Here is a 144,179-nt window from a genome sequence, read left to right on the forward strand (position 1 = left end):
AATGTTTTCCAGAAAATTTAAATCAATTTACCCTTTTACCAACAGTGATTCAAAGTATCTTTTCTTTTTTTAATCAAAATCTTACATATCCCAGAGTCACATATAAATGCTCTTTGGTAGCCTGCATCATTGCTTTGCTCTATTAACATCAGTAACCACAATTAGACAGTAAAAATGAGTTCTTGTGATAAATTGATGAAATATTCTGCCATTTTTTAAAGTGGGTGGATGTGGAGTGCAACACACACTGCCGCATCACACTTTCCCCCAGGGGCTGTCCAGTCCCAGCACAGTCACGGAAGGGGGCTCCAAGCAGGGCCAGCCTGTCTGTCATCATTCGTCTCAGGACAGTGGACTTTTGTGGGTCAAGGTGAGTTACAGTCAAAGGTACCTTTCTGTTTTCAGAGGTCCTGTGAGCCAAGTTTATAGCAAGGGCCAGCCCAGGTTCATGGGAGTACCATGGAGGTTAGTAGATTCCTTCAGAGGCTATTTCAGACTCTTAGGAGAACACACCTTCCCTCAGCCCCTCAGAGGTCCTCTGAGCCAGAGGAAATTAGCTCAGGTTGATGTCCCCAGAGCCCTAGAGGGCCAGAGCAGCCCATCCCCGTTTTGCTGTCAAGGCCTTTCCTCATCAGCAGACGTTACTGGCTTTACACTAGATGGAGCTGATTCCCCTGATGGTGTATAAAGAAGCGATAACAGTTAAGAAGAGTCCCCATGCAAGCATACCTTCCTTAATAATTAAACTTCAAACTCGATTTTTGGGTGACAAAAAACTCACCTAATATTTCCATAGTGAATTACAAATTATATAACTTATCCTTATTCATTCATTCATTCATAAAATAATTATTCCATGCAATAGAGGATGTTATTAAGAGTATGGCCCTGGAATCAAACTGCTCGGGTTCAAATCCCAGATTCAGCTCTTATTGTGTGATCTTACAGAAGTTATTTTTCCTTTTGTACCTCAGTTTTCTCATGTGTAAAATGGAGATAGTATGTTACAGGATTTCCATGATGATTAAGTGATATATTTGTTTAATTTACTTACTTAGAACTTACTTATATAAAACAATATCTGGGACCCAAAGCCTCAATGAATGCAGGCTATTATCGTTCCTTCTGTGTACTCAGGCACTGGTTGGAAACTGGAGAAACAAAGACACACATCCCTTGGCTTCCAAAGGCTCCTAATCTATAGGGGAGAATGTGTAAACAGATCATAAGGCAGTGTGCTGAGTGTGATACTGTAGAAGTGAAGAAGGTACAATGGCATCACGAAGATGGACATATTTAACTCGGCCTGAGGATGCTGGAGAAAGCTTAAATATTCAGTTTTCTGGGAGTCTGAATCTTTAGGGTAAGCTAGAATTTGTCAAGCAGAAAAGGAGAGGAAGAGCATTGGAGGCAGCAGATCGTACATGTGAACTCACGGAGAGGAGCAATGCAGGAGAGAATATCACAAAACTCATATGGGCTGTAGCGCAGGTTGGTAATGGGAGTGAGCGGAGCAGAGGCAGGGAAACAACATTAGAGATCAGTTCTTGAAGTCCACCATATTTCATTCTACGAGTTCTAACTTTATCCTGTAAAGCCCCCCCTTTCTCTCAACCTCAAGCCCTAGGAGGATATGCCAAACGGTACTTCCAGACTTAGAAGCATAGTTTACTCGACAACAGGTATGACGACTCACAGCATTATTTTCCTATTAAAATAAGATCAGATATTGCGGGGTCAACCGTAAAATGTGCATAACTCTTCAAGGGATTTCAATGAAGTTTAGAACTTATAGTGGAATGCTTAGGACAGGACCTCTAAGGCCCCCCAAAGCAGGCAATTATGCGCCTCTGCCAGTCAGGCCCACCAGAGGAAAAAGGGGAACAGACAGCGTGTCTGTGAAAAGGAGAAGAAATTTGTGCCACGTGTCGTTCAAACACAGCGTCGCACAAGTATTAGGGAACCATGGAAGGATCTGAAGGAGGGAAGAGTTACAAGTAGATTTATCTTGGGAAGCATCACTCTGGCTTCAGTGTACCTCTAGTAGTAATAGGAGCTGTAGTAGTAGCAGTAGTAGTAACAACAGAGGCAAAAAGGCCAGTAAGAAGGCTATTTTCGTAACCTGAATCTAAAATATTAAGCTCCCCTTTTTGTTATTTTCAAACACTCTGTAGTGCTCTTGTATATACTATTTGGTACTTTATTCAGCCTCCTCAATAAACTATAAACCCCTTGAAAGAATAAGCTATATATGTTATTCACTGCTACATCCAGATGCCTAGTACTATACCTGGCATATTCCAGCTACTCAATAAATGGTTGCTAAACCAATGAACAAACAAATGAAACTAAATGAAATTGCTACAGAATTATTTTAATAGGCCTAATATATTTTCTCTGGAATAGGCTAAAAAAAAATATGTCTAGCTACTCTGATGATTTGAAGTTCCTTTCTATTCCTAGAATTTAAATTCATAAAAATGATACTTGTTGAGTTCACCCCAAGTTTATTAATATTATTTGTTGGTTCTAAATGTATTATCCTTTTTAGAGATGAGGGGCTGAGAAGCTCAGAGAGAGGTTAAGTACCTTGCCAGGGTTATATATTCCATAAGGGAGAAAGAACTTGAACCTGGGCCTGGCTAGCCCAAGCCCATTCTCTTACCCACTGTGCTAGGATTTAGGCTGGATGGGCCAACGAGGGAAAGCTTTGCGGAAGTCAGGACATTTAACCTGGTTCCTAACAGGAAGGTACATTTCCACACACTCGAGATAAAGGGTAGGAAATTCCAATTCCAGAAGGAAAACATGAGCAGAATCCGTGGTCCAAAGAATTCTTAGCACCCGAGGAGAAGAGTGAATCAACCAGCACGGCTCAGATACACAGAACTTGGAGAGAAAAGCAAGAGTTAAAGTGGGAAATCCAACTAGAAAAGTGGCTTAGAGCCAGATGTTGTCAGGCTAGTGCGGTCCAGGAGAGAAGCGAGCCCCTGCAGGTTTCTAAGCAGAGAGACGGCACAGCCTGAGCTAAATGATCTGCTTGAGGCCTGGGCTTTAAAGGTAGCCGTAGGAAAGCCAACTCCTTTGCTCATCAGTTTCCATACCTTTAAAAAAGCAGCATATATAATTCAGGTTCACTCATCAGCTTGTTAGGAAAGTAGTCTGGTTAATTATCACAACTTTACTGAAAACTAAGAGTGATCCAAAACGATAGCACTCATACTTACGACAGATTTTCCTTTCTCAACTTCATCAGCGGATTTAAAAAACAAAACTGCTCTTCTCTGCTGGCTTTCTCTGCTTCTGGCTTTTATGACTCTCATATTTACTTGAGGCCACGTCTTCTGCTAGTTCATGAAATCATACCCTGGATGGATGCATCACTGGTCCCCTCAACAGAAGACTAGAAAAAGATGCATCTGGACTTTTGGTTTCTATCCGACATTAGATTCATCTTGGCTCAGGGCTCACAATTTGTTGTGGATCTTGGGGGGAAAGTTGGAAGCCTGCTTCTGGTTCTCTAGGTCTTATGGAGTCAAGTGACATTTGATGGGGAGGTGTGGGGAGATATTTGTTTCCTTCCACCTTACTCCTCTCCCCCTTCTCCTTATGTTAGACATTCATAAAGTTTGCCTGGAAGGAGACTGCAAGCCCAAAATAGCATGCATTTGAGTGAGGTCTGGAACACAGAACCGCAGTGCAGGCAAATGGCAACCACCCCCAGCCCAGCCCTGAGGATTTCAACATTCACATTCCCGTGTCTGCACATATATGATGCAGTGATGTCCTAAACATCAAATGTAAGCTGTGGAAACAATAAGGAAAACACTCCTTGTGTATTCTAAAACATGCTAATTGAAACCAGACTTTGAATCCTCATTTCTTCTAAATCCAGGTGAAAGTTCCTTTCCCTTAGAAAGAAATGCATGTGAGCAAAGTGTTTCTCTTAGACTTGGAAAATATCTCTCAGAATCAGCTACATCTTGTCTGTTTGAATCCCCACATCCACAGATTTTCTTTCCCTCTTTCACGGTTTCTACATCCCTCACTGCACTGACTGCCCTGCCCCATTCCTACTCCCAGTTGTATGACCTGCAGGGACACACGAGGGTTATTTCCTCTGTGAGCTGGGCTTTTGATAATAGTAAACTGTTTAGGTTGGAGCTGTGGCCTGACTTTGTCAAAAGCCATATGGTGCTGAGACAAAACTGGGGAGAAGAGACACAGCCAAGATCTGCAAGATCTGTGACTAACCAAAGCTGTGAGTTTAATGAGGAAAGAAGAGATTAAGGGAGTTCTGGCTTTTTGGCAAAAACCCCAGTTGAACACAGGAATGCCCAGAGGCAAAAGCAACTCAACCTACAATAAATTAATAAAACTGCCTATTGATTCCAGCTTTGTTGTCAACACAGTAGACTGAAGCCACTTCTCAACTTCCAGGACATAAGTGCTCTCAGGCCTCCCAATTTTACACTTAGGCATACACCCAGACTCCAGGGATCACATAGGATGAATTGCTCTCCGGGTGTCTCTTTCTCAGCGGTGTACTAAACTTGAAGCATTTATAGCAACGTTCCCTTTTGTGAAAGAATTTTATACATTCTTCCTAAGAGAGTGACCACTGTTTCAGTAGGTTAGTCAATATAAAATTATATTATGAATAAAAAGAGCTATATAGCTTTCACTGGAAATAAATAGGAAAGGAAGATATTCTCTATTTTCCCTTAAAATTTTCCCATAGATGAAAAAGTAAAATATTATCTTCCACAAGTTAACATCCACAAAAGTCATTCATCCTCCTTGATCCAACCATCACACAGAAGCAAAATATGCTTATTCAAATGGAATTGCTATTCAAAGATGCCTAACATGGAGCTAGTCATGTACTGTAACTTCAGAATATTCTATCTTTTAAAAAATACTTTAATGACTTTGAAAGACAGAGAAAGTGAGAAAAACTAGTTGTACTTAAAAATAAGTAAGTGGATTGCATTTATATCAAGGCAAAGCAAATAGAGCCCTAATAGTTTTGAATGCCCCTAAATAAATCACTGCACTGGAAAGAATTAGAAATGGATAACTGCATACTGGGTAAGTTTATTACATGGGTTGTTACATGTATAATACAGTCAGGAAGCATGAACTGGCCTCCTACTTTGGTAAGGGTAGGGAGTTAAAAATAATTTACAGCAAATATGCCAATCTAAGACTCAAAGCAGTGGTAATACCAGCTAACACAGAGAGAGAGGGAGAGGAAAAGAGTGATCGCATAAGTACTTCTGGACAAGAGATCTAAACACCTGAGTGGGAATGTAGGCACTCCAGAAACAGCAGGAGAAAGGGCGACTGTGAAAGTTTAGGTGGGCTAAGTGTTGCTTTTTCCCCCTGATTCCCTCAGCTGTCTGGAAGGTATGCACGGTCAGCAGCAGATGGGCACTCTGAAGGAGAGATACTGGATAAAGCTGACAACCGAAGCAGGATGACAAAGGGAAGGAACAGAGAAGGGTAGAGTGGCTCAGGAAGAAGCCAAGCAGAATACGCTAGTTGGTAGATTTTGTTTCCCATTGAGGCTTCAGCAGAAGATAAGAAAAGCCAAGCCATGTCAGTAGAGGGAAGACAGCAGGAAGGCCTTCTGGGGGAGATTTGTGGTGTAGATCTACTAAACATCGATGAAAGCAGCTCCCCAGAAAGAGATAGTGACGTAGGAACTCCAGTTATGAATGGAATCAGGATGAACTCAAGGGGTGTCATTTGTAATCATGTAAATTCCAGGAAATAGAAGAGCTTCAAATCATCAACATAACTAGATTATTTAAAGCCTATTTCAGAGAAAAAGACTGAGTTTACAAAAATAATTTTTGAGGCAATTCTGCTTAGCAGGCCAAGGCTAAAGATCTCGTTCTTCAAAACTGATAATGAAAATAAGCAATCGGTGCTCAGGTAAAAGGACATTGTGAAGTTTTAACAGTTGTGAGGAAAGAAACAACACATTTGAAATGTATATATGGAGAATACACATGAGAAAAAAGTATTGCAAGAGGAGTGGGATTAAATCCTCATGAGGTACTTTTCAATTAGAAATGGGAAAAGTACGATGAGACAGCTAAAGGCATGATAGAAGGATGAATGGAAGATGGCTGCATGGATGGATGGGTAAGTAGGTCAACTGATTAATGGATAAATCCAAAAGAGAAAGCAATGTGCAGAAAAATCTATTTAGGTATATTAAGAGAATAAGTCCTAGTTTTGCATCCTGTTAAAATTGAACTTTATACAATCTTTGTAAGGACAAAACTAAAACATATTTATGCAAACGGTCCAATTCACATCAAAATGAGATGAGGCCTACACAGCTGGGCCACTTAAAGTGAATGAACAACTGAGCCAGCAACATCTGCCAAGATGAATTTAGAGAAGGCTCCAGAGGCTGTAAAAGGAGAAGGCAGAGAAGAGGCTTCCAGAAGAAAATGAGAAAAATAGAGGAGGTGAATTTAGCGTTTAGGAATGAGAGTAGAGGTACCAGAGAGTGAAACAGGTGGAATAATAAGAAACAAGTAAATGCAAGGGAAAAAACTAGCAGGAATTACAGAGTTCAGGAAACAAAAACGAGATGCAAGAATACGTATTGTGGAAGTGAGGATTTTTTTTTTTAGTTTTTATTTTATATTGGAGTACAGTTGACTGAAGACATGTCAGCATGTGGACCAGAGAAGGCACCGGCTGCCAGCCTCACTGTGCAGCCTTTGCATGTACTGATGTGCTGATCCACCCAGCTGCAGGGTCTGGCCTTCAGCCTTGCAGGTTCAATAGCACAAGGACTGAGTCCAGAGCCCCAGCTCACAGAGATACGTGAACCAGAATGTCGATGTATAGACACACAGGTACACTCTTCCCCACAGGCTGACTCCGGGGGTTGAGGGGGAGCAGATAACAACTGGAGACCACTTGGTGAAGATGGCACTGGCACAGGAGAAGTTCTGGAGCATAGAGATTAAAAGCCTAGACAACACACAAGGGTTTGACACTTGCTGGCGATGTGGCCTTAGGCATGTGACTTAATCTCTCAGTGTCTCAATTTTCTCATCTACAAAATGGGACATTCCAGTTGTCTATTCATATGTAACAAATCACTCCAAAGTTTAGCAGCTTAACACAAGTCTTAACAGTGTCCTAAAAGTTCTACTAGGTACTGCCTTAGATGTCTCTGAAGTATCTTTTTTTGATGTGGATCATTTTTTTAAAGTCTTTATTGAATTTGTTACAATATTGCTTCTGTTTTATGTTTTGTTTTTTTGGCCGTGAGGCATGTGGGATCCTAGTTCCCCAACCAGGGATCGAACCCGCACCCCCTGCATTGGAAGTCAAAGTCTTAACCACTGGACTGCCAGGGAAGTCCCAGATGTCTCTGAAGTCTTAAAAAAGGATCTGATGATCCCATCCTGATTTGACCTTTGGCCTGAGGCTCTTTCTTAATTTGAGAATTGTATGCCACCTGGAAAAGCTAGGAGAGAAATAGCTTTGTCTTCAAATTCAGCAAGTCCTGCTTCTTTATATTTAATATTTCATTCTTTAGCTCCTCTATCTCCTCTCACTTTTTACCATAGACAGTGAGACAAAACCAGGCAGCACTTTTAATATTCTTCCTGAAAAATCTCCTTAGCTAGAAGCTTCCTTAGGTACATTTCCTATTTTCCACACTATTTCAGGCAACAATGCTACAAACTTTCCACCACTACATAACAAGGATACCCTCTCTTCCAGCTTCCAATAACATTTCCTTAATTTCCTTTCTGCTCTCACCAGAAGCTCCCTCCACGTCCTATGGGCTTCTGCTAACACTCGCCTAGAAGCCTAGGTACTACCTTCTACCCTCTGCCTGGTTTCAAACACGTTTTAGATTTTGATATACAGCACCCCACCTCCAGGTACCAAAATCATTTTGGTTTCTTATGAATCAACTTATAATTTACTCCATTAATAACTATGTCCTTATAAGGTTGTTGTAAAGATCAATTTACTTAATGTCTATAATGTGCTGATGGCACGTAATAAGAACCCTGCTACCTAAATGTTTGTAATGTGTGTTTGATGTAACGCTTGAGAATATCTGATAGCGCTGTAGAAGACAGAAAGACAATTGGGATGCATGATACATATATATATTAAGCATATACAGCTAACCCTTGAACAACACAGGGGTTATAGGGACTCCAACCCACCACAAAGTCAAGAATCTGCCTAAAACTCATTGTCAGCTCTCCATATACTTGGTTCCTCTATATCTGTGGTTCTGCATGCGAGGATTCGACCAATCATGGATCGTGTAGTACTGTTGCACTTATTGTTGAAAAAATCCGTGAATAAGTAGACCCACTCAGTTCAAACCTGTGTTGTTCAAGGGTCAACTGTATACATATATGTAAATTAGTAACCTGGATGATGTATTTAGACACAGAAAATGTAAGTTGAACATAATGAGTGTTCAGTATGCTTTACTTATATTTTCTTTTTTTTTTAACATCTTTATTGGAGTATAATTGCTTTACAATGGTGTGTTAGTTTCTGCTTTATAACAAAGTGAATCAGCTATACATACACATATATCCCCATATCTCCTTCCTCTTGCATCTTTTTCTTATATTTTCTAAATAAAAAGAAAAAATAGGATGGAAGGACCAAGTAACACTAATATTCATGACACATTAAAACATGAGATATATGAGACACTCAGTGTTCATGAGGGCTAATCTGACTAACCCACTGCTGACATCCATCCTGGCCCCTGGTGTCCTGTTTCCATAGCTGCTCAGTAGGCTAACTGACAAGCTACAGTTGTGTCTCTCCAATAAGACAGGTGCTTGTTGTTGAGCCCAGACACCTTCTGTCTGATTGGACATTCAAACCTCAACTCTGTTCCTTATAACCACACCATTAGTGAAGAAGGCTAATGTGGCAGAGAGGTAGACAGTCATGTGACCATTGTATAACTCGGGAATCTAGTAATGTGGTCTTCCCACCACCCTCACACACTATCTAAGTGTGTTAATCATCCCATTTCTTTCCCACTGCGTTGTGGGTTGAACTGTGTCCCGCCCCCACCCCCAAAATATCTAACCCCAGATACCTGTGAATGTGACCTTTCCTTGGAAATAGGGTCTTTGCATATGTAATCAAGTTAAAATTAAGATGGACCCTAAGTCTAATCAGTAATGTCCTTATAAAAAGGACACACAGATACACACACAGAGGGAGAACGTCATATGTTCTCCCGGGGGCGGAGATTAGAGTGACGCCTCTATAAGCCAAGGAAAACTAAGGATTGTCTGCAACCAACAGAAGCGAGGAAAAGGCAAGGAAGGATCCTCCTCTAGAGTCTTCAGAGGGAATAGGGCCCCGCCAACACCCTGATTTCAGACTTTTAGACTCCAGGAGTATGAAAGAATAAATGTCTGTTGTTTAAAGCCACCCAGTATATAGTGCTCTGTTATGGCAGCCCTAGGAAACTAAGATACCTTGCTTCTTGCTGTGAGTTTTAAATTGGTCTATAAAAACACATCAGGTTATTAGAGTGTCTTAATTTGGTCTGTGAGCCTCTCTGTTCTGTGATCCCTGGTAGAGCCATGTGGTAGTGAACGAGGGGCTGCCATTGCAGCAGGTTATTTCCCATATGCCAAGACAGATACAGCCATGCCTACCTTGGACAGTACTTGGTGGGGCACTGCCAGCTTCTGGCCCCTGGATTTTTCATGTTCAGTCCTCTAGGTGACTGGTTTTCAACTCTTAGCATCACCTGGAGAGCTTGTTTATTTATTTTTTATTATGACATAGTTGAGATATAACTTTGTGTACATTAAGGTGTACAATACATTGATTGGATACACTTGTTAGTTGACACCTCCTCACCTCACACAATTACCATTTCTTTTTTTGTGGTGAGAGCACATAAGATCTACTCGCTTAGCGGCTTTCAAGTATACAGTACAGTACTGTTAACTATAATCACTATGCTGTACATTAGATCCCCAGAACTTACTCATTTATAACTGGAAGTTCGTGCACTTTGACCAACATCACCTCATTTCCCCCCACTCCCAACCCCTGGTAACGAGTCTACTCTGCTTCTCTGAGTTTGGTTTTTTTAGATTTTGCATGTAACTGGGATCATACAGTATTTGTCTTTGTCTGTCTGACTTATTTTACTTAGCATATGCCTTCAAGTTTCATCCATGTTGTCACAAATGACAGGATTTCCTTTTTTCTCATGGCTGAATAATATTCCCTTGTCTATGTAGACCACATCTTCTTTATCCCTTCATCCACTGACAAATGCTTAGTCTGTTTCCATGTCTTGGCTATTGTGAATAATGCTACCGTGAACATGGGAGTGCAGCTATCTCTTCAAGATTGTGATATCATTTCAGTTGGTTACATGTCCAGAAGTGAGATTTCTGAATCACATGGTAGTTCTATTTATTTATTTTTTGAGGAACCTACACACTGCTTTCCATAGTGGCTGCACCACTTTATACTTCCACCAACAGTACACAAGTGTTTCCTTTTCTTGAGGAGCTTATTTAAGTGTATGTTTCCTCCCCCCAAACTCACACATACACATTAAGGTTCAGACTCAGTAGCGGTTACAGACATTCCTGGTGCTCGCCCATGTATCTGATTCCCCCCTCCTTCCTGGCAAAAGGGAGACCACACTTACTAACTCCTTTGGAATTGGGCAGGGCTACAGGCCTCGTTCTAGACCATGAATGTGGTCAAAAGTGACACGAGCCACTTATTTAGGCAAAGGCAGTGAGAAACCCGTGTATTTCTCCATTTGCTCCTCTTTCCCTGCTGCCACAAACGTAGAGTCTTTATTTGAGGTGGAGGGACCCAAGATTAAAGCAACCTAGAGAGGTGAGTCACTGAGTCGGGGAAGGCTGTTCTGAAGAGTTGCCAGACATTCCTCTGTGTTTGGGGGAGCAAGGACTGAACTTTTGTTATATTGAACCAGAAAAATTTGGTGGTTGTTTGTTATCACAGCAGAACCTATCCAGTCTGACTAGTAGATCTGAGGTGGGGTACAGAAATAAATACCTCAAGGTTTATTTTTTCTGTTTTGTAGGTCCACGGACCACATCTTGAGAAACATTCTCTTCCGCTAATCATTCACCATCTTCTACTCACAGTGTTTTTCCAGACCGAGAACAACACAGTCTAAGTGTTCTCTTAAAATCATGCTGCAAACCAGCTTTCCTTCACTTCCTTTCAGCTCATTTCCATACACATTTTGCTTGCTCTCCAAAGCAGGTATTCATGGTCTTTGTTTGTGCAAACTGTTTGAACATTTTGGTTAATTTCTTTTAATCTGATTATTATTTTATTAGGACTACAATACTGCTACTCCCAGATGGTAAAAAGAACATGCTCGCCAAGGAGGAAATGCAGAAGGAAATAAAGAAAGCACCCAGAAGAAGTAATAGAAGGTCCATGCAGGAAAAAATTATACCATCATAGAAAGAAAGAAGTAACTAGAAAAACTTGCTAAGAGTGTAGGTCTTACGTTAAGTGTTCTTATCACAGGATAATAATAATAATACATAGAGTGAGTGGAAGTGATGGATATGTTTGTAGCATAGACTGTCGGGATGGTTTTATGGGTGTATATTTGTCTCATCAAGTTGTATACACTAAACATGTGCAGCTTTTTGTATGCCAATCGTACCTCCATAAAGTGGGGGTTTTTTTTGAGTAAAATCAAACTTGGCAGGTGGAAGGTAAGACGCAAAGAATCAAAGAGGGGAAAAAAGGACAAAAAATAATGCAAAGAACAACCTAAAGTAACAAATTAAATCCAAGTTATGGAATGTAAATCCAGAAGGCCGTGAATAACACATAATCACGACAAGACTAATAACTGCAGCTCCCATTTATGGAGCACCTGCCAAAGCCAGGTACTGTGCTATGCATTTTTATTTCATTTCCTCTCATCCTTACAAAGACCACAGGGTAAATTTTCTTACCACTGAGATGAAAAAAACAGGCCGAAAGACATTCAGTGTTTTATTAAGGGTCACATAGCATAGTAAATGGCATAGCCCGGCATTATTCTAGTCAACATACAATGAGACTGGAGGGTAGGTTCCTTTCTTTTTTTCTCTTTTTTAAACATACAATCTGGAAGCTTAAAAGATGAGACTTGTGTGAGAATATGCATTGTCATGAGGATGAACTGGGAAGGGGAAGAGAGAAAAGTACTGACGTTTATTTCCTACATGTAACGCTAAGAGCGGCAGCAGCAAGAAGCAATTTCAAATGAGACTTTGGAAAAGGTGACGGTACTGGAAGTAAATCAAAGTGACTCAAAACTACAAATATTTAGAATCCCTCAATAAAAAGAAATAACTTCAAGTTTACTTATTTAGCACACATGCTAATGGTCTCCCCAAAAGGCACTGCGCCAGGAACGCTTAAGAGCTAGGAAAGGGATAGAGCTACTTTCTTAATGATAAGGAAATAACTGAAAATAATTTATCAAAATGAGGGATATTTTACAGAGGTAGATGGCAGGAGATCAAATTTTCTTCAAACAAGAAGAAATAAATATGTAAGAGGAATTGTCAAGCTGATGAAAGGCCTTCTAGCTTTGGAAAGGATAAGAGAATGGCGGGACATGTTTAAAAAATGATACAAAGAAAACTCAAAGGAAGGAAGAAAGCCAAAGTCTTTCTAAAAACAAATAAATGCTCCCAGCTGTGGTAATGGCTAATGAAAGGCACGAAGAAAGGGGGAAAAGAATGGAAACTGAAGCCAAAAACAAATAAATGAACAAATGAGAAACGTTTGAGACAAAGTCAAGGTAACTGAGAGAAGAAAAGGAGATGAAGAAAGATTGAAATTCCTTCTAAGGAACATTTCAGTGTTCGAAAAGCAGAGAAAGTGGTGATGGCTTAAAAGAGAGGCAATAAGGGGCCAAAGTTAGCAGGCTGGGTTTAGAAGTTAGACACGTGGGGTTTTAGTCCCAACCTCGTGGCTTAAGCCAAATTGCTTTTCTTACTTTCTTTTTTTATGGAACTTTCTTAACCCCTCTGTGCCTCTGTTTCTTTTTATGTATAAAACTGGAAGAAAGGGAGATTTTTATACTTGTGTTACCTTCTCTAGCCTGGGCTGTTATGAGGAATAAAATGAGATGATAAGTATGAAGCTTTTAACGTAAGCCCTGCTCATTGGGAAGAGTCAAGAGAGGTCCACGATGGTGATTAATTATTTATGATAACCTCGAAAGATAAACACAAGCAAATAGCACTGGAAGAGAAACTGCAGCTAGAACACAGGATGTCTTCGAGGAACGATTTCAAGGGCAAAGCAAAAATGCACATAAGGATGTGGACTAAGGGTTGCGAATCAATAAAAGTAAGGACAGCCTTCAATTTATTTAACAAATACAGCTCAAAAAGTGAGTTACCCTGTTGAATTGTTTTTGAAGGGAAAGGATGCCTGGGTCTAGCAGACTCACTGCTGGGTTCTCATAAGACAATTGAGAATGTCCAGGATCCTGCCTTCAGTGAAAAATGAGAGAAGACTGAAATGAGGGTCACAATGAAATAATGAAATAACAGCTACTGGAGGAAAGAGGAAACATAGGAACAATTTGAGGTCATATCCTAAATGCCATCAGTAAAGTGTAGTTAAATAAATTATGGTACATCGATACCCTGAGCAACTGCTAAAAAGAGTGTAATGCTTCTATATGGGCTGACTTGGAGAAGCCCTTTATATGGTGTCTAGCAATAAAGTGCAGGACATTGTGCATATTAAATTGCCCTATTTTATGAGAATACTTTATATGATTATATGCACATAAATGAACCAGGTACACAACAAAGAGTCTGGGAAATGAGGCCATGGTGTAGGAGGAATTTTTCCTTTTTTTATTATTTACTCAGAGGAAGGCAAAATGGCATACTGGTTTAAAACCCAGGGTCTGCAGGTCTAGCAATTAAGTAACCTTGGGCAAGTTACTTAACCCCTCTGTGCCTAGTTTATTCATCTGTAAATGAGGATGCTAGGGGGTTGGGTCAAGATGGTGGAGTAAGGACATGGAGCTCACCTCCTCCCACAAACACATAGAAAACACATCTACATGTGGAATAATTTTCACTTGAAACTAACTGGAAACTGGCAAATGGACTCCTGTACAACCAAGGCTGTAAGAAAGATACACAGATAATCAGGTAGGAAGGGAAGAAAAGTGACTGGGACAGGACCTGTGCCCCTGGGAGGATTCAGAGGAAAAGGAAGACTACCCGGGTGACACCTGCCCTGGGGAGTGACAATTCAAGCCACAGGTTGGACACTCCAGTCCTGGGGTCCTATGTAGGGGAGATGAGTCTCCTTGGCTGGTTGGAGGACCGCTGGGACTGATCAAAGGACTGTGGGAAGGCTGGACTCTGCTCATGAGGAGCACGCACATACAGGCTGGCCCATGAAACAGGGCAGAGAGAGGTCTGCTCTATGGCTGCCAGGTTTCCTGTGACCATCTCAATGTGTCCTGGCCTGAGCAGAGCAAGTACTCCAGCCTCACTCACTCCACTTCACAGAGCAGGACTGGATCTGGGGTGGCCAAGACACAGAAAAGGATTTGACCATGGGACACAAAGGTTAGCTGGTCTGAAGAGGGGAGCCTGGGGCTGTGGCAACCACTGTTGGTGCTTACTCAAGCAGCCGAGATCTCTGATGGCAGCTGCTACAAAACAGCTTACCCCCAATACACACCAAAAGACCACGCAGGACCCATCTGCCCTGAGGAGTGATTCCATAACAGGGAGGGCAGCAGAGGCTGAGGGACGAAGGGGACTTGCACCCAAGGCTGCATCAAAGTGGAGCCCTGGGCACCTGCACAGGCAGCACATCAGAACTCCGGCTGCAGGTGACACAAGCTGAGAGCCCACACGGGCCCCACTTGCTTCAGTACTCCCCGCCTCCAGAGCAAGGGTCCCAGTGATGCAGGAAGGTGGAAAAGCACACACTTAAAGGGAACAGAGTCAGCTCAGACCCAACCCTCAGAACTTCTGCTCCAGCAACATGGGATTAGATCTCACCCCCGATAGGGCAGGGATGGCCGCTGGACAGAAGGGAGGTCCTGCCTCACACCAGTGCCAGCTCTAGCCCCTCCATCTCCAGCTCCACCCTTTACCAAGGTGAAAGCTGCCAGCACACCCTGAGAAAAAAAGGTACTTGTGTCCACATCGCATACAGGTCTCTCACCAAAGATACCGGGCACTTGCAGTCTGTATAGGGACACTCCCACATAAGATCATCCCTTCAAGACTGCAATAGGTAACTGTTTCACCTAAATTCAGAGAGGCAGAAAAAGTTAAGAAAAATTAAAAGGCAGAGGAACTACTCTCAACTGAAAGAGTAAGAAACCCCTGAAAAAATAAATAATGAAACAGAAATTGAAAATTTACCAGATAAAGAACTCAAAGCATTGGTAATAAAAATGTTAATTGAACTAGGGAAAAGAATTGATGTATACAGTAAACACTTTAACAATGAACTTGAAAATATAAAAAAAGACGCAATCAGAAATGAAAAATTCAATAGCTGAAATAAGAAAACACACTAGAAGGAATGAATAGCAGACTAAGTGATACGGAGAATGCAGAAGTGATCTGGAAGCTAGAATAATGGAAATCACCCAATCAGAACAGCAAAATAAAAGATGAATTTTAAAAATGAAAACAATTTAAGAGGTCTGTGTGATAACATTAAGCATACCAACATTCACATTATGGGGTTTCCAGAAGGAGAAGAGAGAGATAAGAGGATTGAAAATGTATTTGAGGAAATCATGGTTGAAAACTTCCCAAACCTGAAAAAAGAAATGGATATCCAGGGACAGGAAGCACAGAGTGTCCCAAACAAGATGAACCCAAATAGACTCACACCAAGACATACCATAATTAAAATGGCAAAAGTTTAAGATAAAGAGAGATTCCTAAAGGTAGGAAGAGAAAAAAAAAGAGTTCAAATACAAGGGAATCCCCATAAGGCTATTAACTGATTTCTCTGCAGAAACTTTGCAGGCCATAAGGGAGTGGCATGATATATTCAAAGTGCTGAAAGGGAAAAACCTGCAACCTAGGGTACTCTACCCAGCAAGATTATCATTTAGAATATAAGGATAGACAAAGAACTTCTCAGATAAACAAAAACTAAAAGAGTTAATCAATAATAAATCTACCCTAAAAAAAATTAAAGGGTCTTTTCTAAGTGAAGAAAAGGGAAGAATCTATAGGAAAGAGAAAATCCCACTAGGATCAACCACTTAAATGAGCCAGTACAAAAATTAAAAGACAAAAAGTTGTAAAAACAACTATAACTATAATAAACAGTTAAGGGATAAGCATGAAGATATAAAATATGATATCAAAAACACAAAATGTTGAGGAGGGGAGTAAAAAAATGTAGATCTTTCAGAATGAGCTTGAATTTAAATGACTACCAGTTTACAACAAGTATATAGTTATAGGTTAACATATATGAACCCCATGGTAAGCACCAGTCAAAAACCTACAATAGATACACAAAAAATAAAAAGAAAGGAACACAAACATACTACTAAAGAAAATCATCAAACCACAAGGGAAGAAACAAAAAGAAGAAATGAACAGAGAAAAACTACAAAAACAATTGGAAACAAGTAATAAAATGACAATAAGTACATACCTATCAATAATTACTTTAAGTGTCCATGGACTAAGTGCTTCAATCAAAAGACATAAGATGACTGATTGGACAAAAACCAAGACCCCTCAATATGCTGCCTATAAGAGTCACTTCAGTGTTAAAGACACACACAGACTGAAAGTGAGGGAATGGAAAAAGATATTTCATGCAAATGGAAATGACAAGAGCGTGGGGGTAGCAATACTCATATCCGACAAAATAGACTTTAAAACAAAGTTTTAACAAGAGACAGAGGCATTATATAATGATAAAGGGATCAGTACAACAAGAAGATACTACCCTTATTAACATATATGCACCCAATACAGGAGCACCTAAATATAAAAACCTGAAAGCTCTATATATATATAAAGCTAAAATATATAAATACTAAAAGACATAAAGGGGAAATTGACAATAATACAATAATAGTAGGGGACTTTAACACCGCACTTACTTCTACAGACAGATCATCCAGATAAAAAAATAAGGCAACTGTGAATTAAATGATGCCATAGACCAGATGGACTTAATAGATATCTACAGAACATTACACCCATAAACAGAAGGAAGGAAACAATAAAGATTAGAGAGGAAATAAATAAAATAGAGATTAAAAAAAAACAACAGAAAAGATCAGTGAAACCAAGAGCTGTTTTTTTTAAAACATAAATAAGACTGATAAACTTTTAGCCAGGCTCACTAAGAAGAGAGGACCCAGATGAACAAAGTAAGAAATAAAAGAGGAGAAATAACAAGCAATACCAAAGAGACACAAAAATAACAAGAAAATACTATGAGCAGTTATATGCCAACAAGTTGGACAATCTAGAAGAAATGGACAAATTTCTAGAAACATACAGCCTGCCAAGACTGAATGAAGAAGAAACAGACAATATGAACAGATGAATCACTAGTGGTGAAATTGAACCTGTAAGAAAAAAAAAAAAAATTCCCAGCAAACAAAATCCAGGACCAGATGGCTTCACAGGGGAATTCTACCAAATGCATAAGGAAGAACTAATACCTATCCTTCTCAAACTATTCCAAAAAATTCAAAAGGACAGTACACTGCCAAATTCATTCTACAAAGCCACCATCACCCTGATACCAAAGCCAGAAAATGCACTACCAAAAAGGAAAATTACAGGCCAATATCTTTGATGAACATATATGCAAAAATCCTCAACAAAATATTAGTAAACTAAATCCAACAATATTTGAAAAGGATCATACACCATGATCAAGTTGGATTTCTTCCAGCGACACGAGGATGATTCAACATTCACAAATCAATCAATGTGATACACCACATTAACAAAAGGAAGGATAACAATCACATGATCATCTCAATCGATGCAGAAAAAACAGCTGACAAATTCAACCCCAATTCATGATAAAAACTCTCATCAAAATTGGTATAGAGGGAACATATCTCAACATACTAAAGACCATTTATGACAAACTCACAGTTAACATTATACTCAACAGTGAAAAGCTGAGAGCCTTTCCTCTAAATTCAGGAACAAGACAAGGATGCCGACTCTTGCCACTTCTATTTAACATAGTATTGGAAGTCCTAGCCACAGCAATCAAACAAGAAAAAGAAACAAAATGCATTCAGATTGGAAAGGAAGCAGTAAAACTGTCACTACTTGCACATGACATGATACTTTATACAGAAAATTCTAAAGTCTCTGCCCCAAAACCTTTAGAACTAATAAATGAATCTGGCAAAGTGGCAGGATACAAGATTAATATACAGAAATCTGCTGCATTTCTATACACTAATACAAACTATCAGAAGGAGAATGATTTCTTTTAATCCCTTTTAAAATCACATCAAAAAGAATAAAATACGTAGGAATAAACTTAACCAAGGAGGTGAAAAGACCTATCATCTGAAAACTAGAAAATACTGATGAAGGAAACTGAAGATGATATGAAGAATTAAGATATCCCATGTTCTTGGATTCAAAGAATTAATGTTGTTTAGATGGCCATACAAAGCAATCTACAGATTTAATGCAATTCCTATCAAAATACCCCTGATATTTTTCATAGAACTAAAACAAATAAATCTAAAATTCATATGGATCCACAAAAAAACCCAAATTGCCAAAGCAATCTTGAGAACAAAGAACAAAGCTGGAGGTATTACCCTCCCAGACTTCAGACTATACTACAGAGCTACAATAATCAAAACAGCATGATAGGGACTTCCCTGGTGGTGCAGTGGTTAAGAATCTGCCTGCCAATGCAGGGGACACAGGTTCAAGCCCTGGTCTGGGAAGATCCTACATGCTGTGGAGCAACTAAGCCTGTGAGCCACAACTACTGAGCCTGTGCTCTAGAGCCTGCAAGCCACAACTACTGAGCCCTCATGCTGCAACTATTGAAGACCGTGCACCTAGAGCCAGTGCTCCACAACAAGAGAAGCCACCACAATGAGAAGCCCGTGCACCGCAACAAAGAGTAGGCCCCACTTGCCTCAACTAGAGAAAAGCCCATGCACAGCAACGAGGATCCAATGCAGCCAAAAATAAAATAAATAAATAAATAAATTTATTTTTAAAAAACCATCATGATACTGGCACCAAAAAAAGACACACAGATCAATGGAACAGAATAGAGAGCCCAGAAATAAACTCATACACCTATGTTCAATTACCCTACAACAAAGGAGGAAAGACTATACAATGGAGAAAAGACAGTCTCTTTAACAAGTGGTGCTGAGAAAACTGGACAGCCACTTGTAATAAAACAATGAGATCAGAACATTCCATACAGCATATACAAAAATAAACTCAAAATGGATTAAAGACCTAAATGTAAGACCTAAAACCATAAAACTCATAGAAGAGAACATAGGCAGAACACTCTTTGACATAAATCATAGCAATATTTTTTTATCTGTCTCCTAAGGCAAAAGAAATAAAAACAAAAATAAATAAATGGGACCTAATTAAACTTAAAAGCTTTTGCATAGCAAAGGAAACCATAGACAAAATGAAAAAACAACCTATAGAATGGGAGAAAATATTTGGAAATGATATGACCAACAAGGGTCTAATATCCAAAATATATAAACAGCTCATACAACTCAATATCAAAAAAAGAAACAACCCAATCAAACAATGGGCAGAAGGGACTTCCCTGGTGGTCCAGTAGTTAAGAGTCCATGCTCTCAGCTTACCTTCCGCCTCCCTGAGAAACTAACACACCATTGTAAAGCAATTATACTCCAATAAAGATGTTAAAAAAATAAAAAGAGTCCGTGCTGCCACTTTAGGGGGCATGGGTTCAGTCCCTGGTTGGGAAACTAAGATCCCGCATGCTGCTCGGCATGGCCAAAATAATAATAATAATATTTCCTTTAGATTTCTTTTTTAGATTTTCCATTTATCTCCTGAATACTCCCATCTAATTATATTCTGTACATTGTATACTAAAGAACAATAAAGGCTGAAATAGCTACATCTAAAAAAAAAATGGGCAGAAGACCTGAAAAGACATTTTTCAGAGACACAAAGATGGATAACAGGTACATGAAAAGATGCTCAACATCAGTAATTATTAGAGAAATGCAAATCAAAACAACGAGATATCATCTCACACCTTTCAGAATGGCCATGATCAAAATGTCTACAAATAATAAATGCTGGAGAGGGTCTGGAGAAAAGGGAATCCTTCTACACCAATGTAAATTGGTGCAGCCACTATGGAAAACAGCATGGAGGTTTCTCAAAAAACTAAAAATAAGAGTCACCATATAACCTAGCAATTCCACTATTGGGTATCTATCCAGAAAAAAAAAAAAGGAAACATTAATTTGAAAAGATACATGCACTCCAATCACTATGTACAATAGCAACTCATTTTCCCATCAACAGATGAATGGATAAAGAAGACGTAGTGTGTGTATGTATTATGTATGTGTATATATATACAATATAGTGTGTGTATATGTATATATACAATGGAATATTACTCAGCCATAAAAAAGAATGAAATTCTGACATTTGCAGCAACGTGGATGGACATAGAGAATATTATGCTTAGTGAAACAAGTCAGAGAAAGACAAATACTGTATGATATTACAGCGGAATCTAAAAAATAATACAAACAAATGCATACAGCAAAACAGAAACACAACTCACAGATATAGAAAACAATTCAGTGGTTACCAGAGGGGAGAGGGAAGGGGGGAGGGGTACGTTAGGGTTATGGGATTAAGAGATACAAATTACCGTGTATAAAATAGATAAGCAACAAGTATATATTGTATAGCACAGGGAATGATAGCCATTATAATAACCTGAAGCATAAACTGTAAAAATACTGAATTACTATGCTGTACACTTGAAACTAATGTAATATTGTAAATCGACTACACTTCAAGAAAAAGAAAAACAGAAATAGAATGAGGATGTTAGCCTGATAAGACTGTCCTGGGGATGAAATGAGATCATGACCGTTTCATCCAAATAACACTCGGAACAGGGCCTAGCACCTAGAACTCTCCATCACAGTCAGAGGTTAGTGTCATTATTAGGCCCCTGTAATGTTTGCAGTCATTTTACCACAAGCATGAGTCACTTCTGTTAAGTCTTTAAAAGCCTAATGGGGATAACTTTTTTAAATTAATAAGATTATATAGACTGAATAAACATCAGTGGATGATAATGTATGGCCACAAAGATTTTGTCAAATGGAAAAACCTTTCTTAATTTCAATTAATGCATCTGTCTATCAAATCTATATAGACTATCTTAAAAAAATAAATGATCTCTTAATTCCCCCCCCCAAAAAATTAATAAGATTACAAAAATGAAGAGGAGTTTTCTGGCCATTCTTTTTTTTTTTTAATTTAAGTATAGTTGAGGTACAATATTGTGTTAGTTTCAGGTGTACAATAGTGATTTGACATTTACATACATTATGTGATGATCACCATGATAAATCTGTAACCACCTGCCCCCATATAAAGTTATTACAATATTGACTATATGCCCTATGCTGTATATTACACCCCCGTGACTTATTTATAACTGGAGGTTTGTGCCTCTTAACCCCCTTCATCTATTTTGTCCATCCCTACATCTCTCTCCCCTTTGGCAACCACCCATTTGTTCTCTGTATCTATGAAAATGTTTTCATTTTGTTTTGTTTGCTCATTTGTTTTGTTTTCAGATTCCACATAAGTGGGATCCTATGATATTTGCCTTTATCTGATTTATTTCACTTAGCATAAAATGTTTGCTCCTCTAGGAGAGCTTCAGCAGGATTTTGCTAAGTTTTACTCAAAATCTTGTGAATGTTTTAATTGGCATTGTACTGAATTTATGGATGTATCAAGGGAGAACAGACAGCGTCATGCTGAGCCTTCATATCCAAGATCAAGGCATAAGTTTCTTCTTATGTTCTCAGTATAATTTAAATTTTCTCATTTATATGAGTCTGTACATTTCTTGTTATTTGTTCCAAAATTCCTTTTTTATTAATATTGTAAATGGAATCTTTTCTTCCATTATATTCTCTTACTTGATCTTGTTTATACATAGCAAAGCTATGAGGGGGATGAGTCCTACCAGACAGTCAAATGTATTATGGAACTAAGATAATTAAAAACAGTTTGGTGCTGAAGAGGAAATGAGAAGATCAAAGGAATACAGAAATAGACTCTAACTCACATGAGAATTTAGCATATTAAAATCAAAATGAAAAAATGAATTAATCTGTAAATTACAGCGGGAAAACTAGCTAACCATTTAGGAAGAGATAAATGCCTTCCTCAGCCATCGCCCCAAGTAAATCCAGTTTAATCAGAGATGTATTAACTGAAACCATAAAATCAGAATAATCAGTGATTTAAAAATAATAAACCTATGATAGGAATAGAAGAAAACATAGATCAATATATTCATAATCTTAGAATAAGAAATGCTTTCTAAGCAATATATATAAAGCCTAGACACCATAAAGGAAATTAAAATGTTTGTGTGGTTAAATTTACCCAAACACCTGTTTGGATAAAAATATATCATAAATAACATCAAATGACAACAAACTAGGAATATAAAAAGGGCCAATTTTCCAAAGAGTTCATACAAATCCATTAGGAAAAACATCTGACAACCCAATTGAAAAACAAAAATGAATGAAGGCAATCAGATCATGAACACAGTTGTTAGGAATTACTTTTAGTTTGGTGCTTTCAAGTTTCGACTTTAAAAATAATTTTATCCTGGTGTAGTTGTTGTCTAAACCTGATTTTCTTCCTTCCCATACCCTTCTGCTGGCAAGAACTCCATCTCATGTGCAGAAATGTTATCCTAACAGCTTTGTAATGTAATGTGTTCTGAATAATGTCTCTGCTGCAGCTCAGTAATTCTTTCTGAAACCTCTTAAGGTTCTTTGAATGTCCCCATTCTCTCTTCCATCACTTTTTTCTTTTGATAAGTATAGGTTGTCTCTGATAATTCTATGTACAGGGTTTTCCATTTCTTTTCTAGATCCTTGGCCTTCATATAACACTATGGCATATTTGTCACGATAAACTTTTCACGTGTGACCCTGTTTTATATTGGAAATTTTTCTTCTTAGGAAACCAACACCTTCTTTCAGCATGAAAGCTTATGCTCCAATCATTGATTACACTGTGTCTTCTTAAAGATGAAACTCAAAAGCACAAAACTGTAAAACAATTTCTCAAATAAAATAATTCTCCCATTATTCTCTGTTCCCTGTGAAACATTCGCCTGATGTTCCGCCTCTTCTCTCAAAGGCTGAAGGTCTGGGTGCCTCTACACCAGCTACTCAGGAATCAATACATGGGAGCAGGTCAGCTGCTCTAGTGTTTAGTTATACGTAATTGTATTGAAAAGAAAACAACTAAATAAGAGAACTTTCCCTGCAGGGACCCTTTTATTTCCTGCAATTAAGGAAGTGATTTACCACACAAATACTAAGAAACTTGACACGGAAATAACTTAAGGACCGTTAATACTGACATCAGCCACCACTTTGGTAATGATACAAATGTAATTAAACATTGATACAGGGGCTTCCCTGGTGGCGCAGTGGTTGAGAGTCCGCCTGCTGATGCAGGGGACGCGGGTTCGTGCCCCGGTCCGGGAGGATCCCACATGCCGCGGAGCGGCTGGGCCCGTGAGCCATGGCCGCTGAGCCTGCGCGTCCGGAGCCTGTGCTCCGCAACGGGAGAGGCCACAACAGTGAGAGGTCCACGTACCGCAAAAAAAAAAAAGAAAACATAGATACATATAACATGTCTGTATTCTGTGTACATGTCAGACAGTACACAAATATATGTTTTATAAATTTTATAAATGTAATTAGAAATATATATATATTGTATGAGGTAATAGTACATAAGGACAGATGTTATAACATCGAACACTCCTGGAACATTTAGTCTGTCATGGACACTGTTGAGCATTTTATAGATATAGTCTTACTTAATCTTCATAATTACTTTATTAGACTGGCATTGTTATGTCACCATTTGTAGTTGTTTAAAAGGGGACAAAATTCCTCAGCACTCTTTCCATTGAGGAGGTTGCAGCCGCTCCCTTGAACCTGGGCAAGCTCTGTGATTGCTTTGGCAAGTAGTTTGTGAGGGAAGTGATGCACTGCCAGTTTCCAGGCCCAAATCATGTGAGCTGCTCTTTCCCATAGCTTGTACACTCACTGTCAGAGCCTGAGGCCACCACTGTAACAAGCCCAGCTGCCCTGCGGGAGACACCTCCTGGAGAGGCTCTGAGCCCGTTGGGAGAGGAAAAGGGGCACAGCTCAAACCAGCCTTCCAGTCATCCCCAGGGAGGTGCCAGACTCTCAGGGAATTCTTCTCGGACCCTCTAGACCAGAGCAGCTGTCAGCTGAATACCACCAAATAACCCTGTCCATGCCACATGGAGCAGAAGAAGTACCAGTAGTATCCTGCCTAAATTTCTGACTCACAAAATCATGAGATTTAATACAACGGTCCTTGCTTTGTTATACTGTAATAGATCACTAGAACTCTGTCTTCTAGGCGTGGAAGCAAAATCACATCAAAGTAACGTGTTCTGAATAACAGACCTAATTAATAGTGCAGCTGAGATTCCAACTCAAGCAGCCTGCCTCAAAAGCCTATAATCTTAGCCACGCTACTGAATTATTTTAAAATTATAATTAACTTTCAGAGATAGGGCATGTATACCATCTTGATTCTTCTCCGCATCTACTCTAATTCTTATCTAATGAAGAATTTCTGCCAAAGGCATATATCCTTTCTTCATTCACAGTTATCTATTTGTGCCTATTTTCATATCCTTTTGAATTTTAAAATGTGATGAATTCCTCCAACAGATTTGCCTGTGTTTATTTTAAGACAGTAGGCTAGATGGTCCCCATTTCTCTTCTGCCTTTAGTATAGATCGTTATCAGCTGTGCTGCTTTATAGCAAAAGAGCAGGCTCGTTCTGGGATTCAGGAAGTTGATTTCTATAGTATTAAATGTGGTTTAGTAATTTTCCAAGGAAACAGAGATTCTGGGGTCTTGGCAGTTCCCCTGATAAGCTATCATCCCAGCTATTTTATATTAGTATGTATTGTTTACCGAAAAGGGGGCAGGAGTGGGACAAAGAGGAGTCTCGATACCAGCTTCTCGACAGCAAATAGACCTGTACCTGCAGCCTTTCTGGAGCCAAAAAGGTCAGGGGTCAAGGACCCAGAGATACTGATGAAATCAAGGGACTTCAGCTAATTAAACACTTGAGCAATATGCTCTGTGGTGTAGACACTATTGTTTTCGAGACAGAATAGATAACACCATGGGTGACATCAAGGAAAGCAGGTTCTCTGTGCAAGTGCAATCCTCTGGTTGTTAGACATTTTCACCATAAATATAGATAATCAACAAAGTCTAGACTATTTTATTTGACGTCACTTCCAAAACATTTTGATTTCAGCCTCCCAGAGCCTGAGCTCATTGAGAAAAAGAGCCCAGCAGGGATAGGCACAGAGTTATCAACATTTCCTAGAACTTAGAGCACACTTAGCACACAAGCACAAAACTCTCCTGAGTGCGCTAATTTAATAATTCTTGTTAAATTGGGCTTTCTGAGTTACACTCTAGAAATATCTAGCATAAAAGCATAGAATTAGAATTCTGAGACTTTAGAGATCACTCAGCCAAATGGTCCTGAAACAGTGACTTGTATCTTTCCCTCAGCTCCCAACACAAGTAGAATCACAGCGCAAAACAAATGGTTTACGTACCAGGTGCTGTTCGAAGCTCTTTACATGTATCCTCACAACCACTCTAGGAGGTGAATATTACTACTCTCCTCATTTTATAGATGAGGAAACCAAGGCTTAGAAAGATTAAGAATCTGCCTAAGATTACACAGATAGGAAATGGGGGAGCCTGGAATTAAACCTCAGTGGACAGACTCTTGCACTATCCTCCCTCCTTAATTTAGAAACCAGAACATCTCCACTTATTCATGTGTATACATAAGATTAAGAAATATATGATTGTTTTTTAAAACACTGTTTGAAAATCACTGTTTTAATTTAACCATTGCTTGTGAAGCAACAGAAGTGCCTCCGCGGTTTCCAGATCTGCCCAAGAAGGATTGAGGCTGTGCTGGGTGGGGAACCAGACCTCCTCCCTGGTTCACAGTCTAAGGTTTTTCTCAGTATATTCAGTTGCCCATGAGTGACCATAAATTAGATTGAATATTTTTAATCTTCCCCCCCTCCTTTTTATCTCTCTCTATGAAAACATACCATTGGTGAGGAAAAATAGTTTTGTTTTAACCTACTCCCACTTCTAAAAAGGAAAAGACATGATGAGAATGTTACTGCCTTGAATTTAAGTCCATGACATTAGTACAACTAGTAAGGGGCCAGGAGGAATTGGGCCTCTGTAAATCTCTGTGCTTCCCACAGAACAACAGCAGAACTGCAGGTTTTCAGGGGATGAGGCTTGAAGCTGTCTTTCTTCCCCCTGCTACAGAGGGTCGGGGTCTTGGTGAGGACAGTTCAAAGGACAGACAATGTTTAATATGCATATAGCATAGTGGGTCAGAGTCTAGGCTCTGGATCCAGACAGAATTCAATCTTCCACAATTTGTGCGACCTTAGGCAAGTTACGTAGGCTTCCTAAGTGTTAGATTTCTCATTTGTAAAAGGTAGTTTAAAATAATAGCTTCAAACACATTGAATTCTTGTAAGGATTAAGTCAACAACTCCTCGTGCAACAGAAGGGTTTTAAAGAAATTTTTAAAACCGCAATATTTGCCATAAATAGAAACACATCATAAAGAAATAAAAGCAATCAAAACATGATAATGCTATTAAATTCTCACTGGAAACAGTTGCCTTCTTAAGACTCTGAGCCTGAGGTCTGCTCTCTCTTTTTATAAAGAAAATATTTTAAAAAGATGTTAAAGACATATTAGCACTAAACTAAGACTTCTCCCTTTCTTAGTAACTAAATAATAGTAGTAATAATTTTTTTTCTTGCAGAAAACAAAGCCAATCATACTTCTTTAATTGTTCCTTCCAAACTTACAGAGAAACTCCAGATTCTCCTAACTGGTTCAGCAGGCTTCCAGGGATAAATTTTTTTTTAAAATAAATTTATTTATTTACTTACTTACTCACTTTTTTGGCTGCGTTGAGTCTTCATTGCTGCGCACGGGTTTTCTCTAGTTTTGGCGAGAGGGGGCTACTCTTTGTTGTGGTGTACGTGCTTCACATTGCGGTGGCTTCTCTTGTTGCGGAGCAAGGGCTCTAGGCGTGCGGGCTTCAGTAGTTGTGGCACGTGGGCTCAGTAGTTGTGGCTCACAGGCTCTACAGTGCAGGCTCAGTAGTTGTAGCGCACGGGCTTAGTTGCTCCATGGCATGTGGGATCTTCCTGGACCAGGGCTCGAACCTGTGTCCCCTGCATTGGCAGGAGGATTCTTAACCACTGAGCCACCAGGGAAGCCCCCCGGGGATAAATTTTGATGGGGAAAATCACCTTAGTCGTCTTCAAAACAACAGAGCAAACCAGTGACTGCGAAGAGAAGAGAGAAATTAGAAATAAATTTTATGTGTAAGAATCAAAACTATACTAAATATCACATGATAACTGTAAACCCAACCCATAATAGACTGTTTAAGTCTAAAATTGTGAAATGAATGTTGCCTTGCAAGGCTCTCTGACTCTGCCAAAATCTTGGTTCAGCGTGCACAATGGGTACCTCCACAACCAGCCCTAATCTATCCCCAGAGCCCTGGGCAGCTGACAAGAGCTTACCTAGATCTCAAGTTTAAACAGTTCCTTTTCCTATGACAACTCACAGATAAAAGAATTAGGTCTGCAGAAGGTAGCTCCCAGGCTTGATCCAAACAGGCATCAATCCTCCAGGGTTACATCAAGACTTCATAGGACTAGGTGACTGAAGACCAGTGCTACACCACACAAACAGAGGAAGCCCTGGGCAAAGACAGTAAAATACACATGCATGTATACACACCAGGTAAAATAACAATGAGGAAACTTTCCACCAAGGATACATAAACTACTCAAGGTATGCTCTGAAGTTTATAAGCCAGGCTGTAAAAGAGAGAAATTCCACACTTTTATTTTTTAAACTTTGGTCTTGGTAGAACATATATTCAGACTATGGTACCAAGTGCGTACATCTGTGAAAAAGAAAAATAACACAGTTGACCAAAAAATGAGCATGGAATCCACTTTATCAGCAGTTTTAAACACAGCTCTTAAAATAATATCTAAATATAGGCTTTCTATGCCAAAGTGGAGACAGATGTGCTTTAATATAATATCCTGATGTTTGTCTATTTCCTGATGACCCTTAGACTTCTAAGGTGGGCTTCTATTTTCCCTTTCGAAACAGATGTTGGTAAATGTCTATATCAAAACGAACAATCCTGATCTACAGGGAATCCAACGAGTTTTTTTCTTCCTTCTTTTAAATTTGAATTAGCCAGATCCCATTCTTTGTAAGCAGCTATGACTAAAGACTATAATCGGAAAATAAAGTAAAAATACTACGATAATTCAGGATGAAAGCTTTAATGTCAAGCATCTAAAAGGCACAAACCTAAACAAAGTGCCAGAGGCAACTCAAGAAAAGTGTAATTTTTTCTTTTATTCCCCAAAACTGGATATTCAATAAATGCAATTTTATACAAAGACGTATAACTGTGCTAACCAAACATTGCCTAGCAAAAAGCCTATTAAAGCATTAATCAAGACGAATGCCTTGAAGCTAGCATATTACAGCTTGGCATAAGCATTGTTAGCCCCTACAGGTCACTAACATGGCAGTCTGTCTCTAAATTACTATTTCTTAAATGCTTGAAAACATTTTGGCTCTCTTCAATAGGCAATCATTTTCCTCTGGAACTTTGTTTATAGTCGTGTTAACAGGCTTTTATTTTCCCCCAAACAACTTTTGCAAAAAAGCCAACTTCATGACCCTTGTACAAATATCACAAATTCTAATTACTCAACTACAAATCAAGATAATGTTGCTATAATGCCTTTATGATGTCTTCTTAGAAAATTGTTAATAAATCAAATCCTTTTCTTAAATGCAATCAGGACTCATTAAAAGAAATCTTGATCATTCCAAGAATTTTTGACCACACAGATCATTATCTTTTAGGAAACTTGTAATTTCAGACCTTTAGCAATGGATTATTTTTAGCAATGGATTATTTTTAAAAGGGCACCCAGTAATTTTGATTCATGAAGACATCATACATCTACTTGTTTCCTTTCAACGTAAGCTCTATGAATAGCAAAAAGTATTCAGAAAACGTCAAATATTAGAACATTAAAAAAGATAATCATGTATAAAATTCACTTTTTAAAATTATACTTTTGAAAAACTAAAGACTTTAGACGGTTAAACTGCTATTTCAGAAGGAGAAGCTATAGCTTGTTATTCCTAAAGGTTAATTTTATGCCCTTCAAAAAAATTTACTAAACCAAGAGCCATTCCCACTTAAATAAAATCTAGCCCTTTATTTAACCAGGGTTTTTGCACTTGTTTAAAAGAAAAAAAACGAAAAACTAATTCAGAAGTCAAAAGAAAGTGAAATTTTGATAAACAAGGAATATGATAGGAGGAAATAATCATCTTACAGGTAAAAGCAAATTTGGGGGCTCCTCAAAAAAATCAAACACAGAATTACCTCATGATCCAGCAATTCTACTTCTAAGTATATATCCCCCCCAAAAAACAGAAAGCAGGGACTCAAGCAGATATTTGTACTATACCAATATTCTTAGCAGCATTCTTCAAAAGTCAAAAGGTAGAAACGACCCAGATGTCCACTGACGGCTAAACAAAACGTGGTATATACATACAACGGCATATTATTCAACTTTTAAAAGGAAAGAAATTCTGACACATGTTACAACATAGATGAACCTTAAGGCATTATGCTGAACAAAATAAGCAGTCTCAAAGTGACAAACGTGATATGATTCCACTTCCATGAGGTATGCAGAGTACCTAGAGCAGTCAAATTCATAGATAGAAAGTAGAATGGTGGCTGCCAGGGGCTGGGGGGAGGAGGGACTGGGGCCTAATGCTTAGCAAGCATGGAGTTTCACTGTTGCAAGACGGAAAGAGTTCTGGAGATGGACGATGGTGGTGGCTGCCTAACCATGTGAAGTACTTAAAGCCACTGAACTGTACATCTAAAAATGGTTAAAAGGGTAAATGTTATGTTATATATATTTTACCACAGCAAAGAAAAATTTGTGACATTTTCAGCTGTGATGCTAATCAGTGACTTTTAAATTGGAGCTGGATTTCACGGAAACACAGATTCCCAAAAAGTGGTCAGCACGGTGTCACAGCAAAGTGTCAGACCTCAACAGACCTCCCCTGATGTCCAAGACACAAGTAGTACTACCTTGTGAAGCTGGACCATGCAACACAGGGAAGGCGTTAATTTTATATTTCATCCTAGTTTTTTCTTAGCAGAAGACAGTTCTACATATGGTTACTTCTTGGTAGTGAGTATTTGAATAAACTTAATGCACTCCCTGATTTTTTTTACTACATCACTGCCTTAGAAAAGGAAAGAAGGAAGGAAGGAGGGAAGGAAGGAAGCCCCTTTGGGGGAGAAAAAAATGAGGAGTTTAGAAAATCAAGGACTGAACATTCCTGATGGAAGTGAAAGTTTACTCAGAGGACAGTTTGATTTTAATAAAATGCTAGACATAATTGCCAGGTTAGGAAAGGGAACTTGCGTATACATTTGAGTAAGAGTCAAGAGACAAGATCATCTTGCACATTTAATTCCAAAAACTCAATTATAATTATTTAGTACTATGTGAGAATGTAAGCTTAATCAAGAGTCTTAAATTCTGTGAAAAAGAAAACTGCCAGGTCATTCTCATATGTAAGAGATGTGAGAAACTTAAGCTAAATATGGAGATAAAGTTGAAAATGTGACCTAATCACCTCAGATTAAGTATTAAGAGTGTTCCTCATAATATAATGTCAATTGATCAATACTGAATTTAAACTAATGGATAGAAAATAAGTTGAAAAACAGCATAGCACATAGAGAAAGGATTTTTAATATCCATGCTGAATGATTAGATATATAAGGACTGTGATTTTGCAAATTGTCTAGAGCTAATTGGATAAATTAAAAAAAAAATCTCTAGTCCAATAAAGTAATATGTAGTCGAACACAGGGAAAAGAAACTGCAGTAGATTCTGATTTTAAATCTCCAAGGATAGAGAGCAATGAGACTGACAATATAGACGGTGTAAGTCTCAACATGCTATATGAATGAACACATTAAACTATTAACAGCCCATCACTTGGCATCAGAAAGTCCCAAATTACATGAAGAGAAATTTTGAGCCAGTGAGCACAAAAACAAACCCAAAGAAAATCTGTACTTGGCTATTACATTAAGCCTCACATTGAAGAGAGCCACCTAAGAAACCCTAGCTTTCAGTAAGTATATTAGAAAAGAGGAATTGCAAAGAATATATACAATATGAGTGAGTACATGTATGAAATAAGTGACAACATTTTTTAGAAGCTTATATACTAGGTTCAGTCATTTTAAAATCTGTCTTTAAAAATAAAATTGAAGGGTAATTTGAAGTTTATTACACAGCAAAAAGTGGACAGTAATAGAATATCTTCAGTTCCTAAAGTCCAAAAGAGAAAAAATCACTGAAAAGAAATTGCTGTCTCTATATAGGCATCAATTTTAAAAGAATTATCTAATTTTTAAATTTGGTATGGAAATATATTAATGTTTGTGACTTGCAAATTTTTGATTAAATGGAACTGTGTGGCTCACATATTTTTTAAAAGCATAAGAAAAATGGAAATTATAACCTTCAAAATGTCCCAAATGCAATTGTTAATTTAAAACAATTACTCTGGGCTCCCCAGGTGGTGCAGTGTTTTAAGAATCCGCCTGCCAATGCAGGGGACACAGCTTCGAGCCCTGGTCCTGGAAGATTCCACGTGCCACGGAGCAACTAAGCCTGTGAGCCACAACTACTGAGCCTGCGTGCCACAACTACTGAAGCCCGCATGCCTAGAGCCCATGCTCCATGACAAGAGAAGCCCCCCATCGCCGCAACTAGAGAAAAGCCCGTGCACAGCAACAAAGACCCAATGCAGCCAAAAATAAAAATAAATAAATTTACAGAAAAAAACCCTTAAACACAAAAGAGTAGGTATTAAATTAATTAATTAATTAATTAAAAAATAAAACAATTACTCCGAAGTAAAGTAATTTTAAAATCCCAAGCAATAGCAAAGCAATTCAAGCATTTATTAAAACAAATTGTTCCAGATAAAACAACATAGCTGCTCTTGGCAAAATTATAAAGTTTGTTTAGGAAATAATACAGAATTATATGGGGGAGGTCATTAGTAAAATTCTGATATAGAATTTAATAAATGAAACAATAAATAAATAAATCTGATGCAAATTTAAATTAGCTTGGAAATAAACATTGTCAAATAAATTAAGTATTCGCTAAAATATTTTAAACAAAGGAAATTGATAAATGGCTCAGTATCCAATTGAGACAATATATTTGGCTGAAAATCTATTCTTTCTGGTATCAATAAAAATTTTATTAATGACTTGGAATAGAGAATGAGCATTAGGTTATTGATATTAGTAGAAGTTTTGTTTTGAATAGGGAAAGATACACAAAGATACACAAATACACAAAGATACACAAATACACAAAGATACACAAAGATCTGAAGGGATTGGCTCTAAAGCCAGAAAATGATAAGCTAGGGTCAGCTTAGAAAAATGCAAGCTACCATAGCATGAGAAAAAGAATTTGAAACTAATTTAATTCCATGAGAAAGCATGGGAATTGGTAATGCCAAAGAGACTCTACAGGGAATTAGAGAATAGTAAGTAACCACTGGAAGAATGGTAGGAAATAAGAGCAGGCCAAAGTCCTCCAAGTGCCATGTCTATCTCCTACTCATGGCAGTCTGCCATAAGTGGATGGCAATGACTAGATCAGGTGAGCTTGACAGGCATTACCTAACTATACAGCCTCACCACTACCATCACAGATAGCAGGAAGAGAAACGGTGAAATATACAGCAGAACCTCGTGGTTGCTGAACCCTGCCTCACACCAACATCTGATTTTCTTGTTTTAATTGAGGACCCATAGAAATAGAAGTGAATTCTGTTTCTATTGATAATAATTCAGTGAGATGGGGTTGATGGAGCACCAGACTGGGGGTCAGCAAATCTTCCACTGACCAGCCTGCACTTCCGCCTTTGACAAAGAGGTTGAACTGTAACACTCCTAAGGTCCTTCCAGCACTAAGTCTACATGGTAGTTACTTCGGTCTTTAGAAAATAAGCTGCATTTAGAACAAAGAGTCTGTAGTAAGCTTGTAGAATATATTACTCTGATAGAAGAGGCTGAATATATAAGTGGATTCACGAGAAAAAAATTTAAGCCTTTGAGTTCTTATTAATAGTTAACACAAATTGAATGTTTCCTATTGCTAGGCACTGTGCTAAGTACTTTATGTGGATTAATTCATTTAATGCTTAGAAGAATTCTTCAGCATACGTATGATTATTATGTCCCCTTTACTGACAGTCCCACTGGGTCTCAGAGCGCTGTTAAATAACTTGCCCAGAGTTGCACAACTACTAAGTGGTAACATTCCTGGACAAAGTCTTCATCAGTCCTTGATAAACTAAGAAAAATAGGAAAATGGCATTCAATAAATACTCATTGAAGAAATAAAACGACAATGGGTACATACCTACAAGCACACTGTCTTTTGGGAGACAAAACAATGAGGAAAGTGATATAATATCTGCTGAGCACTGCTGAATGCCAGGCACTTTACAAATACCCCATCTAATCCCCACAATAACACTCTGAGTTAGATAGTTATCCTCATTTTATAGGTGAATGAACAGAAGCCAGCCTTTCATTGCTGTGTCCCCACCTGGACAGCTATGCCCAGAAATGTGGCATTTGGGACTGGGTCTGGAGCAGAAGGGAGAAGAGACCCCAACCAGAAGAAGCCTATAAGGATGTGCTGCAGTATCCCAGGCCCTCAGGCTAAGTAACTAGGTATGTGGTTGACCTGGATCACTTTTTAGCTTTCAACTGCCTAGCACCTTCCTGTTTGCACCCCAATCTCCCTTTTGGGAGAACCCTCATTTTGGTGTGGTCCTGGTGAGAAGGGAAACTGCCACCTACTGCACCATGGATGTTAAAGAGGCCGGCCCTCCTCTCCCTCAGCCCTGTGCAGCCTTCTTTGGGAGGGAGCGGGTGCTCCTTGAGTTAGGCTGAGCCCAAGTGAATGTTTGCACCCATCTGAATCCTGAGCATGTGAGGAAAGGCCAAGGCGGTCGGGGGTCACACTCCTCACAGCTGTGCAGGTGGTATGCAGAGCAGCCTGTCCTGCAGGGGACCTGAGATGCTGACGTTCTGTTGCCTGTCTTGAGGAGACTGGTTGCTTCCCATTCTTCAAGCTGATTCTTCAGCTTCCCAATGATTTTGTGAGCCCAGAGATCTTTCTAACAAATTCCCTTTTGGTTTACAATAAACAGAGCTGGTTTCTGTTGCTTGCAACCAAGAATCCTAAATGGCACAGGGTGTGGGTAAATAAGTAAAGGCATGCGTTCACAGAACATTTAAAATCCATTCTTGTCAGAGCACTTTCTCAAATGATAGCTTCTGTGCTCCAGCTTCCCAGATGCCGAAGTATCACTCCCTGATCTGTGACTGAACATGGGTACCAATTCACATCCTCATCCCCAAATTCCTCAAATCCCCCCTCTCAGCTCCACCAGCTTTAAAGCGAACGTTGTACAAAGCCACAGAATAATAATCAATTTATGCAGTTTGTGCTGTTTATGTCATTTTGACATTTGACCCCCTTCAAATGAAACCCTTTAGTGACAAGGTAGTTAAAAAAAAAATGCTTTAAATACTGTTGTGGATATTATATTTACTGATACAGAAGATAATGCTCTTTAAATCAGCTTCACAATTGTGTTGCATGAAAAATGACTGCTCATCACTGAGATGTCAGTAAGTTTCCCCTCTTTTTTCTATTATCTTCCTACACAGACACAGAAACACACACACTGACTCAAATACATTCATGTACAACTACACACCTTGCACTCTCTTTCACACAGATCTAAAGAGTATGGCAAATCCACCCCCTATGCTAACAGTAAATACTTTTCTCCCTAAACAGAAGAAAATCCATTCAAAGAGCTCCACATTCTGAGATTCCATTATCTGTGCATTGGAAGAAAAGCTTCCTTGGGCTATTCTGAATTTTCTTCATGTAGGTCTCCACCTAAGTGGAGAAGCTGGGTGAGAAGATCTCTGGGAGAAGATGAGGCCAGGACTCTGAGGCAGGTCATGAAGAGAGCGGACATCCCATCCACAGGTAAGGTGGTGCTATCCGAGTGCTTGCGACTGAGAGAGGAGAAAAGGGTGTGAAGAGCCCCAGGACGAAACCCAGGAAAGAAGCAATCTGCAGGAGAATGTTCCCTGAAAGCACATGGAATAAGAAATACAACACATTTCTTTCTGAAATTTATTGTTCCTAAGAATGCTCCTTAGAGCATGAGCCCAGGAAGAGTTATAACTGGATTTTCTCTGACTGATTTTCCATGGATTCTAACATATATGCTTATATGAACAGAACGAAATAGCGTATTATTCTACAATGAACCAGCCCATTAGAATAAAGAATAAATAAATAAAGCTTCTCTTAATTGCCTATTTGCACTAAGCACATTTTTTCCCCTCATTTTGTCTGGCTGCAAGCCAGGCTCTTTGCCAACTACCTCACTAGCCTTCATTTTCATAGCATTTACAGCAAAGTATTGTATTGTAGGCCCCTTGAAAATCTAGTATAACCAAAGCCAATAGAAGGTTCTCCCGTCCTTTGGAAACCCAGGAAAAATGGGCTCAAATCTCCAGATTCTGTGGCCTAGGGCAGTCCAGATTCCACCCCCAAGATTTCCAACCTTAAGGGCTCAACTCTTGTGATGGCCTCCTGGCCTCCTGGCCTCCTGCTGCTGCAGGCTGGCTTTGTGCTGTGCTGCCTGTACATGAACTCCAGGCCCTCTCATCAGCATCAACCTCTTTACTGAAGGTGTTGGGAGGGGGATGGAGGAGACACTTCCATCTCAGAAATTCCAATGGAAATGTTGGCATTACAGTTAAGTGTGCTGCAGCCCCTCCGTCTCTGGGGGCCCAAGGCCCTTCACCCCACACTCCCAGTCTGTTTTATGCGCTCTTCCCCACCTGTCAGGCATCATTTCTCTTGCCTTCCTTGATGAAGCATTGGCACTCACCCGCTCCCCAGCCTTGCATCTCATCTTCTGCCTGTAATTGTTACTACCAATATCATGGCACCTTTTAGAGACAAAGAAAGTTACTCTGTGAAGAGGAATTCAGGTGCCAGCCGTTAAGATTAAAAATTTTTGTTTCCCTTACTAGAGGGAAGAAATGAGGGTAAAAAAATATTACAAAGGGGAGGGAAGTTGACAGTAGGGAGTTGGGGAACTTCTGCTTGCCATTCCCTGAAATACACTCAAGGTGGCCTGGACTCAAAGGGTCTGATGGAGCAGGGCCTGAAAGGACTTTAAATGAGATGCAGACACTCAAGTTTCTCCCTGACTCAGAGTGACCAATCCACGGCCATAACCTTATGCCCAAACGCCTGTGCTATGGACACTTTTTACTTTTTTAGGTGAGAAACAAGAGTCCCAGACCTTTTCCTCTGCCTATTTTAATCTTTGATTTTCTATGCAGTTCGACACAAGGTGTTGCTTTCCTAATACTGCAGACCCACTGCTGCAAATGTCAACATGGAGAACAATTCTGAAAAGTACCAGGCATTATGGAAAGGGTTTATCAGGAACTGGAAAGGTCGTAACTATCTTTTGAAAGAGAGAGAGAGAAACAGAGAAACAGAGCGGCAGATAGAGAGACAGAGATGGAGAGACAAGGAAAGAAGGGGGAGAAAACACCTCAATAGAAGATAATGCCCTCAAAATAATAGCATCCAAGCTTCAAATAACAGTGCACTGCCTTCTAATTTCAATTTGACGTGTGCAGAATTCTTTCTCTTCCAATGCCAAATCCAGAATGAAACATGCAATAAAAATTACTGCCTGAAACATGGTGATAGCATTTAATCCTCTGGCAACACATTCGAAAGTCTTTCAGCTTTAAACCGAGGACTGCCACACTGCAGCTTTGCTCATGAAATTATTTATTCATGCCTCGGTTTATAAAGTCCTTTTTTATATGCTTTCTATCAGCTAACAATGGGCTGGAGCATTTATGTTCGCAGTCTGACAGAGTCCACATTATGAGGCTGGAAGTTCGATGCCTGGCACAGAATTGCTGCCTGGAGGGAGCCGTGTTGTCTGCTTGAGTGGTTTCAGCATCAGGAAGCTGGCAGGGACTGTGGCAGGTTGGGGTACCTCGATGACCAGAGGGACAGCGTGTGGGGGAAGGCAATGAGGGAGGAAGGCGATATTAGAGCACTTGGAAGCTTCTGGCAACTGAGTCCACATGTCTAGGGCGGCGTGTACAGAAGGGGAGAAGAGGACTCAAAGACTGCAGGATAAATCTCTCCATAAACCAATGTCAGTGATCATTAATTAGTAGCAATATGTGCAAACCAGGGCTGCCTTCCTTTTTGTGAAGGTGAAAAAGTTGAGGAGAGAATATTGATTTGCTGAGCAAATTAAAAGTAGAAGCAGATTACAAAGGAAAAGTTATATACTTAAGAGACCAAGCTGATTCAAAGCACTTTAATATGTATTTATGTACATGCAATTTATGTCTAAGGAAAGGTAAGCCTACAGTGGGGATAGAAGCTTGTTAAGATCATTCTAAACCACTCATTAAAGCAGGACTACTGGTATATAATACTCGAGTAGGTTAACCCTTCCCTGACTTCTCTGACTTGGTCAATTCCTGCTATTAAGAATTTTTGTATTACCATATAACCTCTTTTCCTCAACATTTAACACAGTTAACAATTTTATTTAATTTTGTGTGTCTGTGTGTGTGTGTGTGTGTGTACTCCATGAGCACTCCACAAGGGCTTGTATTTTTTCCCTTCAGCTAGTACCTCCAGAGAGCCTAGCACTTCCAACTGAAAAAGGCTATGAATGCAATAAAATTAAATATCTTTTTAAAATATTTTAATTCAGACGTTCCACTAAATATTGGTTGTAACGAAATTACACTAAAAGGTGTAGCAAATCACCAAAATGATAATAAAAACTTATTGAAAGGACAAAATTATTCTGGTAAAATATTGACAATCATGGACAATGTTAAGATCCTTTTGCTTTTCATAATGGTAAAATAATTCAAAAAATAGTAAAGCTCAAAAATCTTTAACAGTATGGTTATATAAATGTAAATACCTTGCAGCATAATCCAATGAGCTAAGTTTTCACCAGAATTAAGACAGTCTTACATTTTTGGATCTTTATTGGCAAAGAAAATATATTGCTTTTCTCTCTCTTGAACTTTCTGGGGAAACAGATCACCTTTCCGCCCTCCAATACCTCCATACTCCTTCAGCGTGCTTGGCTTCAGCCCACGGCTTTCTTTCTGCTCTCTGAGCGCTCCAAGCCTCCTCCCACCTCGGAGGGTTCACACCTGCTGGCCCCAAATCTTTGCAGAGCTTGTGCCTTCTTTTCCTTCGGGCCACCCGGAGGGGCCTTTCCTGACGGTGCTAAGGATGCCTGTCCCCACTTACCCTCTAGCACGTACCTTGTTTCACTTGCTTATTGGCACTTATCCCTATCTAACGTTATCCAGTTTGTGGGCTCATTGGTTTGTAGGCTTATTTGGGGTCTCCCCCCGCCAAGAATGCAAGGGCCTTGAGAGTAGGGGACTATATCTGTCTGAACATGTTAATAGCCCCAATGCCTAGCATGGTGCCTGGTAATGTACTAGGTGCTTCATAAGTATTTGCTGAATGAATGAATGAATGAAGAGAAAAACAGACAAGGAAATAAGTGAACCATTTTTACTACATAATACCAAAAGAGTTTGATAACATATTCTTGGATGGGGTGAGATAATAGTGTATAAACTTGCTATTAAAGTGTCAGCTGGGCTGTCCAGCTGTACAGGCATCTAATCACTTAGGTCCGCATCACGTATTGTGTATTTCAGTGTGCACACGCTTTTCTTTATTTGGTTCCCACAACTATCCCATAAGTAGAAAGGGCAAGGACAGAGGCAGGATCACTTGTGTTTTTAACAGAGGAGGAAACTGAGCTCAGAAAGGTTAAATTATTTTCCCAAGTCATGCATGTAATAGGCAACAGGGCTGGGTCTCCAGCCCAGCCTTTGGTAGCTTTCTTGCTATACCATCAAATGTCTGTCTCTCGTTTCCAAACAAATCATTTGTCTATTTAGTTAATCTTTCAAGAAACCTAAATCAGGTACCTACTATTGATTGTGAAGGATTCTCTTAGGCACTACGCAGCGATACAGCTATGCAGATAACGATTTCTCTCTGGAGAATCAAAATGCATAAATGACTCACCAACCTGAAGATATTTCAGTCAAGCGCCTTATTATCAGGAAAACCTCAATGTTATACAGGTAGGAAAACCTTCCAGTTTGGATAATACTGGGATGGGCCTCCAGGAAAAATAACTTTGTAGACCTCCCTGGAAAGGTGGATGCGATTTCAATAGGAAAGAAGAAAAGAGAGGACAGTCTAAGAAAAGGTTACAGAATGAAACAAGAACATATTATGTTTTCAGAAATTAGTAAAGAGTTAATCAAAGGAAATGTTTGAACAGAGGGGAGACTTTGGAGGTAAGACTGGAATTAATATTAAATGACAATTGCTGTTTGGTGCTTTTAACATGCAGGAATGGGTTCTTTTGAGTCTTGTAAAATGCTAAGCCAGTTGCCATAGAAATACAGTAGTCATTATGCCATAGAGGAAGTCAGGCATCCCAGCTGGTGAAGGAGGGGGAGGGGGAAAGAAAATGGTATTCTGAGGCCCCCAAATTCAAATTAACAGAGGTCTGTGGCCAAATTTATTCATTTTTAGAGTTTGAAATTGTATGAATTAAATGCTTGGTATGAAATATCTATTTATGGTAGAATATTTTTTTGTACCCAGAGAATCTTAAGTTTCATGAAGGTAAAACGTGAGAGAAATATTTATATTTGCTTGGGAAAAAAAGGAATTATTTCCATGATTATTATTTAGTTAGCAAGATTCTACAGCTGTATATCTAAATAGATCTATAGAGATACAGAGATAAAGGACAGAAACACACACACACACACACACACACACACACACACCACTGTGCTACCATTGTCACTGGTGTATGAAAAGACAATTTAGGCCCTGACAGCATTTTCCTCATATCTTGGGATACGTTCAAATTCACTCTTTACAATAGAATCTAACATTTTAATATCAAACGAGTTAATTTACGTTAGTGGAACATTTACAAGGTGATCTAAGAGATGGGTGGTGAGAGGTTTTTACATTAGAAATGTGGTTTTCATAGAGTGAGTAGGTGGGTCCCTGCATTTTCACAGACAATGCCATATTCGCATTACATTCCTTGGTGCTTTGCTAAATATCAACGACTGGGCTATTTTATTCTGGATGAAATTTTCTTATTATTGTGGTTGTCAGGAATGTAGACTATGGAATCAGAAGGAAATGAACTCAGATCCCAGCACAGCCACATATTGTGTGATCTGGGAAAATAATAATCACCTTTCTCACTGGTTGTCAGGATAAAATGAATTAAAATCCACGTACAGTGTTTTCGAACAATATCTCACACATATTAGCCACTTAGTAATCATACATGTTAATAATAACAATAATTACCTTAAAAACAACAATGATGACCAATTTGAGTAAATAGTATGTTCGATTACCTTAAATACATTATTTTAATCTTCACAAAGACTGTGAGTTAGACAGTATTACCCCATTTAACAAAGTTAAAAAAAAAAACAACTGAGGCTTATAGGGATTCATAGACTTAGCAAAATTACTCCAACGGTAAATGGAGTAGCTGAGCTTGGACCCACACTTGACCTACTTTGTTGATTTTGTTTTTTGGTTTTTTACTCTGTTGTCACTATAATACCATGAAGTGCCTCAGGTGCCTCAGTAAGGCTTTCTTTCCTTTTGTCTGGAATAATGGCTCATAAATATTATGACATAAAAAAAAGCTCAAATGATGCACCATTTACTGAACAGAACATAAGAGATCTAACAAAGGAATTAAAGAAAAGAATACTGTACAAGATAAAGCTTGTGCAAGTAAGCGAACAAAGAGACAAAAATAATTCTTAGTTGGTGGACCATCTGACAGTCATTTATACCTGGCACTGGTATAAATAAATAGAAAACCGATCTCTGGCTGTATTATGGTTAAATTATTTGTGTACTACTATTATCATCACTCTATAAGCAAGATAGTCCCAATTTGACCAAGCCAAGATGAGTAAGTTACTCAATATTCATCACACGTGAGGGAAAAGACGTCTAGACTGATTTTAAAACATTACCAAATGCCAAAATGACAAACCTGAAAAATGTAACTGTTTCTTCTTGATTCTTTACAATAGAGAATCAAGACTATGTAATCTTCACTTCATTGCAATAAACTTTAGGTCACCTTTAAAACCTAAGGTGAATATTTTATGGGTGGCATAATTTATTCCAATAAAACTTCCTTTATTTACTATGTTATTCGGAGACTGATTAGGCAGGACCTCCCTGAGAGGCAGTGTGTCCTGGTGGTTAAGAAGATAGAGGGGTGGGATAGGGAGGGTGGGAGGGAGACGCAAGAGGGAGGGGATATGGGGATATATGTATATGTATAGCTGATTTACTTTGTTATAAAGTAAATTTACTTTGTTATAAATGGGTTCCCACCACATTTTTTTTTTTTTTTTTTTTGCAGTACGCGGGCCTCTCACTGTTATGGCCTCTCCCGCTGCGGAGCACAGGCTCCGGACGCGCAGGCTCAGCGGCCATGGCCCACGGGCCCAGCCGCTCCGTGGCATGTGGGATCTTCCCGGACCGGGGCTCGAACCAGCGTCCCCTGCCTCGGCAGGCGGACTCTCAACCACTGTGCCACCAGGGAAGCCCCCCCACTGCATTTTTACCATTTACTAGCCATTAGATTGTACACATTAGCTAACTTTCTAAGCCTTCATTTTTTCATCTGTGTGGAAGTGATAATAAAACAATCTACCTCATGGAGTTATTATAAAGATTAGGAAAGATAATACGTGTGAAGCCCTTATTTCAGTGCCTGGCCAGAATAAGTCTTCAATAAATATTAGTGGTTGCTCTTTTTATTATGGAGAAGTAGAATGATACAGCAGGAGCATGTGAGATTTGGATTCAGACAGACTTTGGGTAGTACATACAAGGCGTCATTCAATTACTACTTAACGGAACTAAGCAAATACATAACTATCTTCCAGGAAGAGACTCTTGGAGAGGTTGGATTCTTTACTGGAGGGGTTGTTAGAAGGGTAGCCAGGGTGGATCTTGGGGAGGGGAAATAGATTTTTTTTTTCAGGAAAGGCATGATAATGTACAAGTTGTCATTAATAAATCTTAATCCTAGCAAAGATATTCAATTTTTAAACAGGAATACAAAGTTCTCCCAAAAGTGACATAGACCAGAAAGCTGGCAGGAAAAAGAGATTTTTGATTCATACAGCTAATGTGTGCATTGAGAATCACATTCAGTTGTATGAATTGTTGATATGCTACGACATTCTCTACAATCCCAACAAGCCTAGAAAGAATACATGTCAAAAATTATAAAGGATTGGAGATTTTACTCTACTTGCAAGCTAACAAGTTATCCATGAAGCTGTATGTTAGTGGAAGACACAAGACTCCTGGGTCAGAGATGAAGGACAGTCAATTACCCATAGCAGTAGCAGTAGCTAGAGCATTAGCCTTCATTTGTGCCAGTTCCTCAAGCCCCAATTCCCAATTCTGAGGCCACGTGAAGAGGGGCAGATAACGCCTGCATGTGTAATACGCTGCATCACAAGAGAGGAATCCTGAGCTGAGAGAATCTCTTTTAACGGGTAGAGAAAGTCTCTGCCCCTTTCTCTAGAGGCAGACGTAATCTTTATTATACTGGACAATAAGCATGGCTGTACTTTGCTCAAGAGGGAAGCACTATCTTTAGGCTTATCACCACCATTCTTGGAAAGATTGTCCAGAACAAAGGACAACCAGTGTCTCTGCTCACAAGACATACAGAAATGTGAGCCCCATGGAGAGTTGTTCCCCAATGATACAAGACAACGTATATAAAAGCTCCTCAAGTCGTCCCTGTTGGAAAAGAAAATGCCACTTAGAAAACTCTCTTTAAGATTGTGAAACCTATATATCCAGGCTTCATTTTCCCCACCCGAAGCTCCCGTTTTCTGAAGCTTGGCTGATCACGGTAGGAGCCAGCACCAACAATTTACTTAACGTCAGCTTTGCGGAGCCAGAACACACCCCTTCTGATCTGCCAGCTGGTGTGAGGCCGGATGCTCCGTGTCCTCACAGCTGCCTCGATTGTGTTCTTTGTAGTAGGTGAGTAATACCCTAGATAACGAAAAATGATAGGTAATTTCTTTCTCTTGAACCCTGTTCTCTACCGACACTCTGAAAAATCAGAAGACTTCTTATTTCGACCCACTCTACAGCTGCGCCATTGCTGTGGGAGGAAGTGTCCTGGTCCCGACGGGGCGTCTCCATGGGGAATCCTGGCTTCTATGGCTCCCAGGGGATGGCAGCAGGAACTCGGAAAAAGAGGCAGATCTCTAAACCCGCCCTGCAGCTCCTTCCTTGGAAGTGGAAGGTTGCCAGACAAAGATGGCCTATGGTTCTTTTTCAGGAATCCCCTTTTACCATTAGATCTCCCAGTCTTTCCCATCAGGAGTCATTCCTAGAAAAGCATCAGACATCAAACAAATTTTACCTTCGTGTGGCTCAATCTCTTGCTTGGGTGAGGTTGAGTGGGGGGAGACTTGAGTTTTAAGCCCATTCGTCTAATGAAGAAATAAGTCACTGTCTTCAATTAAGAATAGTCACAGCAAACTCTTGCATAGCATTTTCCAGGCACCAGACACTGTTCTAAGGGCTTGGCATATAGTTACCCATCCAATCAAGGTTATTAACTTCATATTATAAATGAGGAACTTGAGGTACAGAGATATTATTTTTTTTACAGAGATATTATTAACTCCAAGGTCACACAAATAAGTGGCAGAGCTAGGATTTGAACCCAGGCAGTCTAATAGCAGAGTCTGGGCTTTTGACCACTAACCAAGAGAGCCTGTGGGATAAGAGAGTGTTACCCCCATAGTCAGCTGGCACCAGCCTATAGGTTGAACTCAAGTAGTGCTTATTGGTAAATTAATGGCTTTTTGATGTGTATGGTAGAGAACAAACTTGAGCTTACAATGGAAGAAAGTTAATTCCAGCTAAAAAACAGAGATAACAACTGCTTTTCCAGTCCAGATATAAAGCAACAGAAGTCACCCATCAAAAGTGATTAGCACAAAGAGCCCTTAAAAATAAACCATTAATAAGGTAGAGCTGAGGTTCATTTTTTCAAGTATTTGGAACTACATTCCCTAAAACAATGACAAATTACATCTCCATCAAGCACATGGTAACTGAAGCCCTAAGCTCATAAATCATCATCAAGAGGCCAGAATGCCATATTGCACCTGGTTTGTTCCCTTCTGAAGGGACAGCTGCAGTGCACCCATCCTTCCTGCTTCCAAGACAGGACACCACTCATTCCTCAGAAATTATTTGAAAAGAGCTGTCCCAGATCAGGGGTCAGGGACAATCAGATGGTGCTGAAACTACATCATTTTGAAGCATCATAGCTACCAATTTCCTATTGTATGTCCTTATTTTCCTGTAATGACACTTTAAAAACCCTTCTTTGCCACATTTACACCTATGCTCATCAACACCCAGAGTTAAGAACTGACTCGAGGAAAGCTACTGAAGGCTGTATTTCTAATGCTTATGTAACCATGTCATATATGCAGTTGGCAACCCCCTCCAAGTGTTTACTGTCCAAAAAATTAGTTTCTGGTTCCATTTATCATTTGTGAACCATTCAGCATTTATTTGGCAGCAGATGGAATTTCATGATTGCCCAGATCCTGCTGCCACCTCCTACATTCACACACACACACACACACACACACACACACACACACACACACACACACACTTAGAATCACAGAAATCAAAGGGGTCTTATAGATAATTCAGTTTACACTGCTTATTTTACAGATGAGAAAACTGAGGTCCAGAGATATTATGTCTAGTTAGTCATTGTATTAGTCCCCTTAGCTGCAAGCAACAGAATTTCATCTCAGACAAGTTTAATCAAAAACAATAATTACTATAGGGATATGAGGGCAGTGCCTCCAGGATCCCAAGGGCAAACACACTGGCAGCACAGAACCAAGTAGAACCAGGGATTCAAGCCCTGTCTGCAGCCTCAATTTCTCTTTCCTCCACTCCTGCTACTCCATGAGCTTTTCTCTCTTTCTCAACCTGCTTCCTTGACTTATGCAGATGAAGTTCAAAGATTCCAGTGAATAATCTCACTGACCCAGGCCAGTTCAGATGCCCATCCCCCAACCAGTCACCCACAGCCCAAGAACATGGTCATATTGTAATGTGACTGCTTTCACTGCAATAATGTTGTTGGGAGAAAATTCCCAGAAAATGGGTATGGGACAAAGTGTTCTGGGTGAATCTAGAATTTAAAACTCCTTACTCTTGGTTGTCTTTTCTGCTTCGGCTCTCATCCCATTACATGTAGATTAATAATTTAAACATATGCAGAATCTGCAGAATCTAGAAAACTACTTCCTTGCCCTCTGAGGCCAACCCTCCGTTCCCAGTTTTCTATTGATCACCTCCTATTCTTAACGCCACAAACAGAAGCCAGCCCCTCCCTTCATACCCTACTTTTGCCCTCATATACTTTTTTTTTTAACATCTTTATTGGAGCATAATTGCTTTACAATGGTGTGTTAGTTTCTGCTTCATAACAAAGTAAATCAGCTATACATATACATATATCCCCATATCCCCTCCCTCTTGCGTCTCCCTCCCACCCTCCCTATCCCACCCCTCTAGGTGGTCACAGAGCACCTAGCTAATCTCCCTGTGCTATGCGGCTGCTTCCCACTAGCTAACTATTTTACATTTGGTAGTGTATATATGTCCATGCCACTCTCTCACTTCGTCCCATCTTACCCATCCCCCTCCCTGTGTCCTCAAGTCCATTCTCTACATCTGAATCTTTATTCTTGTCCTGTCCTGACCCTAGGTTCTTCAGAAACTTTTTTTTTTTTAGATTCCATATATATGTGTTAGCATGTGGTATTTGCTTTTCTCTTTCTGACTTACTTCACTCTGTATGACAGACTCTAGGTCCATCCACCTCACTACTCATAACTCAATTTTGTTCCATTTTACGGCTGAGTAATATTCCATTGTATATATGTGCCACATCTTCTTTATTCATTCATCTGTCGATGGACATTTAGGTTGCTTCCGTGTCCTGGCTATTGTAAATAGAGCTGCAGTGAACACTGTGGTACATGACTCTTTTTGAATTATGGTTTTCTCAGGGTATATGCCCAGTAGTGTGCCCTTATATACTTTATACATCCTTCACTTATTCTCCTTGCCCCTTTCTCACCCTTAGCCTGTTTCTGTGCCCCACATCTCACCCCACCTTCTCTGATGATGAAATGGAAGTGACCATGACAGAGTGAGTGGGAGCTCTTTCTGACTCACCATCGCCATCCCCTCTCCTTCAACACCCACTCCTTCCTTCCCTCCCTTATGCTTCCCAGTCCTCTCTCATCTCTTTGCTCCTTTTTATTTTCTTTAATTGAGTTCTTCTCAGCCTTTCTCCATTTTCTTGCCACAATGACCCCTTCCCCCCACTGTACTTACTTTAGGGCTCCTCCCACCCTCTACCGCCACCCACCTCCGAGCCATGGCCTCCAGCATAGGATGCGCTGTGCATCCCAGGTCTTCACTCTCCCCCCTGTACTAACCCCACCCTTGCCTCAGTCAGGCCAACCTGAAAGTGGGTGCCTTCAAATGCTCTCTGGGACGAACAACAGTAACAAAAGGAAAATGGAACAGGAAGGTGTAAAGATTTATATATACAAAGGTAATTCAGAAATGCAAATGTACGTGTATTCTTTAAAAATCAACAAATTTTTAAAGAAAATTCCAAATTTTCATGCCTTCCATAAAGATATTCAAAATATTAAAATTACATTGCCACTAGGAACCTATCTTTTTCCTTGAGAATTATGGGCATTTTTATGCTTTCCACCAAAAAAAAAAAAAACTAGTAATTCTAATTCTCCAAGAGTTTCCTTTTTGAACAGGCTATATATTCGTTATAGATCAAAGCTATAGTCATGCTTCTCTACTTTCTTTAATCAATGTCTGAGTAGAAAAGAATTACTGTATTCAGAAGAAGCAGCAGTATGGCAGACGGCAGGAAATCTGGTGCTCTGCATCACATTCCAGATAAAAGTTCTGGTTCAGAGCAGACTGCACTATAAAATATCTCCCCATTTTAAAGTGGAGCTGATACATGAAAAACTTGGGTTCCCCAAGTAAATGAGTTCTTTGGTTGTTCTTCACCATACAAAGGTTTCACCAAAAAAATAATAATAATTCTTTACTTGTTTGCTACCCTTAAAAACTTAAAGCAGTGCTTCCCTGGTGGCGCAGTGGTTGAGAGTCTGCCTGCCGATGCAGGGGACACGGGTTCGTGCCCCGGTCTGGGAAGATCCCACATGCCGTGGAGCGGCTGGGCCCGTGAGCCATGGCCGCTGAGCCTGCACGTCCGGAGCCTGTGCTCCGCAACGGGAGAGGCCACAACAGTGAGAGGCCCGCGTCCCGAAAAAAAAAAAAAAAAAAACTTAAAGCAGTAGTCAATTTATCATATATTTGTTTGTATACAACTTCTCTGGACTGGAACAGATCAAGTACACCTGGAAGCAAAGCATGAGTCAAGAAGCCCAAACCACTGATTCATATGAAAAACTAAGAGAAAATTGTTAGCTTCTTGGAAGAACATGCAAGCAAAGCCAGCCTTGTGAACAGTGGAATTTAAAGGTTGTTGTTTAAGAGCTGATCAATAGCAGATAAAGAGACCACGGTTTACCCAACCTCACAGGGTGGCTGAGAAAAAATGAAAAATGCTGGTTAAAGGGTTAGATTTTTATCAAGCCACCATCAGAAGATGGACAAGATGCTAGAGGTGACATAACTAGTTACGTCAGAAGGATGAAGCCCACGTACGACATACGAAAGAGCAGAAAGCTAGAAGGAGTCTGGGTCCATGAGGGCATCATGGACCTGAATTACCAGCTTAGAACTGCCAACCTCAAAAAAGGGGGTGTTGCTCAATATTTCCAGGCCCCCAAATATCAATCGCATTGCCTAGAGTTTCCAAGACATGTCAGTAAACACAATTCCTTAAATCCTTGGTTTTTAAGCTTTTTCACGTTATAAGACTCTTTAAGATTATGTTTTTAAATTTCTGAAATATGCTCACCTACCAGAGATACACCAAATTTCACCTAATTTTTTTGAGGGGTAGGTCAGTACCCCCCTGCCTTAAGCTAAGGCCTTAATTATCACTTGGAAATTTAGCAAGGAACTGCCAGCCAGCTGAGAACAAAAATAGAACAGAAGGCAGGCCCAACCTCATGGTGTCAGATAAGAGGAAAGGGTCCCATGGATCAACAATTTCTCTACAATATGACAGACCACCCCCCCAATTTGGAAAGACTCCCATTCTTAAAGCTCTGAAAATTGTGATTTGGGGGTTGAAGGTAGCAGGAGTTGTCTTAGAAAAGAGCTGACACTACAAGTGAGTGCAGATGAACTCCCTGAGAATCCTTTAGAACAAAATCCTACCGTCTCGTTACGATTTCTTAAATTATACATTCTCAGACAATGAATATCCAAGATGTGGCCAAAGCTGTTTAGAAACACTTAGAGCATGTGAGCATAATTTCATACTGCGTTATAAGGGATTCCTATGAAATTACACGATGCATCTTTCTGAAACTCAAGGCAGTCCATCCTAAAACAGAAGTGCTCTGAAATGTATCAGCAAACTTTGATTCTTTTGGCTTTCTTATAACAAAGCCTTCAGAAATTAAGAATATTCTTTAAGACTACTTTAATCGGCCAAAACAGACAGTTCCCAATTTAAACAAGAGGAGTTTTGTCATTAAATGGCTAAGTAGCCAAGCACAGCATTCTTTTCATCACTTTCTTTTTCACCCAGTGTTTTTCTGTCTTAAAGATATTACATCTCCTAAACTTTCTCCAGTCTTTCTTATGACCCGGATCTTGTATCTTTGTATCACAGATGTTATTTGTACAAAGGGCAGTTCGTAAACAGCACTTGTTCTTTTAATAAAAGAATGTTTTACCAAAAAAAAAAAAAAAAAAAGCTACTTCTTGAAAATAAACTTCTTTATTAGCCAACAGGCTATTGGAAATCTGGTCAAATTTTAGAATTCGGCTCTATTTTAAGACAGAAATTATTCCTTTTCTTGCCTTTAGCTAAGATCAAGATGCAGGGTTCACCTGGGAAATCCAGAAGGCTCTCTTAAGGAATTTAACTCAGCCTTTCTGGCAAAGGACTTGGAATACATGGCGTAAGGATCTGACCACCCAAGACGGACCACCTAACACAAGTGTAAGAGAAGGGCAAAGGTGTATTGTCCATTCATTCAGGAATAATCTAATGAACTCAGACTCCCGCACAGGGATCATCATCCTGTTGGACAAATATGGTCCAATCCATTAGCATACACCTTCCAGTTTTGAGGACTCTAGTCCGATGTGCTAATAAGAAACCTCCAGCTGCCTGAGGACTGTTCCCCATCCGTGTATTTCCAGGAGCCCCCCAGGGTAACTCACATGCGAGGCTGGCTGCTGCTACTGCAGGAGGCCGAGCAGGCCTCTGCGGGTGGCCACGTGGCAGACCAGGCAGACGGAGGATTGCTGCTGCCCGCCGCTGCCCCGGGCCCTGCAGCCCTCCCGTGGAGGACAAGAGGTCGCCTCCCTTTGTGTTACACTTTGTTAGATGGGTCCCTAAGCCATAGATCACTGAGCTCCAATGTGCCACAGACTGTCATGGCATGGTTTTTACTTACAGCTGTCTCTCTCCTCCGAGCCCAGAAGTGCCACAGGGGCTGGGCTATGATTCAAGACTCATACCAGCTCCAGGGCTAGACTCAGTCTTCCTCCTGCTCTCTGATGAGTAAACCTTTGATACAAAATCCTACCCACCCAAGGGCTGTTTCTCACAAGATCTCCTTAGCCCTCTGCGAACAGATGGTCATTGAGTTACACCACCTGCTGTGGGTGCAGCTAAGTCCCCCCTGAGTTTCTTGCTACTCAAAGCCCACCTAGTCAAAGCTCGGAACATTCCCTTGGAGGTGATCAGACACTACTGTCAAAAGAAAATCATCTTGATTGGGCCAACTAACACGTCCCACATCATAAAAAATAAGGAGAGTTTGATTCAGGAGACAGAAGATCACCCAGGGCAAGCAAATAAGGAAAGGCAAGGAAAACAGAAAAGGGAAAATGTAGGAAGGAAACAAAGCCGTGGGTTTGTGCTAGCACACGGCTTCCCAGTGATGTGGTTGACAAGGGTCAAAGCAGCTTTTCATTCCTGTGATGATAAGATGGTCATTCCCAGTTGGACCGGCCCCAGGCTCCACTCCAAAGCACTTTACACGAAGGTGCATAAATGTGATGTGACCTGCTTGTGACTGTAATCCAGGAAAGCCAGGAGAGGAATAATGACGGGACAAGGAAAATTCCTTACGCTACTTCCCCCTTTCAGACTCAAAGCCCCAGCTGTTTGATTTTGCTGATCCTAACAGGCCGCTGGGGGGCATTGAGGATGGCTGTAGCCTGCCAGCATTTGGACGTTTCTGCGGGTTTAATTATTCTCTGGTAATAACTTCTCCCTATTTCTATGAAGAACAGATGATCAACAATACAGCCCAGGGTCCTGTGTACTATGTAAGAGAAAGATACAGCTTTTTCCAAATATAGTTTATGAATGTCATATCCACATTCTGATGTACTCACTATAAAGCTGTAATATCAATAATAACAGTCTTTCCATTACAGATATTGGAATAAATGCTTTCCATGTGGAGCTAGAGTAATTATTATCAATTATTTGGGTGAACCAGAATACCAGTGACAGCTCCAACAGCTGCATTCAGCTCTGGCTCAGTAACAAAACTCAGAAAGCTCCCCAGTGAGAAACAAGGCAGGGTTTGATGAATTTCACTCAGCTCTTCAGTTACAGATTATTAAAAGATGAATTATAAAATTGGCTCAATAATGGCCATGCACATTCTTTCTGGCCAGCATCATCCCCAAGGCTCTGATTGTCACAGAAGAATCTTTAAATCAGAGGACAATTCAGGTCTAACTCAAACAGACAGTGTTTGTAAAGCTGCCATGCACCATTAGCGCGTGCACTTCCCTGAGCCATGGTCCAATTACTCACCACAGACAGACACACACGGCTGCAAATGGGACAAAGACAACACGGAATGACATAAGGGTCTGAGCATTGCCTTTTTCTAGTCTCTGGATAGGCATCTAGGAGATGGAGACAAGTAGACAGTGCTTTCAGGAGATACTTAACCAGAAGCCCTGGACCGAGGGCAGAGTTCTACATGCTTTCTTAAGCAGACAAAAGGTTTTGACAGCGTGTTCTTGTGAATTCTAGATGGAACTCAGCAAAATATGCTGAATCTATTAGGATGTTGAGTATTTCCAGTACAACACACTAAGATTTCATTCCCTTTCAGATTTCCTGTTTTAGGGTTCTCCAGAGAAACAGAATCAATAGAATAGATAGATAGATGGACAGACAGACAGACAACTAGATAGAGCTATAGTTACAGCTACTGATATAGATATAGATACAGGGATGGATATGTATATATATATATATATATATAGAGAGAGAGAGAGAGAGAGACAGAGAGACAGAGAGACAGAGAGAGAGAGAGAGAGAGATGATAAGAGTATACACATATACAGAGAGAGACTGAGAGAGAGAGAGAGATTTATTTTAAGGAATTGGCTCAGGAAATCATGGGGGCTGGAATGTCTCAAATCTGTAGAACAGGACAGCAGGCTGGAAATTCAGCGAAGAGTTGATGTTTCAGGCTTGAGTATGTAATCTGCAGGGCAGGCTGGCAGGCAGGAGATTTGTGCAGGGTTTCTACATTGCAGTCTTAACGCAAAGTCAACTGATTAGATGAGACCCACCCACACTATGGAGAGTAATCTGTTTTACTCAAAGTCAACTGATTGTAAATGTTCATCATATCTAAAAAATACCCTCATAGCAACATCTAGAATGATGTTTGACCAAACAACTGGGCACCAGAGCCTAGCCAAGTTGACACATAAAATTAACTATCACATTATTTTTTCCCAAAATATAATGGCTGAAGATAGAATATTTATATTTTAAGGGTTCTCAGCATTCCACATATCTGGCTGAGGAAGCCTCACACCTACTGCCTCACACTCACATACAACAATCTCCAGGGCATGAAGACAGCTGGTGTCCTTCAGAATGGACCCTGGAAAGGTGTGTGTGTGTAGAACTTGAGTGATCAGGCTGCTGTCTGTTTCCCGTCATCCCCACTACCCAGATGGACCTTCCTCTAGCACACCTGGAGAGAAGGGAGCTTTGACTCACATCTCTGTCTACCTATCACTTGATCCTTTCATTGATTTCCAGGCTACCTTGGGCCTCCACTTGTGTTGCTCCTGGGAACCCACTGAAGGCTAGGAATACAGTTCTCCCCTTGACATGAGGCTGCCTCCACCAGGCTGGCCTGGACAGAGGGGGTCAGGAGAAGAACACTTCAGGGCTCCTTTCCTTAGTTCCTCACCTGAAATACCAGGTGGTGTGGATGCAACAGACCGCTGGGACTATGGGGATAGGTAGAGGATACCGCAACACAGGAATAAAAGTAATACTGTACACTAAGCACCACTGTTCAGTGTTTAAGGAAATTTACTAAGGTTAACCCTTCTTAGGGACTCTCCTTAGGATATAGCCCAATTCCACGTCTCAATCCCCTGTATTAAGGACCATCTTTCCCTTACCCCCTTGAGGGAGAGCTACTTCTTCAATCCTTCGCAGGGTGAATCTCCGTTCCCTCTCTAGAACCAATCTGATACCCTACGTAGGAAATTTGGAAAGCAATACCTTTCCAATCCTGGGATTATTCATCAAGGATGTGCTTTGGTCAATAATCCAGGTTGGGATTTGGTATTTCAAATACAGTTCCCTGTGGAGATCTCTCCACAGTGTGACAATGAAGGTAATATGCCCCCAGATTCTTCCTTCGGTCTTTTAGAATTTATAGATAACTTCCAGACAAAACATGCATGCATGATGCAGACATACACATCCCAAGAACAAAAATAATTCTATGAAGAAGTACAGTCCAAATCTATATGAACAAAGAAAAGTATTTTCTTCAAACAAACAAAAAATCTGCCAAGATTTTCCCTGCCCACAACAGAAAGATTATCTTATGTTCTTGTGCACAGTGATTTAGTTCCCCTTTTCATCATCTCCCTATTCCTAACGATTCCTGGGAACCCGGCTAGGCCTAAACATTGGAACATGTCATAAAGACTTTCCTAATAGCAGAATTCCTTGCCCCTGAGTCACACCCTAAGACAGTCCTTCCCAACTTTGATCATGGTACATAATAAACTCATGACATGATAAACTCATATGGTACCATGGGATAAACGGACTGGGGCAGTTTAGAGGCTGCTCCAGGCCCCAGATCTGGCTTTCTAGAGGGGAGAGAAGGCAGGGTCTTGGTATATACCTAATCTATATATAGCACCCCAAGGAGCCCCCAAACACCTGCTGGGACACTCTGCCCATACTGTGCTCATCTCCCTTGAGCCAGATTAAATTTTTAGGCAGAACTTCCCATCCCAGTATTGTTGGCAAGTGGCAGAAGAACAACATAAAGAGATTCTTCCACCGCCAGCAATAAAGGCCCAAGGGCTGGGCTGAGAAGCTAGGCTGTGGTTTATTAGACACATCTGTAATAACTGGTCTTCAAAACTCCAAGGGAACTTATCTCTGACCTCACTTGTGACTATTCCCAAGTTAAGAAGCTGTGGTCTGAAAAAGCTAACTGGAGAGGTTGACGACACTTTTTATAGAGAAAAATCAAAGTTCTTACAACTTGGAAAATCTCCTTTTTTCACCTAAAAAGGTGAAGAACAACAAGGACAGAACTGTAGGGAAAACTTCTTGAAAAATCCTGTTACCTTAGAGTATTTGTACCCACATCCTGGTTTGCTGACTGTCATTGAAAAATAAACACAGTGTCTTTCTTATGTTTCCACTGTATCCCAGGTCCTAGCAGAATGTTTGGCACATAGTAAATACTCAATAAGTATTTATTAAACCAATGTACTCCACAAATTGCAGGAGGGGATAACGTTTAGTATATTCACCCAGAACTTAGGGAACTGAAATTGGTTCCACTTGTAAATTACAGTTTAAGATTATTAGCAGGAGGAGGCTTTCTTGAAATAAGATTTCAGACAGAAATCCATCTGTCAACTAATGATATAGATATTAAGAAATGAAAAGTCTCTAACAAAATTGCTAAGTCAGACCTCCTGTCTGTGTAAAGCAGCAGCTGACGTGCCATTATCTGTTTGCACTGTGGGCAAGAGCCCTTCAGTTCCTTCTGTTCTCCACCTCCAGAACCTGTTGAGAGCGCAGATACCGCCCAGCGCCCCCTCCATGAAGCAAACAGACCCTCATGCTGTTTAGAGTACATGACACCCTGCTGGTCAAATTCTTCTCTGAGCATTAAATACTTGTACACACACTCCCTATTTTCTTCGTGCAAGTCAATAGCAGAGGCACTGCAGATGGGTGAGTTAGAATAAACACAAGCACTGTTAAAAATTCATTCAAATAGCCTTCTTTTTGTTGTTGTTCTTAATAATCAGACAAGAATTGAGTTGAAGTTGATATCTTTAACATCTTTAACAAAAGAAGCTGTTTAAGCGAATACATAGTGTATATAAGTAAATATATTACTGAGATTATAGGAGACCACATTAATCCTACTTGTGAGAACTAAATTTTAAAATACTTTTATAGTGGTTGTTTGCACATAAAAGAATTTAGGCTCTTTAAAAACAAGTCATATACTTATTAAAGCATGCTAACTAGACTTCTCTATCAATGCTTTGTTGTATTCTATTTCCTTTAATGATGCACTAAAAAGTTCTAACTGAATTTGTTTTAATATTCCACAGTATTTCACTTTTATAGTAGTTTAACTTAGTAGTCTAAATTTGTGAAATTTTATTCTATGAAAATATTGAGGTAAATGAGCTTATGAACACAAATACTACTGCTTAACTGAATATATGGGATTTAAAAAAAACATAAAATGCTTCCCCCACCAAAACATACAACCCTTTTACAAGCACCTATTCTCATCCTTTTACCTTGAATACGACCAACACTTCATCATGGAAGTAGTTGACTGAGTAACACAATGGCGAGAAGGCAAAATAAAGAAGATGTTCTTTCTCATTAACTATAGTCCAATATTTGTCTAGTTTATCAGCTGTTCACTTTGTGGAATTCAGATCCTAAATCACAAAATCACAGAAAATAAAATGAGAGCCAGACCCTGCCTCTGTCAGCAGAGACAAATGGGTTTCTATCTTGGTCTTAGATTCCCTGGAAGATATTTTCTGTACTGTTACGTAACATTTATTTTACACATACTTAATAAACATCTTCCCTGTGCAAATTCATGCTTCTACTGTGCTTCTAAAAATGCTTCCCTTATTTGGTGACTTAAGTTGGAGGACACCTGATTAGCCTCCTTCGGAGTTACTCGTTTCTAAATTTACACTTTCAAGAAGCATTTATTGCGTCACTTGCTATATGCCAGGCACTTGGCCCAGAATGAAAATAAGGCAGTCCCTGGCTTCATGAACTCACAATCTAGTGAAGGAAACAGACATGTAAGAAATCAAGTTAATGCCACATTATCAGGGATACAACAGAGGTAGGTACAAAGGAGGACCAGCCAACTCTGTATGGGTGCTTAAGAAATGGAGCACCCTATGGAAAAAATAAAAAGTTCATCTGGTTCTCTGAAAGGTGAGGAGATAGTATCCAAAGGGAATGGGAGAGGAAGGCATTCCTGACAGCGGGAATGGCTGTGCATGACGAGGGGAAAACAGTGGGCAAATGATGCATAGGTCATTATCATCAGAAAACAATGGCATGGGGGTGGCGGGTAAATGTTGAAAAGCCAAATTAAAAACAAATTATGAATGATCCTGATCATTCTTGTAAAGGCTAGTAGCTTTTTGTCTGTTTTTAAGTCACAAAAAGCTTCAATAAATTGAAGTTCTCCCTAGAAAACACACATTTCATATACCATGTCTTCCCTGACCACATGCTCATGCCTTTGTTATTTCATGTCCAAACCTTCGAATTCAAAGATCAGAATCCCCGTTCAGAAAATTGAATATGAGCTGGAGAGTCCCAAAAGACTGGTTTCACAGCTGAGACTCTGCTTTTTCCTCTTTTCTCCAGTCCTAAATTTCCTACTACAGTCTGCCTTTCCCACATTTGTTAGCTCCTGCAGCTATGCTATGCAGAAGAGTTCAAATTTCGGAAGATCTCTTTCTTCTGAAAGATCTCTTTCTGCCCTTCCTTCTTTATTTTCAACTTTAGTTAGTAACAACCATGATGACCAGTATCTGTGATCGCTCTCCAGCACAGCCTAAGCTATCATATATTTACATAATTATATACATATTATATATTTTTAATTTATTTTTATATTTATGTTTATTTACATATTATATATTTACATAATTTAAGCTATCATTCTTAAATTATGTAAAGCCTTCCTCTTTCACGCCATCTACAATTAGCTTCTACAGGTAAAGATGGGCATGCTAAAATAGCTATAACTTTAACCTTTCTTTTTTTACCTCATTTTCCTATTTTTAATACTTTCCATTGTCCTATTCTGGATCTCAAGAATCTTAATACAGGGATATAAGATCAAGAGTTGATCAAGGCTGAAGGTAACGAGTAGATTAATTAGCAATTCCCACACTCAGTACACTATGCATGCATCCCACATCACACCATCCTTCCTAACCCCGGAGTTTGGTTGCTAATTTAAACATAACTTATGGCCCATGACGTTTCTTTCTAAACGTCCCAACCCATGATAAAAATATCAAACAGATAATTGTGTCTCCCTTGGGAGAACAACAAATCCTGAGGCCATATGTGCAAGTCAAGAAGTAGACATTCTCCATGGTTCCTACTCCTGCCTGGCCATATGCTGCTTCAAACATCTCAAAAAAATCTCCAGAAAATGCGCTAGCTGAAGCCCTGAAGACAGATAAGGCAAACTCAAGCCTGGAATAAATACGGATATTTGTCCAAATAAATCCTGCCCCTTCAGAGTGAAAAGGGTCCAGTGTAGTCAACTTGCCCCCAAGAGGCTTGCTGGTCTCAAATGATAGTCTCTGCTTCTGGCAGTTAGGCATGTGCTGAGGCAGTAGCTAGATCTACTGTGCTGAGTGGGAGTCCTTACTATTGAGCCCATGCATAGCCTCCAACCCTACCACCGTGACTGCTCTATTCACAGGCAAGCTGTTCCCATTGGGGCATATTCCTTCAACACTGCCTTGCAAGGCCACCCCTGTACGCACTATAGTGCAGATGAGATCCACTTTTCCCTTGCACTGTCTTTTTGAGTCAACCCATCTGTGAACCAAGCTTAGGACTGTTCCTTCTCTATCAGCTTGTCATTAGAGATTCCTCCTATAGACCTTAGGTGTAAACTGAGGGAGAGGTGCTTGATGGCCTGATAGGGAATTCAGAATCTGGGATGACGATTCAGAGTTACTCCAAGTTGAGGTGGGGACCAGATCTTTACATCCTTGCCCAGATCACTTTGGGACAGGAGCTGCTCTGGGAAGGACATGTGGCATTGGATGAGGTGACTCTTCTTCAGCCAAAGGTAATTCCAGAGTTGACAGCCAGGAACTAACTGTGTGCCAACAGCGCTCCCAGCAACAGATGTGAGGGGGGACTTCGGAGGCGCACGACGCAGGATCCGCTACACAACCTGAGCTCAAATCCATACTCTACAAGTTTTTAGGTCTGTAATTTTTGTGTTGGTCCAGGTTCTCCACGAAGCAGATTCCAAGACAGGGTTAGACATACAAGAGATTTGTCAGGAGGGTAAGGCTGGCGTATTGAGTTTAACAGTGCTCGCCCCAGATGCACGTCCTTCCTGGCCTCAGAACGTGAACTTATTTGGAAATAGGGTTGTTGTGGAGGTAATTAGTTAAGATGAAGTCATACTAGAGTAGGGTGGGCCCTTAATCCTATGTGACTGGTGTTCTTACAAGAAGAGGGGCAGAGACATGTGCAGAGAGAATGCCATGTGACGACACAGACCCACAGAGAGGAGACGGTCATGTGACAACGGAAGCAGGGATTGGAGTTATGCAGCTGCAAGTCAAGAAACACCACAGACTGCTGGAAACGTCAGAAGCTAAGAGAAAGGCATGGAATAGATTCGACCCTAGAGTCTTCAGAGAGAATGTGGGCCTGCTGACACCTCCTTGCAGACTACTGGCCTCCGAAACCGTGAGAAAATAAATTTCTATTGTTTTGAGCTACCCAGTTGTGATGCCACAACAGTACGTGGCACATACTATGGGCTTGATATAATTTAAGTTGTTTTTTAAAGCAATTATGACAGTGCCTGTCACATGGTATATGCTCATTAGAAGACAGTTGCTAGTATTATTAAACTTTGACGAGTCAACATTTCTTAGCCAAAAGTACTTCCTGAGTACCTGTGTCTCCTATGCCTGCCATTTGTTCTCAACTTCCCATGGGGACCCAGAGATGTTGCAAAGCTTCACAGGGATAATAAGCCCAATGTTAAAGAAAACAATTAGTAGTTCTAGGTGGTATCATGTTTTTTTTTCTGAACAACAAGAACAAAAAGTTTTTTAACGGTCTCAAACAGAAACAAACAAAGGAGGATAAAACTCACAAGGGGAAAAAAAGTACTTGGCAAAGGCAGCCTCATACCATCTCAGACCTAAATTCCAAAAGAATGATACCCCTCCAGGGAGCTCAATAGCCATCTAATGGAAGAGAGCGTTAACAAGAACAAAATCATTTTGCCCCTTTGCACAAGCTTCCACCAGAACTACAGATGTCAGACATCATTTTGTACCAGGCAGTAGTCAGCTGACCCCTGTTTACAAATTCTTGTTGCGAATTTGTTTTGCTTTCAGCCACAGCCATCCCTGGCTCAGGACTGAGAGAGCAGTAAACATTTCATTCTGTGAACTCTTTTCATTGATTTAAGGGTGAGGCTGACTAGAGAGGCTAATCGTGCAGCCCACAGAACAGAAGCTTTGACTCCTCACGGAGAAAGCTCTGACTTTTTCACCCGGGGAACTCCAGATGACTTTCTCCTAGATTGCTGGCTAGAGAATGAAATGAGTCGCTACTAAGAAGAGAATAGTCAAACAAAAACTGCCTGTATGTACTCCTTGTGTCCCTGTGTCCAAAGTTTGATGAGCGATTGATACACAAGAAGACCTCACTGGTGGAAGGAGACGGCAGGACTCACTTTTCCTCACTAGATCAGAACTAATTAAATCAGCAAAATTTGAGGTAATTCCAAAATCACAGAGTATCACCATTGAAATGATTTTATGTTACTTATATTTCTCATGGAATTGTTTCTAGAAATGAAAAATGGATCCTCTCCGATACCTGTCCAAGAGAAAAAAATGACTATTAAGAAGTCTTGCGTTTAACAAGGATTTGATTAGGATTAGTGCTCTTTCCAATGGTGGCCTCCAGTTAGGTCCAGAATGTGGAGCATTTGCATTCATTGACAGAGACGAAAATGAACAACGGGAACAATGAAAAATAAAGAGAGAAGTTCCGAGGATGTCAAGGTCTATTTCATCATGACTAATGAGTTATAATTTCTATCCTCTCTTCTAGGGCATTAAAAAAAATAGGGCTTCTGCCAGATTTCAAAAAGACTTTTGATACAGTCCCTGCCCCCATCCCCAGGGGACAGGTATGCTTTATTACCTACAGTCAGTTCCCCACACTTGATTGTCCCATTAGAGAATCTTAATTCTTTTGTTTTAAGTTCCAAGAATGAAATTGGGTTTCAGTGCAAAAAAAAAAACCTGTCCCTATTATCTTCTCTTAATTTTCATCATACTTGAAGTAAGATCATTCATCCTCCTTACCTTTGCAGTACAATTTTAATTTAGAAATATCAGAGATTTGTAACCCTGTTACCTGAAAAATTATATGCCGGAAATGAGTCTTTATTTTTCTTGAACAGCACAGTTTTTGCAATTAACTCCACCCTTCCTTAGAGGCATATAAATGAACACAGCTCAAGACCAGGCTCCCTGACCATGTCAAACTTCTGGTCTCCCAGTGTTTGTGAATGTCACAGTCACATTACACTGAAAGTCAGGCCCTGAAAAACAATGCATAGAACTTGTGATATTCTACCTTTGTTTCATGAGCAGTATCAGAAGAAAATAACATACTGCATCAAAAACTTAGTTACGAGTAACCTAGGTATTAGACTCCAGACTTGATAGTTTGGCAAGTTTCAACCTCTTTTCCTTTTGATACCATGTAGAACTCAGCTATTTTTTAAGGGAATCCAGAAAAAATTGTTGTAATATAAATGGTTAAGAAAATTTCATCATAGGGCTTCCCTGATGGTCCAGTGGTTAAGAATCCACCTTCCAATGCAGGGGACGCAGGTTTGATCCCTGATCAGGGAACTAAGATCCCACATGCTGCGGGGCAACTAAGCAGGCATGCCCTAGAGCCCTCACGCCACAACTAGAGAGAAGCCCGTGCACTGCAACAAAGATCCTGCGTGCCGCAACTAAGACCCAATGCAGCCAAATAAATAAATAAATATTTTAAAAAAGAAACTTTCATCATAGTTTTCTTACAGATGGTTTATTTTAGTTATGTTCTCCAGGGCCCAGTAAGTTATAAATGCTATGAATGGCACTAAAGTAGAGCAAAATGCAACGTGAAAAAAGAATATTATCTCAGATCCTCTGTTCTCTTGTCACTTTCCACGTACTTCTGTTATGCACACATAGTATGATTTTATCTACATTATAGTCCCACTAAACTCAGCTCTCGGGGAACAGAGAATAAGCCTTGCTCTTCTTTGTTTTCCTAGGACCCAGCTCTTAGCAGGTATTCAAATATTTATCAAATAAATACGAATCAGGTAATTCACTTCCTTTGTTAGTTGCCAAACAGGACTAAAATTGAAAAACAAAATGAGTTGAATACACTTTTTCTTGTCTAGTAACAAGCTGAATAAAAACTATCTCAGGAAAATATCTAGACCAGCCCTTCACAACCAGGATTCCTCAAGAGAATTAAGCCCTACAGGAAATGATTTGAGTAACTACTTTCTTCCAAGGATAGCACATTCTAGGTGCACAGAAGAAGAGTTAATTCATTACATACTATAGGTGCCTTAGGGAATTCGGGCTTCATTCTGTCAAACTATGGTTGCGAAGGGCTGGTATTGACTGTTACTGCACCAATTTAAACTATGAATATTAAAAAGACTTAAATCAGTTTTCAGTCTGACCTTAGGAAGAATAATGTCACATATTGATTAGGCCAATCTGTTAATGAACTGGTAAAATGTTAAATGATTCAAAGCCCAGACACCCTAGAAAGCAGAGCCTTCTAACTCATTTAAGGTGCTGACACTTTGTTTGGGAGATAGAAGCCCAGGACAGGAAGGGAAAGAAGAAAATAAATCAAAGAACAAGGCACAGCAATTATGATGCAGTTTGCTACCTCCCATCCCCCCACTCATGACCCAGGAGGAGACCCAGCAGGTCACTTGGCAGGCAAGTTCACATGGCACATGGGACTTCTCTAGAAGGGCTGTACCCCAGAGCAGTCCATGGAAGATGGAATGGAGGCAGAATTTATCTTTCCAGCCCCTTTCATCTCCCAGTTCCCACTGATCGAGGCTCACCCCAGGGGGAGCTTACACCCACTCCCTTCTTGGTTGCATAATCCAGCGTTTCAGGAGTTCCTCAAGACTCCAGATCTCATGCCTGCAGTGCTATCATTCAACTCTAAAAATGAGGGGGCAACCAGTTGAGGGTGGGTTACCAACCAAGAGAGAAAGAAAGCAGTCATGAGAATCTAAGAAGCCACCTAATGTTCATGCCCTAGAGCAGCTTGATTAAACTTTCCTCAGGGTGAAGAGCTTAGAAACCACGTTTTACCTGGAGACCAAGGATTGCTAAGGCATATGTGAAGGGAGATCCCATTATAATAAGAAAGATTCTTCCAAGACTCTGTCTTGGGTTTGCATCTTCTAGGGAAATGGCTCCAGTCCAAGACACACACTCTCCTTTTACCTTATCTTGGAGAGGCCTGGGCACTAGTGTAAGCTACTATTTTAACATGTCTCCCAAAAGCTAAATTGCTGTTTCTGGATATAGGTTGAGGAGAGCACTTCAGTGAATTGTTTAGCTAGGTTTGTTTTTTATGTTGTTTTTTTTGTTTGTTTGTTTGTTTGCTAGGTTTGTTTTAAATAAACCTTATCCAGCTTACAATTTGCACAACTATTCAGTCAATTTGTGTTAAGACCTGGTGTCATCATTCTTTCACCTACATTTAGCCCCTTGGCTAACTCACCTACTATTGTTAATTAAGTATTTCAACTTGCCCTAACTCCAGGTAAACTAAGCCAGGTTAGAGTTAGTATTATCTAACTCTTAAAATGGGTAGATGACCACAACTCTCAATTGAATCATCTCCTAGGATCTTTTCTCTTACAATAAAATTGAACACCTAAGAACTGGAGCCTGCACAGATGTCTAGGAGCATTCACTTTTTTAGCAGAAACTATATTCATTGAATCTTTCTAGGCTTGGGTCCACTTTGGCAATTATGTACATCATTCATTAGCTACCTTGTGGAACAAATGCACCTGCAAATCCTGCCATTCATTTGAAAGGTTAAATGTCAAATCCACCCAAGTCAAATCTTCTACCCAGATCCAATCATACATGATGAGATGTTGGTAGTGATCATGGAATTTTGCCAAGGGTTGCAAGTGTTTGGGATTTACCAGCCAGTCTCCTTAATCTCTGCTTATAATATTAACAATCCCCAGAGCAATTACCCACCTTGGAAAATTTAGATTAAGTAAATACTTGTGTATCAAATCCATTAGGCTAAAAACTTCTAAGAACATTAAGCGTTTTCTAATTAAAGCCAAACAGACTGGAACAGTGCATTGAACCACAGCCTTGAGGAAGAGAAAGTCTGCTGGATCCCTTGCGTAAAGGAGTAACTCCATCCCTGAGTTCTCTCTCAGTGAAGCCATTTTTTTTGGCATCAGGCTCACTTTTGATCCATTACCCTTCAACCATTTGAAGGGCTCATGACATCAACTGTGCACGTTTACAGTACTGAAGGTTTCTTTTTGTAGAACACTCAGCAATGTGGAGTCATTTATCAAAAGCAGCTGGCCTCCATCTACACCTTGATTTAGTCTGAACTGTGCCTAAGAGCTCTGCAATCACTATGGAGACTAACATTAAATTTCGACTGAAATCTCTGCTGGGATGAGTGATTGATAGCCAAAGCTTCCCCCCTTGACCCATTTTTTTCCCAGTAGCCTCTCCTTCTACAACAGTAAGTCTTTCTATTTGGCTCAACCGTTCTTAAAAGTTTGTGTCCATCTTAATAGAACAAAGAGTATTGTGATGAGATAAACAAGATACGGCCTTTAGTGCCAATCCTAGCTGGAAGGTCAACTACAACATGATAGATGCAGTTTCACAGACTATAGTAGAACTTGTAGGACTGAAGTCCAGCTGATATAAATGAGTACTGTCATACAGGTTGTCAAAATATTGAAATACTTGTATATTTCTTGGTAAGTAGTGCTGCCCCAAGCTTCCCACTGTACTCCCATGTCCCCAACACCCCAGCTCCCCCGGGCCCTCTCCCTGGATCTTTGATCCTCCCACAATCCAGTAACTGAAGGAGTAAACCTAGTCCAGTACTCCACGGCAGCATTAAAGCTGGCATCCACTCTGATGCATCTTGACCATCTGTGCCTGAGCTATACATACCAGTTGTTCAGTGATTTGAACAGCACCCCTGAGAACATGTGTACTTAGAAGCAATGGCCATAAAACTGTGGGACCCTGAAGAATACTGAGAACAATTGATATGGCCATCCTAGGATAGATTTACTCTCCTTCTAAACATCTGTTGTTAATTTCTCTTGTCACTTAGCTAAACACCAGGGACTCTTTCCCTGCTGTCATTTTGGCCCAGTCCTTATTTTCATGGTGCCTATTGTGATTTCAATTACTTTCTCAAAGCAATACCTGTACTTTGAATATAGTTAAATAAGAACAAAGCCTTCTCTGAACTGATGCATTAGCTCAAAAAACTGCCAATCAAAATTTCTAAGACTTCTGGTAGGAATATTGAATATGGGCGAAAGAGAGGAGAGAGAAACTTGAAAGAGTAAGAATTTGAGTCCGAGGGCTTCCCTGGTGGCGCAGTGGTTGAGAGTCCGCCTGCCGATGCAGGGGACATGGGTTCGTGCCCCGGTCCGGGAAGATCCCACATGCCGCGGAGCGGCTGGGCCCGTGAGCCATGGCCGCTGAGCCTGCGTGTCCGGAGCCTGTGCTCCGCAACGGGAGAGGCCACAACAGTGAGAGGCCCGCGTACCGCAAAAAAAAAAAAAAAGAATTTGAGTCTGAAAAAAGTTAAAAGTAATGTGAAAGAAAATCTGAAAATTCTCCCTCAAACTTAGGCTACAGAAAGAAGAAATAGAGAAAGCCAAGATGCGCCAGCCTTCTCGGTAATCCAAAAGGAGCAAACGCCTCCCAATTCCAGTAATGCGGATGGCAGAGCTCCCACGGCCCAACACATGGAGGTGGTTGTGCAGAGACACAGCTTCTCAACAGACATGAAAATCATAGTCATTGTCATCAAGGCCACTCAACGGCAAGATTTTAATAGAGTGCATTTTGAAATAAAATTAAAATAATCTGAGAATCTACAGACTGTTGTACTTCACAGACATAGCAGAGAGGGGCATGAAGAAGAATTGCTGAAATACACAGGCTCTTGGGAATTACAGCTCTACGGGAAAGAAATCAAAGGAATAACCACAAACTGTGTCATCATGAGCAGCCATCAGTTCGTTTAAACCACTGGGTACTCACCATGTGTACTCTGAGTACGCACTCTAACTGCGTCCTTAGAGAAAGATCGGAAGACACTTTCCTGACTGTGAAGATTTGGTCGGCAAACCAACTATACACCTACATAACAACAGAGTTGCTAAAAAGTATACACGATGGCCAATAGCCTACTACATAAAGCCTGCTTTTTGCTTTCGAGACATTCTAAAATCTAACTTGATGTGCTTTGCTGTGGTCCCTCAGGAAATGTGATGGACCTACATTCTATATCCTGCACTTCACAGTTTCCAAAGCAGTCATGTCATTTAAATATTGCCTTGAGGCTTGTTTTCCCTTTGCTTCTTCTCCCTATCCAGGTAAAGATTGGTTCTAGATGAGCACATTTAAAATCTGTCAAATGTTTCACTCCTAAATCATATTGCCAACAGTAGAATGACTCAGATATGATGCAAAGCATGATGTGATAATTATAACAATGGCAGCAACTAACAGTTATCACTCATTCAGCAAACATTTATGGAATGCCTCCTACATGCCAGGCTCTATTCTAGCCAATGAAGAAACAGCAGTGAAGTAGATCTGGCGTTTATACTCTAAGGTGGGGAAACAATAAAACGATTGAGTAGATAAATAAGAAGGCAGGTTAGATTGTAATACATCCTATGAAGTAATTACAGAGAAAGATGTGATAACGACAACATGTAGGGGAGGGAGATCCTCCAAGCTGGGGTAGTCTGGGAAGGCCTCTCTGTGGTGGTGACATTTGAGCTGAGACCTGGAGCCAGCAATGCAAAGAATTAGGCATGAAGCATTTCAGGCAAAGGCAGCAGCAAATCCAGAAGCCCTGAGATAGGAACAAGTTTTGCTCGTTCTAGAACAGCAAAGAGGCCAGTGCAGCTGGAGCACAGCAGAATGACGTGAGGTCAGGGATGTAGGCAGAAGCCAGATTACCTAGGGTCTTGATGGCCTTGGAAGGAACTTGAATTTTCTTCTTCATAGCATGGAAATAAGTCTTAAAGGATTTAAGCAGCAGTTCTGACTGTGGAGTGAAGGGATCCTCAGGAAGCAGGGCTGGAAGAGGAAGCCTAGTTAGGGATGATTGCTATAGGGAGATGGCAACGGAGATGGAGAGAAGTGGCTGAATTCAAAATTTTAGAGGCAGAATTGACAGAACCTACCGATGAACCAGTTACATGAACGGAATAGAACATACTTTATTGAGCCCTCATGCATGGTGGGAACTGTACTAAAAAACGTTTGCATCCACTATCACATTTAGTTTCCATAACTACAATCAGCCCATCTCAAAGATGAGAAAGCTTCAGGACAGAGAGGCAGAATAACTTACCCACGTTCAGTAGGCTAGGAAGTGGCAGAGCCAGTTTGTTTCCAGAGACCTCACTCCTAACCAAGATATTATACGATATAATTCTAGAAATATTAATATCCTAGAATATTCTGAAAGTAGAGTTAGTATTTTCCTGTTGGGCACATTGTCACTCTTTCTCGCCCTTTTCCAGAGTTTAATCCTACAAATTTCTAGCTAAAGAAAGGATTATTTTCAGTTATCCTATAATCTCATTCAGTTATGCTACCAAATATAAGTGATCTTTTAAACTGAGTTCTTAAAACAGCCATCTATTCTCTTAGCAGCTAAAGTCCACACTCACCTCCGTTTTCATTCTCCATACCTTCTCCAGATCAGTATTAACAGTTTTTACTTTCTTACATCATGCACCCTCCTCAGAAGGACAACACTCAGTGAATGACTTACGTGTCACAGTCAACTTCAATGCCAGCCAAGCAGAAGTGGCTGGAATTTTTTTGACATCTATCAAGCAGCTGAACAGCTCACAATGTGTCCAGAGCCAGTGCTGGCTGTATCCTGGGAAGGTCTGCTCTCACCATCTACAACCCAAGCCACAGACTAGGTTCCACAGCTCAATCACCAGGACTCTGAAGGAAGGCCTGGATGAGCCCAAACCTAGCAAGGAATTTGAACCCTGGAGGAAGATGAACAAGCATGAACCTGGGTTCTCTATCATAGAGCCCAGACTGAGATGATTAATCCACACCCCCAAACTAAAAGTAATCAGGCAAAACTGAGTTGATCTTGGAGAGCACGCATCTCAAGAAAACCACTGAATTCTTTATCCTCAGTTTTTTGCAATAGTTATTAAGTGTTCCAATTCCCAGGACTAGTCCCTTCCCATTAAGCAGGAATAATATCTCAGGCTTTGTTATATTACTTTTCTCCAGTGGAGATTTAAGCACAGTCAGCAAAGTATTGTGATATGTCAGGTTGTACCACGATATATGGGAGATTTCAATCTGATCAGTTGTCACAGGGTCATAAGAATTTTCAAATTTTTGCTAGTGTAGCCTTAGGACACAATACGTGAAGTAGAGTTTCACATTACTGCAAAATTTGCTTTTTTCCCCCTATTTAGTAATCTCAGGGGCCATTTTAACAAGAATTATACAGCCTGAGTCTTCTATAGTTTTGGAATATGTCATCTACTTTTCCCCAACAAAATAAATTACCAATTGGCCATCATATCCGTAAAACTAAACTTTTTGCAAATTCTATATCCCTGAAATACCTGTCTATCAAATAATTTCTACTCACAAGAGATATGAAATAATCAACTTCTTCTAAACTTTTTTCTTCCTTCCTTTTAAAATGAATTTCAATTTTTAGTCCCAAGGTTTAATTTCATTTAGTTGTGGTATTTGTATTTCACTAAATGAATCCGGAACCCCATAGATAAAAGGTATGTTTAAATATACATAACAACATAAGTATTTCCACAACCACTTGATTTTTCTCAGTCCCTTCTCTTCTCTCCCATATACTCCCACACAATTCCTTCACAAATCTCAATACTGGAAAGTTGATAATTTCTAACACGGAAGTATCCCTGAACATGAACAAACCAAATGCTATTTCAAAAGAAAACCCCACAAAGAAAGCAGCACACTGTGTAAGTAATTGAAGAATGACAATGAACATTCACATCCTCACATTCCCTAATCTACCTCAAAAAAGCAAATGATCTGAGTCTCTAAGATTATCTTTCTAATCGTGCAAACAGACATTCCATTGCATTCCACGCGGATGTCTTGGTCATCAATCGTTTCAGCATCTATTTATTCATTATTCCAGAATTATTCGTGTGCCTACTCTTTATGACCTTGTGAGACTTCATTCTCAAAATGGAGATAAGTGAACATCATTATCTTTCAAAAATTAGGTTTGTGAGGAATGTGCTGGGTCTGGCACGGAAGCACCAGATAAGAGCTAACAATAGATAACAATGTTGGCAACAATGGTGGGCAATGGCAATACAAAGACTAATATTATTTTATTAACACCAGTTGCTCAAAATCTAGCAGGGCAGACAGATGCATGGCTATAACAGGAGTACAAGTGGCACCATAAATACAGAAATGATATATCCTGAACTTTCCAGAATAACCCAAATTTTGAATATTTTGCCCTGTTGACAGACCTTGGGTTCCATACATGTCTCATTATCTTATTCATGAAATATGGTTTTTATAACTATAATAAAAACACAGTTGAAACAAGAGAATATTGAAGAGGGATCAGAAATCCTTGCTTTTAACTAATGTCTAGTTTTGTGGAAGAGCCTTATGCACATGAAACAATTAAAAAGCAAGATCAAACAGCATGTAACTAAGCTCAACTTCTTAAACCAGACAGTAAGTGCTGGAAGGAGTATAAGGATTGAGAAGAGCTTTAAGGAGAAATTGGACTTTAATGGAGAAACTTGAGCTTGAGTTCATACAAAGAGACAACATTACAAGGAAGAGGATGACCATCATTACACTGAAGAAGACAGTACAGGTATAGGTCCAACTTCAGATTCTAAAATTGTTCCCTCAAAGATGAAAAAGCAAATGCATGGAGTACAGTGGGGGAAACACCTCTGCTGTGGATACAGTGATCAGGAGCAATGTCTTCAGGCAATATATTTATTTCCTAAAAGAGCCTGAGAAAAGGAATTCACTGGTCCCTGGGCAGCTAAGTGGAAACTGAAGGTATAAAAACATTTTATTTAGCTGCAAACCCCCTTGCATTTATTTAGTATTTCTACATTTGTGAAGCCCTTACTGTATGGTCTCACTTGAGTCTCATTGTGACTACAGCTAGTGACTGGGTGTAAAGCAAGCTTCCCTTCTGGCCCTGGGCTGTGTCTGCAATTCAGTGTTCACAGTCCTAAAACACTGGCTAAGTAATCCACATCTCTACCTTGCTGAATAAGAAAGCACTGCTAATGGAATTGGGCTCCTATGAAATGTAAGCTCTGCCTTGATTTAGCAAAGACATTTGACTAATGTTATATAATCATTGATTAATTGATTGGTTTCCTTCTTAAGTTTCGGATCTGATTTGATTTTTTTTTTAAACATCTTTATTGGGGTATAATTGCTTTACAATGGTGTGTTAGCTTCTGCTTTATAACAAAGTGAATCAGTTATGCATATACATATGTTCCCATATCTCTTCCCTCTTGCGTCTCCCTCCCTCCCACCCTCCCTATCCCACCCCTCCAGGCGGTCACAAAGCACCGAGCTGATCTCCCTGTGCTATGTGGCTGCTTCCCACTAGCTATCTACCTTACATTTTGGTAGTGTATATATGTCCATGCCTCTCTCTTGCTTTGTCACAGCTCCCCCTTCCCCCTCCCCATATCCTCAAGTCCGTTCTCTAGTAGGTCTGTGTCTTTATTCCTGTCTTACATTTGAGACGATTTGAAAGCTAAATAAGATGCCTCACGTCACGAATCCCCTCATGTCATAAGTAGTAGGCATGTAACTGTGTTCCAGAAGTATCCAGAGGAAAAGAACTGCAAAGCATTAAAGGCTATTTATTGTCCAATAATATAAAATAGTAAAGGCTGTCTTTTGATTATGGAAATAGGAGTACTGTAATGGATGTAGCTCTACAAGAATATGTCCTCCCATTCCCACTTGTTCGAGAAGTAGAATGTTCCCCCTCTACAAGGTCTAGGAAATGTTTGGAAATGATGCATGTCAAGCAAATTTATAGTATCCCCAACCGCTCTTTAGCATTTTGGTCTATAGAGCTACTTCTGGCAAACCAAGAAGTCTGGCTTTAAATGAATTTAACAGAACCACGTAGACCCAACAGAGCCCTTCATGACCGTAATACTGTGCCTTTTCCAATCTGGCAGAGAATAATGTCTTGGATTTAAAGAACATCTTGACTCTGTAATCTCCGAGTACATTTACAGTTAAGGCTTTGACCCTTTTTGTAAATCCTTCTAACTATCTCATCATTGATTTTCAAAAAGGTAACTTAAATACTTATAGCCTAAGCAGTTTGCCCCAAATCAGCTGGGGATCCAAAATTTGACTAAAATAGTCATTGTAACCATAATAAGGAGCACCTGGAATTTATAAAGTTAGGAAAAGTCCTCCTTAGAGAATGAAGCCAGTAAGAAGTACATGGAGTTTAGACAGTTGTAAAAGCAGACAGCCCTATGAAACAGCTTATAAGTATATTGTTCCTAAAACTGGGAAACCAGCAAATACCCTCAGAAAGATAGCTGAAATGTTGTTGATAGAAAAGAAAACTCACTATACCTTATCTAGCATGGAGCAAGGATGGCTTTGGTGAAAGTTTTTAAAGGTGATGTAATGGTGCGAATATCTTCATATTTATCAAGCTCTCTTGAAGGAGAAACACCCCCAGTTCGAGGGAACCATGCCTTAGAAATGTCCACTCTTATTTCTATTATCTGTGACATTTAGGCCTTTGCATGAAGGTACTTACCAGGCGAAGACCTCTAAAACTATGCATAATTACAAAGAATTATTCTGACAGATGTTGTTCATACCACTGTTTAATACATACGGATTCTGGTTTACATGCCAATGCCTGGTGAGTTTCATGAACAAGATCTTGTCTCCTGTGTGCTGGTCATCTCTGTGTCACCGACAAGTGTCTGGACCTGTGAAGTTGAGGACCAGTGCATCATACATGATGCCCTCTCCAAGGTACTGATTCCCATGGGATCCTGCCTATGGCTGCCAGACAGCCTCTCTCAGGATCTGTTCTTACCTGTGACAGCTCAGATCCAGTGCTCTAGATCAGTGCTTCTCAAACTTTAATGTGCCTTCAAATCATCTGAGAATGCTTTTAAAGTGTAAACTACAATGGATGCTTAACAAGCCAAGCGCATACTTTTTTTTTTTTTTTTGCGGTATGCGGGCCTCTCACTGTTGTGGCCTCTCCCGTTGTGGAGCACAGGCTCCGGACGCGCAGGCTCAGTGGCCATGGCTCACGGGTCCAGCCACTCTGCGGCATGTGGAATCTTCCCAGACCAGAGCACGAACCCGTGTCCCCTACATCGGCAGGCGGACTCTCAACCACTGCACCACCAGGGAAGCCCCAGATACATTATTTTTTGCTGCAGAGAATCTAAAATGTTTCAGTTTCCGTACCTGTGAAATAAGGGGGTTCAATGAGCTCTTGATGGTAGGTAGTTTTGTTCTCTTGAACCATTTATGAGGGATTGCTGTGGTAGTACTATCCTGGGAAGGAGTCTGAAGCTGTCTCAGGAAAGAGTGATTGATTAGTTATGTCTGCTATGTGTTTAGGATGGGAAAAAAATGGTAGATATGTCATGTTAAAAATGCTATATAGATAATCTTTGAACCTCCTAACTTCCCATAATTCTTGGACTTCATAGCAGTATTTTAGGTATCTTGGGAAAGAGAAAATTTTCTTTGAATAATGAAAGCAAGCCATCTAGAATCCCAATATTCAACATTTGTGAGTGTGTTTGTATATGTTTGTAGCAGAAACAGCTGTTAAGCCCAGACTTTTGAAAGTTCAGATTTTCTCTAGGGAAACTCCAAAAATAACACATACCTCTGGCTCGCTGCCTCTGCCAGAGTGGTACTACAGCTTTGTCTGTGTGATCAGGAGTGAAAGGGATGTGTCTATCACACTGCCAGAGTTTCCAAGAGCTGCTATAAAACAAATTCGTTAAATTTTAATGAGACATGGAGAAGATCCAGGTAAAACAGAGGAAGTTGTGAAAAGTTGGAGAGAAGTTCCTCTTTCCTTCTTAAATTCTTCTTGTCCTTATTCAACTCAATTTAATATACATTAAGATCCAGTAGAAACAAATCACAAATGTCTGATGTTAATGTCACATCCATTTGATGGGATGTTATCTAGCCATTAAAACTGTTTATGAAAAATCTGTAGTAACAATGTGGAATACTCTTATTCTAAGGTGGGAGAAAATGAGATGAAAATGTTCTCAACTGTTAAAATATATACTTGGGGAGGGGGAAAAATGGAATGCAAACAGCCTTAAAAGATCAGTTGTTGTTTTTCTTTTGTTTTTTTTTTTTGGTTTTTTTCGCGGTACGCGGGCCTCTCACTGTTGTGGCCTCTCCCGTTGTGGAGCACAGGCTCCGGACACGCAGGCTCAGCGGCCATGGCTCACGGGCCCAGCTGCTCCACGGCATGTGGGATCTTCCCAGACCAGGGCACAAACTCGTGTCCCCTGCACCGGCAGGCGGACTCTCAACCACTGCACCACCAAGGAAGCCCCAGTTGTTGTTTTTGAAGACTAAATCTACCCACACAACGTTTCTCAATTTTTCAAGTTTGCTACAATAAGTGTGAATCACTATGGTTTTTACAAAAGCCAATAAATTGTTTTAAAAAAAAAACTTACTATGTTTGATCTAAAGGAATGTTTGCCTTGTTAATTATAGAAGCAATGCAACAATATTAAGGCTAACTGAATGATAAGCATATATTCACCTATAATATCATCACTTGGAGACATGTCCATTTTACTTTTAGTGTAGTATCATAAATATATTTTGAAGTTTGAAATTTTAAAAATTACACCTTCTAAGGGGAAAAATGTCTGTGCTTGAAGTGTTAGACTGTAAATCTCAAAGGAAGCTAGAAGTGATTGTAATTAAGAAAAGAGTTATGTTAATTCAAAACTCATTCATTTAAGTTTAGGACTTGGAAAAATAGAGCAAGGACTCTAATAATGGCCAGAAGACTATGCCCCCTTCTGACTGGAAAAGAACTGATACAAAAGGTTCACTGTGGGGTAATTCCATAAATGATTAAAATATCTTTTTTTTTTCAGTTTTAGGGCAGCTACATGGAACAAAAAGCCAGCTTTTCCTGTGTGTAAAAAGACATCATGATAATAATGATAATATAAATAACAATTACCTAACATTTTTCCCATTCACAAAGCACTTCAGCTGATTTTAGCTTATTGTTCTCAACAACCCTGGGAGGTAGGTATGGTTATGCCCACTTTACAGATTCAGGTACTGAATCTCAGAGATACTAATTGAGTAGCCCAAGATCACATAGTTAGAATCAGATTCAAATCTAAGTCCCTGGAATTCAAATTCTCAAGCATTTCTACTACTGCCACTGGTAGAAAACCAAATGTTTTGGGGATAAAACCCACCCTGCCTATCAGAATGAAAAAGCTCACGTCATCAAGAGACTCCTGGTTAAAGCACAGTGATCCTCAGAGGAGTATATAGAGGCTTATCAGAATCATTTGGAGGGGCTGTTTCACATGGTACGCCAACACCCCAGATTTCTCTTATACCTTTCCTTGGGGCATCATGCTCCCTTCTCGCAGTGAGAATCACCCCTTCCTTGCACACCAGCATAACTGATGTGTGCTTTTGTGTCCTGGTACTGTGTTCTGTCTTTCATGTGTGTCGAGACAGGAAGGAATGAAAACTACTGTTTTTGCAGAAAAAAACTCTAGGGAATGTAAAGTTTAGTGTGGGCGAGAGTTATAAAGGCCTTAGAGCCATAGAGCCCGGACATGCTAAGAAAGGTTCAAAAATTGGTGGCTTTTCTTAAAGAAGAGTCAAAATGCACTAGAGGGATATACAGGGGACTGGTTCTTCTCCATTCGTGTACCACCCCAGGCCCATTCTCTGTTCTCTGGAAACGTAGATCCCCAGAGAACTGACACAGATATTATCTAGATTCCTTGGACTCTGGTGCTCTACAGCGTTTAGCTAATGGAAGGCAAAGGCTAAAGGAAGGAAGGTGGGAAAGGAGAGAGATGCTTGCTCCTTCCTGCTCAGCGCCGCCCCCACGCCCCCCCCCCCCCCCGCCCCGGTTCTGGCAGTGGCTCAGTCCCTCCCTGACTATGGCTCTTGTTAGGCAGCTCCTCTTCCACGGCCTGAGCTCTCAATGGATCCCAGAAATACTGTTGCTTCCCTCCACTCTTCAGTCCCTGGAAACAGTTTCTCATTGTTGCTTGTCCCTGGTTGCTTCAGCATTCCTTCTTGGTCTCCTTAATCCTGCCCAGAGCTCTGTAAATTGTCCACTTACTAAACTTTCTTCAAAATTTCAATTGAGTATGCCAAAGGCAGAGATATAGGCAGAGATTGATGTAAAAGTTCCTGGTGGGCTTCCCTGGTGGTGCAGTGGTTGGGAGTCCGCTTGCCGATGCAGGGGACGAGGGTTCGTGCCCCGGTCCGGGAAGATCCCACGTGCAGCGGAGCGGCTGCACCCGTGAGCCATGGCCGCTGGGCCTGCGCATCGGAGCCTGTGCTCTGCAGCGGGAGAGGCCACAGCAGTGAGAGGCCCGTGTACCGCAGAAAAAAAAAAAGTTCCTGGTTATGCCTAGTTATGCGTATATCTTTTAACCTTGCTCAAAACTATCTTTAAATGCTATGCTACTGTGATTAGTTGACATTAATGTATTGATATTTTACTAAAGAATATGTTTATATTTTGTAATATGTAATTTAACCCAAATGATCCCCAAGGTCCCATGTGGCTCAGTCTCAGCTGGGAGTTACATTCAAAGGACACACAAATCAGACTTCCTAACATTTGGACAATATTGTAGATATTGGCTGTAGGGTTTTTTTAATGTGTTATCCAGGAGTTTTATACAGGGTACCAACCAGAAAGTTTTCCAAAGTTGTATTTAGACCTTTGTCCGTATCCCCCAAATTCCAAGCCCAGTACAGCTACTAAACTTTTCCCTGTTCTCTCTCATTTCGAGATGGCCTCACAGTTCTGCTCTCTCTGTTAGCTTCCTCCACTTGCCTGTGAACACTTTCCTTGGCTTCCTGGCCAGGTGTGACCACCAGAACTGACCCGTTCCTGGCCTCCTGGCTGAAGAACCACGCATCACCCGATCCTTCCTCAATCCCCTGAGAAGGAAGCATGCAGTCTTCTGGGAATTTTTCTGGGTTTTTTTATTAATAAATTTCATGGACAATTTCTGATGAATAAAATTCTTCCTTTCACTTTGATGAGAAACATGTTATAAACTAAGGTACCCTCACCTTAGGGGAAAGCCTTGCCCTTTGGATCTTGATTCTGTAGCCTAAACCACACGAAGCCACCTGAATACAAACGTACTACACCCAGGAGGAAATGAATTACCTCCCTTAGAGAGAACATGAACACTAAAGACAGAGTGCACTTCTCACTAATGTGGGAAAAACACGTTGATGGATGGCATCATACTCAATGTTTATTTATATTTTAAAGAATAGTTTGTCTGCTAAGGAAAAACTCAAGATGTTTTCTTTTCCTTTCTAGAAAGAAAGAAGCAGACATAAACATTTTCTGAAGGCACAGAAAGTATCTCACTAAATCAAGAAAATATGGGAAGTCTGTGGCCAAATCTATAATGAAAGTGCAAAAAAAGGATATAAAAATCATTCAGGTCTCTTTCTGTAAGAAATCCAGACTGCAAGTTATTAAGTCCTATACACTTACCTCAAAAATTCAGTTCTGTTGCACAGAATATGGAATAATTACATGAAGTTATAGGATTGACTCTAGCCAAGAATAATCTCATCAATTTTCAATATCACTGCCAGAGCACAAAGCAAAAACAAAGAAAAACTAAAGCAAAACCTGTGAATTGTACATACTTTTTCTCAAGTTTTCAGACCCTCTTCTAAGATACCCTAACACTGCTTGCCAAGTGTGAGCTCAACAACCAAGAGAGTGGAGACACAGATTAGAAGAGCAAGCTACAGGTGCCAAACACTTAGTAAGCCAGCCTCCTCCGGAATCACTCACACAGGGCCAACTGATAAGGAAAAATGCCTCCTTTTTAAGAATGAGTCAACATAAAATTCTGGCACATCTTCCTTTGTCTACTCAATGGCAGCAAGAGAATGTGTCTGAGAAAAGATGGACCATCAAGTTAGATATCTCTACTGCTGTCTTAGTTCCATCTGGGCTACTATAACAAAATACCACACACTGAGCAGCTTATAAACAGTAAAAATTTATTGCTCACATTTCTGGGGACTGGAAGTCCAAGATCAGGATGCCAGCATGGTCAGGTGAAGACCCTCTTCTAGGTCACAGACCTCTTATGGTATCCTCACATGGCAAAAAGGGCTAGAGATCCCTACCCTCTGTGGGATCTCTTTTATAAGGTCACTAATCCTATTTATGAGGGCTCCACCCTCATGACCTAATCACCTCCCAAAGGTCCTGCCTTCTAACACCATCACGTTGGGCATTAGGATTCCAACATGTGCATTTGGGTGGGACACAAACATTCAGACCATAGCAACTACTGTAATCCTGAATAATTCACAGAGAATTCACTTTATAAGTAAGTAGCTACACCAAGAGATTACCCACAATGACTCACTGTGCTAAGAATCTCCAGCAAAATGAACAGTGCACAGAGGAGACCTCTATGTCCAACATCTTCAGCATCTGTAAATACTTCTCATGTAGGAGAACCGTATAAATGGGAAAACCTTGCCCTTTTCAATTCCCCAAGGCTTTGAGGGAGGCATACAGGGAAAGGGGACTACTAAAAGTGATGGGGAGGCTTCCCTCGTGTCACAGTGGTTAAGAATCCGCCTGTCAATGCAGGGTACATGGGTTCAAGCCCTGGTCCAGGAAGATCCCACATGCCGCGGAGCAACGAAGCCTGTGAGCCACAACTACTAAGCCTGTGCTCTAGAGCCCGCCAGCCACAACTACTGAAGCCCGTGTGCCTACAGCCCGTGATCTGCAACAAGAGAAGCCACGATGACAATGAGAAGCCCGTGCACCGCAACAAAGAGTAGCCCCCACTTGCCGCAACTAGAGAAAGCCCACGCGCAGCAACGAAGACCCAGTGCAGCCAAAAATAAATAAATTTATATAAAAAAAATGTGATGGGGGTAGGGGAAAATATGGGTTGACAATAAGAGATCTTATCAGACTAAAGCAGGGGTCGCCATCACAGGTGGCACTCACCTTCCCATGGAGATGGAGCAGGGCTGAAGTGTCCTTCTTAATGGACCTTTGAATGACTTTCCAGCTAGAACCTTACATATGCATGAAAGCCCAGTGGGAGGAAGAGTAGGATGAGTGCTTAAAAGCTTGGTCTCTGGCCTCAGAAAATCCTAGGTTTGAATCCCAGCTCCCTCAATTGCATTTCATCCTGACCCTCCCTACTGCAGTAGAGTCTCAACCACAAAATGGAGTTGTTGTGAGGATTAAATGAAAAAACGTATAAAGTACTCAGCAAAGTGCCTGTAACAAGCACTCAACAGAATGGTAGCTCTAGCATCATAACTTACATATTCACTTAAAATTTTCTCTCTCCTTTTTTGTATTTGAAAGTTGCTCACCAGAACTTTTCTTAGGCTCTGAAAGAGTTGCTCCGGGAGAATCCTCTCCTCTCCTCTCTGGGGCTAGTTTACCATTGTTGGCTACAAAAGCAATGATTTGACACCCTCCCCCACTCTCTCCCTGAAACCACCTCCCCTTATGCTTCATATGAGAAGCCAAAGTCAGACCCAGCTGGAAAACTAGGTAAAATGTAAAAATCCATGAAGTCAGCTGTTTTCAATTATAAACATAATACAATGATTATACCCACAAACTCCTTTGTAGGGAGCAATAAACTGAAGGAGAAAATTGCATGTAAAAATATTACAACACGCAACATTAAGAATGAAATGTTATGCTCCACTTTTCCAAAAAAAAAGCGGGGGGAGGGAATAAATACATACCCCAACCACGGGAATTGTGGCACAACTGAACTAGCATTAGCTGGAAAGGAATTCTGAGATGCCAGTGCACGGCTTGTTTGGAAAACTGAGCACCATCCTGCAAATCAGAACCAGCTGGAAGGCTCGATCTAAAACAGATCTGGCCATGGAAAGGGAAAATCTTAAACTACCCTAAACTGGCTTTGTCAGCCTGGCCTTGGATAAGCAGACGGAGGGTGCGCTCTTCAGTTTCAGCCTTTTTTTATTTTTCATTTTTCTAACTGGGTTAATTGTTCAGGGGTCTAGGTACTAGAGCTCTGCACAAAGTATCAGGCCTGTGGTCCTAGTTCCCCCACCTGTCCAGTTAGTTTGGCAGTAACGAAAAGTGGCATTGCTCAGGTGGGAGCTCAGCTTTTGCATCAGGCTAAACGTGGGATTTAATCCTGGCTGTGTCATGTGGCTTTGGCATTGGTCAGCTTATTTCACTTTTCTGTTTCTAGGCTTCCTCATCTCTAAACATAGTGACGTTGTGAGGATTAAATGACTTAATACACATAAACTTAGTTCCTGGCACCTAGTAAGCACCCAATAAATGTTAATGATTATTATTATTCCAATTCTCTGCTCTTACTGATCTTATTATTGCAAAGTTTGTTTGTTTTTTTTAATTAATAAAGAACAATAGAAAAACGACAATGTTTGAGAGCTGGCCTCATCCAAAACTTCAGGACCTTTAATCTGAACATGGTCTCCCCACACATAAGCAGCTTCAGCTTCTAATGAATGAAGCTCCAAATGCCTCCGCAGATCCAGTATTTGTTCTACAAAGGCCAAAAGAGGGCTGAGTGTATATATGTATACGTATAGCTGATTCACTTTGTTATACAGCAGAAACTAACACACCATTGTAAACCAATTATACTCCAATAAAGATGTTAAAAAAAAGAGGGCTGAGGTCAATGGTTCTTAGGGAATGAAAAGTTTCCTCCTTGTGTTCTCAAGAGTGCTGGCCAAACTTGTTTCAGAGAATTCTCCTTGCCCTTTGAACTTGGGGATGTTTTTAGACATTGCTGTATTCTAAAGTATCAGGGTGTGTGTTTCTTCATACCACAGTGCAAATGTAAAAATTTATTCACAGCCAAATTACAATCAGAAGCAACCAGTAGAAATTCAAGAATGTTCTCACAGACAAACTGCTCCATTTTCACTTCTTCTTTTTTTATGTAAAATTACCAGCACTCTTGGAATTTATGGAAGCAGTCAGCAAAATGTGTTATAAACACCTTCTTCAAAAAGGCCCCAGAGAGCCTGACTGCAAAATTTCTCACTCTGATAATCCTCTCCATGCCAGTTCTGCATAATTTTGGAGACACTCTGACATAGAAATTATTTTCCTTCCACCCATAAGCTCAGATGGTGGGCTAGCATGGAGATGTGCCTAGAATGTTTCTCATGGAATCTGTGTCAATTATTTTGAGGCTCTGGATAAATGCGACAACTATTTGATAAGCTTACAAAAAGCACTGGGGTGACGAGGGGGATATAAAATGACCCTTGTCTTCAAGAAACCTGTACTCTAATAGGAAAGAAATAATCCTCTCTTCCTACACAACCATTTAAACAAATTGCTAAACATACAAGGTTCGCTTCATGCTTATTCTCCTGAAAGCATCTCTGAATCTTATTCTCTTATTGGCTTATGAACTCTTTTTCCTTTGGCCACCATCTTTTGGCTTTGGTCTTTGTACCCTGTATGGAAGACACTGATTCTTATTCCTGTATTGTTCAGGCTTTACCAAGGTTCTAGAAGTGTCTGGTTCCAGGGTGTCACTGGGCGGGGCGGGGGGAGGTGGGGATGGAGTGTTTGCATATGTGGAGAATGGAGTGTTTGTTGAAGGATGAGCTCTTTTCCAGAAAGTGCTTCACTCTCCCTGAGGCCAGAGCTATCTTCAGTCTCAGGTTTGAGACATGCCAAGAAATAAGGAGAATCAACAGGTCAGTTCAGAGTCCTCGACCAATCCACAAGCTATCCCAAGCCTCTGAGTTCCCAAGGTGCCCTGAGGAGACTTTCTCACAATGGATCTGGCTTCGTAATATTTGGGTATGTGAGAAAAGTTAATGAGGAGATTCCCAGGTGCCTCATAACTCTCTTAAGAGCTCTCCTTGAGACATGGAGTCCTGGTTTTTTCTATATATGTGCCTCAGTGAAGATTCAAGTGGGCTGAGCTAAAGACAGGAAGAAAGGGGAAGGAGATAGGAAAGACAATGCTGTTAGCATCAGGACCTCAGCGTCTCTGAAGAGACTCCTGCTGAAAGGAGAGGCACAGAGATGGTGGGAAGGGGCACCCAGGGCATACCAGGGCTTGGCTGCCACTCCAATCACCAAGTCCCGCCTATGACTTTCTCCAGACTCCACTAGTTGGAACCAACTATGGAAATCATGGGAAGGTTCTGTTTCTGGAAAGAACATTCAGAAGGGCCTGACCGGGAAGGGGCAGGGCAGGAAGGCTAGAAGGTACATTAAGCACAACAGAAAGCCTTTGAGCAGATCTGTGCGGGAGCTGGGGCTGTCCCTCATGTGCCCTTCCTGCCCCGTACCTCACCTGCACCTGTACTTACGTGCTCAGTCTACCCCTCCCATGTCCTTTCTTTCAGACAATTCCTTTCCAATCTGTGAAAACTCTGCACTTGAAGGAGTGACGACAAATGTGAAAGAGGTTAAAACAGGAGCTGAAAGCATTCGCTTTGTTAAATGGACTACTGTCTTTTCACCATTCCCCCTCTCAACACTGACTGTTCACGAGGCAGATTTAATAATGATGCCAGTGTAAGCGTGGCTCAGAGAATTCAAGAGCCTCCTTTGCTCTGGAGAGGCCTTTTTCTATGACTCCATAGACATTGTTTTCCTCGTTCCATAGCTTGAAAGGGGAGCAGAGCTGCCCACAATACAACAGCAGAGAGGCCCAGGCTCTTGACACTAAGCCAACACCTCTGAGGAGTCTCTTTCATCACTGCCTCCAAGACTCAGTGCTACAAGATCATCCATCACCCCCTCTCCTCCCTTCCCTTCTGCTCCTCTGAATTCTCCAGCAGTGGCTCAGACAGGCGGTCTCTATCTCGAGCGCTCAACAAAATCAAGTCAGAAGTTAAGGTCACCCCAAGAGGGCTCACTGTGGAGGATTAGCAGTGGGAGATGGAAGACCCAGGTCTGACTTAAGTGAGTCAAGCTACAGTGATCTACAGAGCAGTGCTCCCAGATTAGGCCCATGTCCTTTTCTTATTTTCCCCTGGTTTTCCTGAGATATAATTGACAAATAAAATTGTAAGGTATTCAAAGTGTACACCATAATGATTTGATTTGATATACATAAACACTGAGAAAGGATTTCCACCATTAATTAACACATTCATCACCTCACGTATTTACCCTTTTTGTGTGTATGAGACCATTAAATTCCACTTTCTTAGCACAGTTCAATTACACAGTACAGTGTTATCAACTATCATGGTGACTACCATGCTGTACAGTAGATCCTCAGACCTTATGCATTTTATAACTGAGAGTTTGTACTTTTACCAACTTCTCCTTATTCCCCTTACCCCCCAGCCCCAGGCACTACTTTCTGAGTTCAACTCTTTCTGTTCTTCCTTTATATATGTGTGCCTCAATACTACCACTTGGAAAGCGCACAATTTGGAAGAGGGCTGGGTTTTGGGAATGAAAACTTGAACAGCACAAACACAAGAAACATCAGATACGGTTTTAAAAAAAAATGTATGCCTCCAAGCCATACAAGAAAACATGCACACAGGAGTTTAGTTGCCTTGGGCACATAGTAAGAAAAAACATTTAAGAACAATTGGAAAAATCAGAGCCATACTTTTACGATTCTGGGTTTTTAACCCCAGGACAATAATAGAAGGCTGTTTTCTGTGATTCCAATTTTGCATTACTTCCTGTTGGGCACTGTGTTCAAGACATTGTAAGTGAGAAAGAAAATTTTTGCAATGTCACATTGTTTAATGGAAAATCCCAATTAATTTGGTTGAAAATAGCTTCAGAATGACAGAAAGGTTATTTTCAAGTGACGTACCACTGTGTCTCAGTTCATAGAACAGGGATACCATTGCTGCTTTAAACACAAAATCTTATTTGGGACCAACATTTTTAAAAGGCTTTCAAAAGAAAGGAAGACTTTCTTGTCATTTCTACGTCTATCCCTAAATAAATGCAAGTGGATCTCTTACAATATAAATAAATATCCACTTTATTCTTGAAGTTTCCTGGGAACTATAGGATCCACACACTAGGAAAACTAATGTTGTTAATTTGATGGCAGAGGTCTTAGTATATTCGGACTCCTGTGTATACGGAGCTGAGGAATGTTCTAGATACAACTGCTACTTAAGGAACCAAAGTCTTGGCTGGGCTGGAAAAAGAAAATGACTGGATGCTGTGGGGAGGGTGGGGAGAGTGGTAAGATAGACTAAGCATCTTCAACCACTGGGGAATAAGGACTATTATAATCACACTGTCTTTGGGCTTATATCACCTATGCCCGGTTGGGAGAGAAGGTTATGACACAGGACTGTAGCAGAAGTGGTATGATACCCACTGTCACACACGAGGGCCTTTGCATGAAATGACACTCGTACTTCTGTACTCATATTTCACTTTGGACAAATTTCAGAAGCTTCAAGGGGGTGTGCACTGTGGCTTAATGTGACCACTACTAGTAGTGAGATGTATCTTTCCCATTCATTTTCCACTTAGAGTCCATGAATGATCAGTCACTCTCCCTTTGCCATCATCTGACAAATCTCCCAATGTTTTTTCCCATTCCAGATAAGTAACTGAACATGGTTGGAAAAAGTGCATAGCCACATTGACATTGAAAGGCATACACCATCTTTCTTCAAGTTCTCAAGTGAGACCTTGGCTCGGCGGCAAATTTACCTTTTTTTTTTGGTCGATTTATTCTGCAACTCTTTTAGACAACTATTTCATTCCTTCTCCCCTCTCTTCAAATCTCCAGCACGCCTCATCCTCATTCTTAGCCCCTGACCTTGCTTCTCAGTTCACCAAGAAAATACAAGCAATCAAAAGAGGACTTGCACATACATGCTCCCACCATTTAGTCAACCATCCTACTTGAATCTGGGCCACATACTGCCTTCTTTCTTGTAATGAATAAGTCATCCATGCCCTAGCGATGGCCAAGCCCTCCACTTATGCACAGAATCCCACCCCCTCTCACCTGCTCAAGGACATGCCTCCTATAGTTATACCATCTCCCTCCTACTGCGTCAATTATTTTCTGCTCGACTGGGTCACCCCACTATCATACTAACACTCTTTTGTATCCACACTTTTAAAATACATGTTCCATAGACCCCACATCCCTGCTCTAGCTATATCTCTCTGTCCCTTTTTTATAGCAAAACTACAACAAAGACTTGTACGTACTAGTTATGTCCACTTCTCCTGCAATTCCTTCTTGAATTCACACCAGTATGTCATAAATTCACCCCAATCCACCAAGATTGCTTATGACAAGGTCTCCAATGACCTTCTAATGCCAAAAATAACACTCATTGCTAAGTCTTCATCTAACCTAATGCATCAGGAGTATCTGACTTAATTGATCTTTTCTTCTCCAAATACTATCCTCATCTCTGTTTCTAGGAAGGCTTCAGTAGTCACTCTTAGTCTCTTCTGATCTCTGAACATTGGAGGGCTTCAGACCTCATCATTAGGTCTCATATCTTCTCTATCTATACTCACTCTCTGGATGATTTCATTTGACACCCTGGCTTGAAAGATTCTCTATATGCTGTAGCTCCCAAATTTATATCTCCAACCCCAATATCTTACCTTAACACCAAGTTCATATTTCCAACCACGTACCCAACACTTTATATGTCAAAATAAATATAAGGTGTTTTTCCACTCAAAGCTGACTCTCTCTCAGTTGTTCCCATCTCGGTACGTGACTTTTCCATTTTAACCAACTGCTAAAGCCAAAATCCCTGGAGTCATCCACTCTTCCTCTCACAGTCACATTCAATCCATCACCACATTCTGTGAACCCTTCCTCCTAAATATATTCAGAATTTGACCACTTCTCAGCACATCCACCATTACCATCCTATCACAAGCCACTATCATCCTTCCCCTTGACAACTGCCATGGCCTCCTAACTGGTCTCTCTTCTTCTACCCTTGTTCCTCACCCCTTGCAGTCTATTCTCCACATAGCAATCAAAGCACTTTTGTTAAACTAGAAGTCTGACCCTCTCACTCATCTGCTGGAACCCTTCAGTGCTTCCTGTCTCAAGCAGAGTAAGACTCAAGGTTGTTCCATGGCCTATAAGGTGCCTTGTGACCTGCCCCCACTACCTCCTGCTCTCCTCTCCCTCAGTCATTCTATTCCATCTCTATTGGTCTTCTTGCTGTTCCTTAAATATATCAAGCCTGACTGTACTCCTTTAAACTTGCTCTCTTTGCCTGGAATGCCCTTCCTTCAATATCCACATGGTTCACCCTCTCACTTCCTCCAAATCTCTGCTCCAATATCACCTTATCTATATTAAATAGCACTCACCTCCACCATTGCTCTACGTTCCCTTTTCTGGCTTTGCTCTCCTTTGCAGCACATATCACGACCTGACTTGTACTGACTTGTTCATGGAGCATCTCTTTACCCTCACCAGATTATAAGCACTACGAGAGGAGGGACTGGATCTGTTTTGTTTATAGGTATATCTTACCACCTAGTGCAATGCTTAGTACCTAACAGACATTCAATTTTTTTTTTTTTTTTTTGGTACGTGGCCCTCTCACTGTTGTGGCCTCTCCCGTTGCAGAGCACAGGCTCCGGACGCGCAGGCTCAGCGGCCATGGCTCATGGGCCCAGCCGCTCCGCGGCATGTGGGATCCTCCCGGACTGGGGCACGAACCCATGTCCCCTGCATCGGCAGGCGGACTCCCAACCACTGAGCCACCAGGGAAGCCCCAGACATTCAATTTAAGTGTTTGTCGAATGAATGAATGAATGAAATATTGAGACCTCCCCACCACTGAGATGAAAAAGACAAATAAAACCATTATGCTGTTATGAGTGGATGCACCACTGTTGTCACTTTCCATGAAAAGTCAGGTGACTATGTAGAATGTAGAAAAGGACAGCAATTTTCAAGATGCCGGGCCCTCTCCCCATCCTCCCCTGCCTTGAACCCAAAGGAAGAATTTAAAGGAGACTGAGGTTTCTGCAGTTCTCTGTGAGGAAAGCTGAGGCTGAAAACACTGCTCTGCTACTATTTGGGAGACCCTAAAGTACCTCCAGCTGGAAGCCTGGGAAGCACCTCTTACATTTATAGTGATAAATAGTGTACGTGTTTACACAGGTCAATAAACAATTCCATAATAATGCTCTAAATGACCACAATTTGGGATACTCGACAAAAGGACGCAGTTCATTAACAGGCTCAGTCATTCTGAGTCTCTCCAGAGGTGGCTCAGATTCCACAGGGCAGCTTGAGGTCAAAGGATCTGTGGCTTCCGGGGCCAGAGTCTTAACCCAAAGGGCCACTTCTGCCTCCTTCTGGGAGAGAGGAACCACAATAATAATTCTGGTCGATGATAATATCTTAAAGGGGCTATAAACCAAACAAACCGTATCCTAGGATTAAATCAACAAAACTACAGGAATGGGACGAGGGGAAATACTGACTCATAAACTCTGTGGAATAAAGATACATCTAACACTCAAAGCACGCTGGGACCTCAAGGCACTGGTTCTAGTTGAGAAAGGAAGTCACCAGAAAGAGCTAGAAGAGGCCCATTTAATCCTAAGTGACTATAGTCAGAAAAGGTTAAGGATATACCAAAGTCACATTCATGGTCTCAGAATCTGTAATGATTAACAAGTATGCCTCCCATACATTTCATATCACTTAGCATGTTTAGCAGATTACAAAGCAAAATAAAAGCCTTTTTTATTTTAGAGACACACACCTTGCCCCCTCCAGGAATGTCAAATGTATTGGCTAAGCAATGTTCAGCCTATGAGGAACTCTTCTATCCTGGTAAAATCAAATACCTATTTTCTTAATACAGATTTAATCAATTAATGCTCTACTAATCTAACTTTTCTAAAAATTTTCCTGTTTTTTAAAGACTGTCATATGCATCAGAGGCTACACGATATATTTAATCTAGTTGCTTAAACAGACTCCCTTCACATGTTCATTCTTTTCACACATTCACTAAGTGTAGTGTATGTGGTGGTGTGCCAGCCAGTTCCCCTTCAGAACCAAGGGGCTCATTCCCCGAACTGCCCAAAGTATTTTGGGTGCTGCACGCTCATAGCAAAATTCCTCTCCCAAAATTGCTCTAGGCACCACCTTAGGTCATGCCCCTTCCCAGGGCAGCCCACGTCTAATGACTGGTAGACACAGGGGAAAAAGGCCTGACTCCGTGTCAGTGAGAAACAAATCCACAGGACAAGCCCATGTCCAGAGCTCCTCACGGACAAGCTAAGGCTCCTGAAGTAACTATACTAAGCTCACTTCTCCTCTGTTCAATCTGCTCCCCTTCCTCCCTCCCTCCCAGGTGCTGTTCTCAGTGTCTGTTTCCCAGGGAACCTCACCTAAGAGATCCCAGGCTAACCTTTGCAGAACAAGATTAGTAAAGCAAGGTCCTGTCCCGTCTCAAGTAACTCATTGGCTAAAACACCAAAACAACCCTAAAACACAAGTGCTACAGAAAAATGGAAGTTGGAGCAAGTGACAGCACTTGTTTGCTGGCTCCACAGGGGCAGTGATGTTTGGACCCATTACGGATAGATGAGTTCAACTGATGGAAAATGTGGTGAGCAGAGCAACTGTCGTAGGCAGATGTAGTAGCATTTGCCAAGTCAAAAAGGAATGAAGGTAAGCCACGGGGCGGTAGGAAGGCCCCACAGGCTGGGCAAGGAGTCCAGTGGCCATTCCGGCCCATTCATCCACAAAAAGGTGAAAAGGCATTAAAAAGGACTGGAGGAGAAGGCGGAAGATGGCGGAAGAGTAAGACGCGGAGATCACCTTCCTCCCCACAGATACACCAGAAATACATCTACACGTGGAACAACTCCTACAGAACACCTACTGAAGGCTGGCAGAAGACCTCAGACCTCCCAAAAGGCAAGAAACTCCCCACGTACCTGGGTAGGGCAAAAGAAAAAACAGAGACAAAAGAATAGGGACGGCACCTGCACCAGTGGGAGGGAGCTGTGAAGGAGGAAAAGTTTCCACACTCTAGGAAGCCCCTTCGCGGGCGGAGGCGGAGGGGGGAGCTTCGAGGCTGCGGAGGAGAGCACAGCAACGGGTGCGGAGGGCAAAGCGGGGAGATTCCCGCACAGAGGATCGGTGCCGACCGGCACTCACCAGCCCGAGAGGCTTGTCTGCTCACCCGCCGGGGCGGCCGGGGCTGCGAGCTGAGGCCGGAGCGCAGGGAGAGGACTGGGGTTGGCGGCTTGAACATAGCCTGAAGGGGTTAGTGCACCACAGCTAGCCGGGAGGGAGTCCGGGGAAAAGCCTGCACCTGCAGAAGAGGCAGGAGACTTTTCCTTCCCTCTCTGTTTCCTGGGGCGTGAGGAAAAGGGTTTAAGAACGCTGCTTAAAGGAACTCCAGAGACGGGCGCGAGCCGCGGCTAAAAGCGCGGACCCCAGAGACGGGCGCGAGCCGCGGCTGAAAGCACGGACCCCGGAGACGGGCGCGAGCCGCGGCTGAAAGCGCGGAATCCAGAGACGGGCGCGAGCCGCGGCTGAAAGCGCGGAATCCAGAGACGGGCGCGAGCCGCGGCTGAAAGCGCGGAATCCAGAGACGGGCGCGAGCCGCGGCTGAAAGCGCGGACCCCAGAGGCGGGCGGGAGGCGTTAAGGCTGCTGCTGCCGCCACGGAGGGGCCTGTGTGCGAGCACAGGTCACTCTCCACACCCCTCTTCCGCGGAGCCTGTGCAGCCCGCCACTGCCGGGTTCCCGGGATCCAGGGACAACTTCCCCGGGAGAGCGCACAGCGCGCCTCAGGCTGGTGCAAAGTCACGCCGGCCTTTGCCACCGCAGGCCCGCCCCGCACTCTGTGCCCCTCCGTCCCCGCCGGCCTGAGTGCGCCAGAGCCCCCAATCAGCGGCTCTTTTAACCCCATCCTGTCTGAGCAAAAAACAGACGCCCTCCAGCGACCTACACGCAGTGGCAGGGCCAAATCCAAAGCTTAGCCCTGGGAGCTGTGAGAACAAAGAAGAGAAAGGGAAATCTCTCCCAGCAGCCTCAGAAGCAGCGAATTAAAGCTCCACAATCAACTTGATGTACCCTGCCTCTGTGGAATACATGAATAGACAACGAATCATCCCAAATTGAGGAGGTGGACTTTGAGAGCAAGATTTATGATTTTTTCCCCTTTCCTCTTTTTGTGAATGTGTATGTGTATGCTTCTGTGTGAGATCTTGTCTGTATAGTCTTGCTTCCACCATTTGTCCTAGGGTTCTATCCGTCCATGTTTTTTTTTTAATTTTTTTTTCTTAATAATTAATTTTAATAACCTTATTATACTTTACCTTCGTTCTTTCTTTCTTTCCGTCCTTCCTTCCCTCCTTTAGACAACGAATCATCCCAAATTGAGGAGGTGGTCTCTGACAGCAAGATTTAGGATTTTTCCCCATTTACCTCTTTTAGTGAGGGTGTATGTGTATGCTTCTGTGTAAGATTTTGTCGGTATAGCTTTGCTTCCAACATTTGTCCTAAGGTTCTTTCCGTCCCTTTTTTTTTTTTTTCTAAATAAGAAGTTTTTAATTCAATAACTTTATTATACTTTATTTTATTTTTACTGTATCTTCTTTCTTTCTGTCTTTTTTCCTTCTTTCCCTCCTTCCTTCCTTCCTCCCTCCCTCCCTCCCTCCTTTCTTTCCTTCTTGCCTTCTTTCCTTCTTTGCTTCTTTCTTTCTTTCTTCCTTCCTTCCTACCCTCCTTTCCTTCTTTCTTTCCTCATACTTCTACTAATTCCCTCTACTTTTTCTCCCTTTTATCCTGAGCCTGTGGATGAAAAGCTTTTGGTGCTCCAGCCAGGAGGCAGGGCTCTGCCTCTGAGGTAGGACAGCCAACTTCAGGACACTGATCAACAAGAGACCTCCCAGCTCCACATAATATCAAACGGCGAAAATCTCCCAGAGACCTCCATCTTAACACCAGCACCCAGCTTCACTCAACGACCAGCAAGCCACAGTGCTGGAAAACCTATGCCAAACAACTAGCAAAACAGGAACACAACCCCACCCATTAGCAGAGAGGCTGCCTAAAATCATAATAAGGCCACAGACACCCCCAAACACACCACCAGACGTGAACCTGCCCACTAGAGAGACAAGATCCAGCCTCATCCACCACAACACAGGCACTAGCCCCCTCCACCAGGAAGCCTACACAACCCACTGAACCAACCTTAGCCACTGGAGACAGACATCAAAAACAGGAGGAACTACAAACCTGCAGCCTGCAAAAAGGAGACCCCAAACACAGTAAGATAAGCAAAATGAGAAGACAGAAAAACACACAGCAGATAAAGGAGCAAGATAAAAATGCACCAGACCTAACAAATGAAGAGGAAATAGGCAGTCTACCTGAAAGAGAATTCAGAATACTGATAGTAAGGTTGATCCGAAATCTTGGAGATAGAATGGACAATAGATTGGACAAAATGCAAGAATCAGTTAACAAGGACCTAGAAGAACTAAAGATGAAACAAGCAACGATGAACAACACAATAAATGAAATTAAAAGTACTCTAGATGGGATCAATAGCAGAATAACTGAGGCAGAAGAACGGATAAGTGACCTGGAAGATAAAATAGTGGAAATAACTACTGCAGAGCAGAATAAAGAAAAAAGAATGAAAAGAACTGAGGACAGTCTCAGAGACCTCTGGGACAACATTAAACGCACCAACATTCGAATTATAGGGGTTCCAGAAGAAGAAGAGAAAAAGAAAGGGACTGAGAAAATATTTGAAGAGATTATAGTTGAAAACTTCCCTAATATGGGAAAGGAAATAGTTAATCAAGTCCAGGAAGCACAGAGAGTCCCATACAAGATAAATACAAGGAGAAATACGCCAAGACACATATTAATCAAACTGTCAAAAATTAAATACAAAGAAAGCATATTAAAAGCAGCAAGGGAAAAACAATAAATAACACATAAGGGAATCCCCATAAGGTTAACAGCTGATCTCTCAGCAGAAACCCTACAAGCCAGAAGGGAGTGGCAGGACATACTGAAAGTGATGAAGGAGAAAAACATGCAGCCAAGACTACTCTACCCAGCAAGGATCTCATTCAGATTTGATGGAGAAATTAAAACCTTTACAGACAAGCAAAAGCTGAGAGAGTTCAGCACCACCAAACCAGCTCTACAACAAATGCTAAAGGAACTTCTCTAGGCAAGAAACACAAGAGAAGGAAAAGACCTACAATAACGAACCCAAAACAATTTAGAAAATGGGAATAGGAACATACATATCGATAATTACCTTAAATGTAAATGGACTAAATGCTCCCACCAAAAGACACAGATTAGCTGAATGGATACAAAAACAAGACCCTTATATATGCTGTCTACAAGAGACCCACTTCAGACCTAGAGACACATACAGACTGAAAGTAAGGGGATGGAAAAAGATATTCCATGCAAATGGAAGCCAAAAGAAAGCTGGAGTAGCAATTCTCATATCAGACAAAATAGACTTTAAAATAAGGACTATTAAAAGAGACAAAGAAGGACACTACATAATGATCAAGGGATCGATCCAAGAAGAAGATATAACAATTGTAAATATTTATGCACCCAACATAGGAGCACCTCAATACATAAGGCAAATACTAACAGCCATAAAAGGGGAAATCGACAGTAACACATTCATAGTAGGGGACTTAAACACCCCACTTTCACCCATGGACAGATCATCCAAAATGAAAATAAATAAGGAAACACAAGCTTTAAATGATACATTAAACAAGATGGACTTAATTGATATTTATAGGACACTCCATCCAAAAACAACAGAATACACATTTTTCTCAAGTGCTCATGGAACATTCTCCAGGATAGATCATATCTTGGGTCACAAATCAAGCCTTAGTAAATTTAAGAAAATTGAAATTGTATCAAGTATCTTTTCTGACCACAACGCCATGAGACTAGATATCAATTACAGGAAAAGATCTGTAAAAAATACAAACACATGGAGGCTAAACAATACACTACTTAATAATGAAGAGATCACTGAAGAAATCAAAGAGGAAATCAAAAAATACCTAGAAACAAATGACAATGGAGACACAACGACCCAAAACCTGTGGGATGCAGCAAAAGCAGTTCTAAGGGGGAAGTTTATAGCAATACAAGCCCACCTTAAGAAGCAGGAAACATCTCGAATAAACAACCTAACCTTGCACCTCAAGCAATTAGAGAAAGAAGAACAAAAAAACCCCAAAGCTAGCAGAAGGAAAGAAATCATAAAAATCAGATCAGAAATAAATGAAAAAGAAATGAAGGAAACAATAGCAAAGATCAATAAAACTAAAAGCTGGTTCTTTGAGAAGATAAACAAAATAGATAAACCACTAGCCAGACTCATCAAGAAAAAAAGGGAGAAGACTCAAATCAATAGAATTAGAAATGCAAAAGGAGAGGTAACAACTGACACTGCAGAGATAAAAGAGATCATGAGAGATTACTACAAGCAACTCTATGCCAATAAAATGGACAATCTGGAAGAAACGGACAAATTCTTAGAAATGCCCAACCTGCCAAGACTGAATCAGGAAGAAATAGAAAATATGAACAGACCAATCACAAGCACTGAAATTGAAACTGTGATTAAAAATCTTCCAACAAAGAAAAGCCCAGGACCAGATGGCTTCACAGGTGAATTCTATCAAACATTTAGAGAAGAGCTAACACCTATCCTTCTCAAACTCTTCCAAAATATAGCAGAGGGAGGACCACTCCCTAACTCCTTCTACGAGGCCACTATCACCTTGATACCAAAACCAGACAAGGATGTCACAAAGAAAGAAAACTACAGGCCAGTATCACTGATGAACATAGATGCAAAAATCCTCAACAAAATACTAGCAAACAGAATCCAACAGCACATTAAAAGGATCATACACCATGATCAAGTGGGGTTTATTCCAGGAATGCAAGGATTCTTCAATATACGCAAATCTATCAACGTGATAAACCATATTAACAAATTGAAGGAGAAAAACCATATGATCATCTCAATAGATGCAGAGAAAGCTTTTGACAAAATTCAACACCCATTTATGATAAAAACCCTGCAGAAAGTAGGCATAGAGGGAACTTTCCTCAACATAATAAAGGCCATATATGACAAGCCCACAGCAAACATCATCCTCAATGGTGAAAAACTGAAAGCATTTCCACTAAGATCAGGAACAAGACAAGGTTGCCCACTCTCACCACTCTTATTCAACATTGTTTTGGAAGTTTTAGCCACAGCAATCAGAGAAGAAAAGGAAATAAAAGGAATCCAAATCGGAAAAGAAGAAGTAAAGCTGTCACTGTTTGCAGATGACATGATCCTATACATAGAGAACCCTAAAGATGCTACCAGAAAACTACTAGAGCTAATCAATGAATTTGGTAAAGTGGCAGGATACAAAATTAATGCACAGAAATCTCTGGCATTCCTATATACTAATGATGAAAAATCTGAAAGTGAAATCAAGAAAACACTCCCATTTACCATTGCAACAAAAAGAATAAAATATCTAGGAATAAACCTATCTAAGGAGACAAAAGACCTGTATGCAGAAAATTATAAGACACTGATGAAAGAAATTAAAGATGATATAAATAGATGGAGAGATATACCACGTTCTTGGATTGGAAGAATCAACATTGTGAAAATGACTCTACTACCCAAAGCAATCTATAGATTCAATGCAATCCCTATCAAACTACCACTGGCATTTTTCACAGAACTAGAACAAAAAATTTCACAATTTGTATGGAAACACAAAAGACCCCGAATAGCCAAAGCAATCTTGAGAACGAAAGAAGGAACTGGAGGAATCAGGCTCCCTGACTTCAGACTATACTACAAAGCTACAGTCATCAAGACGGTATGGTACTGGCACAAAAACAGAAAGATAGATCAATGGAACAGGATAGAAAGCCCAGAGATAAACCCATGCACATATGGACACCTTATCTTTGATAAAGGTGGCAGTAATGCACAAAGGAGAAAGGACAGCCTCTTCAATAAGTGGTGCTGGGAAAACTGGACAGGTACATGTAAAAGTATGAGATTAGATCACTCCCTAACACCATACACAAAAATAAGCTCAAAATGGATTAAAGAACTAAATGTAAGGCCAGAAACTATCAAACTGTTAGAGGAAAACATAGGCAGAACACTCTATGACATAAATCAAAGCAAGATCCTTTCTGACCCACCTCCTAGAGTAATGGAAATAAAAACAAAAATAAACAAATGGGACCTAATGAAACTTCAAAGCTTTTGCACAGCAAAGGAAACCATAAACAAGACAAAAAGACAACCCTCAGAATGGGAGAAAATATTTGCAAATGAAGCAACCGACAAAGGATTAATCTCCAAAATTTACAAGCAGCTCATGCAGCTCAATAACAAGAAAACAAACAACCCAATCCAAAAATGGGCAGTAGACCTAAATAGACATTTCTCCAAAGAAGATATACAGACTGCCAACAAACACATGAAAGAATGCTCAACATCATTAATCATTAGAGAAATGTAAATCAAAACTACAATGAGATATCATCTCACACCAGTCAGAATGGCCATCATCAAAAAATCTAGAAACAATAAATGCTGGAGAGGGTGTGGAGAAAAGGGAACACTCTTGCACTGCTGGTGGGAATGTGAATTGGTTCAGCCACTATGGAGAACAGTATGGAGGTTCCTTAAAAAACTACAAATAGAACTACCATGTGACCCAGCAATCCCACTACTGGGCATATACCCTGAGAAAACCAAAATTCAAAAAGAGTCATGTACCAAAATGTTCATTGCAGCTCTATTTACAATAGCCCGGAGATGGAAACAACCTAAGTGCCCGTCATCGGATGAATGGATAAAGAAGATGTGGCACATATATACAATGGAATATTACTCAGCCATAAAAAGAAACGAAATCGAGCTATTTGTAATGAGGTGGATAGACCTAGAGTCTGTCATACAGAGTGAAGTAAGTCAGAAAGAAAAAGACAAATACCGTATGCTAACACATATATATGGAATTTAAGAAAAAAATGTCATGAAGAACCTAGGGGTAAAGCAGGAATAAAGACGCAGACCTCTTAGAGAACGGACTTGAGGTTATGGGGAGGGGGAAGGGTGAGCTGTGACAGGGCGAGAGAGAGTCATGGGCATATACACACTAACAAACGCAGTAAGGTAGATAGCTAGTGGGAAGCAGCCGCATGGCACAGGGATATTGGCTCGGTGCTTTGTGACAGCCTGGAGGGGTGGGATGGGGAGGGTGGGAGGGAGGGAGACGCAACAGGGAAGACATATGGGAACATATGTTTATGTATGACTGATTCACTTTGTTATAAAGCAGAAACTAACACACCATTGTAAAGCAATTATACCCCAATAAAGATGTTAAAAAAAAAAAAAAAAGGAATGAAAGAACTTGGCTTGCTTCAAGTTACAGGAAGTCTGTCAGTGTGGCTGAAACACAGAGTGAGGCAATAGGGGAGATAGGAAGTGTCAGATCTGATGCTCAGAAAACAGGTAGAGGTCATCGTATTACTAAGGAACGATATAGAAATGAAAAGCTTGGATTCTGGTGTCAGACTGCCTGGGTTTGAATATCAGTTCCACAACGTACCATCTATGTGACCATACGTGAATTGCTTAACTCTCATTTTCCTCATCTTCATTGCTGATATATGCTAACCATCATCTGAGCCTTCAGAGAGTCAGAGTAGTAACATCAAAGATCACTGATCACAGATCACCATAACAAATATAATAATGAAAAATATTTTGAAATATTGCAAGAATTACCAAAATGTGACACAAAGTAAGCAAATGCTGTTGGAAAAAATGATAGCAATAGACTTGCCCGATGCCTTCAACTTGTAAAACTTTTTTTTTTTAACAAACCTTCAATTTGTAAAACAACAACCACCACAAAATGGTATCTGTGAAGCACAATAAAACAAGGAATTCCTGCATGTGAGAGTTGAAGCCAAGAGCCTGGGATCTGAAGGATAGAGACTACAGACAGAGTAAGAAAAGGGCCTATCTAAAGGGTAGCTGAGCTGCAGCATCAAGAAAAACAGGGCAGAAACCAGGGCAGGCTGCTAGAAAAGCCAAAGAAGTCTGCAAGGACAGGTAGAGTACCATTCTGAATAATTCAGACCAAGAAAGAAGGAAGAGCTACAAAAGCTTAGTAAATGACACTCCAAGTGATGCCACAAAACATGAGGCGCAAACATTCCTAAAAACTTCTATGCTTGCTGACTTCATTCATTCAAAGCCCACATCCCCAAGATTCTATATCAAACCCTATTCCTAAAAATGCAACCCTTACCCTCTCTTCCTAAGATACACCTCCTTCCAAAAAACAAAAAAGTGTTATAATGGAAATTCGCATACCAAATGAGTATTAATAGACAGTGATAATAACAGTTTGAAAAACTATATATTTAACTCAGGATCACTTAAGGTAAGTACCTACATTCTCCAACCTACTTCTAGAAAACCTACTTCTAGAAAATGAAAATTAAAGTTGAAAACCAGGCTGATCCCTTGATTGATCAGGGATACTGATCAATCAAGTCTCATAATGAGACACTACTATACATTCACTAGAATGGCTAAAATTAAGACTGACAACACCAAATGTTGACAAGTATGTGGAGCAACCAGAACTCTCATATGTTGTTGGTGGAACGTAAAATGTTAAAATCTCTTTGGAAAAAAGTCTGGCAGTTTCTTATAAAATCAAATCTACACAATTCTAGATATTTATACAATGGAAATGAAACATATGTCCACAACATGACTTGAATATTCATAGCAACTTTTAAAAATACCAGCCAACAACTGGAAACAGCCCAGGCCCCAAAACTGGAGAAGGGATGAACACACTGGAACATCCATACAATGTAAACCTACTCAGCAATAAGAAAGAACAAACTACTGATACAGATGACAACATGGAAGAACTTCAAAAACATGATGATGATGAAAGAGAACTTACACCAAGAGAACATAGTGTTTGTATATTTATACAAAGTTCTAGAACAGGCAAACCTAACATAAGGTGAGAAATAATCAGAACAGTAGCTGCTTCTGAGGGAGTAGAGGTATTGACTAGGCAGGGACATGAAGGAACTTTCTGGGTGACAACAATGTTTTATAATTTGATAGGGGTTTGGGTTACACAAATGCATGCATTTGTCAATTCAACAAACATAAACACGTGCATTTCATTGTAAGGTTTATATTAAGAGAAAAACTGCAAATGAACATTGAACTCTAGTTACTAATATACATAATGAATTAGGAGGAAGTGTACAGATGTCTGCAATTTACTTTGAAATGTGTCAAAAATAAGATGGATTGATGGACTGACAGATGTATAGTATAGAAATATGTTAATGATAGAACATGGGTGTGGTTTACCAACGTTCACTGTGAAAATCTTTCTATTTTAATACACGTTTTGAAATTTTAATAACAAAACGTTGGAAAAGTGCTTTTATTTTAGGAGAGATCAATGCAAATCAAAGCAAGGAGAGCTCAGCCTCACAGCTGCCATGGCCTGTTTATCATGTTGGGTGGATGGGATGCTGATTGCAAAGTGAAGACCCTGGATGGAAGTATGAGAGCTGGAGGACAGCAGGGTGCATGGGGAGTGAGGGGGTATGAATAGGTCAGCACAAGGTTCCCCTTTCTTGTTTAATCAGATATTAGGCAGACCAAATAGAATCCAAGAGCTGAATATTCTGTATGAGACTGCATGGGCTTCCCCTCCAGCTTCAAACTTAGACCTAGCAGGCAGGCTATGTGCAACTAAAATAAATAAATTAGCCAGCAGGTCAGTGGGCCTCACTGCGGTCGTGGCCTTTGCGGGGCTGAGCAGTAAGTGGTCTACATACGCAGGGCAGAGGGGGCTGGGGGGGTCTTCCTCCTTCCTGTGGTACAGACAGGCAATGCCACTGCGAAAATAAACAAACGGATGGTGGTGGTGCGGTCCTGTTTGGCTAGTGCCTGGGCTGAGCCCCCTGCCCTCTGATCCCACGATGTTTGTGGAGCCCTGTGTCGCTGCCTAGCAACAGGGTCTATCAGTCTCTCCTAGGGCGGAGCAAGTGGACGCAGCTGTCTGTGGCTGATTTATAGGAGGAAGTCACCAGGAGTGCCCGGAGGCTCACAGCCCAATGTCTTCATCTCCACCCCCTCACCTGCCCCACCCCCAGTTCACAGCAGCCATGGGGACTCCCGGGGGAGAGCGATCCGTAAACGGGGTGGAAATGCCCCCCATAGAAGCCCCAGAAGGCTCCCCAGCTGGTCATCTTCTCTGCAGCTGATTGGATTTAGATCCCATTCTCCATGCGCACTTTCCATCCCTCTCAGTCCCTGGCTCCAGAAATGTTATTTCTAGGCTTCTTTGAGGGAGTGTACAGGGGTGGGGCGTGGGATGAAAATGGAATTCTTTTCTTCAGTTTATCAAAGTAGCACTCTTATACTTCTCTGTGCCTTCCTGAGATCAGCCCTGACTTTAAAGGCACACGTACACAAAGTGTCCACGTCTTCCCAAGAAGGGTGATCACATAGAAAGTACTTTCCATCCAGTTCTATGCAATGCTTGTCATAGCCTGTAGGTAGTATCAGCTCCAGGTAACTGACTGGGAAACTGACACACAGATAGGTTGAGTGGTCTTCATGGAGAATCACAGAAAGCAGTAGAGCTTTCTGTCTGACTGTAGGTCCCAATGCTGACAGAGGGATTACCCACCATTGGTCTGGGAGACACCATTTTTCACCTATGCTGTTTATTTGGTGTCCACGTTAAAAGCCAGCAGAGTACATCCTCATTTTCATAAGCTCTCGGAGGTTTCCCTCTCAGGCTGAGATTGAAGAGCCAGTAGCGATAATACAGCAGGCTTTAGAGAAATACCTGTGAAACCAAGGGCCTATTCCCTTACTCATCCTGGCGTACTATTTTCTCAGATGTATCTTGGTCCATCAGCATCCTCAGAAAAGCAGAATGTGTGTACACGCACACAGACACACACACACACACACACACACACGCCACCAGGACAACTCTAACGTACTGAAATATTATCCACCTGGGGGGTCTCCCATAAACTGCATTCTAGCTCCACAACCTAGACAAAGTTTTTAACATTCTCCTTGCTTTCCAATGTGCCCTCAAGGAGTACATGAAGGAGACCTCTCCGACGTTCCCACCACACACCACTCTCAAACGCCAGCAACCTCTTTGTCATCCTGCATGAACTATGCACCTTATCTGAAACACAGAGAAAGCCAGCAACGACCAACGAAAGAGATGGAAAGAACATCATTGTTTTACCTCCATGGCTTAAGCAGTGTTCTGATCACAGATGAAAAATAAAACTACTGATAACACTCGAGGCCATCATAGGCATGAACATAGCCCAAATGGTGAGTGAGCTGCAATGTTTCTCCAAGTTTTGCTCCCCACAAATCCCCTCACTATGTCCTTAATCACCACCCCCCCACTACTTTCACTCAAACCCCAAGACAAATCCAGACCAGGCCTGTCTAGGTCATGACCCTTGAGGGGCTAAGTAGTCCTCCAGCCCTTCCTTGAACACCAAATAAGGAAATTATATGTTTTAATCTTTAGATATATAATTTAGAGTCTTAATGTATAAGTTACTTCTTATCACCACCCTGCAAGGCAGAAATTATGATCATTTTACAGATCAAGAACCTGAGGCCCAGAGATGTGAAGTAATACATCCAGTAGCTGGCGGTGCTGAGATTCACAACCAGGTCTGACTCTCTTCTAAACGGAGGCAATAACCCCAGTGCGATGCTGACATCCCTGAGGCTTGTCAGTGTCATGCTTTACCTCCTCCTAAAGGTTTCCTTTGCCCCGCTGCTGTGCTGCTGTATATGAGCGTTTGCTGGAGAGTGTGGGAGGAGCTGAAAGGACGGGCAGGTGATAAGCACGTCTCTGCAACAGACAGGGGCCAAGAGGTGACTGCTGGACTCGAGGGGATGGAAGAAGGAGGAATCTGTGAGTTAGCACAGATTTCTAGTGTGCTGGGCTGAGAGATGGTATCCCATCTCTTCACGAACACCACAAAGCAGTAAATCCCGACAAATAAGAACACTCTAAATGACAGCTGTGCCCTTCATCTGGCCCACAGGTGTACTTCCCTGGGTCTTTTAAGTGAATTAAATTTCAACATTTAAAAATGAGATTTCACATTAAAATTCTAATTTCCAGCTTCTCTTAAGAAAATAGAAGATTCGGCAAGACAGGACTCAGGTGGCCACATGCAGCTAAAGTGACAGGAACGGCTGCTGACCACTGCCCACATTCTCCAGTTTGCCAAAGTCACCACCACTCTCTAGTGTTTCCCAGACACTCAGCCCAGTTCACTCATTTACTGGTCCCAGGAGCTTTTGAATCCACAACCTCTGCATATATGCCCAGAGGCATATATTCATTCAACAAGCATTTTAGCCCCCTCTGCTAACAAGGCACAAGCTGCTATAAGGGATACAAGAAGTAGGATGTGGCTCTGCTTCCCAGAGTATATGGCCCAGGGGAGAGGTGAGTGAGCATGCCCTCTAGAACATCAGCTCCACAGGGCAGGGGCTATGCCTGTTTTGTTCACAGTTGTTGAAGTACCTGGCACACAGATGCCCAATATGTATTGTAATGGAAGGAAGGAAGGAAAGAGAAAGGGAGGGAGGAATGCTGCTTCCGTCCCTTTTAGGACGTTAAGCAAAAGAAGAGAGCATGTTTGGCATACAGGGTAGCCAATGATTAATGCACAGAGAGGAAATTACACCAAGTGCTTTAGAAATACAGAGGAAGAATATTTTTATGTGGGTGACCAGGGAAGGCCTTTCAGAAGAGAAATGGCTTCTGGGTGTTTAGAAACATTCCTAATTATATAAACACTTTCCCCCTCTTTAGTAATCTGGATTGACTTATTAAGATGGCTTCACCTCAGGAAAGAAGTTCCAGGTCTAAACCCCATCCACTTCCCAGACACGCTGCCCTTGTCCAGACAGGCCCCGACCGGAAGGACTGGATCAGACCTCAGGCTGCCATTCCCGTGGGTCACAGGGGCAGCCAGGCCCCGAGCTACCGCAGTGCAGTCTGTGCCAAGAGCCCTGCTCTGGCCCCAGGGTTCGGGAGGCAGCAGCGGGGCCTGCCCTTATGTCAAAGTGGGGTTATGCAGGGGCTCCCAATAGGACATTGAAGTGCACCGATCCCAGACTTTGGATTGATCGGTGGGCAATTATCCTCTTTCTCCCTGAATCATTTGATGACTGATACGGACCTCTAGCCACCCTGCCCTCCTGCCTGGCCCGCTGCAGCTTTCTCTCATAGGGCCTCACTCCCTCTCCACAAGGTAGGAGAATGTCAATCTGTTCAATCTCTGAGATCCTGATTCAACTCCAGCAACACACTGGGCTTTCCTGAGGCCTCCTGGTAAGAAGACACTACTTATCTCCATTAACCTCTGACCCAGCTAAGATGAAACAGCTCCCATCTGCAGGCCTGAGTGCCCTCATCCCTGAACTAAAGCTAATAAAGTGTGGAGTGGAGGCAGGGACCTGCAGCAGCCCCAGACCTGTGGCCCCCATCATCAAGGAATGGCTGCATCCTCCCTCCTGGGTATATACAGCCTGAAGCCTGTTAATAGATGACGCCTTGGGAACCCCTCCAGGTGGCCTTTGGATTAAGAACTACATCTGGAGGAAGCAGTGCCTCCTAGGAAGATGGAAAGGCTGTAAACCCTCAAAGACTGTCCATTTGATTTATGTGATGATAATGGGAGTGTTAATCTCCAAAGGCAAAGCCATTCATCCAAAATTCCAACCTCCTGGGTCCCCACACCTGACTTGATGAGAACAGCCACCCCTCAGTGGCTGCTCCCATGGGCCAGGCCTCTTACACGCAATATCCCACTTAATCCTCACCTCAAGTCAGAGAGCTATGTACTGTTGGGATGCTCAGTTTACACAGGAGGAAACAGAAGCTCAGAGAGATCAAGAGACCTGCCCAAAGTCATCAATAGTTGATGAGTTGTTCACTAGCATGAGTGGCCCAGCTGAGAGTGTTTACCTTGTGTGTCTGACTCCAAAGCCTACGCTTTTCAGCCCTGTTTCATACGCCCCCAACACTCACTCTGGGAGGTGTCTATTTAGAAAAACAATTCGGTTCACCCAGAGGCCACACATGATACTGCTCTTGGGTTTTTTCATTCAAATCTTAATTTACAGGGCAGCAGAACAGTAAATGCTGTATTATCTATCCTCTGAGAACTATGCTTCACTCAAGTTAATATTGAGTCCTACCATGGGCCAGGCCGTATTAATCACTGCAATACCAGCTCTAAATACTACAGGAGGCATCAGTAAGCATTAGACAGAGGAGAGTATGGTTGTATCTTTCCCTGGAATGTACAGATTTAAATTCCCAAAAGCAATAATTCTCTTTGAAGATGATAAGCAGTGATAAACGATACAAATTTAATTTAGATAAAGAGAAATCAACAGTTTTTTTTAATGCTCTGCTGGTCAGTTCCGTATGCCAATCAATCAACTTGAAATGAAAACAAGCAGCTGATTCAGGTGGCAAGGCAGAAATCTGAGACCATGTAAGAAATCTTTGTAAAAGAGGGTTATTTGGTTTAATGCTGTGAGCAGCCCACGAAGAGTCCCTCAGGAGTAGACTGTGTCCGATTTGTTTTTATATTCCAAATGCCTGACACATAATGCATGCTGAATGAATGAGCCAAGGAATGAGTGATTGATTTTCAGGCTTTTCCATGCAGAGGCGTCTCCTGGGATATGCCACAGTTGAGGGTGCCAGAGCATCGCATCTAGCAATCTTAGATGCATTCACCAGGGAAAAGATAACCTTTGAGGACTTTCTTTGTAGCTGCCTAAGTACGTTGGTATGTGTTCTCTCATTTAATACAATGAGCCTGTGGAATCTATATTGTTGTGCACATTTTACAATGAGGAAACTGGAGTTTAGAGAGTAAGTGACTTACCAAAACGCACGGAGGTAGAAAGCGGTGAAGCCCCCATCCAGACCCAGATGTCTGGGTCCTTAGTGCACCTCCTTTGCTCCACCACACTCTGACGGAGTCCACGTTTCCTTCTGAGGTGGAGTGGGCAGCGTACCTCCAAGTCTGTGGAGGAAAGATACAAGGCAAATAACTTTGCAAAGGAGAGAACTATAATCACTTCAAATGAAAGTGAGGACATGGTATCTACACTGGACGTTCCTAGCCTCTGTTTTCAACATATCAAGGCAGCAGAGATTGGGCTGGGCACATCCCTGTTCCGCAGTATTCCCTTTAAATGCAAAACGTCTGGAAAAGGGGAGAAAAGACCCAGTTAACCTCCACACTCTCAGATTCTTGCCTCTAAAACCAGTGAGTACACTTTGCTGTACACCTGAAACTAACACAACATTGTAAATCAACTGTACTCCAATAAAAATTTTTTAAAAAGAAAAAATTTTTAAATGAATAAAACCAGCAAGTAAATCCCTCTATCATTCCACACACCAGCATCTCCACCAAAGACTACAGAGGAGAAATAAATGTAAAAATAAATTCAAAGTGGGCATTACTGCTGTTTGTAACCAATTATAGGTTTGTTTTCGTTTTTAAAGAAGTGAGGAGTATTAGGAGGGTACTGATGTGGAAAAAAGTTGAAAGGACTTTGTTTAAAAAGATGTTTGAAATTTTCTTAAAATTTTGATTAACTATACTATCTTTAGATTCCTTGTTCTAGCTAATCTAAATTGGCTATAAAATCAGGCAAATTTGAACTGTTAATCTTGTACATAAAGTACCAAAAATTGTATTGTGTGTACTTTATTGCCTGATGCCTGATTCACTGACTGCACAATTTGTTTGCAAAAATCTCTAAGGTCCAACACAAGTGGAGGTTTAATTTGGCCTATACTTGAGCTTTGCAGATAACTAAATTCTTCTGAAGTGGGGTGGGATAAAGGCCGGGGGCGGTGGGCACAGAGTACCAAAAAATCTGTCCATGTGCATAAATTTTTCTGAGCCTGGTGTGCTTTCTGAACCATTTCCTATACTTCCCAGGTGGAATAAGGGCTCATCTGAGAAGGAAACACAGACGTCATGACTCCTCACTGAAAGTCGACTCTTTCACCTTCTGCTCTCTGCTGCTCCTGCTGTGAACATATCCGCTGGATCAAAACTTGAGACACATGGTCTAGTCATGAAAAAAATGAAATTAAGACTGCTCCAGAAAATCTAGGACATATGTTCTCCAGAGCTGTAGCAACCCGGGACTGTGTACTCTGTAGGTGCCTAATAAATGCCTGCATTGAGGATCATAGCAGCATTCCAAAAGGCATTTTGAATTTTTTTCCTTTTCTTCAAAAGTCTTATCTGCAGCTAGGTTTTTTTCTACATCCTAAAATCTTTCAGCCCACCACCCAGATTATGCCAATTTGCTATGTGCCTTTGCCTGGTCCATTTCACTTAAGTGCTACAATTTTCTTTTTAAGATTAAGTCAATCTAAAACCAAAACCTGAGAGCTCTCACTTAAACGCTGGGAACTTTAAAATATGGCTAAAGATGTAATACATTTTTTCCACTTGAAAAATAAATAAGCAGTGTGATAAGTAAAGTGCTACTCCAAACATATCACAACAGTAGAACATTCCCAGTGAAGTATTAACTGTTGGTTTGTTTAGATAAGAAATACATCTAGTCAAAATCAAACTGCAATTACAGGACTTCAAAGCAAAATAATTGGGCTCAGCAATATTGGTTCTAATCTCACATCAAAAGCAGATGTATGGTAGTTGGCTTATGAAAAGAAAACAGTTCTTTTCAACCAATATGAAGCATGGGAAAACAAGGATAACATTTCTTGAAAACTTCAGAGAAATAATGTCACACTGTGAAACAGACATAGCATTTCAGAATTTTTTTTAATATAAGCTGTCTGGAGACATTACACTTCACGAAATAGGAACAGGTGTAAAATCCGAAGGGAAGCATTCATTTTCACTTTTAAGACTCAGAGACAAGCATATTAATGAGAGAAATTACCAAAGGGAGGATCTGTCCTGGACACGGGGATGGGGATACAGGAGAGAAACAGAAGTGAAAAAGGGTAAGATCCTAAAATTAACCCAACCAACCCAATTCTCTGGATTCAGAATAGACCAGTACTTCTCAGACTTTAATGGGAAACCTGTTATATGCAGATTCTAGTTCAGTAGGTCTGGGGCAGGGCCTAACAAGCTTCCAGATGGTGCTGATACTGTGGGCCACACTTTGAGCAGCCAGGGTGTAGAACTTTTGACCTCGGAATGCCATACATCCATCAATCCTTGCCAAAAGCCAGCAGCCTAGCCAGATAAAATGTGGCACAGTCTGCAGCCTTGAAGGGGGCGAGGGGTATTGTGATGTTACCTCCCTTAGGGTCAACACAACAATACAAAGCAAAACAAAACCAGACTCTCAATGGCAAAATTCAGTTCATTAGGAGCATACCATTAGAGAGATTTAGATAAAAGGCAACTGAAGCTGGGTGAAAAGTCTTCTGGGGCTTTCACCTGAAGCGTTTGATTTCCCCGGAAAGTTTGGTGAAGAGTCACATGGGGAAGGCACTCAAACCAGTTGGTGGCCAAAGTCATTACCAGCTCTGACTTGAAGAGATTGAAAAAAATCAATGTGCGTTGCATCACAAACAACTGACTTGGAGAGGGGTTCACCCTGTTTAGTGAAGATATGGGAATGAAATGAGGAAGTATAGAGTTCTTGTAGAACTCAAGGTGATGTGTTGACATGCCGGTACTTAACCTTCTATCAGTCTCATCTGTATAATGGAAAAAGTAATAGCATACTTTTCCAAGGATTACTGTGAAAATTAAAATGAGTTCTATGAAAGCAGTTGGAACAGTTCCTAACCCATAGCAAGCACTACATATGTATACGTTATTATTATTATTATTAGGCTTACATGACATTGGTTTGGGATATCCAGAAATCTAGTTCCAACAATAAAGGCTCATCAGCTATAAAAATGTATGTGGCCCTACTAGGAAAGTCATCCATTGAAAAAAGTCAGTTAATTTAAAACGGGACAATCACTCAGGAAGTAGATACTTTGCAGGAACAGACATTGATGACAGAAAAAAAACTCTTAGTACCTAATTGTGCACTTAATACAGAAATTTAAAAATGAAATTTCTATATGAAAGGAAGATATTAGGCCTAGATGACGTTAATGAAAAATAGATGATTTTTTTTCAACCTCTTATGGAGTCTATTACTATTACTCTAAGAACAATAAACAACAGCAATTTAAAAATCTATATTTTCCCAACAATCTGCAGCTAAAGCCCACACTAGCCAATGCCAGGAGTCAAAAAAAGAATATGGCTTTGCCATGGGATGGTTATGTTTGATTTCTCAAGAGAACAATTGTATCTTAATTAGGGAAAATGTCTTCCTCATCTTACTATAGAGAAGATTCTCACACTGTCAATGTGAGAAGATCATTATAAATCTGAGTTCCAAATTTCAGGAGCATCACTGGTCAAAATAATTACTTCTTGCCTCAAGGAGAATTCATTTCCAGTGAGGACTGGGGTCTGGAAAGTGAATATGTCATGAAAGAGAACTAAGCAGCGACAGGGAAATTTGGGAGACCCACTAAAATGTACCTCCATGAGGACAGGAGTTTTGTCTGGTTAGGTCACCACAGCCTCCACCACACCAGGATAATGAGTGAAGCAGTGAGCATGGCTGTGAAAATCTGACCACTGGACTTCACTTCTCTCACTGGCTAAACAGGGAGCTAGAACCAAACACAATCCTTCTCCAGTAAAATTCATTAACATCCTTCCTCTGTTAACATTCCAGGATTCTACGATGGCTGTTCTTTGTGGAAGCAACTTCACTAGATATATCTTCACAAAGCCTAAATAAATAAATACTAGTTAACTCTAGAGATTGGCTTCCTGTTCAGGATATAGGCAAGAGAAACTGTATGAGTCCCTGTTAGAACCACACTCCACAGACAAGAGATATTCAGGTCCGTTTTTAGGCTGAACAAGTAAGAGCCTCCTGTTTCCTGGACATTCTGTGTTAAGGTGTGCTTGAGTGTATGAAATGCTTGGCTGACTTTCTGAATGGGGCTGGACTTCCCAAAACCTTGAGCATCTTTTTCTCTAGACCAAAGAGACTGATCCCAAGTAAAAGGCATAATCCAAGGAATTTCCCAAAGAGCACTCCTCTGCTGAGCAGCAGAAGACAGCATCCCCAAATAGTCATGGGATGTCCTCATGCGTACATATCTCCTGCATCAGGTCCTAGGAAGACTTCCCCGACCTCTCTGACAAGTCACAACCTCATATCATAAACACTCATACCCAGTACCCCTCTCCTGCCCTTCATTTATCTGAAGGGAAATTTCACAATTTTGTCATTATTTGATTACACTAGACCTCAGCTCCATGGGCCCATGCACACATCTGCTATTGCTTACCACTGTCTCCCCAGAATTTAGCACAGGGTTTGGCACATACTAGATACCTAATAAATATTGAATGAATGGGGCTTCCCTGGTGGCGCAGTGGTTGAGAGTCCGCCTGCCGATGCAGGGGACACGGGTTCGTGCCCCTGTCCGGGAAGATCCCACATGCCGTGGAGCGGCTAGGCCCGTGAGCCATGGCCACTAAGCCTGCGCGTCCGGAGCCTGTGCTCCGCAACGGGACAGGCCACAACAGTGAGAGGCCCGCGTACTGCAAAAAAAAACCCCAAAAAACCTTGGGTTTTCCACATACCAACTCTGTGACCTTGGAGAAAGTACTGAATTGCTCTGTAAAACAGGACTTATTCATAAGGTTGTTGGAAAAATAAAATGAGAATACATATAGAGGGCTTAACAAAGTGTGGGTCACATGGTAAGTGGTCAGAAAATGTGAACCCTTCGTAAATATCATTCATTGTGTCCTGAAATAGACTATGGCAGCAGGAAACACTTGAAAATGATGATTCTCAAATATTTTCAATCCTCTGACCGTTTCTACACCACCAGCTCATCACACCTGGATCTTGTTTCGGTTTTGACAATTCGGCAATTAAGTGAGGAGCATCTTGGACAAAACATCGTAAATTAAGTCATCAGCTTACACCAGAAAGAGAAACTGAGAAATTATAGGAGAAGGCATAAGACCCCAGCCAGGGGGCCACCTGTACGTGCCAGTCCGTAAGTACCACGCTGGAAGAACAGAGGGTGGTGATCTGATTGGGGGGTCAGGAGTGCACTTACCTTTACTTGGACTTTCTCAGCAGGCCTCAGGGCCCTCACACATAGATACTGCTCTCCTGATAAGGAGCCTCCCAGCATTGATTTGCCTTCCTTTCTGGGACAACATGACAGTTCAAACCAGAGTCAGTCATTATCAGCTGGAACACAGCAAGTTTGAGGGTGGCAAGATTAGTAAACTTCAAAAGGTTAGGAGGACTTGATAAGCCAAGGGCAGGGTTGGGAATATTTATTTAAAAGCTTACAGTGCCTGAAATATTCCATCTGAGCCCCTTCATCCCCCACCTTCCTTCCTCTTGACCTTTCTGTGACCTTCTCCCAGCTCTTGAAGTTTCTTGCTTTGGGTCAGCTGCATTTCCAACTGTAATACCATTTTTTGCCTAGTAAAGTTTCCAGAGACACAGCCCTCTCCTCCTCTCTTGGGGTCCCTGGAGGGTTTAAAAAAAGGAGATCAACATTTACATTGGTAAAATACACTCAGCTGTGAGGCGGGTTTAATCTTTTTTACAACCGTCCCCTGCAGCTGTGCTGTCTGCTTTACCCACCCCCCAACATTGGCCCTCTGCCTTCCTGGAAATAGCTTTCCCCAAAGAGCACTGGGACACACAATCCCAGCCTCACTAAATAGAGTTAAACGGAAATCTCAGACGTGCTGTAACCAGATGGGATAACTTCAGTGGGGTTTATGGATCCAGGAAAAGAGAGAAAGGAGGGACCGAAGGGGATCTCATGGAGATAAAGCCATACTGAATGAGCCTGTGCCCAGGGAGGGCACACAGAGCAAGGCACCCGGGTTAAGGAGAAGTTGGAAGGTCCTTTGCTGGGGGCCCTGGGGAGAGGAAATAGTCTTTCCTGACATTCCTTCCTGAAACAAGCAAAGTACGCTCCTACAGCCCTCCCCCCCTCCTCCTTTTAACTGATTTTTCCAGAATATGTGGTAAATAGAGGATGAATCAGCCCAAAGTTCCTGGGCAACAATTCAGGTCCAACTGGGCCCCCTTCACAAGAGGAAAGAAGAAAACAAGAACAAGGGGAAGAAACAGTTTGTTTAAGAAAAAATAAGTTCATTAAAAATACAACCTTAGGGCTTCCCTGGTGGCGCAGTGGTTGAGAGTCCGCCTGCCGATATAGGGGACAGGGGTTCGTGCCCTGGTCCGGGAAGATCCCACATGCCGCGGAGCGGCTGGGCCCGTGAGCCATGGCCGCTGAGCCTGCGCGTCCGGAGCCTGTGCTCCGCAACGGGAGAGGCCACAACAGTGAGAGGCCCGCGTACCGCAAAAAAAAAAAAAAAAAAAAATACAACCTTAAAGTCACCGAGAGGTCTACTTTAAATATGCTTTAGGAAAAAAGGAAACCTAGCATTACAAAAACAAAGTATCTTTCACAAAGCTTGGAGGTGGTCCTCATAATATCCAGAATAGAATCCCACATTATAATCATTCAAAACCCTTCATGCTCACCTTTAGATTCTGTGTTGTGACCTACATTCTCCTGTTAAAATAGTGAGGTGTGGTTTACTGCCTAACTCTTCAGGAGTCACAAAATGCAACAATGATTTAGGGAAGTACAGTGTGAAGATAGTGAGACAGGAAAGCAACAAAAAGATGGATAAAGGAGTGGTGGCAAATCCATACAATGTAAATTATAGCAGTTAAAATATTATGGAAAACATGTTTCAATATGGATAGATCCCCAAAACATAATGTTGAACAAACTAAGCAGAGTATGGGAACCATACAGTCTAATGTTATTTACAGAAAGTTTAAAAACATGCAAAATTTAGCTATACAGTCGTCCCTCTGTATCCTGGGGTTCTGCATCCATGGACTCAACCCACCACAGATCAAAAATATTCAAAAAAAAATCCAGAAAGTTCCAAAACAAAACTTGAATTTGCTTTAAACTGGCAACTATTTACATAGCATTTACATTGTATTAGGTATTATAAGTAATCTAGAGATGATTTAAAGTACATAGGAGGATATGCCATAGGCTATATGCAAATATGAATACTACACCATTTTATATGACTTGAGTATCCTTGGATTTTGGTATCTGGGCAGGGCAGGGGGTGTGGTCCTAGAGCCAATCCCTCGTGGATACCGAGGGACAACTGTATACTGTTTATGGATAAATACATATGTTTATGGACACATATGTGAAGTATAAAATATGCAAAAAAGAAATGATGAATGCCAAATTCAGAGTAGTGGTTTCCTACTCTGGAAGAAGGAAGGGAAGGGAAGAAGGGAAGAAGGAAAGGTAAGGAATACTCAGGGTGCTTCTACTACTTTTGTTTTTCTTTCAAAAGTGATGTGAAACAGATATGGCAAAACAATAAAGACGAGAAGCTGTAATGAGTTAACAGTGTTTATTCATTACTACTTTTTAATGCTTTACTGCATGCTTAAAACATTCCATCTAAAAATGTTAAGAATTTCATACAGGAGTCTTCCTATGAAAGTCCAGTATACAACTTCGTATACCCACTGAATTCACACTTCCTTGAATATCTGGAAGGACCTCAGGCAGGGCCCCTGGGGTCCAAAAGATACCATCTCCATCCTGGGGCAGTCCTAACTAGCCTTTGGTGAGGAGTGTAGGGGTCAGCGGACTGCCTTTTCAAAGCTCTTGTGAAATCATTTCACCCAGAGGATTCACAAAAAAAGCAAGCATTGGGTATCTAAAAGCTTCCATCAGGAACTGTTAGGAGGAAATGGAATTTAACAAGCCTCCTTCAGACTAAACATGGATACTTGCAAGCCTGGTCTTTACTTGTCAATTCCACTACTGGGAGAGATGACATCTGGCTCTCACCCCAGCTCTGATGCTAGTGAACTATGTCATCTTGGGCAAGACCATTCACTTCTCCAAGCCTCATTTCCTTCATCTGCACCGAGAAGATCTCTAAAGTCTGAGCTTTAAGGGCCTATGGTTCTAATCTGAGAATTAAGAAGCCACAAACACCTCCCAACCATAATTCCTTCTAGGGGTGCTGGTGGTCCTATACCCAGCCCCATCCCTGAACACACAACTCTGTCCCCCTCACAAGGTTTCTGTAGCTCAAACTCCCATCATTGGACACTCCTTCAGATTAAATGCCACATTATAATGAAAATGATACCTGGAACCATAATCACACCTCAACCTCAGCAATATACATTATCTCTTAATTCACATGAAACCACTTTTAACATGGATAAGAAAATTGAGGCTGAGAACATTTAAGCAATTTACTCAAGATAACACAATTCTTAAGGGGAAAACTCAAGCTTCAGAGTTAAATCTTTAAAATTGCAAGTTTAAATCCTTTCCATGACAAAGCAATTGACTGAGATTAGCCTTAACAGAAGCAGCAGAATCCTAAAATAAAACAAGAGTAAGAGGGCAGAGAGTAAAGTTAAGAGAGGAGAGGTCTTAGAGCTAGGTCTGCAGCCCAGGGGAAGATGAAAGGAGAGTGAAAGGGACAGGAAAATCCTGTCTTACTTTGTCATTTTGTACAAGGTCAGGTGTCTTCACCTTCATTACAGGTGGGCTGTAATATTGCAAAGATTGACAAGAGGCTGAAAACAAGAACCCGAGGTGTGCAAGACTGTTCTTACATACAGTTTTCCTCTCCAAATCTTCCTACCGTGGGCAAGCTGGAATGTAGCTGTTCAACCTGGAAGAGAGGATTTGTGTCAATTGACATGTGCAGTCCTTGGCACCATAAGTGATCAGTGAATGATAGTAATGATGGAAATGATGATGACAATGATGGTGAGCACTGAATCAAGAAATGACCTAAGGTCATTCCAAAACATCACATAGAAAACTGGCTCATGCAACCTGACAGGTGCACCACTGGGCTTTCATTATTTGTGATATTTTCAACAATTAAAACTGCTTTAACATGATCCAGTTTCTCTGTCCAACGTGCTAGGTTCAAAAGAGTTCGCTCAGCAAACACAATCTTCCCTGTCTCTTTTTCTAAAGGGATTTCTGAATGATCTGTGAGAGAAACAACAGGAAGTAAGCAGAGGGACCTTCTCCAAGCTTCATCCCACTAGTTTATCAACTTTACCTTAGAAAGTAAGAGAAGCAACTGTATTAACAGGTACTTCTACATAATAGGCAAATTAAATGAACACTTTAAACAGGAAAATAGAATTATTGTAGCCCTGCTGTCTCTTGTTAGGGACAGAAATTTGTCGTGTTACAAATGCCCTATTATAAGGCAAACATTTTCTTTTCTCCCACTGGGACTGTCCCTCACAAATGGAGTTGTCTTACCTTAGATTCCTTACAAAAATCTTGCAAATAACAAGGTGTTTTCTCAATTATTTTATTTTGAACTACAAAGTGCTGGGGACAGGGTGGGAAAGGCACCAAAGCCTTAAAACAACCTCAGTCCATGCTTGTTTGGGAACTTATAGATGTTGGTGTGCAATAAGTAAAAAAGAAAAGGAACGAAATTTAACCTAAATTTAGTCATTTATTCCCATAGGTCAAGATTTATATTTGTAACTACTGAATGTAGTTAAAAATAAACCAGCAAGCCTTTAAAAATAACTTTTAAAAATCTATATAGTAAGTGGTTACATTCTGGAAATCACAAATACATAATCTACATGACAATGAAACACCAACTACCTAGTATGAGCCAAATACAGAAGTACTTGTGTCTTGGCACAGTCGTTCTTATGATCCCATTAAACAGGGATTCAAATGCGCTCTTTTTCAAACAACTGAGAAGTGAGAATGATGAGCTCTAGAAAGCTGTGTTAAGTCACTCAAATATAAGTCATGAAAAAAATACATATAAAGAGTTTGAACAAAATTGTTTTGGGACACTGGGAGTGGAAAAAGTACTATTTCTGTATTATTATTTTAGATACGTTATTTTAAATAGACATGGGTGCCAGTGTTAATAAATTAAATGTTATTTAATTTGACTAGCTCATCTATATTCACAAAAGGTATATAAAGAATGTTCAAATTGGCAAAACACTTATTTGGCTCTTAATTGTCTTTTATTCAGGAATATATGGTACGTAGTAGTTAAATACAACGGGGCTTCACTTAAAAAGCAAAGACAACTAAATCATTCATAGTCTTTGGGGGACGGGGGAAGACAGAGGCAGACCGAGTAGCCTAGAGGAGGAAACTTAAAAGCAACAGCCCATCTGTGAGTTCAGCACTGTGTCTGGGCTCTCAAGGCATCCTGGTTCCAGCATCCCCGCCTTAGGGACTCCCCTTTGGAACATGTTATGCAATACGATCTAGTTCCACCAATCTTGAACGTGGCTGGCTCTGAATTAAATCACCTTTCTCCCAAATCAGGCAAGTGACAAACTGTAGAGACCAAGGAGACCTGTAGAGAACATTCTGTTGTGTTTTGTTTTGTTTCTAACATCACTGAAAGTCTAAAGAGGGGGTATCTAATAACCATCATAAGCTGGAGAAGCCAGAAGGATGAAAAGATAGGCTCCCAAAAATCTGACTCTATATGTCACACTAAATACTCCATTCTACACAAAATCATAGAATTGGAGCAAGAAGAAATCCTAGAAACTGTCTAGGAAACACTTCTTCCTCAAAGTAGAAAAATATCCCTTTACACATTTTGCTTGTGTTTGCAATAAGACATACTACTTTTAGGTCCCCAGAAAAGCTTATCAGACATTTATCCCCAGCCTAAGTGGAACCAAAACTCCTATTCCTATTCATGTTAAAATAAAATTAAGTTTAAAGCTCTTAATACTTGATAGATCTTTTCAAGAGAACCGTTAGCTTTGATTTACACAAAAGGTAGACACATTTTCACACTTTGTTGGCATCACCACCTCCATGAGAGACATCTGCAGCTCCCCCTTGACTCCATGTCATATGGTCACCATTAGAGGTCACACAATTGAAAATCCATTTCTAGGAAATAAGGAGGCTACTAAATCATGTAGGAGAGGAGAGCTATCAAGGCTGAGAACATCACCATGAAAGAACTGGGTCCCCTATAATCAAGTGGGTAGTGTGCTAACCTCAAGCTCAAATTTTTTTCCTTTTAGTTCTGTTTTATTTTTAAAACCACAAATATATTAATAGATCCTAAATAACATTCTGCATGAGATTCTAAAACTTAAAGAATTTCTAATTTTGCTATTTTAAGTGAATAATTTGTGTGTATGTGGGGGGGGGGGTGGGTGGGTATGATACTAGCAGCTCGAGATTTTCCATGTGATCAGAACTTTTTCAGTCCTTTCAACATATAAAAGGGCAGCAGAAGGTAAAGCCAGACTAGGGAACCACTAATCCAAAATTCCTGAAGACAGAGAAGGCAAGGAAACAAAGGATGAATGACTCCACACATAATCCACATTCCATCCCTTTGGGGTGATATTTAAACTTCGGTAAACATTGTAGATAAAACTCAAAATACTCTGGGCAATATTCAGAGCAATAGATGCGTATGGAAACCTGAAGTACTGATTTTTAATGAAACAATCTGGTTAATATGAGATGCTATAAAGGTGGAGAAAACATACTGAGACTTCTCAAAGGGTGCTGAGAGCAGGGTAAGTGAATCAAGAGGGGTGCCTAGAAAAGAACAGGTTGAGGAGAGAAGGATGGGGGAAATTAATTTAGTCAGTGAAAGAGACTGAAGCTTGGGGAAAGAATGGTGTATCTAAGGAGTGATTCCAAATGGTTTGGAATTCCAGAATCCCAGGCATTAAGCAATTAATTTTCAAGTGGAAATCAGTTTTGACTTGAATTCATGAGTTGTTTCTGAAATGTATCTAAGAAATGTATTCTCCTCAAGGATCAGGGAATCCATACCATGAATGAAGTCATGAAGTCAGGGGAGGGGGAGGTTAGGTCACAAAACTCCATCACCATGAGACGTCTCCATATAGCATTGTGGGGCTTTGGCTCTTGCCCTGGGAATCCTCATACTATGGAAAAGTGGGTTTTTCATTGTAAATATCTGGTTGGTGAATAATGCACTAATGTGGCACCAGCTTTGTTCTTATTCACTGGGAAAAGAAACAGCAAAGAACAGAAAATTGATCAATGAGATTCAATTTAAGCTCTAAGGAAAGTGTGATCCAAAATTTCCTGTGGCAAGAGCATTCTCATTCTTCATTTCTGGGCTGGTCAAATCACAAAAGCTGCAGTGTTGCCTTGATTTAGATGAAAGGAATCTATCTGCTTCTTCTGCCATGCTCTGTGCACCATGAGGTCAGTTCCAGCTCATCTTTGAAAACTGTAATATTAATTCCTATTGAGCACTAAAAAGTTCTGTTTTGTTTTCTGTTTCTTGCTTTTCACTTTTGGAGTCAAGTATTTTTCCTTGCTTGATAGAGAAAGGGAAAAATGGTGCTCCCGAGTTAGAGGAATAAAAAAATTTGGACTTCCCTCGTAGTGCAGTGCTAAAGAATCTGCCTGCCAATGCAGGGGACACAGGTTCGATCCCTGGTCCGGGAAGATCCCACATGCTGTGGAGCAACTAAGCCCGTGCGCCACAACTACTGAGCCTGTGCTCTAGAGCCCGAGAGCCACAACTACTGAGCCCACACGCCACAAGTACTGAAGCCCGCGCACCCTAGAGCCCACGCACCACAACTACTGAAGCCCACACACTCTAAGGCCCGCGTGTGGCAAATACTGAGCCCGTGAGCTGCAACTACTGAAGCCCACACACCTAGAGCCCGTGCTCCGCAACGAGAGAAGGGCCCTCTCGTTGCAACGAGAGAAAGCCCACGCACAACAACAAAGACCCAACGAAGCCAAAAATAAATAAATTAAATAAAATAAATTTTAAAATCTGTCATTTTTTTTCTAATTACTTCATGTGTTATTGAATCACCATTCCTTAATGTTTTACATTTTCTTCATAGTTTAACCTCTGCCTCAAATCTTCATCTCAGCTCACATCTAGGGATAGAAAGGAAAAATTAAATGCATGGGCTTGTAAGTCAGGTAAACCTCTGTTCAAATCTACATTCTGCAACTCACTAGCTATGCAACCTACAGCAGGTTAAATAACTTTTCTGAAAGTAATAGTATCTACTTCACATGGTGGTTATGATTAAAATGAGGGGGAAAATACAAAGCATTTAGCACAATGCCTAGCACACAAGAAATAGTCAATAAATGGTATTTAAAAACATTCTTCCTATCTTTTCATAGTCACCAGATTGGCAACAATTTTAAAGTTTGACAATACCAAGTGTTAAGAAGGCTGTATAGCCACAGGACCTCTCATACCTGACTGCAGGGAATGTGTAGCAGATTAAAGTTGGGGTCCACAGATTATTGTTATTTAATATACTTGTCCCCAAAGGTACGGAGGATCTGTGTTCCCTCCCTTTGCTTCTGGGCAGGCTCTGTGACTCTTCTGACAAAGGCATGTGGCAGAAATGATATTATACAAGCTTCTAGGTCTAGGCTTTCAGAGACTGGCAGGTGCCACTTCCAGATTCTTGGAACATTTGTTCTTGGAACCCTGATCTACCATTTAAGAAGCCAGACTGTCCTGAGGCCACTATTCTGTAAGAACCCAACCCATAGGGAAAGGCCCTGGAGGATGAGATATCATGTGAAGGAAGAGACCAAAGAACACAACGATGTAGATATATGAATATCTACATATAGATATATGAAAGCAGCCACCCTAGGAGAGGATCCTCCAGCTCCAGCTGCCTCCGTTGATACCATGCGGATTAGACACAAATGACTCAGCCAAGCTCTTCCCAAAGTCTTGACCGACAAAATCATGAGCAAAATAATATGGTTGTTTTAAGCACTGACCCTGGAGTAGTTTGTTATGCAACATTCGTAATTGCAACAGAATGAAATTTATACAATCACTTTGGAAAACCACTCGGCATCACTTTGTACAGGGAAAGAAACATACACCGATGACCCAATGATTCCACTTCCACAGTGGAAGCTCCACACAAAGTTGCTAAAGCAGTTAAAATGAATGAACTATATCTCCATACAGCCACCTAGATGACTCTCAGAACTTAATATCAAAAAACAGATAGGAGTGGGCGGCCTGGCCAGAGAGGGTGGGGCTTATTAAAGTGCGTGTCAGAGCCAAAAAAAAAAAAAAACAGAAAGGAGACAGGAGAAGATGGCAGAAGAGTAGGACGCGGAGATCACCCTCCTCCCCACAGATACGTCAGAAATACATCTACACTTGGAACAGCTCCTATAGAACACCTACTGAACGCTGGCAGAAGACCTCAGACCTCCCAAAAGGCAAGAAACTCCCCCACGTACCTGGGTGGGCAAAAGAAAAAAGAAAAAACAGAGACAAAAGAATAGGGACGGGGGCTTCCCTGGTGGCGCAGTGGTTGAGGGTCTGCCTGCCGATGCAGGGGCCGCGGGTTCGTGCCCCGGTCCGGGAGGATCCCACATGCCGCGGAGCGGCTTGGCCCGTGAGCCATGGACGCTGGGCCTGCGCATCCGGAGCCTGTGCTCCGCGACGGGAGACGCCGCAGCGGTGAGAGGCCCGCGTACCGCAAAAAGTAATTAATTAATTAATTAAAAAAATAAAATAAAAGAATACGGACGGGACCTGCACCAGTGGGAGGGAGCTGTGAAGGAGGAAATGTTTCCACACAGTAGAAGCCCCTTCGTGGGCAGAGACTGCGGGTGGCGGAGGGGGGAAGCTTCAGAGCCACGGAGGAGAGCGCAGCAACGGGGGTGGGGAGGGCAAAGAGATTCCCGCACAGAGGATCGGTGCTGCCCTGCACTCACCAGCCCGAGAGGCTTGTCTGATCACCAACCTGAGAGGCTTGTCTGCCCACCCACCGGGGCGGGCGGGGGCTGGGAGCTGAGGCTCGGGTTTCGGTCGGATCCCAGGGAGAGGACTGGGGCTGGCGGCGTGAACACAGCCTGAAGGGCTAGGCGGGAGGGAGTCCGGGAAAAAGTCTGGAGCTGCCGAAAAGGCAAGAGACTTTTTCTTCCCTCTTTGTTTCCTGGTGCGCCAGGAGAGGGGATTAAGAGCGCTGCTTAAAGGAGCTCCAGAGATGGGCGCGAGCCGCGGCTAAAAGTGCGGACTCCAGAGACGGGCATGAGACGCTAAGGCTGCTGCTGCCGCCACCAAGAAGCCTGTGTGCGAGCACAGGTCACTCTCCACACCTCCCCTCCCGGGAGCCTGTGCAGCCCGCCACTGCCAGGGTCCCGTGATCCAGGGACAACTTACCCGGGAGAACGCACGGTGTGCCTCAGGCTGGTGCAACGTCACTCCGGCCTCTGCCGCCACAGTCTCGCCTCGCACTCCGTACCCCTCCCTCCTTCGAGCCTGAGTGAGCCAGAGACCCCGAATCAGCGGCTCCTTTAACCCCGTACTGTATGAGCGAAGAACAGACTCCCTCCAGCGACCTACACGCAGAGGCAGGGCCAAATCCAAAGCTAAACCCCGCCAGCTGTGAGAACAAAGAAGAGAAAAGGAAATCTTCCCCAGCAGCCTCAGGAGCAGCGGATTAAAGCTCCACAATCAACTTGATGTACCCTGCAGCTGTGGAATACCTGAATAGACAATGAATCATCCCAAATTGAGGAGGTGGACTTTGGGAGCAAGATAGATTATTTTTTTCCCCTTTTCCTCCTTTTGTGAGTGTGTATGTGTATGCTTCTGTGTGAGATTTGTCTGTAAAGCTTTGCTTTCACCATTTGCCCTAGGGTTCTGTCCGTCCGTATTTTTGTGTTTTTTTGTTTTTTTTTTACTTTTAAAAAATTTCTTAATAACTATTTCTTATTTTAATAACTTTATTTTATCTTATTTTATTTTATTCTCTTTCTTTCTGTCTTCCTTTCTTCTTTCCTTCCTTTCTTTCTTTCTTTCTATACTTTCTCCCTTTTATTCTGAGCTGTGTGGAGGACAGTCTCTTGGTGCTCCAGCCAGGCATCAGGGCTGTGCCACTGAGGTGGGAGAGCCAACTTCAGGACACTGGTCCACAAGAGACCTCCCAGCTCCATGTAATATCAAACGGTGAAAATTTCCCAGAGATCTCCATCTTAACACCAGCACCCAGATTCACTCAACGACCAGCAAGCTACAGTGCTGGACACCCTATGCCAAACAAATAGCAAGACAGGAACACAGACCCATCCATTAGCAGAGAGGCTGCCTAAAATCATAATAAGGCCACAGACACCCCAAAACACACCACCAGACGTGGACCTGCTCACCAGAAAGACAAGACCCAGCCTCATCCACCATAACACAGGCACTAGTCCCCTCCACCAGGAAACCTACACAACACACTGACCCAACCTTAGCCACTGGGGACAGACACCAAAAACAATGGGAATTATGAACCTTCAGCCTGCGAAAACGAGACGCCAAACACAGTAAGATAAGCAAAATGACAAGACAGAAAAACACACAGCAGATGAAGGAGCAAGATAAAAACCCACCAGACCTAACAAATGAAGAGGAAATAGGCAGTCTACCTGAAAAAGAATTCAGAATAATGATAGCAAAGATGATCCAAAATCTTGGAAACAGAATAGACAAAATGCAAGAAACATTTAACAAGGACCTAGAAGAATTAAAGAGGAAACAAGCAATGATGAACAACACAATAAATGAAATTAAAAATACTCTAGAAGGAATCAATAGTAGAATAACTGAGGCAGAAGAACGGATAAGTGACCTGGAAGATAAAATAGTGGAAATAACTACTGCAGAGCAGAATAAAGAATAAAGAATGAAAAGAACTGAGGACAGTCTCAGAGACCTCTGGGACAACATTAAACACAACAACATTCGAATTATAGGGGTCCCAGAAGAAGAAGAGAAAAAGAAAGGGACTGAGAAAATATTTGAAGAGATTATAGTTGAAAACTTCCCTCATATGGGAAAGGAAATAGTTAATCAAGTCCAGGAAGCACAGAGAGTCCCATACAGGATAAATCCAAGGAGAAACATGCCAACACACATATTAATCAAACTATCAAAAATTAAATACAAAGAAAACATATTAAAAGCAGCAAGGGAAAAACAACAAATAACACACAAGGGAATCCCCATAAGGTTAACAGCTGATCTTTCAGCAGAAACACTGCAAGCCAGAAGGGAGTGGCAGGACATATTTAAAGTGATGAAGGAGAAAAAACTACAACCAAGATTACTCTACCCAGCAAGGATCTCATTCAGATTTGATGGAGAAATTAAAACCTTTACAGACAAGCAAAAGCTGAGAGAGTTCAGCACCACCAAACCAGCTTTACAACAAATGCTAAAGGGACTTCTCTAGGAAAGGAACACAAGAGAAGGAAAAGACCTACAATAACAAACCCAAAACAATTAAGAAAATGGGAATAGGAACATACATATCGATAATTACCTTAAATGTAAATGGAATAAATGCTCCCACCAAAAGACACAGACTGGCTGAATGGATACAAAAACAAGACCCGTATATATGCTGTCTACAAGAGACCCACTTCAGACCTAGGGACACATACAGACTGAAAGTGAGGGGATGGAAAAAGATATTCCATGCAAGTGGAAATCAAAAGAAAGCTGGAGTAGCAATACTCATATCAGACAAAATAGACTTTAAAATAAAGACTATTACAAGAGACAAAGAAGGACACTACATAATGATCAAGGGATCGATCCAAGAAGAAGATATAACAATTGTAAATATTTATGCACCCAACATAGGAGCACCTCAATACATAAGGCAAATACTAACAGCCATAAAAGGGGAAATCGACAGTAACACAATCATAGTAGGGGACTTTAACACCCCACTTTCACCAATGGACAGATCATCCAAAATGAGAATAAATAAGGAAACACAAGCTTTAAATGATACATTAAACAATATGGACTTAATTGATATTTATAGGACATTCCACACCAAAACAGCAGATTACACTTTCTCCTCAAGTGCTCATGGAACATTCTCCAGGATAGATCATATCTTGGGTCACAAATCAAGCCTTGGTAAATTTAAGAAAGTTGAAATCGTATCAAGTAACAACACTATGAGACTAGATATCAATTACAGGAAAAAAATCTGTAAAAAATACAAACACATGGAGGCTAAACAATACACTACTTAATAACGAAGTGATCATTGAAGAAATCAAAGAGGAAATCAAAAAATACCTAGAAACAAATGACAATGGAGACACGACGACCCAAAACCTATGGGATGCAGCAAAAACAGTTCTAAAAGGGAAGTTGATAGCAATACAATCCTACCATAAGAAACAGGAAACATCTGAAATAAACAACCTAACCTTGCACCTAAAGCAATTAGAGAAAAAAGAACAAAAAAACCCAATGTTAGCAGAAGGAAAGAAATCATAAAGATCAGAGCAGAAATAAATGAAATAGAAACAAAGAAAACAATAGCAAAGATCAATAAAACTAAAAGCTTGTTCTTTGAGAAGATAAGCAAAATTACAACAAGCAACTCTATGCCAATAAAATGGACAACCTGGAAGAAATGGACAAATTCTTAGAAATGCCCAACCTGCCGATTCTGAACCAGGAAGAAATAGAAAATATGAACAGACCAAGCACAAGCACTGAAATTGAAACTGTGATTAAAACTCTTCCAACAAACAAAAGCCCAGGACCAGATGGCTTCACAGGCGAATTCTGTCAAACACTTAGAGAAGAGCTAACACCTATCCTTCTCAAACTCTTCCAAAATATAGCAGAGGGAGGAACACTCCCAAACTCATTCTACCAGGCCACCATCACCCTGATACCAAAACCAGGCAAAGATGTCACAAAGAAAGAAAACTACAGACCACTATCACTGATGAACATACATGCAAAAATCCTCAACAAAATACTAGCAAACAGAATCCAACAGCACATTAAAAGGATCATACATCATGATCAAGTGGGCTTTATTCCAGGAATGCAAGGGTTCTTCAATATACGCAAATCAATCAATGTGATACACCATATTAACAAACTGAAGGAGAAAAACCATATGATCATCTCAATAGATGCAGAGAAAGCTTTCGACAAAATTCAACACCCATTTATGATAAAAACCTTGCAGAAAGTAGGCATAGAGGGAACTTTCCGCAACATAATAAAGGCCATATATGACAAACCCACAGCCAACATCGTCCTCAATGGTGAAAAACTGAAAGCATTTCCACTAAGATCAGGAACAAGACAAGGTTGCCCACTCTCACCACTCTTATTCAACATAGTTTTGGAAGTTTTAGCCACAGCAATCAGAGAAGAAAAAGAAATAAAAGGAAACCAAATCGGAAAAGAAGTAAAGCTGTCACTCTTTGCAGATGACATGATACTCTACATAGAGAATCCTAAAGATGCTACCAGAAAACTACTAGAGCTAATCAATGTATTTGGTAAAGTAGTAGGATACAAAATTAATGCACAGATATCTCTGGCATTCTTATACACTAGTGACGAAAAATCTGAAAGTGAAATTAAGAAAACACTCCCATTTACCATTGCAACAAAAAGAATAAAATATCTAGGAATAAACCTACCTAAGGAGACAAAAGACCTATATGCAGAAAATTATAAGACACTGATGAAAGAAATTAAAGATGATACAAATAGATGGAGAGATATACCGTGTTCTTGGATTGGAAGAATCAACATTGTGAAAATGACTCTACTACCCAAAGCAATCTACAGATTCAATGCAATCCCTATCAAACTACCACTGGGATTTTTCACAGAAGTAGAACAAAAAGTTTCACAATTTGTATGGAAACACCCAAGACCACGAATAGCCAAAGCAATCTTGAGAATGAAAAATGGAGCTGGAGGAATCAGGCTCCCTGACTTCAGACTATACTACAAAGCTACAGTAATCAAGACAGTATGATACTGGCACAAAAACAGAAACATAGATCAATGGAACAGGATAGAAAGCCCAGGGATAAACCCACGCACATATGATCACCTTATCTTTGATTAAGTAGGCAAGAATATACAGTGGAGACAAGACAGCCTCTTCAATAAGTGGTGCTGGGAAAACTGAACAGGTACATGTAAAAGTATCACACTAGAACACTCCCTAACGCCATACACAAAGCTAAACTCAAAATGGATTAAAGACCTAAAGGTAAGGCCAGAAACTATCAAACTCTTAGAGGAAAACATAAGCAGAACACTCTATGACATAAATCACAGCAAGATCCTTTTTGACTCACCTCCTAGAGAAATGGAAATAATTGCACAGCAAAGGAAACCATAAACAAGACCAAAAGATAAGACTCAGAATGGGAGAAAATATTTGCAAATGAAGCAACTGACAAAGGATTAGTCTCCAAGATTTACATGCAACTCAATAACAAAAAACAAACAACCCAATCCAAAAATGGGCGGAAGACCTAAACAGATATTTCTCCAAAGAAGATATACAGATTGCCAACAAACACATGAAAGAATGCTCAACATCATTAATCATTAGAGAAATACAAATCAAAACTACAATGAGATATCATCTTATACTGGTCAGAATGGCCATCATCAAAAAATCTAGAAACCATAAATGCTGGAGAGGGTGTGGAGAAAAGGGAACACTCTTGCACTGTTGGTGGGAATGTAAATTGATACAGCCACTGTGGAGAACAGTATGGAGGTTCCTTAAAAAACTACAAATAGAACTACCATACGACCCAGCAATCCCACTACTGGGCATATTCCCTGAGAAAACCATAATTCAAAAAGAGTCATGTACCAAAATGTTCATTGCAGCTCTATTTACAATAGCCAGGACATGGAAGCAACCTAAGTGTCCATCAACAGATGAATGGATGATAAAGAAGATGTGGCACATATATACAATGGAATATTACTCAGCCATAAAAAGAAACGAAATTGAGTTATTTGTAGTGAGGTGGATGGATCTAGAGTCTGTCATACAGAGTGAAGTAAGTCAGAAGGAGAAAAACAAAAACCGTATGCTAACACATATATATGGGATATAAGAAAAAAAATGATCATGAAGAACCTAGGGGTAAGACGGGAATAAAGACGCAGACCTACTAGAGCATGGACTTGAGGATATGGGGAGGGGGAAGGGTAAGCTGTGACAAAGTGAGAGAGTGGCATGGACATATATACACTACCAAACGTAAAATAGATAGCTAGTGGGAAGCACCCGCATAGCACAGGGAGATCAGCTTGGTGCTTTGTGACCACCTAGAGGGGTGGGATAGGGAGGGTGGGAGGGAGGGAGATGCAAGAGGGAAGAGATATGGGAACATATGTATATGTATAACTGATTTACTTTGTTATAAAGCAGAAACTAATATGCCATTGTAAAGCAATTATACTCCAATAAATATATTAAATATATATATATAATATTGAGAGAATAAGCCATGTAATGGAAGAAAATATAAAGTATAATTCCATTTATACAGCGGTCAAGAAGAAAATGAAATAACAACCCTGTATACATATATGTACATATGTATGATAAAAAAATTTAAGCAAAGGATTGAATAACATAAAATTCAGAATAGTGGTTAACTCTGGGGGAGGGCTTTGGATGTGGTCAGGAGGGGTGCCCACACATTTCAAAGATATTAGTGATGTTTTATTGCATAAGTTAAGTGGAGGTGGGAGGAGGGGTGATTTATTATTATTCTTTAAGCCAGAGGCTGGAAAACTTTTTCTGTAAAGGGCGAGATAGTAAATATTTTAGGGCCACATAAAATCTTTCTTGTATCTTCTTCTTTTGTTTTTTTCACAACACTTTAAAAATGTAAAAACCACTCTTAGCTCATGGGACCTACCATAAGAGGCCATGGGCAAAATTCGGTCCACAAACTGTAGTTTGCCAACCCCTGCTTTAAACTGTTTATGTGTGTTATACTGTCTTTTGTGTACAGATAATATTTCTCTCCCACCCCCAACAAAAAAAGAAAAGAATGAAACAGGAGGGCTGTGTGGTGGCCACAAGTTATTATTATTTATTATCTGCTATCTCTTTACAGAGAAAATATACATGTTCTTCATAACCCAGATCAAAACCCCATCCATTAAGCCCCCAGTCTGTTGACAGTTCCTCTGTACCGTTGCAGCTTAGAAAAAGAAACTCCACTTCTTTTCTAAAGGGGAAAAGGTAATTAAATGCACCATTATTCTTGCCTACAGTAGATTTTGAGCAGATTCTAGACAACAAAGTCAAAACAGTAGTAGCAGTTCAGACTGTTGCTTGGGCAGGAAGGTAGGGAAATCATAGATAAAATTCCAATTTGGTCAAATTACGATCACTAAATACCATCATCCAAGAAGTGTCTGCTCTTAATTCAAAGCTAACATTTCCTGGGCCTCACCATGTGCCAGGCACTGATCTCACACTGTATGTGTAATTTCATTTTATTTCTCACAATAATCCTTTGTGGTAGATACTATTATGAACCTCATTTTACCAGAGTGGAAACTGAGGCACTGAGAAATTAAGTCACTTGCTCAAGGTCACATAGCTAGAAAGTAACGGAGCTTGTATCCGTATCCAGGAGGTTGGATCCTGGTCCCACACTCAGCCACAACACTACTCTAATTGTTAAATACATTTGTCTCCCCACCATACATGAAGTTGTATTTTTATCCCAATTCTACAGATAACGAATGTGTGCTTGCACCTGGCCTTGATCCAAGAAGCTTGGCTGGAGGCTGGGACTGAAGCTAATGCTACTTGTTTGGTGAGACCGTGTTTTGGCTTATTTAAGGAGCATTTTACAAGTCTCAGCTTGTCAGTTATGGGCAAAGAGCTGCTAAGAAAAAACAGGTAAAATGAGAGGTCAGACTTGTAACCACATGTCTCCACAGTGACAGGCTTCAATTCTTCATCAGGGCCGTATGAAAAATAATTATGCTCCATCTTGGGCCCAGTGTTGGTGCTTGAGGGGAGTGAACAGGGCATGGAGGTTATTGCTGAGATAAAGAGGAAAGCTTAGGAGCTATGAATGGAAAAATAACCAATCTTAATTCGACCAGAACCCAAATGTGGAATGGTCATTAGCACTTATTCAACAAACATTTTTAAGCACCCAAACTATGCCAAGACTCAGGGCAGATGCTGGGATACGATGACAAACATGCCACAGTCCCCCCCGCCCCCAAGGGTTTGGAATATCTCCCCCTGAGTCCTCAGTGGAATGTGGTTTTTAAAGAGCACAAATGGATAGAGGCAGGAGAATGGCGGAGGTATGACATCTCTGGGAGCCACTCCGCTGGCCATACTAACACCCCTCACCCTTGCAGCTAGGGCAGAAGGCAGAACCACACCCAGCTCTGATGAACTTTCCCTGTGGGATTTCTCTTTTGGCAAGAGTTTACAACAATTGCCTTTTCTCCTGAGGCCTGGGGTAGGGATGAGGTTGGCCCGAGGAAGGAAGGTAGCTGTCAAAAAACAGACCCAGAGGTGCAGTTTTATGGCCTGTGAGTGATTCAGAAGTTTTCCTTTGGTACTTCAAGCTCAGGTCACATAGGAATAGCACATCCGCTCTAAATCATGATTTCTTTCCTCCGTCTACACCCAGCTGGGCAAACCCTTCAAATGATAATGATCCAGAAAGAGGGCTGAGTTTGTTTTTATTTTTGCTGTATGGATTTTGTGGAGAAAGTGAGAAAAGAAAGTCACGCAAAAGGCCATCCCCAGAGAGATTACCAAAAACATTTTATTCAAGACTCCCTTCCCCCACCAAGTTTTTCTGTGCTGGGGAAACTTATTTCTGTACTGGAGAAATCTGGGGACCATGAGCCTCAAAGAAGACCCTGATGAAAGGACCTCTGTATAAACAGCAGGCCCAACAGTCACTGGGTAGAGATGTCCCAGGGAGGAGGTGTCACCCAAGGCACTGAAGCTGCTGGCTTGTACGTACTGATGTTATTAACACTAGCATGCTAATTTGGGCGCCAGCTGCCAGCCGCTAGCCCCTCCTCTCCCCAGCTGCTCTGCACCGTGAAGAGCCTAAATATCACTCAATGTGGCACCATCCAGAGGAGGCACATGCAGTGGTAAGAAATCTCTCCCTTTTCCTTAGTGGTAGCAGAAATTATCCCCCAAGTGAGTAGCCCAAACTGGCCAGAAACCCTCGATAAAGACTGCTCCCATTTTAACACAGAGCCCCATTTCAAGACAAGGCCCCTGATGCAGAATCCCACCCAGGCCTGTCCACCCATTCGGGCTTAGAACCCCCTTTCAAGCAGTCAGTACAATGATTGTCTGCTCGGGGAAAGACATTATGGTATCTGTGGCTACGACACTTCAACCAGGTGTCAGATTCATTTGGGGAGTTTATATGCAGATGCTAGGCCAGACCCCAGACCTATCAAACCAGAATTTCCAAGAGTGAGGACCAAGAATGTATATGCATCAAAGCCCCCAGGTTGAGAGCAACAGCTGAGGACCTATTCAAGAACATTTGTGGTACCTTCTCATACTCCTTGGAGTCTGTTTCTCAAGGGTTTAATAGCTCAAAGGATCTGAAACTAATTCACATTCAGGGCTGAATGAGCAATAAGGCTAAAACATACAGGTTCCTGCATTTTAAGTGGACTCTGCCCTAAAGAAATAACTTTCTAAGAGGGGCAACTCAGGTCCAGTTACAGGCTTCTGATAAGAAAACAGATGTAGCACATAACATCCAAGATATAGCTCAATCTTCCCAATTTCAAATATCTTATTCCATAGAGCCCAAAAGCATTCACATATTAAAAGCTATAGGCCCCAACGTGGGATATGGAAAGTATGATTTCCATGCCCATAAAGTGCCCTCTATTTACTAAAGTCCCATCAGTCCTTTTTACTATGATCAAGACCACAGCAAAACAACAAAACAAAACCAGAAACAGTGGAATTTAGAAATGACTGACTTTTTTTTTCAAATGAGGAATCAATCATGAATCGGGTACTGAAATGTGAAAACTAATACAGATTAATTCTTCCAGATGACCCTATGAAACGGGTTAAAAACTTCAGCTTAGTAGAGACCATGGCTGGGGGAAACTAGGAGGAGTAGGAAATATTTGGGGGCATTAATAAAAGCAAATCTGAGCCAGAAAAACTGAAGGTGCAGACAGAAGGATTGACGGGAATGGTGATGCCTGCAGAAGATCTTCCTAGAGTTCCTACACATTCTCCAATGTCATGGACAGAATCCCAAGATACGGATACTCATCCCTCCAATATCTAGTTTGAGCTTTGCTAAAACCTGCCATGTGGGCAAAGCTACAGAGCTCTGGATAACTGGGGACTTGCGAGAGGGGCCCATTGATTAGCAGTTCGCTCAGAAACCACAAAGATGTCGTGTGTTCTCTTCCAGTGCCCGGGTTCACGGTGGGGAGAGTAGGAGGCTCATAACAGAAATGAAGGGCCAGAAAATGGAGATGTGATGCATTACAGCCTCTTTAGCAAGATTTCCACAAAACAACTAGATCTGATTAGGAATAATTAAAATTCTCCCATTCCCTTGTGTAGGAAGACAGGGAAAGTCCTGTATAAACTGGGAAGAGGCCAAAGTGACTAGAAGGCTTGAAAGGCCTGGGAAGAAAGAAACAGGAGAAGATGAGATAAAATAAACCAGAGGGAAAGAAAGGTAGAGACCAACATTTAATATAAGTACGACATTCGTTCAACAAATATTTATTGAACACCTTCTTTCATTCTTAAATTCCAAATTCCTCATTTGAAGCAGTCCAAATGCTGAGCGATCCAAAGCATGGTCTTCAATATACTCTCCAGTATTACTGTTAATTTCGCTAGAGCTGCCCCATTAACATACCCCATTTCCTATCCATGATTATTCCCATTTCCATGGTTTTGCTCATTTTGCCTGAAACGCTCTCTGCTTTTCCTTTCACCAGTTCAAATCCTAACCATTCTCCAAAATCCAGCTGAAGCTACACCTCCCCCATGAACACTGGCCTCATGTCTTCATGCCACTCTTTGCGATATCTCATTGAGTGTATATTACATCCCACACAAACACTTGATATTTTTTGTCTTGAATTGTTCTCCTGTTTCTGATTGGAATGACAAAGAGCTCAGAGAAGCTGATTAATTAGGTGGAGATTTGAATTAGAATGAGGAACTCATTTTCCTATGACAATAATTATATATCATTTATTTGGATACATTTTACTATATTAATAGTCAACTGAGATTCTAATTGCTATTATAACATTTTATGGGAAACGTATTTTTAGTTCCCAACGACCAGTTTACAAATAACCTTTGAGAACAAAACATGTTTGTAAATTGGATATTGCTTCTGTGAGGCAAAAGTGAAAAGAATGATTAAAGAAGTGTAGAATACGAAACATGTAAGGAACAGAGGAACAACTGCTTTGGAAGAAAATTGCAAGACAGGGATTTTTTTTTTAATTTGCAATGAAAATATAAAGCTTCCTGGCCTCCTGGCTCCTACAGATAGGCAGTCACAGCTGGTTTTAAGAATTTCTACCTCCTCTTCTACACTTGACTCTTTAAAAGTTTAAGATCTCTCATTAAATCTATTTTTGTTGATTAAGTCAGCTCCAGCAGGGTATTCTGTTAAACAGCAACATTTAATAGAGAAACAGTAACTAGTAACATAGGTAAGAACCTCCTTGTAAAACGTGTGATGACCTTTCCTCAGAAGACACAGAGTAGGGCCCCTTCTTTCCGTTTTCCTAGCTCCCCTCGGGACTCTTGGGGTTTGTGGAACGTGTTCAGCAAAGATTCTGAAAGTACCCGGCCACTGCTGGCCAAATCTGCTCTCTATCAGCAACACTTTCACTCCTGCCTTTTGCTTGGAACCATGTTTTCTAGGGTTGCCTGTAACTGAGCCTAGACCTTGCCAGGAACACTCCTTGATTCATGGCATTTGGCTGGAAGTATGAATAAAATCCAAATGAGTGTGGGCCATACTCTGAGCTTGAAATAAACTATTCAGAATAGTTACGTGTTTACCAAGGTTTTTATTAAAATACCACACCCCTTCATATATTCAGCTTATAAGAAGCCAATTTTTTTCCTCAAGACACAGCACGTGCTTTAACATGAGAGGCGTTACTTCCTATTGTTTAGAAGGAACAACTGTGCTCATAATTTAATGGACGTGTTTTATGGAATGAGATAAAGTATTCCTGACTTGAATTAAAAAACATAATGAAGCAGATCTTTTGTGGTTTGAGTAACAGCTTGGTGATGAGCAGGGTGGGGCGCAGCTGTCAGCTGCAAAGGCTGTAGCTCTTGGGCCTAGCATTTGGTAGCTCAAAGGTAAACATGAAGGATTCTACTCCATCAGTTAATACCGGGACCCTGTTCCTTCTAACAACAGCAAACCACTCAGAGGGACCTTTGCAAGCCAGGCTTGCAGTTAAGGTTAAAATACTAGCTTATCCCCTACCCAGATACATCACTTTGGGCAAGGTACTTCACTTTTCTAAGCCTTGGTTTCCTCATCTGTAAACTGGCCACAATAATAATATTTTCCTTATAAGAGTTTTATGAGAGTTTAATTAGGTTGTGCCTGGAAGATGGAGTGACTAGAATGAAGAAGGGGAGCCTGGCGTGGTGCTGGCTGTTTCTTGGGGATACTATTGGCATTAAGCACAGAGAAAATTAGTCATCTACATTATTCCATTTGCAAGTCACACAGCTTGTAATTTCAGCCCCCCCAACCCTAAACGCTAACAAAATATGGGTAGAAGCTCCATCATTTATTACAGTTTTCAGGCTGATTATTCTACGTCCTCTATGCTCTGAGTAGGCTCACATATACTGCAGAACAAGTCCCAAATAAGTGTGAACAGAATACTGTCCAAATTGATAACTGTCTTAGCTCATTGTTTTCTTCTAGATTCTCTATTAGCTGCCAGAAGAAATGAAAGCAAGGAGGGAGGGTGGGAAGAAGAGACAGGGAAGGGAGGAAGGCATGGGAGGAGGAAGAGGGCATGGAAGACGGAGGAGGAAACCTTAAGGCAGTTCCTTGACCTGGCTCTAGGATGTTCTCAGAACAGACCATGTAGAAACTCTTAAATCTTACAGCTGGAAAAATCAGTAGTCTCATTTTAGTTCCTTTGTTTCCAAGCAGAACTATGTCTGACCCTAACACTTCAAAACCAATGGGTGGTCTGTCTCAGACTTTAAGGATCCCTGGAAAGAGTCAAAGCCAGCAACCACATTTCCCCTACTAAATCAAACGCCATTCCAACCCAGCAGCTCTAAGTCTCAACTTATTTATGCATACCTTTATTTCAAATTTCCATGGGCCACTGAAAGATGTCTACTGTATGGGAAGAAAACATAAAGAAAAGTAAGAAAGTTTGTTCCTTTGATTTGACATAAAATATACAGATCATTGGCCATGGGCCCTTAGAAATTTGAAAGAAAAGAGAGAGAGAGAGAGAGAGAGAGAGAGAAAGTGCTAAACATTGGTGTTTCTCATGGGGGCCCCAGGAGATGGAAGATAACTATCAAGAAGAGAAAAGTAGCCCCACCTAGGATAAAGGAGGCCCTGATATTCCCCTTACAAACATTTCCTAACAATTCCACAAGCAAAAAGGAAGACAAATCTGCCATTTCCCTCATGTTATTTTGTCCCTGGAAGACTGTGAAACAGCAGCAGTGAGAGTCTCTGAAGTCTTGGTGAGAGCAGTTGATAAATCTGTGAGTGGCCCTGTGAGTTGAAAGTAGGAAGCTTCACTACATGGTAAGAGCAGTCAACTGTGGTAATGGCATTTGCAGAAGCCCTTGCTTCTAACTCCACCCATTTCACAATTCTAACACTCATTTTGTCAGAACTTCAGTGATAGATGCTTTACTGATCTCTCTCCATCCAAATCAGTCCTCACCAACTCCAGAAGACACTGGCTTTGGTCCAAAGGTAAACAACTCTCTGACTCAAACCCTGAAAACATCTGTCTGACAAGGCCTCTTTGAAAATGTTGCCAAATTTTCCACATTGCCTTATTTGCCCACCACCACATGCCACTGAGCACTCGCCCTCAAGATTATTCACAATGCTCATGAGATCTCGGAAAGAACAGATCTGTTGCATGCTATGTGAAGAAACTATACTTGTTCCTAACAAAGAAATAAAAACTCCTGAAGACCAACTGGCATTATTTTTTAAAGGTGAACATTTTTATACCCTGCAGCAGCATTCCATTCCTACATATGTACCCAAGAGAAACACACACATATATATCAGGAGAGAACGTTCATAGCATTGAACAGTGTAATACTGCAAAACTGGAAATAACCAAATACCTATCAACAGTAGGATGAATAAATAAATGGCAATATATCAACATAATGAAATGTTATACAGCACAGAAAATAAACTACAGCTACACTGAACAACACAGAAGGCCAGTGTCTTTGTCCCCACAGTGAGCCACAGCCACTCCCCACCTCTGCAGGAGACCCTCCAACACTAGCAGAAGAGAAGCCGTGCTCTGAGAAGACTTCCACAGTGGAAATGGATACACCTTGGGCTCTGGCTCCTGTTTCTGAACTTCTCACAGACTGGTGCATGAGTGCACTTGGCATTGCCCTTGTTGATCAGGCTGGGCTACAATAACATTCCCGACATTTTCACTGGGACCACACCCGCACCACTGTCAGAACTCTTTATCTTGAAACTAGGGGCTGTGGTCGTAGTCTTTGCATCTTCTCTGCAGCTTGGCACCAGAGACAGCAGAAGCAAGAACTACAATCCTGCAGCCTGTGGAACAAAAACCACATTCACAGAAAGATAGGCAAGATGAAAAGGCAGAGGGCTATGTACCAGATGAAGGAACAAGATAAAACCCCAGAAAAACAACTAAATGAAGTGGAGATAGGCAACCTTCCAGAAAAAGAATTCAGAATAATGATAGTGAAGATGATCCAGGACCTCAGAAAAAGAATGGAGGCAAAGATCAAGAAGATGCAAGAAAGGTTTAACAAAGACCTAGAAGAATTAAAGAACAAACAAACAGAGATGAACAATACAGTAACTGAAATGAAAACTACACTAGAAGGAATCAATAGCACAATAACTGAGGCAGAAGAATGGATAAGTGACCTGGAAGACAGAATGGTGGAATTCACTGCTGCAGAACAGAATAAAGCAAAAAGAATGAAAAGAAATGAAGACAGCCTAAGAGACATCTGAGACAACATTAAATGCAACAACATTCACATTATAGGGGTCCCAGAAGGAGAAGAAAGAGGGAAAGGACCCGAGAAAATATTTGAAGAGATTATAGTCGAAAACTTCCCTAACATGGGGAAGGAAATAGCCACCCAAGCACAGGAAGCGCAGCAAGTCCCATACAGGATAAACCCAAGGAGAAACACGCTGAGACACACAGTAATCAAGTTGGCAAAAATTAAAGACAAAGAAAAATTATTGAAAGCAGCAAGGGAAAAATGACAAATAACACACAAGGGAACTCCCATAAGGTTAACAGCTGATTTCTCAGCAGAAAATCTACAAGCCAGAAGAGAGTGCCATGATATACTTAAAGTGGTGAAAGGGAAGAACCTACAACCAAGATTACTCTACCCGGCAAGGATCTCATTCAGATTCGATGGAGAAATCAAAAGCTTTACAGACAAGCAAAAGCTAAGAGAATTCAGCACCACGAAACCAGCTCTACAACAAATGCTAAAAGAACTTCTCTAATTGGGAAACACAAGAGAAGAAAAGGACCTAAAAAAAAAAACCCAAAACAATTAAGAAAATGGTCACAGGAACATACATATCGATAATTACATTAAACGTGAATGAATTAAATGCTCCAACCAAAAGACATTGGTTTGCTGAATGGATACAAAAACAGGACCCATATATATGCTGTCTACAAGAGACTCACTTCAGACCTAGGGACACATACAGACTGAAAGTGAGGGGATGGAAAAATATATTCCATGCAAATGGAAATCAAAAGATAGCTGGAGTAGCTGGGCTTCCCTGGTGGCGCAGTGGTTGAGAGTCCGCCTGCCAATGCAGGGGACAGGGGTTCGTGCCCTGGCCTGGGAAGATCCCACATGCCGCGGAGCAGCTGCGCCCGTGAGCCATGGCCGCTGAGCCTGCGCGTCCGGAGCCTGTTGCTCTGCAACGGGAGAGGCCACAACAGTGAGAGGCCTCCGTATTGCAAAAAAAAAAAAAACAAAACCTGGAGTCGCAATACTCATATCAGATAAAATAGACTTTAAAATAAAGAATATTACAAGACACAAGGAAGGACACTACATAATGATCAAAGGATCATTCCAAGAAGAAGATATAACAATGATAAATATATATGCACCCAACATAGGAGCACCTCAATACATAAGGCAACTGGTAACAGCTATAAAAGAGGAAATCGACAGTAACACAATAATAGTGGGGGACTTTAACACCTCACTTACACCAATGGACAGATTATCCAAAGTGAAAATAAATAAGGAAACAGAAGCTTTAAATGACACAACAGACCAGATAGATTTAACTGATATTTATAGGACATTCCATCCATAAACAGCAGATTACACTTTCTTCTCAAGTGCACATGGAACATTCTCCAGGATAGATCACATCTTGGGTCACAAATCAAGCCTCAGTAAATTTAAGAAAATTGAAATCATATCAAGCATCTTTTCTGACCACAAGACTATGAGATTAGAAATGAATTACAGGGAATAAAACTTAAAAAGCACAAACACATGGAGACTAAATAATACGTTACTAAATAACCAAGAGATCACTGCAGAAATCAAAGAGGAAATCAAAAAATACCTAGAGACAAATGACAATGAAAACACGACAATCCAAAACCTATGGGATGCAACAAAAACAGTTCTAAGAGGGAAGTTTATAGCTATACAAGCCTACCTCAAGAAACAAGAAAAATCTCAAATAAAGAATCTAACCTTACACCTAAAGGAACTAGAGAAAGAAGAACAAACAAAACCCAAAGTTAGCAGAAGGAAAGAAATCATAAAGGTCAGAGCAGAAATAAATGAAATAGAAACAAAGAAAACAATAGCAAAGATCAATGAAACTAAAAGCTGGTTCTTTGAGAAGATAAACAAAATTGATAAGCCATTAGCCAGACTCATCAAGAAAAAGAGGGAGAGGACTCTAATCAATAAAATTAGAAATGAAAAAGGAGAAGTTACAACAGACACTGCAGAAATACAAAGCATCCTAAGAGACTACTACAAGCAGCTCTATGCCAATAAAATGGACAAACTGGAAGAAATGGACAAATTCTTAGAATGGTAAAACCTTCCAAGACTGAACCAGGAAGAAATAGAAAATATGAACAGACCAATCACAAGTAATGAAATTGAAACTGTGATTAAAAATCTTCCAACAAACAAAAGTTCAGGACCAGATGGCTTCACAGGTGAATTCTACCAATCATTTAGAGAAGAGCTAACACCCATCCTTCTCAAACTCTTCCCAAAAATTGCAGAGGAAGGTACACTCCCAAACTCATTCTACCAGGCCACCATCACCCTGATACCAAAACCAGACAAAGATACTACAAAAAAAGAAAATTACTGACCAATATCACTGATGAATATAGATGCAAAAATCCTCAACAAAATACTAGCAAACAGAATCCAACAGCACATTAAAAGGATCACACACCATGATCAAGTGGGATTTATCCCAGGTATGCAAGGATTCTTCAATATACTCAAATTAATCAATGTGATACACCATATTAACAAATGGAAGGATAAAAACCATATGATCATATCAATAGATGCAGAGAAAGCTTTTGACAAAATTCAACACCCATTTATGATCAAAACTCTCCAGAAAGTAGGCATAGAGGGAACCTACCTCAACATAATAAAGGCCATATACGACAAACCCACAGCAAACATCATTCTCAAAGGTGAAAAACTGAAAACATTTCCTCTAAGATCAGGGGAAAGACAAGGATGTCCACTCTCACCACTATTATTCAACCTAGTTTTGGAAGTCCTAGCCACGGAAATCAGAGAAGGAAAAGAAATAAAAGGAATACAAATTGGAAAAGAAGAAGTAAAACTGTCACTGTTTGCAGATGACATCATACTGTACATAGAGAATCTTAAAAATGCCACCAGAAAACTTCTAGAGCTAATCAATGAATTTGGTAAAGTTGCAGGATACAAAATGAATGCACAGAAATCTTTTGCATTCCTACACACTAATGATGAAAAATCTGAAAGAGAAATTAAGGAAACACTCCCATTTATCACTGCAACAAAAAGAATAAAATACCTAGGAATAAACCTACCTAGAGAGACCAAAGACCTTTATGCAGAAAACTATAAGACACTGATGAAAGAAATTAAAGATGATACCAACAGATGGAGAGATATACCATGTTCTTGGACTGGAAGAATCAATATTGTGAAAATGACTCTACTACCCAAAGCAATCTACAGATTCAATGCAATCCCTATGAAACTACCACTGGCATTTTTTACAGAACTAGAACAAAAAATCTTAAAATTTGTATGGAGACACAGAAGACCCCGAATAGCAAAAGCAGTCTTGAGGGAAAAAAACAGCTAGAGGAATCAGACTCCCTGACTTCAGACTATACTACAAAGCTACAGTAATCAAGACAATATGGTACTGGCACAAAAACAGAAACATAGATCAATGGAACAAGATAGAAAGCCCAGAGATAAACCCACACACCTATGGTCAACTAATCTATGACAAAGGAGACAAGGATATACAATGGAGAAAAGACAGTCTCTTCAATAAGTGGTGCTGGGAAAACTGGACAGCTACATGTAAAAGAATGAAATTAGAAAACTCCCTAACACCATACACAAAAATAAACTCAAAATGGATTTGAGACCTAAATGTAAGACCGGACACTATAAAACTCTTAGAGGAAAACATAGGCAGAACACTCTATGACATAAATCACAGCAAGATCCTTTTTGACTCACCTCCTGGAGTAATGGAATTATTAACAAAAATAAACAAATGGGACCTAATGAAACTTAAAAGCTTTTGCACAGCAAAGGAAACCATAAACAAGACGAAAAGACAACCCTCAGAATGGGAGAAAATATTTGCAAATGAATCAACAGACAAAGGATTCATCTCCAAAATATATAAACAGCTCTACAGCTCAATATTAAAGAAACAAACAACCCAATCCAAAAATGGGCAGAAGCCCTAAATAGACATTTCTCCAAAGAAGACATACAGATGGCCAAGAAACACATGAAAAGCTGCTCAACATCACTAATTATTAGAGAAATGCAAATCAAAACTACAATGAGGTATCACCTCACACCGGTTAGAATGGGCATCATCAGAAAATCTACAAACAACAAATGGGGGAGAGGGTGTGGAGAAAAGGGAACCCTCTTTCACTGTTGGTGGGAATGTAAATTGATACAGCCACTATGGAGAACAGTATGGAGGTTCCTTAAAAAACCAAAAATAGAATTACCATATGATCCAGTAATCCCACTACTGGGCATATACCCAGAGAAAACCATAATTCAAAAAGACACATGCACCCCAATGTTCATTGCAGCACTATTTACAATAGCCAGGTCATGGAAGCAACCTAAATGCCCATCGACAGACAAATGGATAAAGAAGTTGTGGTACATATATACACTGGAATATTACTCAGCCATAAAAAGGAACGAAATTGGGTCCTTTGTTGAGACGTGGATGGATCTAGAGACTGTCATACAGAGTGAAGCAAGTCAGAAAGAGAAAAACAAATATCGTATATTAATGCATGTATGTGGAACCTAGAAAAATGGTACAGATGAACCGGTTTGCAGGGCAGAAGTTGAGACACAGATGTAGAGAACAAATGTATGGACACCAAGGGGGGAAAGCCGTGGGGTTGTGGGGATGGTGGTGTGATGAATTGGGCGATTGGGATTGACATGTGTACACTGATGTGTATAAAATTGATGACTAATAAGAAGCTGCTGTATAAAAAAATAAATAACATAAAATTCAAAAAAAACGAAGACAAAAATTTTAGCATCATTATGTTGAATGAAGAGGGTAAATTCCAGAAGACTTCATGTAGTATGCTGCCCTTCATATGAAGTTTAAAAATTAATTAATAAAACTAAATAAAAATTTTTCATAAACCAAAAACCAAAAAATCAAGTGAGTAAGAAATGCCTTCAGGAACAGGGGGAAAATACTGGATAAGGAAGAGTAGTTGATGTAAGTTTTTGATTATGTTCTTGTTCTGGCATGGGTGAGGGTTTTAATAGGAGTTCATGTTATCATATAATTGATTTTTTATAAGGGGTCATGCATACACAAGTGTTCATAATACATCAAATAAAAAATAAACAGGACTTCCCTGGTGGTGCAGTGGTTAAGAATCTGCCTGCCAGTGCAGGGGACATGGGTTCGAGCCCTCGTCCAGGAAGATCCCACATGCCACGGAGCAACTAACCCCTGTGCCACAACTACTGAGCCTGTGCTCTAGAGCCTGCAAGCCACAACTACTGAGTGCATGTGCCACAACTACTGAAGCCCGCAAGCCTAGAGCCCGTGCTCTGCCACAACAGAAGCCACCACAATGAGAAGCCTGAGCACCACAACGAAGAGTAGCCCCTGCTCGTCACAACTAGAGGAAGCGCGCACGCAACAACAAAGACCCAGTGCAGCCAAAAATTCATTCATTCATTCACTAGTTTAAAAAACTAAGCAATAGTTACTCCACAAGTATTCACTGAGGCTTTGCATTGAATATAAATCTAACAATAGCATCTTTGGAGCAGTAGGAGAGATTAAAAACCCCTGAAGGTTGCTTCCTCACTGTTTCTCTCCCTGGCATGTGCAGCATTTATCCTTCACGATAAAATCAAACTACTGTTCAGGATAATATTTCATACAGAGGAAAAAAAGTCCCAATAGTTCATGATCTCATATTCAGCTGCAATTTTGTCAATGACAATCTTGTCAGCCTCCAACGCAGCAAAGTGGAAGACTGGTCTCTATCATTATGATGTTAATTTTGCTGGTCTTGGGCAATGCTGAAGCAAATTTAACAGAACGTGATTGTGACTCCATAAACCCCAGACTCCTTGCGTGTTGCAACAAATAAAATAAGTTTCTGTATCTGCCTTCTGAGCCATTGTGGCTACCCAAGATCCAAGGAGGTCTGCTCGTGGTTGGCCTGCTTTCCAAAACCCAGCAGAGTAAGAGCAAGGGGAGCTAACCCAAAAGGGAGCCAGGTGGCGGCTGTGAAGTTCCTTCTCTGAAGAAGGCTTGCCTGGCCCCAAGTCATCCAGAGTCTCCCTTCTGCTCACTCTTATCTCAGAGGTTAGTCAGCAAAGTCATGATTGCCCTTATAGTTGAATGGAGAGAATCGGTTAGGAAGAAATAGTTCTGTTTCATTGAGCATTTTCAAATCACTCTAGGAAAACTAAACTTATCGTTACTAAAATAATTGCCTGATTTAGTACTGTTTAGTCTGCTGTCTGCTGTGTGAAAAATGACCTACTGAACTGACTGTATTTCTTATACTATTTTAGTGCCAAAGTAGAAATTCTTGCATTCTTTCCCCCTCTATGTTGAATATAATTAGTCTATGCCATTTAGTAGCCAACTTTTTATTCAGAAACCTGAGATCTTCTCTCAGTTAAGCCCCATGTGAATAATATGAGCACCACCATTAGTTATCCAGCCAGTGGCGATGCTTGCTAGTTTGGAGCAAAGAAGCCCTGCTGGGAAAGTGAGTTTCCGGAAGTCTGTGATTCATAAGAAATGGGCACAGATCCAGGTTGCCTAGACCTAAGAACTCCTTCCTCTGCCTTCATTTCATCTGCAAAACAAGGACATTCCTATGTGCTACCTACTCATCAAAATGCTATGAGCATAATGAGCTGCTGGGGCTATCATTTTCTTGGACAAAAGCCACTATAATGCAATGACAACTGACTCCTTGAATTCCATTTGCAAAGTCAGATGACACATTTGTAACCTCAGTGTGAACTACATAAGTCCTTGTCATTTATTATGCATAGAACACATTTCAAGCCACTTCTCTGCAGAAGCCAAATGCAGCCGGTCAGACTACAGGCACACCTCACTTTATTGTGCTTTGTTATATTGTGCTTAGCAGATACTACATTTTTTACAAGTTGAAGGTTTGTGGCAATCCTGCATCAAGCAAGTCTACTGGTGCCATTTTGCCAATACCATTTGCTCACTTCATGTCTCTGTGTCTCATTTTGGTAATTCTCATGATATTTCAAACTTTGTAATTATTTTTATATTGGTTATGGTGATCTTGATCAGCCATCTTTGATGTTACTACAGTCATTGTTTTGGGGTGCCACAAACTGGCCCATATAAGACAGCAAACTTAACCCATTAACGTGGTATAATGCTGAGATGGGCTGAAATCTAGGCCTTTTGCTCCAAACAGTAGCTAAGTTGTGAACGCAAAAGAAAAGTTCTTGAAGGAAATTAAAAGTGCTACTCCAGTGAACACACAAATAATAAGACAGTAAAACGGCCTCACTGCTGATATGAAGAAAGTTTTAGTGGTCTGGATAAAAGATCAAACCAGCCACAATATTCCCTTAAGCCAAAGCAGAATCCAGCTTCAATTCTAACTCTCTTCAGTTCTATCAAGAGTGAGAGAGGTGAGGAAGCTGCAGAAGAAAAGTCTGAAGCTAGCAGAGCTTGGTTCACGAGGTTTAAGAGAAGAAGCCGTCTCCATAACATAGAAGCGCAAGGTGAAGCAGCAAGTGCTCCTGTAGAAGCTGCAGCAAGTTATCCAGGGGCTCTAGTTAAGATCATTAATGAAGGTGACTACACTAAATAACAGATTTTCAATGTAGACATAACAGCCTTCTATTGGAAGAAGACGTCATTCAGAACCTTCATAGCTGGAGAGGAGAAGCCAATGCCTGGCTTCAAAGCTTTAAAGGACAGGCTGACTCTTGCTAGGGGCTAATGCAGCTGGTGACTTTAAGCTGCATACAATGCTCATTTACCAATGTGAAAATCTTAAGGCCTTTAAGAATTACGCCAAATCTACTCTACCTGTGCTTTATAAAGGAAACAGCAAAGCCTGAATGACAGCAAATCTGTTTACAACATGGTTTACTGACTAATTTAAGCCCTGTGTTTAGACCTACTGCTCAGAAATTCCTTTTAAAATACTACTGTTCATCCCACTACTGGGCTTATACGCTAAGAAAAACATAATTCAAAAAGAGTCATGTACCACAATGTTCATTGCAGCTCTGTTTACAATAGCCAGGACATGGAAGCAACCTAAGTGTCCATCAACAGATGAATGGATAAAGAAGACGTGGCACATTTATACAATGGAATATTACTCAGCCATAAAAAGAAACGAAATTGAGTTATTTGTAGTGAGGTGGATGGACCTAGAGTCTGTCATACAGAGTGAAGGAAGTCAGAAAGAGAAAAACGAATACTGTATGCTAACACATAAATATGGAATCTAAAAAAAAAATGGTTATGAAGAACCTAGGGACAGGACAAGAATAAAGACGCAGATGTAGAGAATGGACTTGAGGACACAGGGTGGGGAAAAGCGTAAGCTGGGATGAAGTGAGAGAGTGGCATGGACATATATACACTACCAAATGTAAAATAGCTAGTGGGAAGCAGCCGCATAGCACAGGGAGATCAGCTCGGTGCTTTTTGACCACCTAGAGGGGTGGGATAGGGAGGATGGGAGGGAGACGCAAGAGGGAGGAGATATGGGGATATATGTATATGTATAGCTGATTCATTTTGTTATAAAGCAGAAACTAACACACCATTGTAAAGCAATTATACTCCAATAAAGATGTTAAACAAAAAAAAGTAAGAAATAAAACACTACTCCTCACTGACAGTGCACCTGGTCACCCAAGAGCTCTGGTGGAGATGAACAACAAGATTAATGTTTTCATCCCTGATAACACAACATCCATTCTGCAGCCCATGAATCAAGGAGTAATTCTGCCTTTCAAGTCTTATTATTTAAGAAATATATTTTGTAAGGGTATAGCTGCCATAGCTAGTGATTCCTCTGATGGATCTGAGCAAAGTAAATTGAAAGCCTTCTGGAAAGGCTACACCATTCTAGACGCCATTAAGAACACTTATGATTTATGGAAGAGGTCAAAATACCAACATTAACAGGAGTTTGGAAGAAGTTAATTCCAAGCTTCATGGATGACTTTGAGGGGTTCAAGACTTCAGTGGAGGAAGTCACTACAGGCGTGCTGGAAATAGTGAGAGAACTAGAATTAGAAATGGAGCCTGAAGATGGGACTGAATTGCTGCAATCTCATGATGAAACTGGAACAATGAGGAGTTGCTCTTTATAGATGAGCAAAGAAAGTGGTTTCTTGAGATGGAATCTACTCCAGGTGAAGATGCTGTGAAAATTGTTGAAATGACAACAAAGGGTTTAGAATATTACACAAACTTAGCTGATGAGAAAGAAGCAGCAAGGTTTGAGGGACTGACTCATTTTGAAAGTTCTACTGTGGGTAAAATGTTATCAAACAGTATTGCATACTACAGAACAATCATTTGTGAAAGGAAGAGTCAATCAACGTGGCGAACTTCATTGCTGTCTTATTTTAAGACATTGTCACACCCTCCCCAGTCTTCAGCAGCCACCACCCTGAACAATCAGCAGCCATCAGTATTGAGACAAGACCCTCCACCCGCAGAAAGATTAGGACTCGCTGAAGGCTCAGATGATGGTTAGCAGTTTTTAGCAATAAAGCTTTTGTGTGTGTGTGTGTGTGGTACGCGGGCCTCTCACTGTTGTGGCCTCTCCCGTTGCGGAGCACAGGCTCCGGATGCGCAGGCTCAGCGGCCATGGCTCACAGGCCTAGCCGCTCCGCGGCATGTGGGATCCTCCCGGACCGGGGCACGAACCCGCGTCCCCTGCATCGGCAGGCGGACTCTCAACCACTGCACCACCAGGGAAGCCCTAAAGCATTTTTTAATTAAGGTATGTATATTGTGTTTTTTAGACATATGCTTATTAAACACTTAATAGACTACAGTATAGTATAAACATAACTTTTATATGCACTGGGAAACCAAAAAAATTTGTGACTTGCTTTATTGCAATGTTTGCTTTATTGCAGTGGTCTGGAACCAAACCCACAACATCTCTGAGGTATGCCTGTATATTCTTGGCTCTGAAACATGGAAAGTTCTTACCCATCTTTCTGAGATCTCTCCTTCTGAGGGATCCATTCAGAGGCACAGTGGCCCTCTATTTTGGATTGATATCTTGTTATAAATACCCAGATACGTCTGAGACACTTCTGAGTAGTTCTCACTATCCCTGTTCCAGGAGAGGAGGTGAATAACTGTACAAATGAATCCTCTGGATTGTATGGCATAACTTCAGAGAGAAGTAGAGACAGACACAGAGAGAGATTTCCAAGAAGATCCCTAATGACAAATCCCAAACAAGGGACTTCACCAGAATAGCCTCAGAAACTGGCTAGATTCAAAATTTCAGCTGAGCTGTCTTAACTTTGCCTGGGCCTCGCTTAAAACCAGTGGTGAGGCCACGCTAAGGCAGCAGTGCCCTGGGCACGAAGGGTGAGGCAATGGCACAATTATGCCAGGGGGAGAGGTCTTGACACAGGCTTGGGTGCCTTAGGACAAGGCAGGTGTGTGATCATCCTGGGGCCTCTTTACTGTCTCTGGGGATGGGGTGAGAGGGGCAAGCCTGCCCTTCAGCTCTGTCCT

The 144,179-nt window shown here is 41.0% G+C and overlaps 1 long non-coding RNA gene across 1 annotated transcript; it reads right to left on the reverse strand.

Moving 5' to 3' along the window:
* Positions 1–27,397: 27,397 nt before the first annotated feature.
* On the reverse strand, positions 27,398–108,948 carry LOC137226396 (uncharacterized). The gene is made up of 5 exons (XR_010944337.1): positions 108,734–108,948; positions 108,492–108,628; positions 103,207–103,347; positions 28,078–28,213; positions 27,398–27,790 (listed from the first exon to the last, which is right to left on the reverse strand). It is a non-coding gene; the product is annotated as an uncharacterized lncRNA (long non-coding RNA).
* Positions 108,949–144,179: the final 35,231 nt, after the last annotated feature.

The sequence above is a fragment of the Pseudorca crassidens genome, chromosome 1 (genome assembly GCF_039906515.1).
Source record: "Pseudorca crassidens isolate mPseCra1 chromosome 1, mPseCra1.hap1, whole genome shotgun sequence".
In the NCBI taxonomy this organism is placed as follows: domain Eukaryota; kingdom Metazoa; phylum Chordata; class Mammalia; order Artiodactyla; family Delphinidae; genus Pseudorca; species Pseudorca crassidens.